Consider the following 121896-nt stretch of genomic DNA (forward strand, 5'->3'; position numbering starts at 1 on the left):
TAATGGGAGAGGAGAGAAGAGAGAATGATCCGAGTGGGTGGGGACTTTGATTATGCTGGCTGCTTCACCAAGGTAGCGAGAGGTAAAGACAGAGTCTAAGGAGGGGAGGCCGGCGTCCATGATGCGCCGGGCTGTGTCCACAACTCTCTGCAGTTTCTTGCGGTCCTGGGCAGAGCAGTTTCCATACCAAGCCGTGATCCATCCAGATAGGATGCTTTCTATGGTGCATCGATAAAAGTTGGTGAGTATCAAAGGGGACATACCGGATTTCTTTAGCCTCCTGAGGAAGTATAGGTGCTCTGAACAATCTTGGCCGTGGCACCTCCATGATTTGACCAGGACAGGCTATTGGTGATGTTCACTCCCTGGAACTTGAAGCTCTCAACCCTCTCGACCTCAGCACTGTTGATGTAGACAGGTGCATGTGCACTGACCCCTTTCCTGAAGTCAATGACCAGCTCTTTTGTTTTGTTGAGATTGATGGAAAGGCTGTTGTCGTGACACCATGCCACTCAGCTCTGTACCTCCTTCCTGTAGCCCGACTCATCGTTATTTGAGATACAGCCTACTGTGGTGGTATCATCTGCAAACTTGTAGATGGAGTTAGAGCAGAATCTGGCCACACAGTCATGAGTATATAGAGAGGAGAGTAGAGGACTGAGGACGCAGCCTTGTGGGGCACCAGTGTTGGGAATAGATCTTATATCATCTCTCACAATCACCCTGATAACATCTTTAGTTACGAGCACCACCCCACCTCCCTTCCCTCCTGCCGATCCTTCCATATGACCTGATACCCTTGGGTACTTAATTCCCAATCATCTCCACCCTGCAACCACATTTCTGTAATGGGCACTAAATCACACCCCTTTGTACTGATTTGTGCCACAAGTTCACTGACCTTGTTTTGAATACTATGGGCATTCAGTCAAAGTGCCCTTACACTCATTGTCCTTTTACAATCTAGTCCAGTCTAGTTTCTATTTCAGTTTTACTAAATTGCTTCTCAGACAAGTAAAATTGGTCTTACCCCAATTTAGAACCATTACTCCTACTTTATCTTTATCTCATTCTGTAATGCCAAATCATGTCTGAATCCCCTGAACTTAAGACGGTGCAGGAGATTGGATGGGAAGTGGTCCAAAGGTAGCACTCTGAACTCTGCGTCTGAAGGTCATGAGTTTAAGTCTAAGATTTGAGTTAGAAGATAAGATATCTTTATTAGTCACATGTACATCGAAACACACAGCGAAATGCATCTTTTGCGTAGAGTGTTCTGGGGGCAGTCTGCAAGTGTCGCCACGCTTCCGGTGCCAACATAGCATGCCCAGAACTTCCTAACATGTACGTCTTTCAAATGTTGGAGGAAACCAGAGCACACGGAGGAAACCCACGCAAACACATGGGGAGAACATACAAACGCCATACAGACAGCGGCCGGAATTGAACCCGGGTCACTGGCGCTGTAATAGCGTTAAGCTAACTGCTACACTACTGTGCCTGCCCAGCATCCCTGAAAGAGGAGTGGAGGCGAACATGTGTCTGATGGCGGACTCTTGTTGAAGCTGATCATGTGCAGAATGGTCATCTGTTTAATGTGGAGGCTGTTGGGGTGTAAGGTATGGACCAGGGCAACTCAGGTTCTTGCTCTGCCTGGGAGAAGAATGACTGAAGAGACGAGATCTCATCCGGATCTCGCTCCTCTGTTCTCACCACCTCTTCTCCTGGCTTGTGGGAGGAACCCGGGGCACCCGGAGGAAACCCACCTGGTCACAGAGAGAACGCGGAAACTTCACACAGACCACAGCGGAGGTCAGGATTGAACCCGGGTCTCTGGTGTTCTACTTGCTGCCACACTTCCACTGAATACGATCCTTGATATTAAAAATGCAACACACCGGGTGTCCAGTGATGATCTGATTTTATTTGCCCCCTAGCCCAGTTATCTGAGCTGAGCTATCAGCAGGTACAATCCACGCCTGTGAGAGTGAACCCGGTTCAACGCTCGACAACAGCGAGAATCCAACCTCTACAGTCACTTGTGGACCCGCTGGTGCTTGCGCAGGTTGGAGGAACTGCACAATCCCTTCCTGCACATGGAGCAGATTAAAGGCCTCTCCCCAGTGTGCAGTCGTTGGTGAGTGAGGAGGCTGGATGACTGAGTGAGTCACTTCCCACACACAGAGTAGGTGATAGTTTCTCCACAAAGTGAACCTGATAGTGCCTGGGCAAGTGGCTTAACTGAGTGAATCCCTTCCCACACACCGAGCAGGTGAACAGCACTTCCCGGTGTGACTCCACCGGTGCATCTCCAGCTGGGAAGGGTAACTGAACCCCTTCCCGCAGTCCCCACATTTCCACGGTTTGTCCCCGGTTTGACTGCACTGGTGTCTCAACAGTCTGGGAGCCCGACTGAAGCCTCGTCCACCTTCAGCGCACTGAAACCATTTCTCCTCTCCGTGAATGGAATTTTTTGCTTCCATGCTCAAAGCTCGATGATGCTCAGAGCCCGGCAGATCGAGTGACTCCGGCTGATCATGGTACATTTTTTCGTTTGAGCTTGCCGTCTGTGAAGCCTCCATCACTGACATCCTGTGGTCCCGGGATGGAAGTCGCAATCTCCACAGGACAGCCCGCGGCCTCAGGTCAGAGAGGCCGCATTTCAGATAAGGTATTAAATTGAGGCTACATGCACTCTGAGGTGGACACATAAGATCCCGAGACATTCGTCTGAAGAAAAGTAAAACAGTTGTCCTTCCCATCCTGGGCAATATTTGACCTTCAACTAACATCAGCTGAAATGGATTTTATGATTTTTTTTATTATTGTTCAATAAATCTTGCTGCCTACATATTTGCCATAATGCATCTTACACTGATAATAGTGACCACTGTCAAAAAGCATTTCATTGGTTATGAACTGTTTTGGCATGTGCTGATATTGTTAATCATGCTAAATGAATGTAAGCTGACTTGTTCTATATATTTAAGTCGACTTTACAAATAAATATCTGTATTATTTGAAGTTATTTTTAATGTGTTATGAAACTAAGCATATTAGCAACTGATATTTTCAAATGCAACGAATGACTGACTCTGTAAACATTGTTATTAATAAATTCAGTGACAGAAGACATAACTGCATGGAGGGAAAGTGCACAAGTTTCTATTTTCTGTTCTTAGTTTCTGTATCTGTCCATGTTATGACCTTATGGGGGATAAATGATACTGTCATGTCCAAAGTTTCTCAACATATTTTTCCTATTCCTTCTCTCTACTTGAGATTTCTCCTGTTTACATATAACCAGAAATATTCCCAATGTAGTTTTGAAATAACACTGCACAGTCCAACCTTTTGTTCCATGAACTGGTAACCTGTGGGTTTGGCTTTTTTAGTTCAATATCCCATTGGATTCATTCAATGATGCCCTGCATTGGCTCGGGATATTTAGCATCAAGTTGATTAAAATTCTGGGTCTTTATCGTTTGAATTTTGCACATTGATATTGTATTTTCTAAATTTCCTTCCCACCTCTGACTCTTGATACTTCTTTCTATCAAATTTCACTCACCATTGTTTTGCTGACTGACCTGTTCTACTCCTTCTGCAAATCAAGGTGCACTGAAGTCCCAACAGTGAGAGTTTGATCTGTTTTGAACACAATGACACACTGCAGCAGCTGCCAGCCAGCTGAATGGCTTTGAGCTGCTCTTTGGTAGAGTCACTATCTGCCCAAAATTGGACCAGGTGTGTTATATTCTCAATAATGGGAGGTTGGCCACATTGTCCTAAATTGCCAGTGGAAGTAGCGGCAAGATGTGCTTTATTCCCAAGAATGGGAATTTAGACAAGGTGTTCTGAATTATCTTTATTGCAAGTTTGGGAAAATAGATTGTTGGTTAACTAACTAATGATGCACACGGTACTGCTCTTTCCCAAGAAGTTTGGGATTCTGTTCCCTGCAAGTATTTATTTCATTCTTTTTTGAATGTCTAATTCCAACCACATCCGCCACCCTCTCGGGCAGTACATTCCAAATGTCAACAACTCAATGCACAAGAATTATTCTTGTATTTTGCCTCTTGTTGCTCTGCTGACCAGCTTAAGTCTGTGACCTCCAGCCACCTACCTCTGTGTCTCTTGGAAAGTGAAACAGGAAATCAGAGAATAGGCCCTGTAACCGTTCACCATTTGGTAAATCTGAGATGAACGTTTGGAGCACATCTATTTTCTTGCTTTATTCACATATTCCTTGATCCCATTTGTCCCCAAAACTCTACCCATCTCAAACACATTCTAACCTACCATCTGACTCTGAGGTAGAAAATAACAAAGATTCAAAATATTCTGAAGGAAAAAGTATCTCAACTGAGGGCTGATCCCTTATCCTGAAACCATAAACCCTAGTTCTTTACTCTCCAGCCTGGAGAACCATGTTTTCAACATCTATCTGGTGAGGAACAGTTAAGAATTTCATATATTTCAATGATATCACATCACAGGCTTCTAACCTGCAGAGAATATAATCCAACACTATTTACAGGACTGCCCTCTCATCCCAGGAGTCAATCAAGTGAACTTTTATTCCACCACCTCAAATGTATGTAAATCTTCTTTTGGTGAGGAGACAAAAGATGGACATTGCACTGCTAGTCTGGTATCACCCCAATCACTCTTTAATTACAACAAGGCTTCCTTACTTACTCTTGTACTCTTGAATACAAAAACGTTATTCAACATTTTTGCAATAAAGATAAAATATACTCTGTTTTCCTTCCTGTTTGTAAAAGCTACATGTTAATTCTCTCTCATTCAGCTGTCAGAATTCCAAAATTCCTGCAAATACTCACATTTAACACCCTCTCAATTTCTGAAACACAAAATCAGCTTTACCGTTCTTGTATCAAAGTGAATAATTTCGTCTTTCCCTGAATTATACTCGATCTGACACTTTCTTCCCCAATCTCACATTATTTTATCACCTTGAAACTTCTCTGTGCCTCCTCCCCTCACAAGAACTTTCCCACTTTCTGTCAGCGGCAGACTTGGACGTCACACCCTGAGACTTGGGTTCATTAACTTCAGCTGCATCCACCCTGAAATGTGATGCCCAGAACTGAATTCAAAACTTCAGCTAAGTTCTAACCAGCCTTCGATAAGGATTTAGCTTTGCCCTTGTCTGTGTAGAACAGAGAACATTACAGCACAGTACAGGCCCTTTGGCCAACGATGTTGTGCTGACATTTTATCCTGCTCTAAGATCTACCTAACTCTTCCCTCCCACATAGCCTTCCATCTTTGTATCATTCATGTGCCTAAGAGTCTCTTAAATGTCCCCAATGCACCTTTCTCAACACCTCTGTCGAAAGTGCATTGCACATACCCACCACTCTCTGTGTAAAAAACCTACCCGACATCCCCACTATACCTTCTTCCAATCACCTTAAAATAATGGCCCCACGCGTCAGCCACTTTTGCCCTGGGACAAAGTCTCTGACTGTCCACTCGATCTATGCCTCTTATCATGTCGTCAGTTCCTCTGTGAAAAAAGTGATCCAAGTGCTTTGTTAACAGCCTTTTATCAGCTTGAAAGATTTGTGTGGGTAAAATAAAAGTCTGTCTGTTCCTGCTGCCTTTTAAAATTGTGCCATTTTATTTATATTTCCATTTCTCACTTTATCAGTCCAAATGCATCACTTCACACTTTTCTGCATATAACTCATCTGCCCGGTGACTGATCACTTTGCCCGTCTGTCCATGTCCACCTTCAGTCCATTAATCCCCTCACTCTTTATACATGGGAGTTGTATCATCTGGAACTTTTGAATGATTCACTTACTCTTGGCTCTCCATCTCTTAACCTATTCCGTATCCATACTCCCACTGTCCCTTTAATCCCATGGGGTTCAATTTTGGTAACAAGGCTGTTGTGCTTCCAGATGAAGGGTCTTGACCCAAAACGTTGACTGTCCATGTCCCTCCACAGATGCTGCCTGACCCGCTGAGTTCTTCCAGCAGTTTGTTTTTGCTCCAGATTCCAGAATCTGCAGTCTCTTGTGTCTCTACGATGTGGTACCTTGTCCATAAATACAACATCAGGTGTGTTAACCTTATCAATCCTCTTCAATACTTCGTCAAAGATCTCAATTGATTTAGTCAAGAATGGTTTGCCTTTAATAAATCTACATCAGCTTTTATTTATTGTCACACATTATTCCAAATGACAATTCATTTGCTCCCAGATTATTGTCTCTGAAGGTTTTCTGAACACTCTGTCACCATTGCCCTCCTTCACATTGGGGTGTAACGTTTGCAATCCTCTCATCTTCTGGCACCATCCCCACCTCTGAGGAGGATTGGAAGATTGTGGCCAGGACCTCTACAGTTTCCATCGTTAGTTGCTCACAACCTCAGAGCATCCTATCCAGACGGAGGAAATGTTCTGCTTCCAAGGTCCAGCAAAATTTAAGTATCTCCACTTTATTTTTATGGTGCACAATATCACTGCTGCCTCCACATTTCCTGTGACATTATCAACATTCTTTTCTCTAAAGACAAACAAGGCAAAATATTCATTTGTACCTCAGCTATAATCCTTGTTGCACAAAATACCTTTTTCTGCTTCCCTCATCAGTCGCATCATCAACTACCCTGATTCATGTGTTTATTTTCGGCTGTTTTGCTCCCTCTCGTTCTCTCCACTGATATTCTTTCTCCGTACCTCTCCTCTTCCCTTTTTAGATCACCTCTCTACTCTATTATGAACTTTAGACTTGCTGTGAGCCTTTTTTCTTGGTTTCATTTTCACCTTGTCTCCAGTCTTTGAGAGAGCTCTGGGGTGGGATGCCCTTCCTACCCATTTTCTAGGAACACAGAGAGTCATGGAGCAATAGAGCAGAGAAACAGGCCATTCGGCCCAACTTGTCCATGCTGACCAAGGTGCCCACTGAGCTCGTCCCATTAGCTCGCGTTTGGCCCATATCCCCCTGAACCTTTCCTATCCATGTGCTTATCCAAATGTTTTTCAGATGTTATAATTGTACCTGTCTCAACTACATTCTCTGGCAGCTCGTTCCATATACTCACCACCCTCTGCGTGAAGAAGTTGCCCCTCAGGTCGCTTTTAAATCTCTCCCCTCTCACTTCAGTCATAGAGTCATAGCATCATAGAGTACAGAAACAGGCCCTTCGGTCCATCACATCTATACTGCCCTGGCACCTCTCTACGCTAATCCCATTTACCCACATTGGTTTCTGCTTCCTGTGCCATGTCCACACCCTCTGCACATTGCCCAGTCCTCTTCCAATCACCCTGCTCTCTCTGCTTCACCCTGCGGCTGATTGCTGTTGTGCATTCCTTGCTTAGTTGCCCATTCGCTGTGTTCATCTCTGCCCGGGTTCACCCTGCATGGTCCTCTGGGCCACCGTCTTTTTGGGTCCTCCTGAGCTCCACCCTGCTTCTCCCTTTCAGTTGAAAGGAAGAGGAGTTGGGAGGTAGCGTTGAACAGAGACATTCATACTAAGAGCTGCTCCAGTTTCCAGGGAAGTACACAAGGATTTCTGGTTCCTAATCCCCAAAACCCATCCACAAACTCAAGTTTCACATTGTTTTATCACACAAATCCTCCAACAGTGATTACACACACTGCAGCCTAGCCTATCAGGATGTATCACGGCTTGGTATTGCAACTGCTCTGCCCAGGACCGCAAGAAGCTGCAGAGAGTTGTGGACATAGCCCAGCGCATCACGGACACCAGCCTCTCCTCTTTGGACTCTGTCTTTACCTCTCGTTGTCTCAGTGTAGCAGCCCGCATAATCAAAGACCCCACCCACCCAGGACATTCTCTCTTCTCTCCTCTGCCATCGGGTAGAAGATACAGGTGTCTGAGGGCACGTACCACCGGACTTAAGGACAGCTTCTACCCCACTGTGATAAGACTATTGAACGGTTCCCTTATACAACGAGATGGACTATGACCTCACGATCTACCTTGTTGTGACCTTGCACCTTATTGCACTGCACTTTCTCTGTAGCTGTGACACTTTACTCTGTACTGTTACTGTTTTTACCTGTACTACATCAATGCACTTTGTACTAACTCAATGTAACTGCACTGTGTAATGAATTGACCTGTATGATCGGTTTGTAAGACAAGCTTTTCACTGTACCTTGGTACAAGTGACAATAATAAACCAATACCAATACCAATAACCTTCCAGCTTTTGTATTGGAGGCTTCCAGCAGCAAGAACCACTGGATCTCCAATTCCCAGAAGTATTCAACCTTAAACCTGGGCCCTCTCATTTTTGGTTCTCTTGTCCTTGGAAAAAAGTCTATGTGTTTTCATCCTATCTGTGCCCCTCATGATTTTATACACATCTATAAAGTCACTCCTCACTCTCCTACACTCGAAGGAACAAAGTCCTAGCCTGCACAATTTTTCCCAATGACTCAGGCCCTCATGTACTGGCAAATTTCTGATGAATCTTCTTTGCATTCTTTCCAGCTGAAAGGCAACCTTCCTATCATAGGGTGACCAAAACTGTACACAATACTCCAGGTGCAACTTCACCAACGTCTTATACAACTACAACATAATGTCCCAACTCCTATACTTAATGCCCTGACTGATGAAGGCCAGCATGCCAAACACCTTCTTCACCACCATGTCTATCTGTGATGCCACTTTCAGCAGACTCTGCACCTGTACTCCTTTCTCCCTCTGTTCCACAACACTTCCCAGGGCCCTACCATTCACTGTACAAGTCCTACCCTCAGTTAACTTGCCAAAATGCAACATTTCACACTTATCTGAACTGAAATCGATTTGCCATTCCTCGTCCCACTTACTGAGCTGATCAAGGTCCCCCTGTAACGTTTGATTACTTTCTTTGCTGTCTAAGATACCAACTATTTTGGTATCATCCGCTATCTTACTAACTATGCCTTGTACATCCTCATCCAAATCACTTATATAAATAACAAACAACAAAGGTCCCAACACTGACCCCTGTGGTACACCACCACCTGTCACAGGCCTCTAGTCTGAGAAACAACCTTCTACCATCACCCTTTGCTTCTTACCATCGAGCCAATTATGAATCCAGTGGGCGAGCTCTCCCTGGAACTAACCTTCCAGATTAGCCATCCATGTGGAACCCTGTCAAGGGCCTTTTTAAAGTCCATTTAGGCAACATCCACTGCCCTGCTCGCATCTATCCTCTTGGTCACCTCTTCGAAAAACTCTAACAGATTTGTCCCACACACAAGGCCGTGCTGGCGATCTCCAATCAGACTTTGTCTATCCAAATGCTGGTAGTTCCTGTCCCTCAGAATGCCCCCCAGTAACTCACCCACCACTGATGTCAGACTCACTGGCCTGTTGTTCCCCGGCTTATCTTTGCCGCCCTTCTTAAATAACAGTACAACATTAGCCACCCTCCAGTCTTCCAGAACTTCACCTGTGGCTAAAGATGAAGGAAATATCTCTGCAAAGGCCTCTGCAATTTCCTCCCAAGCTTCCCACTAGGTCCGACGATGCACTCAGTTGGGCCCAAGGGATTTATCCACCTTCATGGTTTAAGGCCTCAGACACCTCCTCCTTGGTAATTTACATGTGGTCCAAGATATCACAACTCATTTCCCTCACTTCCTTAGCATCCATGATCTTTTCCACAGTAAAAAGACTTCCATGAATAAAACCTTCAAAAGAAATGGAAAAACTCTGCACTTATTCATTTAAAAGAACTGATAACATCAATGTTGCATCATTCACACATTAATGTGTCCCACTTGACTTCTCAGGGGTTCCATCTGTCAAAACTTGACAGCGAATCACGTAAAGAGATGTTGGAGAAGTTGGTCAATGTGTTCCCACCTTACCCTATTCCCACCATCTTCCATTCCCTTGACCTCACAATCTACTGTCGACCTGCACTGCAACTTATCTGCACTGTAAAATTTCAGTCTGCACTCTGTTATGATTTAACCTTGTCCTACCTCAATGCTCTGTTGTAATGAATTGATCTGTATGGACGGTATGCAAGACAAGTGTTTCATTGTTCCTTGGTACATGTGACACGAATAAACCAATTTACCAATTCTATCCTCAACACATTCCCAGGTCTGTTCATTCATTCCTTGCTGTATTCCCACCTCACTCTACTCTGATTTTGTTGTATACCCTCCTCCTTCCCTTCACTTTTTGCTTCATTGCCACCTCACTCCTGTCAGGAGAGGAAGTGCAGAATCTCCATGTGGGAGGATGTAACTCCACAGTGACACATTCACACCGGAAGCTTGAATATTGACAGGTTGAATGTTTCTGATATATTGAGTATTTCACTGCTCGCTACACCACGAAAACGTGCCTTGATCTGCCAGAGCTGCTGAGGGGGAGTGGAGAATGATGACAGAGAAGATCAATTTAATTCATCGCCAAGAACTGGAATGCAGAGGCTGGGAGATTGCTCCGTGCGAGTGTGTGTGGGGTTAGGGAGGAGAATCCATTGAATTCATGCCAAGCGGGAAGGATATGGGGACAGGAGAGGGAAGGTGTGAGTGGATCACTGTTACAAGCCCACAGCAGGTAGGATACGTTGAAAAGTCTCTTTTGTGCTCCAGTTCTGTGACCTTGAGTTTCCATCCCAGTGCTTGTACACCAAGTGTATCTGACCAGTTTCGGATGTTCATTCACAAATTGATGTTTCAGACACGGTGCTAATGTGGTAATGTGTTTATTCTGATCCCGGTAACTAACAATGATCACGTCACCCGTTCATCCCTGTGGATGCCACCTGCCTGTATAAATAAAGGCCTTCACTGAGTGAGTGGACTCAGAAGGTCAACAAAATGTCTTCCCCGCCAAAGGACATTGTTGTTTGCTGCAAAACATGAGGATAGACGATGTAATCTACTTCTTCAATGATTTTAGTCCTTATTACTACTGCATCCTTGTAGTCATTGGAGTTCTCTATAAGTCATTCTAACCATTGCCACCTTGACAGATCTGGGAGATTCACCATCTGAGAGTGTGTGGGGTGACGGGGTGTGTCATACCAGCAGGAGGAGAATCCATTGAAGACTTGTCAAGTGGGAAAGATATGGGGACAGGAGAGGGAGGAAGGTGAGAGTGGATCACTGTTACAAGCCCACAGCAGGTAGGATACATTGAACAATCTCTTTTGTGCTCCAGTTCTGTGACCTTGAGTTTCCATCCCAGTGCTTGTACACCACATGTATCTGACCAGTTTCTGTTGTTCATTTGCTAATCGATGTTTCAGACATGGTGCTACTGTGGTAATGTGTTTATTCTGATCCCGGTAACTAACAATGATCACGTCACCCGCTGGTCCCTGTGGATGCCACCTGCCTGTATAAATAAAGGCCTTCACTGAGCAAGTGGACTCAGAGTGTCAACAAAACTCTTCCCTGCTGAAGGACATAGTAGTTTTCTGCAAACGTGAGAACAATCGATCGAAGGGATCTGCTCAATGCCATCAGATCTTATTACCACTGGATCCTTGCAGTCATTGGAGTTCTGTGTAAGTAATTCTCACCGTTGCCATCTTGACAGGTCTTATGTGGAACTTGGTGGTGGATTTGTTCAGCTTTGCTTATTTATGCCTGTTATTCCAGCTCTAACTGACCACTGATATTCCTCTCTTCTTCCCTGATTTTACTTACTGACTCTCCGCCACATCTGCCAGGCTTCAGACTTATTGGGTCAGCCTCCTTCATCCTGCACCTTCGGGTTTGCACTGGTCAGGCGCTGGATCCCAACTAACAACGTATTTATTGATGTCCAGGTCCTGCTGGTTTATTTCCAATGTACCCAGAGGATATGATGTATTATGTTGGTCTTTATCGCTACCTGCAATGTAAGATTATTCATCCAATGCTTTCGTTGTTGTTAAAATGTGCTCATGAATTGTGAAAGAAAACATGGAATGAGCATTTATGTTTACTTTTCTAAAATTCACAGCTAATGTGGTCGCAACTGTAACACTATCGGGGGCAGTGCGGACTCTCCAAAGGTGCTGTCTTGTGGTAATGGCCATAGCGGATCTACTGGTTGTTGTGTCTCATGTCATTCTGAATGAGATATTTTATTTTCTTCACTTTCCTGAGTGCAAGATCACAGACACCATGGGTTATGTGTCCATGGCTTGCTCCATCTGGCTCACTGTTGCCTTCACCTTGGACCATACGGTGGCCATTTGCTTCCAGAAGCTGAAGACCGGATACTGCACCGAGAAAGGTGCAGCCATCGTTATTGCAGTGGTGAGTGTGCTGAGTGTGTTAACCAACATCCCGTGGTACTTCACGTACCAGTCATATTTCTGCATGATATCGTATGAGTTCAAAACTTACCTATCGTGGCAAATCTTTGACCGGGGACACCGCATTTTAACTTCAGTCGTCCCCTTTGTGCTGATCCTGCTGCTCAATGCCATCACTGTCAGGCACATCCTGATGGCCGGTGTAGTCCGCAGGAAACTGAGGGGGCAGCGGAATGGGGAGGGGAAGGACGACCCAGAGATGAAGAATCGAAGAAGATCCATCATTCTGCTCTTCACCATATCGGCCAATTTTATCCTGTTATGGATGACACGGGTGGCGATGCTCGCAGTTCAGTGCACAAATTGTGAGATCTGGGTGTGAGATCTGTCGCAGGACTGAGTGTATGAGGGGGAAATGATTGCGAGGTACATGTCCTTATTGATAGATAATGTGAGGTGAGCAATGAGAGTGTGATGCGGTGAGCATTGTGGAAAGGCATTGTGGAGATATTGGAACTGGGAATGTATTAACCCAATTTGTTCATTGTGGGAGGTTGGCTTGTTCGTGTGTGTGTGTGTGTGTGTGTGTGTGTGTGTGTGTGTGTGTGTGTGTGTGTGTGTGTGTGTGTGTGTGTGTGTGTGTGTGTGTGTGTGTGTGTGTGTGTGTGTGTGTGTGTGTGTGTGGAGGGTGATAACTGTCTGGGTATCCTGGAGAAGTCACACCCGTGTCAGGTATCTTGACAGAAGATGTCAAGGAAGTCAAGGAACTCCAGAGAAGGTTTTTGTTTGATATAAGAACAGGTCATCTTCCATTGTGGAGTCACATTCCCTGCTGAAAGATGGTCGTTGTTCATATCTTGGTTTGGGTTGTAACAAACCTAAGTAACAGGGAACATATCTGTATCAGCACTTGTCAGTTTTGAGGTGCTGAGCATTTGGCATTCTTGAGGGGAACTACCTGAAAGAAAAGCTGATTTCAACCCTTGCTGTGCCAAAAACTGAACCTTCCCACTCCAGAGTGTAAAACTAACACTTAATCATTAGGATAAGGTCACAAATTTTTCCTGCATTAATGTCCACAAACAGATGTTTCTATTTCTATTTCTAACATCACATCTATGCAAAAAATGCATTGCCCAATACCCGCTGAAATTAATTATACTTGTTTGTGTAAATCGCTCAAATGGATTCCACTCCCTCAGCAACCTCATTGAGACACAGAGTGGATTTACTTGCTGCATATAAAGGGGAGCATCATGAAAGAGGAATATCTGGTGCATCAGGATAGTCGTTACAGATTGATGCTGGAATGGCGCTGTCAACAATTCAACAGGCAGCCTTTGTCTTCTACCATTTTCTTGCGACATTTGGAGTTCCTGGTAAGAAGCCGGTACCTGTTGGTTTTTAAATCGCTTCTCAGCTCTACTGCAACCCTGCATGTGTCTGTCACCACTATGACTTCAGAAAATAAGACCTTATACAGTATTTGAATGGTGGTGACAAATGGTAAGTGGGATGAGCAGCTTTCCACAACAACCTCCAGTTATAGAGCATCTCCAGCTGTAAAATGGGGACATAGAATTGGAGGAATGTTTAGCCAGGTTACAGTCATGGCTGGTCTGTAGTTCCATTACAGAACTGCCCACTGGTTGGCCTGCAGTTCCATTACAGAACTGACCACTGGGCCACATAAAGCATTGCCTTGACACGTGATCACCAGTTACTGCCCATTCCATTCCCAGGATGGCTGTGGAACCAAAGTCTCAAGATGGTTGGGAGTTGTACAACTGCAAATGGTTAGTGTGGCCATGGGGTGGCAGAGGTGGTGTGTTGAAATGAGTGTTAACTGGACTGTTATCCAGTCAGCACCAACTGGGGGAAGAGCAGGTATCTCAGGAGAGTATAGAGGTGGAAGAGATCAGGGATGGCAAAGCCATAAGGGTATTTGAAAACAAGGGTGAGCTTTGAAGCACATGAACAGGAATAAAGGTGTTGGGTGAACTGGATATGGAGAGAGTTGGAACAAGGGTTGATGGGTTTTAGATGTCCTTCTTATGGAGGCTGGGATATGGGAGTCAGGCCAGAAGGGCATTGGAAAGATTAAGATTCAAGAAAGGTAAGGTTTCAGCACAGATAAATTCAAACAAGGACCTGAATCAGCCAAAGCTGCAAAGGCATAAATGGGCAGTCCTGTTAACAGCATGGAAATGTGGTTCAAAGTTCATCTTGGGGACCGATATGCATCTTGTGGAGAAGTAGACCTGGGCTTCATCAGCATACATGAAGAAACTGACAATGTGTTACCAGATGGTATTGCTGAAGGCCAGAATGCAGATGAGAAATAAATGGGGACCAAGGATAGACCTTGGAGTTCATTGGAGATAACAAGGTCTGAGAAGAAAGGGAAGTCATTGCAGATGGGTTCCTGGGTGTTCGATTGAATAGAACCAGTTGAGTCACGTCCCACATAAGTGGGCAATGATGGAAAAGAGTGGGAGGAGGATGGTGTGCACAATTATGTCAAAATCTGCAGACAGGTTGAGGCGTTCAAGAAGAGAGACCTTTGTCACCATCATTCAGGGATGTCATTTCTGACTTTCATGAGACCCATTCAATCTGAATGCCTTGAACACAGGATAGCAGAGGAGGTTGGATGGGAAGTGGTGGTGGGCCAATAAGGCATCAAAGGAGATAAGGATGTAATTGGCAGAAATGTTTTGGAGGAACACAGCCTGGGTAATTGAGATTTTAAAAGCACAGTTGGGAAGGTATATTTACCAGGTCTAGTAACAGAATGATGAATGAATGGGAGAGGAACGTGATCAAAGATAGGCCTCTCTGTCAGTGAGACGATGGGAACAGCAAGGCTATTCTTGCTTATAACAGCACCTGCTTCAAAAGGGCAGGCACGGTAGTGTAGCGGTTAGCATAATGCTATTACAGCATCAGCGACCCGGGTTCAATTCCGGCCGCTGTCTGTAAGGAGTTTGTATGTTCTCCTCGTGTCTGCGTGGGTTTCCTCCGGGAGCTCCAGTTTTCTCCCACATTCCAAAGATGTACGGGTTAGGAAGTTGTGGGCATGCTATGTTGGTGCCGGAAGCGTGGCGACACTTGTGGGCTTCTCCCAGAACAGTCCACGCAAAAGATGCATTTCACTGTGTGTTTCAATGTACATGTGACTAATAAAGAAATCTTATCAATCACACCGGTGCCCAATAAGAGCAGGGTGAGCTGCCTCAACGACTATCGCCCAGTAGCCCTCACATCTACTGTGACGAAGTGCTTTGAGAGGTTGGTCATGGTTCGAATTAACTACTGCCTGAGCAAGGAGCTGAACTGCTACAATTTGCCTACTGCCACAGCATCTCTACAGCGGACACAATTTCACTGGCTCTCCACTCGGCTTTTGAGCACCTAGACAACAGTAAAATATATGTCAGGCTGTTGTTTATTGAGTACAGCTTGGCATTCAACACCATCATCCCCTCAGTACTAATCAACAAACTTCAAAACATTGGCCTCTGTACCTGCCTCCATAACTGGGTCCTTGACTTCCTTATCGGAAGACCACAGTCAGTACAGATCGGTAGTAACAACTCCTCCTCGCTGACAATCAACACAGGCACATCTCAAAGATGTGTCCTTAGACCACTGCTCTACTCTCTCTACACTCATGACTTTGTGGCTAGGCACAGCTCAAACGTCATCTATAAATTTGCCGATAACACCACTGTCGTTGATAAAACCTCAGATGATGATGAGAAAGCATACAGGAGTGAGATAGATCAGCTGGTTGAGTGGTGTTGCAACAACAACCTCACGCTCAACGTCAGTAAGAGCAAGAAATTGATTGTGGGCTTTAGGAAGGGAAATCGGTGGAACACACACCAGTTTTCATTGAGGGGTCGGCGGTGGAAAGGGTGAGCAACTTCTAGTTCCTGGGCATCAACATCTCAGAAGATTTACCTTGGGCCCAACACATTGATGCAATCACGAAGAAGGTACGCCAGTGGCTCTACTTCATTAGGAGTTTGAGGAGATTTTGTATGTCATCAAAGACTCTTACAAATTTCTACAGATGTACGGTGGAGAGCATTCTGATGGGTTGCATCACCGCCTGGTATAGAGACTTCAAAATACAGGTTCGCAAGAGGCTGCAGAGGATCGTAGACTCAACCAGCTCCATCATGGGTACAACCCTCCCTACCGTCGAGGACATCTTCAACAGGTGGTGCCTCAAGAAGATGGCATCCATCATTAAGAGCCCTCACCACCCGGGACATTCCCTCTTCACGTTACTACCATTGGGGATGTAGCATAGGAGCCTGAAGACCCACACTCAACATTTCAGGAACAGCTTCTTCCCCTCCGCCATCAGATTTCTGAACGGTCCATGAACACTACCTTGTTATTCCTCTTTTGCACTTTATTTATTTATTTTTGTGACTTATGGTAATTTTTATGTCTTGCTCTGTACTGCTGGCGCCAAACAACAAATTTCACGATATATATCAGTGATAATAAATCTGATTCTGATCCAACATTTCCATTGTTGTTGTAGCATTTAACCAGCAGGAAGTTCGAAGGTGAACTAAATGGATTTTGTTCTTTTTCCAAGCATCAGTTTCAATGTATTCAACATGTAATGGTTTAACAGCGGAATTTTCTTCCTTTCCAGCTCTGGGTCTTCTCACACCCACACATATTCATGGTTCATCGTTTACTGGCACTTGAGGGAAAAAGGAATTGAAAGATCTGCTGATAGGGTGAGATGATGTAATATGGGAGGAAGCACTTTTGGAGCAAAAACCTGTTGCAGTAAATGTCCTGTTCCTGAGCTGAACATTTTGTGTAATTATTGTTGAATTTTCCTCTTTGCTTTATAGCGAACATTCTGACAAGTGCCATTCTTTTACGAGGAGGCTGTGGTCTTTGCAAGGGAATCACGCTTTATCTGGTGGGTATGACAATGACTGATCTACTGGTCATAATTTCCAACGTGATAATCTATTATGTTCTGGGTTACTATTTACCATTTTCATTCATACACTACACTTCTATTGCGAGTGTCAATGAGGTTATCAACTACATAACTATCGACAGCTCGGTCTGGTTGACAGTTGCTTTCACTTTCGATCGCTTTGTCCTCATTTGCTGTCAAGATATCAGAAAGAAGTACTGCAGGTACAAAATGGCAGCCGTGGTTGTAGCAACTGTGTGTGTTGTGTTGTGCTTCAAAAATATCCCCCTGTACTTTGCTTTTCAACCTGTCTTTACATTTAACAATGTGGATTGGGGTGCTTATTTCAAACCAAACTATTACACCTCAGCAGAATGGATCTCATTTGACTGGCTTGATACAATTTTAACCCCACTGTTGCCTTATCTTGTAATTTTATTGCTCAATGCTCTGACTGTGAAGCACATTGTGACAGCTAATCAAACCCGCAGGGCACTGCAAGCTCGACAGAAGCACCAGAACAGCAATGATCCCGAGATGCAGAGTAGAAGGAAGTCCATCATTTTATTATTCTCCATTTCCAGCACCTTTATTGTGCTGTGGATGCCGTATGTTCTGTTTTACCTCATTTCAAGAATTACAGACAATTATTACGAGCCAGACCAATACACAGATCCATTCCTTGTTGTGGAGTACACTGGAGATATGTTTCAACTACTGAGCTCCTGTACAAACACATGCATTTATGCACTGGCCCAGACTAAATTCAGAGAACAGTTGCAAAATATGTTAACGTAACCTTTTTTAAAATTATTAAATCTGTAAATTAATCATGAAAACAGGAATCAAAGTAGCTCAGCAATCACATCATTTTACCAAATCAGACCTTAAAATCTGTCCTTGAAATGTGATACTTACTGTCTCAGACTTGGCCCAAAGGTAGCACTCTCATCTCTCCATCAGGAAGTCACGTGTTTAAGTCTAAGACTTGGGTCAGAGAGGCTGCCTTTCAGATAAGGCATTAAATTGAGGCGCGTACACTCTGTGGTGGACACAAAAGATCCTGAGGCTGTAGTCTGAACAGTTGTCCTTACCATCCTGGGCATTATTTGACCTTCAACTAACATCAACTTTAACGAATTTTACGATCATTTATTTTATTACCATTCATGAAATCTTGCTACGTATAAATTTGCTACCGTGCACCTACATTGATAATAGTGACCATAGTCTAAAAGCATTTCATTGGTTCCGAACTGTTTTGACATGTACTAATTTTCCTAATCATGCTAAATAAATGTAAGGTTACTTATTCTATATATTTAAGTGAACTTTACAAATAAATAGCCATATTAATTAAAGCCATTTTAATTGTGTTATGAAAATAAATTTATTAACAAGTATTTTCTAATGCAAAGAATAATTACTCTGTAAAATATCTTATTGAGAAGTTCTGTAACAGTAGGTACAACTGCAAGTAGAGAAAGTGTACAAGTTTCTATTTTCTGTACTTAGTTTCTATATTTATCCATGTTCTGAGCTTATAGGGATAAATGATACTGTCATATCTCAACATGTGCTTCCCACTCCATCTCTCCGCTTGAGATTTTTGAGAGTCAATCAAGTGAACCACTTTTGTTGGTGAGGAGACCAAAGATATACATGACACTGCTAGTATGGTATCACCCAAGTCCCCATTTAATTACAACAAGGCTTCTGACTTACTGTTATACTTCAACATTTTTGCAATAAAGATAAAATACATTTTGTTTTCCTTCTTGTTTGTTATAGCTGCATGTTAATTCTCCTGATCCAGCTACAAGAGTCCAAAAATTTCCAAGAATACTAACATATAGTTTCTAAAACAAAAAAATCAGCTTTTCTGTTCTTGTATCAAAGTGAAGTATTTCATCTTTCCCTGTATTATTCTCACTCTGACACTTCATTGCCCAATCTCGCATTATTTTATTATTTTGACACTTCTATGTACCCCCTCCCCTCACAGTACTTTCCCACTTTCTGTCAGCGGCAGCCTTGGATGTAACACCCTGAGACCTAAGTCCATAATGTTTTTTCTACACCCACCCTAAAATGTGATACCCAGACCTAAATTCAAAACTAACCAGCCTTCTGTAAAGATTTAGCAGTGCCCTTGCCTATGTTGTTGGTTCCTCTGTGAAAAATAGTGATCCAAGTGCTTTGTTAACAGCCTTCTGTCAATTTGAAAGATTTGTGTGGATACAATATAGGTCGCTCTGTTGCTGCTACCCTTTAAAATTGTGCCATTTAGTTTATTTGTGCATTTGTCACCTTTTTAGTCCAAATGTATCACTTCACACTTTTCTGCATAAAGTTCATTTGCCAGGTGACTGGTCATTTTGCCAGTCTATTGATGTCCTCTTTAAATCAATCAACATCTTCACTCTTTACACACGGGAGTTGGATCATCTGCAACTTTTGAATTGTTCACTTTTTGGCTCTTCATCCCTTAACCCATTCTGTATCCATACTTCCACGGTTCCTTTTGTCCCTCATCAATCCTCTTCATTGCTTTATCAAAGATCTGAATCAATTTAGTCAAGAATGATTTGCCTTTAATAAATCTACACCAGCTTTTATTTATTATCCCACATTATTCCAAATGACAATTCATTTGCTCCCAGATTATTGTCTCCAAAGGTTTTCTAAACTCTGTCGCCATTCCCCTTCTTCACATTGGGGTGTAATGTTTGCAATCCTCTCGTCTTCTGGCACCATCCCCACCTCTGAGGAGGATTGGAAGATTGTGGCCAGGACTTCTACAGTTTCCATCGTTAGTTGCTCACAACCTCAGAGCATCCTATCCAGACGGAGGAAATTTTCTGCTTCCAAGGTCCAGCAAACATTTAAGTAACTCCACTTTATTTTTATGGTGTACAATATCACTGCTGCCTCCACCTTTCCTGTGACATTATCAACATTCTTTTCTCTAAAGACAAACAAGGCAAAATTTTCATTTGTACCTCAGCTATAATCCTTGTTGTACAAAATATCTTCTTCTGCTTCCCTCATCAGTCGCATCATCAATTACCCTGATTCATGTGTTTACATAAGTCTGTTTCGCACCCCCCAATGCTCTCCACTAATACTCTTTCTCTATAGCTCTGCTCTTCCCTTTTGAGATCGCCTCTCAACTCTTTATATTCAGCGTGGTTCTCTACTGTATTATGGACTTTATATTTGCTCTGATCCTTCTTTCTTGGTTTCATTTTCACCTTCTTATCTTTAGTCATTGAGAGAGCTCTGGATTGGATGCCCTTCGTACCCTTCTTCCAGGAACACATAGATTCATGGAGTAATACAGCATGGAAACAAGCCATTTGGCCCAGCTCATCCAGGCTGACCAGGTTCCCACCTAAGCTTGTCTCATTTGCCCACATTTGGCCCATATCCCTCTAAACCTTTCCTATCCATGTACTTATCCAAATTTTTTTTTAAGATGTTGTTATTGTACTTTCCTCAACTAGTTTCTCTGGTAGCTCGTTCCCTATATGCACCACCCTCTGCATGAAGAAGTTGCCCCTCAGGTCGCTTTTAAATCTTTCCCCTCTCAGTTCAGTCATAGAGTCATAGCATCATAGAGTCCAGAAACAGGCCCTTCAGCCCATCATGTCTATGCTGCCCTTGCACTTCTCTATGCTAATCCCATTTACCCACATCAGTTTCTGCTTCACCATGCAACATCCGCACCCTCTACACATTGCCCGGTCCTCTTCCAATCACCCTGCTCTCCCTGCTTCACCCTGCAGCTGATTACTGTTGTACATTCCTTGCTTAGTTGCCCCTTCGCTCTGTTCATCCCTGCCCTGGTTCACCCTGCATGGTCCTCTGGGCCAACGTCCTTTCAGGTCCACCTGAGCTCCTATTATTCACGTGTTTGCATGAGGCTATTTAGTTCCCTTTCCACTAGTACTCTTTAAATACTCTTTCTCTATATCTCTCCTCTTCCCTTTTTAGATCATCTCTCTATACTGTTTACTCAGCTTGGTTCTATACTATATTATGAACTTTATATTTGCTGTGAGCCTTCTTTCTTGCTTTCATTTTCACCTTCTTATGTTTAGTCATTTAGAGAGCTCTGGGTTTGGATGCCCTTCCTACCCTTCTTCTAGGAATGCATACAAGAACTATCTCCACTGAAGGCTTTCTATTGTTCAATTAAGGTTTTACCTACCAATTTGTGATTTCAATCCTCCCAGGCCAGACCCCTTTGTAACTTGCTGAAGTTGGTCCTTTTCCAATGAGGTAATTTTACACTCAACCATCCTTTGTCTTTTTCAACAACTGTTCTAAACCTGATTATATTAAAATCACTACTGTTGTCCAGATGGTCTCCCTCTGAAACATGCTTTGTTCTCTCCAGCCCCAGAACTAGGTCCAACACTGCCTTCATCCTCATTGGGCTAGAAGCACAACGATCACAAAAGATCTACTGAACATATACTTGCATTCCTCTCCCTTTTTGCCCTTCACTTGCTAATATCCCTGCTAATAATAGGATAAATGAAGATCCTGGATTATCAATACTCTGTGGCTCTTTACCTAATTGTCCTGCAAATTTGCTCCTCTTACCTTCCCACTATTTGGGATCTATAATTTATACTTGGTAGCATAATAACTCCTTAATTGAGTGCAATTGAATATTTCAGTGCTGCAACAGCTTCCTGTTTATTCCTTCCCCATCTTTCCTGAATATCTTGTGGCGAGTAAAATATTGTTCACAATCCTTCCCCTTGAGTTCATTGACTTAGAACGAGAGGCACACTTGCTTATTGTTAGTAATAATTGGCTAATCGGCAGCAGCCAATAAAAAGAAGATAAGGTTAAGTAGAGCAGCCATTGTTGGAGTAGTTTAGTGTTAGTGTAGGGGCTGGGCCTTTGGTGAGAAGAGGCTGAGCAAGTGCCCTAGGTGAGGGAAGTGCAAGCAGCCTTTTTTTCTTAAAAAGAAAGGTTTTGGTAAGGCACGGGTAAGGTCTTTATTTTGTTGTCTATAAATCCTTAGTCCTTGATTCAGTGTATGCAGGATGGCAGTCAGGGCAATGGAATATTCCTCCTGTGAGATGTGGGATGTCAGGGAACCTTGCAGTCTCCCTGATGACTACATCTGCAGGAAGTGCATCTAGTTACAGCTCCTGACAGACCAGGTCAAGGAAATGGAAATAGAGATGGAGTTGGATGTACTCCAGGCTATTTGGGAAGCTGAAAACCTCATAGATGAGACTTTTACTGAGGTAGTCACACCCAGGGTAGAGGCTTCAGATAGATGGGTGACCATCAGGAGAAGTAAGGGGAGTAAGCAGTCAGTACAGGGTTCCCCTGTGGCCATATGCTTCAGCAACAAGTATACCCCTTAAGTCCTCCCCTCCCCAGCAGTATCCAATCAGGGCACAGCTGCAGCAGCCAAGTCAGTGGCACTGTGGCTGGCTCTGTGGCTCAGCAGAGAAGGGTAAAGTCAGGCAGAGCAATAGTGATAGGAAACTCAATAGTGAGGGGGACAGACAGGAGATTTTGTGGCTGTGAAAGAGATACCAGGCTGGTGTTTTGCCTCCCAGATGCTAGGGTCAAGGATGTCTCAGAGCAGCTGCAGAATATTCTCGGGGGAGGAGGGTGAGCAGCCAGAGGTCGTGGTGCATGTTGGTACCAATGACATGGGTAGAAAGGGGGAAAAGGTCCTGTGCAGTGAGTATGGGGAGTTAGGAAAAAGACTGAAGAACAGAACCTCCAAAGTAGTAATCTCTAATCTCTGGATTATACCTGGTGCCAAGGGCTAGTCAGGGCAGGAATGGAATGATAGAACAGCAGAATGAGTGGCTGAGGAACTGGTGCAGGGGGGCAGGGTTTCAGGTTCTTGGATCATTGGAACCTCTTCTGGGGCAGCGGTGACCTGTATGAGTAGGATGGGTTGCATGTCAACTGGAGGGGAACCAATATCCTGGTCAGGAGGTTCACTAGGGTACTTGAGAGAGTTTAAACTAGTTTGGCAGGGGGATGGGAACCGAGCACTGGGTCAGAAAGTGGAGGGATTGAGAGGAAGGTAGATGTCAGGGCTAGTAAAATCAGGCAGGTGCAATGTAATAGACAGTTTGAAGTGTGTGTATTTAAATGCTAGGAGTATTATGGGTAAGGGTGATAAATTTAGAGCATGGATCAGTACATGGAACTATGATGTTGTGGCCATAACAGATTCTGTTGAGAAAGGGACAGGAATGGGTGTTTAATGTTCCAGAGTTTTAATATTTTAGAAAAGATAGCGGGAGGTAAAAAGAGGGGGGGGGGGGGAAAGAAAGTTTCACTGCTAATCAGGAACAATATCACAGCAGCACTCAGAGGGGACATAATGGCGGGCTCGTCTACTGAGTCTATAGGGGTAGAACTCAAAAATAAGAAAGGTGCAATCACTCTGATGGGATTACACTACAGATTCCCCCAATAGCCACCAGGACATTGAGGAACAGATATGCAGGCAGATTAGGGAAAGGTTTAAAACTAATAGGATTGTTGTCATGGGAGACTTCAACTTCCCTAATATAAACTGGGACCTCCTTAGTGCAAGAGGTTTACACAGGGCAGAATTTGTTTGGTGCATCCAGGAGGGTTTCTTAAATCAATATGCAAATAGTCCAATGAGAGGAGGGGCTGTACTGGACCTGGTGTTCGGTAATGAGACTGGACAGGTGACTAACCTTTCAGTGGGAGAACATTTAGGGAACAGTGACCACAACTCCTTAAGTTTTAAGATAGCTATAGATAAGGATAAGTATAGACCTTGCAGGAGAGTATTAAATTAGAGAAGGGCAAATTACGAGAGCATTATGCAGGAACTAGGAGAATTAATTGGAAACAGCTGTTTTTGGGCAAGTCTACATCTGACGTGAAGGGTGTTTAAAGACCAACTGCACAGAGTACAGGACAGTTATGTTCCAGTAAGAAGGAAGGACAAGGATGGCAAAGTAAGAGAACCTTGGATGTCGAGAGAGGTGGTGAATATAGTCGAGAAGAAAACGGAAAAGTATGTAAAACTTAGGAAGCTAGGATCAAACAGAGCATTTGAGGATTATAAAGAATTCCAAGGCATTCTATACATGCATCAAGAGCAAGACAATAACTAGGGAGAGGGTAGGACCATTCAAGGATAAAGAAGGGAACATGTGCTTAGAAGCAGAGGATGTGGGGTAAGGTCCTTAATGAGTACTTTGCATCAGTATTTACCAAGGAAAAGGACATGGAGGATAGCGAGATCAGCATGGAGCATGCTATTTGAGATATAGGAGGAGGTCATGTTGGGTCTCTTAGAGCATTAAGGTGGATGTCCCCAGGGCCAGATGGGATATACTCCAGGTTATTGAGAGAGGCAAGAAATGAGATTGCTGGGGCCTTGACCAATATCTTCATGTCCTCTCTCTAGCAACAGGTGAGGTCCTGGAGGACTGGCAAATAGCTAATATTGCATTATTCAAGAAGGAAAACAGGGATAATCCTGGTAACTATAGACTGGTGAGTCTCACATCAGTGGTAGGAAAGTTATTGGAGAGGATTCTTAGGGGTAGGATTTATGAGCATTTAGAAAACCATAGCCTAATTAGGGATAGTCAACATGGCTTTTTACAGGGCAAGTTGTGCCTTACTAACTTGATAAGAGTTTTTTGACGAGGATGATTGATAAAGGTAGAGCTGTGGATGTTGTCGATGTGGATTTTAGTAAGGTGTTTGACAAGGTCCCTCATGGGAGGCTCACCCAGAAGATTAAGATGCATGGAGTCCATGGTGAATTGGGCATTTGGATTCAGATTTAAGAGACCAGAGGGGCAACTTTTTCATGTAGAGAGTAGTAAGTATATGGAATGAGCTGCCAGAATAAGTGATTGAGGCAGGTACAACAGTATCATTTAAAAAGCACTTGGATAGGTACATGGAGGGGAGGATCCTGGAGGGATATGGTCCAAACAAAGGAAATTAGCACTAGCTAGGTGGACAATGTGATCGGTGTGGACTCATTGGGCTGAAGGGCCTGTATCCATGCTGTACTGCTCTGACTCTATATTAAAACTATTATCTATTCATGTTGTTTGGCTGTCCTGATCCTTAATGCACTTTGATTTTCCTCATTGATACTTTATCATGTTGCTTATTTGTTTAAACTCTTCACCACAGCACGAGTTTATCTTCACACAAGGACAATGATCGCAGCTTTGAGGTGCAACTCTTCCAACTTGATCAGGACCTCTACCTCAGGATGGAAAATCAGAAGACTTCCTTCCTGAACCAATTCCACAATTGTCTTAACTAGTTTTATCCTACTGTTCCAATGGTCAGTGGTGTATGGCACTTGCATTAATACAGGGATTACTACCATTGAGGTTGTGCTCTTTATGTTCTTCTGTGCACCTGAAACTCTGACTTCACTAAATCGATCCTGCGTCATCCATTCCCTCATGGACCATGACTTCTGGCTATTCTCATTTCCCCCTCAAAATGCTCTTCAGTCTCTTAATGTCCTTTAAGCTGGCACCAGTGAAATAAGGCATCATGCAGGACTCATTGCTGCATCAGTATGAATGCTTGTTTATCCCTCTGATTGTTGCATTCCCCAATCACTACAGTTATACAGTGCTGGGTCTCTTGTGCATTCCTTTTGCTACATGATGGATGTATTCTAGACTGCAGTTTCCTGGGGTAGCATCATCCATTTTGGTATTCAGCACTGATTATTGAGTGTGCCACACAGGGAATATTCCTTTCAATTCCTGCATTGTAGGATGACTGCCCACTTCCTGTTCTCTAAAACTTCCTGTGGTAACAGATTACCTTTTCCAGGAATATGCATTCTTCAGCCTGCTATATACACGGCTGTGATTTCTGATCTTGAATCTGAGTAACCAGAGGGACTTCTTGCATAGATCATAATTCTGGATGCATGAATGTCCTGGAATCTCCAAACAGGACAGAAATAGTAGGCATACTTATGTAGGTAGCCTCCACTGAGTCAATTTGAACTCTTATGAATTTTAATCAAAATAATTACTTTTTAAAAAAAATACTGTTTTGAGGATTGTGCTATATTCCCAGTATTGGAATTTGGGAATATAATGCTATTTTGACATTCCAAATATTGGGAACTGAGATGAGTACAAGATTCCCAATAAAGGGACTTTGAACTGGGTGTCACATTTTCCAAGTACTTGGATTTTGGACAACTGACTAGGTTTAGAGAAACAAAGGACTACAGATGCTGGAATCTAGATGAAAAACACAATGATGCTGGAGGAACTCAGCAGGCCAGGCAGCATCTGTGGAGAAAAGCAGGCGGTCAACATTTGAAGAAGGGTCCTGACCTGAAACGTTGACCACCTGCTTTTCTCCATGGATGCTGCCTGGCCTGCTGAGTTCCTCCAGCATCGTGTTTTTCAACTGACCAGGTTTCCTACTTTGGGAGGTTGCCCAAGTTGCACTAAAATCCCAGTATTGGGCAAAGGTAGCTTTATGCTCATTATTGTGATTTTTGATTACATTCTGTCCAGTTATTGGAAGGTTTGTGTAGGACAAGGCAGTCATTGAAGTACTGTGAGCGGTGGATTTAGGCAAGCATTAATCTACAGACATTGAGTTATTTCAAAAAGTTAAACAAACACCATAATCTCATCCAATGACTTGCGTTTTAAGTCTGGTACAGTGGCGTCTTTTGCTGGGTACCCAACCGGTAGCAGCAGCAGCAGCTTTTCATTCACTGGGCGTTTAAGGATTTCACGCACACGAGGACCACAGTTCAAAGGAGTTGAGGTGACTGTCACTAGACCAGCATTCTGGATGGGGAGGCGATAAAACAAATGCATTTTTAAAATTTCACATGAATTTTCATCATCAGCTTAGGGCTTAAGATCAACTTTGCATTTCGTTTCAGTAGAATTCACTTCAACAACAGACTGGTATTATTGATGTGGTGTTGCTCTGTATGGTTCCTCACTATGACTCACTGATGTGATATTTTAACTTCTGAGAGAGTCCTATTCCAAATGCAGGAGTATAAAATACAGGTTGCTTTTACAGTAGAGTTTTGAGGTGGTACTGCACTGAAAATCTGCTGTCCTTTAGATGCAAAGCTAAATGGAGGTCTTTTCTGAGATCAATTTCATTGAAGTAAGTGATCTGGCTGTTATTTAATTTGCTATTTGCAGCTTTCTGTGAATGCAGTTGCTACTCTTTCCTTGTGTTACAAGAGTGCAATAGGACAGAGCTCTGAATGACACTGAGATCATCAACTTTGAGCCTGGAATCAAAAATTAAAAGTAGGATTTTGTCTCAATAGTAAAAGTTTGATTACCTGCAGAGCTGCTAGAAGAATTCCACAGGAAATTGAAACACTAATCTCATTGTAATAATGGGTCCTCCTACCAGTGGATAGGATTCCATAAGTTTGCTTAAATATCAATATAAGATAAGGTGCAGTATCCAGGTACTCTTTAATCCAGTTTGTCCTACAACAAAAAAAACAGTAATCGTGCATTTTAAATAGTTTCCTAGTATTATTTGCAGTATTGAAGACATGATTATCTAAAGCCATGGCTTAGGGTTCAAATTTCTATTTATGGATAGAAATTAGGAATAGCAAATAAAAGCAAAGGACTTCCTGCTGAATGGTAGCACCAATAACCACAGGTAGATGCCCTCTAGCAGCAAGCATCATCAGGAAATAAGCAACTTCCCTGATTGATGCCTCTGCTAAGAAACTGAATATACAGTGCCTAAACAACTGGTGCATTGTCTGTAATGTGTATGATGTACAGAATGCATTGTAATAGAGCAGCTCACCAGGATTATTCCAACATTATTTCCCCTGAGGGGGCAGGCTTTAGATTTCTGGGGCAATGGGACCAGTTCTGGGAAAGGTGTGACCTACACAAACCGGATGGGCTATAGTCTGGTAGAACTGAGAGTTATCACCTTGAGCTGATTGCTGGTATTTTGGGGGATTGTGTACCTGGGCAGGGAATTAGAGGGTCGGGGGGGGGGGGGGGGGTGAAAGGATAGAAACAAAAGACAAAATAAAGAAAGCAAAAGGTGGGAGAAAGATGGGTGAGAAGCAAATAGAACCACAACAGAGCTAAACAACAGGATTAATGTAAGGAATGGTGGTAAATAGACAAGATTAGAAGCTCTATATCTAAATGCACATAGTATCTGAAACAAAATCAATGAACTAACAGTGCAGAGAAACAGGGATGAACTGATAGTCATTATGGAGACATGATTACAAGGAGATTAAAGAAATTCGGTATATCCCCTTTGACACTCACCGACTTTTATCGATGCACCATAGAAAGCATCCTATCTGGATCACAGATTGGTATGGCAACTGCTCTGCCCAGGACTGCAAGAAACTGCAGAGAGTTGTGGACGCAGCCCAGCGCATCACAGAAACCAGCCTCCCCTCCGTGGACTCTTTACCTCTCGCTGCCTTGAAGCAGCCAGCGTAATGAAAGGCTCCACCCACCTGGGTCACTCTCTCTTCTCTTCTCTCCCATCAGGCAGAAGATACAGGAGCCTGAGGGCACATATGATCAGGCTCAAGGACAGCTTCTACCCCACTGTGATAAGACTACTGAATGGAACCTTATATGATGAGATGGAGTCTTGACCTCGCAATCTACCTTGTTGTGACCTTGCACCTTATTGTCTACCTGCACTGCACTTCCTCTGTAGCTGTGACATTTTACTGTTATTGTTTTTACCTGTACTATCTCAATGCACTCTGTACTAACTCAGTGTAACTACACTGTGTAATGAATTGACCTGTACGATCGGTATGCAAGACAAGTTTTTCACTGTATTTTGGTACAAGTGACAATAGTAAACCAATACCAATAAAGCAGGAACTCAATACTCAGACATTTGATTTTGAAGGACAGGTCGGGTAGAAGAGGTAGTGAAATGAGTAGTTGTGACAGATGATCTAGTCCTAGAGGTGGAGTCCATTTGAGTAGAAATTTAAAAAAAAAGCAAGGGAAAGATGATATATGTTGGCCCTCAAACAGCAGCCAGGAAAGTGAATAAATGATTTAACACAGACATTGGATTGGCTAATTAGCAAGTTGGGATGAGGGTGTCATTTTCAGGTTGGGGTGTCATGGACATCAGTGTTGGGAATGTAACTGTTTACAGTTTTTATTAATGATTTAGAGGAAGGAACCAAATATACTGCAGCCAAATTTGTGGATGATACAAAAGTGGGCAGGAAGGCACACTGTGAGAAGGATGTAAACAGCATACCAAGAAAATTGATGAGTTAAGTGAGTGGACAAAAGATGGCAAATGGAGTACAATGTGGGAAATTGTGAAGCGAAGGAAGAATGATAAAACAGATTATTATCTCAACAGACAAATATTGCAGAAATCTGAACACAAAAGGATCTGAGCACCCTCGTGCATGAAACAGAAAGCTCGTATACACATGCAGCAAGTAATTAGGAAGGCTTTACGGGGGTTGGAATATTAAGATAGGGAAGTCTTACTACAAACATAAAATGCACTAATGGGTCCACATCTAGAATAGTACGAATAGTTTTGGACTCTTTATTTAAGGAAAGATATCTTTATCACTGGTGGCAGTTCAGAGAAGGTTCACTAGGATAATCCTAGGCATGGAGGGATTGCCTTATGAGGAAAGGTTAAACAGGTTAAGTCTGTAATCATTGAAGTTTAGAAGAATGAGAATTTCTTATTGAAACATAACATTCTTAGGGGGCTTAATGAAATTGAACATCCTTATGATAGAAAGAATGATATAGATGAAGCAGGTGAAGATAGTTGGGTCTAGGACACTGTCCTGAGGAACACCTACAGAGATGTATGGGGCTGGGATGATTCACAACCAACAATTGCAACCATCTTCCTTGGTGTGTGATATGACTCCAGCCATTTCAAAAAAAAGATTACTTCATTTATTTCATTGTTGACCTTGGAAATTTAAGATATGTAAATTAGGTGTCATTTTCCCTGCATTGGAAATGTGACTACACTTTGAAAGCAGTTCACTAATGCAGAGAAATTTGGGGCACCTGAGATCATGAGAAGTGTTATATAAATGCAAGCCTTTTCCTCCCCTTTAACTGGCACCTTAAAGTCAGCCAACAGTTAAAGGTTAAGATCAGTTGAATTTTTATATTAACCCTTGAGTACCTTGTCGTTCTGACCTTAAACATTAACCTTCTCTACAGATGCTTTCTGACTTGATGAGGATTACCCAGCATTTCCTCTTCTATTTCAGATGTCCAGCATCTGTAATATTTTGCTTTTAACTCATCCTCTGATTGAACTTACCTCAATTTCTTTAAGTCAGAGACCCATTTCTTTCCCATTCTCTTCAAATAGTTAATTTCTTCCTCCTCCTCAATTATTTTTCGAATTTCATGCTTCATTTCCTGGTCTTGTATGACTACAAAGGTCCAGGGTTCTGTGTGTGCTCCACTTGGAGCAGTGCCTTTAAGGAAACAGGAAAATAGGTCTTATAATGCAAGGCTACTGTTGACCATATCTGGATTAAGTCATGGAATATTAAAGCAGAAAGGAGGCCAACTATACCCAAAATATCTTTGACCTATCCAATTAGTGCTACTGCTTGCCTTTCCAAAATCTGGAAAAAGTTTCCTTTAAGTATTTTCTGCAACTCCTTCTTCCCCGTTACTGCTGAATTTGCTTTCATCACCCTTTCAGCTGGTACACATTACATCATAACAACTCGCTGTTAAAAAAAAGTTTCCTGTTCTTTTATGTCTCTGTTCTATAGTTCCTGACCCTTTAGCCCATGAAAACATGGTGTCAAATGCTACTTAATGTCTCCTTTGAGGTGTCAGAGGTGTGTTTTTAATATGTGAAACCTGCTACATAAATACAAGCTGTTGTTGTTATTATTGGAAAGAGTTTTCCTGACTTAATGTTTTTCATATTGCCACTAGTTATGTTGTTGCTTTTCCCATAACTCTCATGCTGATTCCCTGCTCCTTAGTTCTGTTCTCTCCACAAATCAGCCAACCCCTGGAAACAGTTCTAGTTTATAAACACTGCCCTTGATTTAAAAGGGTTTCTTTCAGTTTTCTTTCTGGTCTGCAGCTCTGGGCATGTAAACTTTTTTGAAGTGCTCAGCATCCAGTGGTCCCACAGCCTCAAAGAAATTAATTCATTAGTCAGTGCTCCATTCTACTTAAACCTCTTTTGTAAAAAAAAATCACTCTCTACAGTCCTGTTGTTATGTGGAGAGTCTGTTTGAGAGTGGTCAAACATTTATGTTATTGAACATTGCTATGAAACATTCTGAAAAGTGTGTTTTGCCCTGATTCTTGTTCTTAAATGCTTGGTTTGATCTTAAATTAGATTAATAATTCCACAGACATTCAAAGCTCTTGGCATCTGTACAAAGAAAACTGAACTGATATTTTTCACCTCCAATGAGTTTGTCCCTTCAAATGAATCTCCAAATGACCCATTCTACTCTGTCAGCGGAGAAATGTCCATTCTATTCCTGGTTCAGATCGCCAACCTGGGGGTGTAGAGTGTGGGGGTGGGGTTGACCTACAAGTAAATCAGTGTCATCTGGTGATTTGGTAGAGCTGCTTGCCTACCGCTGGCACTATTTTATCAGAAGCTCAGTTCACATACTTGCATCACACTTCTGGCAACTACAAAAAATTCCATATAGTGTCTTTAATATCATTCAAAATCTGACACTGAGCCATATGTTGGGATATTAGAACAGATGACTAAAGCTTCAAGAGGTAATTTTGAGGAGGTGGCTTAGAGACTTGGGGAGCAAATTCCAGAGGTCATGGTTTTAGAAGATGATGGTGAAACCACCAATCGTGGAATGATCAAAATTGGAAGTTTGCAAGAGGCCAGAATCGGAGGAGTGCAAAGTTCCTGAAGGCTTTCAATGGGGAAGGACTTTACAGAGATAGAAACCATGGGGAGACATGAAAACAATGATCATTTTAAAATTAAACTTGTGCTTAACCCAGAGTTGGTGCAGGTCAGCAAACACAGGATGATGGATATCTGGATATGGGCAGAAGAATGAGCTTAAGCTTGTGAAAAATGAAAGGCTGGGCAGAAGTGTGCTGGGCTGGTTCTAACTCACAGTATCAAAGGCAAAGATGATGACTCCACGCCCCAGGTTTGCAGTCTGAACCAGGAATAGGATGAACAATTCCCTGCTGACAGAATAGAATAAGCAGCAGATAAGCTGAAATAGGCCATGGTGTTACAAAATGGAAATAAATGGCCCATGTGATAGAACAGATATGTTTCTAAGCTCATTTGAGGGTTAAGAATGGCAAAGATTGCTGCAACAGGTCAAAGAGAATGATGTGGGGGGGGGGGTTATGATAATCACAATCTTATGGGATGCAATTTATATCTTTGAATTAAACCATTTTGATACCATGGCAAAGGAAAAAATCTGATGGGAAACAAAGAACTCCGGGAAAGATGAGCACAGTTTCAGGACATGCCACCTGGTTCAAGAACTGGAACGGGAAGGGATGTTGGACAGAATACAGCAACAACGTTCAAGAGTTGGTTTTACAACAGCTGACCTAAAAAGGAGTGGATGGTGTATCAGGAGGGAGGAGGAAGAAATGTTAATATTATCAGCTAACCCTGAAAGCCAGGAAGGGAACTCAGGAGGTCACAATGTAGTCTTCACTATACTGGAGACACCAAATAGTTTTCAGAACATCTCCATTCCATAAGCAATCGGGTCCTCAAACTGCCAATCATTTGTTAGTTTAACCTTCCATCTCCTTTCCACACTGACTCCTGTGTCCTCAGCATCCCATTTAATCCAATGAAACTTAAGAACAACTTATCCTCTGACTGAGTACATTATAGTCTTCCATACTCAACAACGAGTTCAAAAATTTCTAACAAGCAGCATTGTTTATTGTCGATTTCCAAGTCCTGATGAAGGGTCTCGACCTGAAACGTCGACTATTTATTTCCCGCCATAGATGCTGCCTGACCTGCTGAGTTCCTCCAGCACTTTCTGTGTGTTGCTCCAGATTCCAGCATTTGCAGGATCCCTTGTATTTCTAGGGTGCTCTGGTTTCCTCCCACATTCCAAAGACGTACAGGTTAGGAAGTTGTGGGCATGCTATGTTGGCGCCGGAAGTGTGGTGACACTTGGGGGCTGACCCCAGAACATACTTCCCCAAATGATGTATTTCACTGTGTGTTTCGATGTACATGTGACTAATAAAGGTATCTTATCTTAATTCCTTTGGTAATTTCAGATAATCATTTTACTTTTTCAGCTACTCTGGATTTTTGTTTCCTTCCACATTCACTCCTATTTTTAATTATACTCTTCTGCCTATCACCCTATCCCAAACCTTTCCTTTACGTCCCTTGTCCCCTCCCAATTTCACAATGTTTTTAAACCATTTCCTCCATATTTTCTCAATTCTTGGCTCTAATGAAAGATCCATGCCTGAAACATTAATTTGATTTCTCTCTCAATAGATGTGGCCTGGCTTCTTGTGTATTTTTGGCACTTTCATCTGCTCTGGTTTTTATTACCTTCCACATTATTTCCTGTATTCATTCTGTCTTCCACCCTATCTCAGGCCTTTCCATTTTATCTTTTGTCCTCTCCACTTTACTCTGCATTCTTAAATGGTTTTCCTGAGTTTTTCTCAATTCTAATGAAAGGTCTTTGCCCGAAACATTAACTCTGTTAGAGAGAGAGCAAAACCTGATCAAAGAATTCCTATCAATGTTAATTCATTCAACTCCAGAGTTCTGCTGATTTTCCTACTCCTATAAGAGATGAAAGTAAAATGACCTGTTTGCTACCTGCTGTCCTGATGATGCTCTCAATCACCTCCCTTGGTACCATTTCCTTGCTGAAGAAGCGGACACTCCTCCTCTTATTCATCAGTTGATAAAACTCATTGGCTCTGCGAATCATTTCCTTCTCTGGATAATGCTTCATAGAAAATGGGATATGTTGTACTTCAACATCTGTTTCAATATGTTCTTCAGCTGGAAAGTAAAGAACACAAGAACAAAGAATTGTTTAGCAGGTTAAATGGAATCACATTAAATTATGCATTTATTTGGGGACTGGTACATAAACAAAAATCAGATGTGTTTAAAACACTGAGCATTACACATCAATTAAATTTCAGTCCAGGGCATACTTACTTCAGAATCACTGGCCACTCCAATTAGAGGATCTTCCATCTCTTATGATCCAGAATGCAGAAAATTTATGTCAATAAAAATAAAAATCTGTACCAATGTAAAATGGATAACTGACTCGCATTCAAAAACTTTCACACAAATTTAAGATCAACCACAAATCTGTTAAGCTAACTGCACTGTAATCACGTGCATTTACCATATTGCCTTTTTGAAAAGGAGGTCCTATGTTGACTGCTCTCCATCCCCTGGTAAACATCCATGTTAACACAGCCCTGAGATTAGGGCTGACTCTTAAGATGTAAGAGTATGTGGGTTCAGGAGGGAATGGGAGGATAAATGAAGTGAAAGCAGCAGCTGTCAGGAAATTGGCTTCAATTTAATTTCTGGGCATTAGGACATGTGCTTGCAACTTCCTCGATCACTTTGATATTAATAGGCTTTCATATTTAACTGTTGACACCACATTGGATGTACAAAGACAAGCAAGGTACTATTGTCTACATGCATGTGGCAAATAATGTAACACCCATTACTGACCAAGATTCCCCAGAATGTCTTTATTATTGCAAAGTCCATTCAAGTTACAGAACTGCACTAATCTGGCATCCAGATAACAAAACCCACTTTGATCATTCTGCATATGACAGCACAAAGTTGTCCTGGATTTTGGTAAAATGGATATCAGGATATAGGTGAACGTATCCAGTAAATTCATCTTTCTTGATCTGGGTAGGTCATTAATTAGGAGCATGGCAGAAAACTGCTACAGTTGATCCCATGGACAATTTGAGGAGAGAGTAGGGAAGAGCAGCACCTTGTGTGACCATGGAGCAGACCAACATGTCCAATGAGGAATCACAAAGCCCAGGGTTGTCTTTGAACATTTGCATTCCATTATTTCACTTCCTAGTTTTCTCCTCCCAACTCTAGACTCCATCGAATTTCATGCTTACAACATTACCTTAAGTTCCAGAAATCAATTCACACAGATCATCATGCTGGCTTATGGGAATGTGTCAGAAAACTTGGAAATGATTGGATAACGATAAGGCCCTTGATAATAAATTCAAATAAGTTCATGGTGTCAGAAACTTGTAATTCAGCCCACATTTCTGGGGCCTCAAAAACTTACTTCCCTAATCATACAAACCAAGCAGTTTCAGTGGGATTGGTTCTTTCTGTTGGCCAAGCCAAGGCACAAGCCAAATTCAGCTTCAGACAGCATTTTGAATGTCAGCAGCCAGTTACAAGAAGCAAACAGGTGTCTCACTGCAATTTGCAGGCTTGGACCTGTTGAATCTGTCAGTTCCAAGCTCAGCAGGTCCATAGGTGATCCTGAGGTGAGGGGAGGCAGACGTACTGTATGGGTGGTGGAGTTTGGGGGGTGAAGATGGGATGGTGGTGGTAGTGACAATAGTGTTATAACAGGTCAACTCCAAATATATTGTGGAAGCAGAAAGTACCTGGTTCACCCATTTATGACCCTTAGTTTTAATAGAGCAAATAAGGAAAACTGGCTTCCAGTGACAAAAGTGTCAGTAATTAAGAATCAATTAACGTAACTAGTAAGAAAACTCGAGGCAGGAAAGAAGGGGAGATTAGTATTTTTTTTTCCAAGCATTGAAATGCTCTATCTGAAAAGATGATGGAAGGCGAATCAATAATAATTTCAACAAGGGAGCTGAATATAAAATTAAAAGACAACAAAATGTTGGACTATGGGGACTGGAATTAATTGGATGGGTCTAACTAAGATTCAGCACAATGGGATGAATGGCCTGCTAAGCTGTATCATTGTAACTATGATTCTGCAGAAGTTTCTGCTGAGACAACCAGCTCAGCTCTGGTCAGTTCTCATCTTCCCCACAAAACTAAGTGTTCAGCTCTCTAGAAGTTAAGTGCCCATTATAATCTTTAGGGATAATGGCTTGGGAGACAGAGTGCTCTTCACATTGAACAATGCTGAGTTATGAGGAAAGAGCTGCCTGGCACAAGTCTGAACTATGCGATAAAGTCAACTTCAAGAAACCATGCAGCAAGTTCTTCAAAGTGAACCTTAGCAGAAGAAACCACTTGAAAGCAGTGAAGCATACATTAAAATACATTTGTAAGTCTTGAACTTGATGCCAAGTGATTGAAATGTGGAACTTCTTACCATTTTGAGTGGTTGAGGTGAATAGCATAGATCCACTTAAGGGCAACATAGCTAAATGTAGGAGAGAGAAAGGAATGGGAGGGTGTGCTGATGGAGTTAAATGAAGAGAATGAGAGGATATATAAATATTGGCATAGACTAGATGGGCTGAATGACTTCCTTTTTTGTTGCAAATTCAACATATAAAAGGCTTACTGCAATCACTCTATCCACTATGCACAAAAAAGCCAGAAGACTATTCTTTAATATTAATTTTATTTATTTACCCTTACAAATTATAACAAACATACAGAGGCATTCTAAATGTACAGTATATAAAACATTTAGAAGAATTATATCAGGACAAAGAGATATAAATATTAGGAAATATTGAATTGGGGGTCCTTTCCTCTGCAAGGTGACTTAGTGGCAGCCCGATATAGATCTTTAAGATTATCAAAGTGTTTGACAGGATATATGTGGAAAGGATGATTTTACTGGCGGGGATGATCAAGTTAAGATGTTCTAAGTAAGAGATATGAACAATAAATCCAAAATGGAATTCAAGAGAAGTTTCTCTATCCAGGGATTGTTAGAATTCACTTATTACTCTGACACAGAAGGTCATTCTACCCATCAGGTCCGTGTCAGCTCACAGCAGAGCAATCTCATCAATCCAATTTTCTCTTTTCATTTTCCTGTAGTCCTGCAACTTATTTTCTTACATGATCATCAACTCCACCACAATTCTTTTACCAGATTAAATCACGTTAAATTGTTAAATTTGATGAGGCTCCTGTGAAGTTCTTACGAGGTTTACTATGGTAAAGATACTGTCTTAATCCAAGGTTGCTATTGCCTGCTTATAAAGTAGTTATTCCTCAACCAACATGACTGGAACACCACATAATTACAAGCTTTTTACTTTACAGACATTAAACAGTGATACATCTTTAGAGGAACCCTATTTCTGAGATAAGGAGCATGAAATTGCTTTACTACCCAGTGTTATGGCTCACCCTAATACTGTTTGTGAAAACTGCATGAACATTGAGATTTTCAGTTGTGAGGAATACAAGACAGCATTACTGGGCTTCGCTGTGTAACACCGTGTTAATGCCCACAGTATAGGTTTCAGCATGGCATTCCCTACTCATATACTGCAAGTTCTCTCAAGCTGTCAGCATTTAGAACAGCACTTGTTATCTCTGCAGACAGCTCTTAAAGGGACACCAGCAAAAAGGCGCTGAGACAAATAAAATCCAACCTGAGGGTTAGGAGTTGAGTTTCCCAATGGATGCTAAATCATCCAGAAATGGGCACAATATTGTTAAACTCTGAAGCAGGCCAATTTTAAACTGCATTGTTTGTTTTCAAGTTGTGTAGATGATTTTTAGGCCAAGAGATCCAAGGAGAATTCCATATTCGTACAGTCTACCAATAAAAGAACTTAAGATAGTACATTCAAGTTCAGAGAAAGTTCATTGCAGATTAATTGAATAGACGAAATAGCTTTAAATAGCACCCAGGAATTACATTTTTCTCCCCCCTTGGAAGGACCACGGTAAAATTCAAAAGAATGACACTGGGGTAGAGGAGTTAAATTATAAGTTTTACATGGTACAGAAAAAGCTCATATTGCCTTGAATATAGAAGATTAAGAGGTCAGCTAATTTATATGTTTAAGGTCACCAAAGGAGTTGACAGTATAGGTAGACAAATACTATTTACTCTGGTGAGTCTCAGTAATAAAAGCTGAGCTGACCTATTCAGTGATGTAATCAGAAAGTACATCTTCAAACAAACAGTTGAGGGCCTTTGAAATCCACTTCCCCAAAAACCTGCTGAGACTGCGTCAAAAAAAAATCCTTGTTTTTAATTTTTTTAAGGATTGAATCATGGCATTTGTGTGGATTTGAGATGATGATTGCCATAATCTAACTGGTCCACCAGTGTTCCACCTCTTCAAAGACCAATTTCAGCATCAGTATCATGATAAAATTGGCACTCAAACATTCCTTTTACCTTACCGCTCTCTTCCATGCTGGGCTCTGTCTCATCTTGCAAGTCTTCATCTGCCCAGCGGATGGAGCTGGTTCTCCCTTCACTAGCAATATTTCTTTCTCTCTTCATTTTCCCCATATTCCACCTCCAAGCAACGACACAAATGCAAACCACTGCAATGATGACAGGAGTCAGGGGAGAAAAGAGAGACATGGTGAACAACACGCTGCCAGGAACTCAACAAATCATTGAAATGTTGCCCAACTCTGTCGCAACACCAGTTAAGCAGGTACTGGCAACAGAACATATTTTCAACCAATTAGAAACTAGTTATGGATCCAACTGCCTACATCTCTTAAAGGGGCAAAGTACATGAAGAATATTTGGCAAATCTATTTTCCTATAAAGCAAAGGTGCTCTCAAAGTTCATGCACTTTTTAATTCACTGAATCACAACATAAAATAGGATGGATCATCGAAGCTACCATTCACCTGCTATCTTCTAGGTACTTACAGCCATAAAACAATCTGGTCCTTCACTGCTCATTATCCCTTGTGAACTCCCAATGGAGTTTGACATTCAATTCCAAGGCATTTGCAGTGTGGTGCAGACATCATGGGCGAGTGTTGAAAACTGCTGTTAGGGAGAAATAAGACATAGTCAGAGGCTATATAGTTATAGTAACAATTGATTTAATTAATACAAGCAAGAACCAATCTTCAAACTACTTCTAGTTTACATGTAGTAACTGGTTTCAAAGCTACAAGAAGAGCTGCATAAACAAACAGCATTGTCTGTGAAGGAAGCAGGCTATGTGCTCGCAGGCCACTTAAGAGATATGCTTTGGAGACTGATAAGACAATAATGTGGCAAAGCAAATGAAACATTCTCATATACATTGGCCCCTGGTACCGACAACAGGGCAAGATTAATTGAATCACATTGAAACCCAACCATGACTACACTGAGAGTGAAATGTGACATCCATTGATTCTAAGAAACAAGAGATGAAGTTCTACGCATTGGAACCAGGGCATTAGAAATTGAGAAAGATACTTTGCACCACCATGACGGAGACAAACTCCAGAGTGTCTCCAACTCCAGAGTGTGATCAAGGGAGGTTCCTGATTGGTTATCTTGTCACTTAGCACATCAAACGTGGTCATGACTATATTTGTTCTGTCAATCAATACTTGGGGGTGTTTATGTATCCAAAGAGCCATCCCTCACAATACTTTAGTAAAATGATGTTGTGAGCCTAGATTTTGTCCTTATAAGCTTTTAGAATATTGAAATGAACTACCTAGTCTCAACACAAGTATTTGCAGGTCTTCTCACTTAGGATGTGCTCCCATTGTAAATGTATAATTCTATGGAATCACTTGTTCACTCCCAAGATACTTAAGTAAACAATGTTTTATAACTACTGAATAAAGCATTTTCTTTGCATCTAAAAGATATAAAGACTCAGTGCATTTTGAGTTTGAGGTGATTCTTCTGCCTAGTCTCCCTTTTGCATTCGCTTGTGCTATTATATCTACAGCTCCAGACTCCTTCCGGCTCTTTTAAAGTCACAACTGGTCTTTGTGTGGACTGCTAACATCTTTAAGGGCACCAAGCCAACTGTGACATCAGCAGCACCAACACAAAAGCAAGTATAAGGGTAAGCTGGCCGAATTTCAGAGCTGAGCCAATAACAAAGGACACACTAGGGAGCATGTGACCTGTTTTCACAAATGTTTAACCCCCTTTTGATGCATAATGCAGTGAGAAAATGTGTAAGATACGAGGGATCTTCACACATGCTCCAAGGCCCTCCAAGGCAGCAATGTGTTGCCTCCACCCATTTAAGGGCAGGCACGGTAGTGTAGCGGTTAACGTAACGCTTTACCATGCCAGCAACCTGTGTTCAATTACAGCCACTGTCTGTAAGGAGTTTGTACGTTCTCCCTGCGTCTGCGTGGGTTTCCTCTGGGTACTCCAGTTTCCTCCCACATTCCAAAGACGTACAGGTTAGGAAGTTGTGGGCATGCTATGTTGGCGCCGGAAGCGTGGTGACACTTGCAGGCTACCCCCAGAACACTATGCAAAAAGATGCATTTCACCGTGTGTTTCGATGTACATGTGACTAATAAAGATATCTTATCTGCCTCACCAATTTATATTTCGCTGGAGGGAGATTATTGTAAAGATTGAAATTGGGGTATCTAAACCTGAAGTACAGACAAGAGGATCGTCATGGCCTCCAATTATTTCATTATCAACTCACTAGTGTGTTATTTCTGTGGTTACATTTAAATGAACCATATTGTCCACAGTTTTAACATCAATTTTACTTCTCTATGTACATGGTTTGCCATATTCTTCTTTGGTTACTTCTTCCCCACCTCCCCTAAATATCTGGTACCTTTCCTCAGAAGTATCAGACAGTGAAGTCAATTTAGACACACCAAGTCAGTGACAGCATATTCAAATTCAGACAAGGGAGTGCTCTGGAGATGGTACTGTCTCATACATTTGACAGTGGAACTTGGTACTGACCCTAAAAGCATAGCAACAGCATATGTAAGACATATGTCTCATTTAACCCACTCTCAGGCATTATTTTGCTGCACTTGCAGCATTATATAAAGAAATGAAGGTCTAGCTTTCTGCAGTTAGTATGTAAGTACATGGGCTAAGGGAATAAAAAAAATGAAGTGTTCATCAGGATTTTTTTCATATATAGATCACTGGACAAGAAGAGATATTAAAGCCTTCCAGATTTTTAAAGGAACTAATAGGGAAGGCAAACTATCTCAGCTGATTGAGGAGTAAAGGACTGGAAGAGCAATGTCTTCTCCATTGAGTCTGTCTACACTTTCCACTGCCTCGGGAAAACAGCCAACATAATCAAAGACCCCTCCCACCCCAGTCATTCTCTCTTCTCCCCCCTTCCATCAGGCAAAAGATACAAAAGCTTGAAAATGCGCAGCATTAAGCTCAAGGACAGCTTCTATCCTGCTATTATAAGACTTGTGAGTGGACCTCTTGTACAATAAAGATGAAAATCTCTCAATCTACCTCATCATGGCCTTTGCACCTTATTTGTCTACCTGCACTGCACTTTGTAACAGTAACTGTAACACTATATTCTGCATTTTGTTATTGCCTTTCCCTTTGTATTACCTTGATGTACTTATGTTTTGGATTGATCTGTATGGATGGCATGCAAAACTAAGTTTTTCATTATATCTCAGTACATGTGACAATAATAAACCAACTATCAATTAAAGGTTAGAGCCAGGCCTTTCAGGACTACCACATACACAAAGTGTTAGAAATTTAGAACTCTTCCGCAAATGGTAATTTATACTTAGTCAGTTATTAACTTCAAATTTAAAATTAATACATCTTTGTTTACCAAAGATTTAAATGGATGGGGGAAAGGGTATGGAAGTAGGTCACAGATCAGTTTTAATCCCTTTGAACGGTGACAAGCCCTGAGAGGTGAAATAGCATCCACACATTCCTATGTCCTCATTGCAGTGTATGATTATTAGAGTTTACTTATCATTAAATAATAATCTTTAATGATGTATGTCACTATAAACAGCACCCACCATGACTAACTTCATTCCTTTGAATTATTAACTCCAGATTGCAAAAGAAAATGGACGAAGGCAAAGCCAAAATAGTTAATTGTAATGCTTTATTCCTCAACTTGTTAGGCACAAGGCTGTAAGTAGAGGGTGAAATAAAAATTGGCAGGGTGGTAAAGAAGGTGTATGGCATGCTTGCCTTTATTAGTCGAGGCATTGAGTTCAAGAGTCAGGAAGTTACATTGTAGCTTTATAAAACTCTGGTTGGGCCGCAACTGGAGTATCACATTCAATTCTGGTTTCCCCATTATAGGAAGGAAGTGGAGGCCCTGGAGAGGGTGCAGAAGAGTTTACCAGTATGCTGCCTGGATTAGAAGGTATGTGCTGTACGGAGAGATAGGACAAACTAGTGTTGTTTTCTCTGGAGTGGTGGAAGCTAAGGGGAGACCTTATAGAAGTTTATAAAGTTATGAGAGGCAATAGACAGAGTAGACAGCCGGTATCTTTTCCTAAGGTCGAGATGTCCAATACTAGAGGGCATGCATTTAAGGTGAGGGGGGAACCTTCAAAGGAGATGTGCGGGGCAGTGGTGGATGCTTGGAATGCACTGCCAGGGGTGATGGTGCAGGCAGGTATGATAGAGGCGTTTCAGAGGCTCTAGATAGGCATATGAATATGCAGAGAAGGGAGGGATATGGACCATGTGCAGGCAGAAGGGATTAGGTGTCATTAGCTTAAATAGTTCAACACAACATCGTGGGCTGAAGGGCCAGTTCCTGTGCTGTATCTATGTTCTATGTCTAGTGTTGCAGTTAGTGTAACGCTATTACAGCACCAGTGATCAGGGTTCAATTCCCGCCGCTGTCTGTAAGGAGTTTGTACATTCTCCCCATAACTGTGTGGGATTCCTCCAGCTGCTCAAGTTTCCTCACACGTTCCAAAGACATACGGGTTAGTAGGTTAACATGGGTGTAATTGGACAGCGCGGGCTCGTTGGGCCAGAAGGGTCTGTTCCCGTGCTGTATAAATAATGTTTTAAAGTTTAAAAGCAAATAACTGCAGGTACTGGAAATCTGAAATAAAACAGAAAATGTTGGAGATACTCAGCAGGTCAAGAAGTAATGTAATGAAAAAAGATGAGCCTGAGTAGGACTGACACAAACAGGAAAGGCTGGTTATCTGAGTCCTGAGGGTTGCAGCATGGAAGAAAGATGAGGTGCCATTTTTCAAGCTGAGTTTTGTTGGAAATGTGAAGGAGGCCAAAGTCAGAGAGATCAGATTTGGCCTGAGATGGAGAATTGAAGTGCTAGGTAACTGGTAGCTCAGGGTTACTCTTGTAGACTGAATAGAAGTGTTCTGTAAAGCAGTCACCCGATATGCATTTGGTTCTCCAATAAGAGAAGACCACATCACAGACACCAAATGTAATACACTGAAGAAGTGCAAGTGAATTTCTGCTTCATCAAGAGGGACCATTTGGTCCCTGGAAGATCAGCAGGGAAGAGGTAAAAGGACAGGTGCTGCATCTCCTGCTGTTGCTTGGGAAAGTACAATGAGAAGGGGAATGTTTATTGGTGGGGATGGAAGGGCAAACCAGGAACTTGCAGAGAGAATAGTGGCTTTGGAATGCAGAGGGGAAGTGAAGATGTGTCTGGCATTGGCATCTTTTTAAAGGTGGGTAAAATTACAGTGAATGATCCATTGAACGCTAAAGCTGACGTGGTGGAAGATGAGGACAAAGGAAACCCTATTCTTGTTCTGGGTGAAAGGAGAGAGGGTGAAAGGAAAGGTTCAAGAAATGTTGCAGAAATAGTTGAGAGTCCTTTCAACTATGGTAGAGAGGAAGCCCCATGTTTAAGGAAAAAGGAAAACATCTCAGAAGCACTGATCTGGAAAGTCTTTTCATCAGAACAAATACCATAGAGAAACTGGGAAAATGGAATGGAGTCCCCATGGGAAGCAGGATGGGATTGCTGCACCTTTGGCGATGATCTTTGAATCCTCACTGGCCACAGGAGTAGTGCCAGGTGATTGGAGGATGGCGAATGTGGTTCCTTTGTTTAAGAAAGGGAGTAGGGATAACCCTGGGAATTTCAGACCAGTGAGCCTTACTTCAGTGGTGGGAAAATTACTGGAGAAGATTCTTAGTGACAGGATTTATGGGCATTTAGAGAAGCATAGGCTGATTAGGGACAGTCAGCACGGCTTTGTGAGGGGGAGGTCGTGCCTCTCGAGCCTGATTGAATTCTTTGAGGATGTGACAAAGCATATTGATGAAGGTAGAGCAGTGGATGTGGTGTACATGGATTTTAGTCAGGCATTTGATAAGGTTCCTCATGGAAGGCTCATTCAGAAAGTCAGGAGGCATGGGATCGAGGAAAACTTGGCTGGGTGGATTCAGAATTGGCTCGCCCATAGAAGACAGAGAGTGGTGGTAGATGGAGCGTATTCTGCCTGGAGGTCGGTGACCAGTGGTGTTCCGCAGGGATCTGTTCTGGGACGCCTGCTCTTTGTGATTTTCATAAATGACTTGGATGAGGATGTGGAAAGGTGGGTTAGTAAGTTTGCAGATGACAGGAAGGTTGGTGGTGTTGTGGCTAGTGAGAAGGTTAAAACAGGACATTGATAGGATGCAGAGCTGGGCTGAGAAGTGGCAGATGGAGTTCAACCCGGAAAAGTGTGAAGTGATAAACTTTAGAAGATCACATTTGAAGGCAGAATACAAGGTTAATGACAGGACTCTTAGCAGTGTGGAGGAACAAAGGGATCTTGGGGTCCACATCCATAGATCCCTCAAGGTTGCCACGCAAGTTGGTAGGGTTGTTAAGAAGACACATGGTGTGTTGGCCTTCATTAGTCGGGGTATTGAGTTCAAGAGCCACGAGCTAATGTTGCAGCTCTATAGAGTTCTGGTTAGACCACACTTGGAGTATTGTGTTCAGTTCTGGTTGCCTCATTATGGGAAGGATGTGGAAGTTTTAGAGAGGGTGCAGAGGAGATTTACCAGGATGCTGCCTGAATTGGAGAGTATATCTTATGAGGTTAGGTTGAGTGAGCTAGGGCTTTTCTCTTTGGAGAGGAAGATGATGAGAGGTGACTGTTATTGTTATTACCTGTTACTGTTATTGTTTTTACCTGTACTAATTCAACGTAACTGCACTGTGTAATGAATTGACCTGTAGTATCTGTATGCAAGACAAGTTCTTCACTGTACCTCGGTACAAGTGACAATAATACACCAATACCAATACTTGATAGAGGTTTACAAGATGATAAGAGGCATAGATCGAGTGGACAGGTCAGAGACATTTTTCCAGGGGGAAAATGGCGAATACAAGGGGGCATAATTTTAAGGTGATTGGAGGAAGGTATAGCGGGGATGTCAGAGGTAAGTTTTTTTACTCAGAGATTTCTGGGTGAGTGGAATGCACTGCTGGCAGAGGTTGTGGGGGCAAATACATTAGGGACATTTAAGAGACTCTTAGATAGCCCTTCATTTTTTCTATCATTCATGTGACTATGTGGGAGGGAAGGGTGAGATAGATATTAGAGCACAATAAAATGTTGGCACAACATCGTGAGTCGAAGGGCCTGTACTGTGCTGTAATGCTCTATGTTCTATAAGTTCATTGCACTTGTCTTTCCATATATTTCTACTTAAAGCACAGGAGTCCATCTGTGCTTCAGACCCACTCTTCCACTGCTTCCATAGCCCCACAATTTTTCCCTCCCTTCTGCGAACTCTGATCCTTTTTTCTAATCCCTTTCCCCATCCCCACCCTCTCTTCTGCTCTGATCTGTTCAATATCTCTCTCACTCCACCAACTACACCCCTCTCCCAAATCTTCTCCTTTGTGTTTCTCTCTATTCCCTCATTTCCAGTACAGCGCAAGACATAAAGACATAAAAATTGCTATAAGTTACAAAAATAAATATAGTGCAAAAGAAAAACAATGAGGTAGTGTTCATGGACCATTCAGAAATCTGATGGTGGAGGGGAAGAAGCTGTTCCTGAAACATTGAGTGTGGGTCGGCTCATGTATCTCCTCCCCGATGGTAATAACATGAAGAGGCACATCCTGCGTGCTGAAGGTCCTAGATTTCCGAACGGTCCATGAGCCCATGAACACTATGTCGTTATTACTCTTTTGCAATATTTAGTTTTGTAACTTATGGTAATTTTTATGTCATTATGCCTTGCTCTGTACTGCTGCCCCAAAACAACAAATTTCACAACATATGTCAGTGATAATAAACCTGATTCTATTCTAGTTTCCTTAGCCTGATCTCTCCCTATTATTTTTTATCTCCAGACTCATCGCAAACCCTAGTACTTCTTTCCCTCTCTGGTTTGCCCTTCATCTTTCCTTAGTTTCAGAAATCCCCCTACTCTTGCCCACTCATATTTCATCTAATTCATATTTCCTCAGGTCACAGTAGGAGGCCATTCATCCCATCCAGTCTAGGTTGACTGAATGCCCTCAAACCCAATCCCCACATTTCCCTGTAACCCAGTCTCTCACATATGCCCATTAATACTCCACTGATTATTCCACCAGTCACCTGCACCAGAGATAATTTACACAGCTAAAAATCTACTAACCAAAACATCTTTCAGATGTGGGAGGAAACCAGAGCGCCCAGTGGAAACCCACAGTCACAGGGAGAACATGCAAACTCCGTACAGTACCGGAAGACAGGATCAAGCCCAGTCACTGGAGCTGTGTGACAGCTGCATTACCCACTGTGTATCACCCTCTGAATCCTGCCTCCTTCTTCCTTTACACCCCATCACACCGCACTGCAGTCTGGTCCTACTGTTCAATCAATTGGTATTGGTATTGGTTTATTATTGTCACTTGTACTGTGGTACAGTGAAAAGCTTGTCTTACAAACCGATCGTACAAGTCAATTCATTACACAATGCAGTTACACTCCCCCTTACTGCAATGCTGCTTGTGAAGATAGTGGAGGAAATTACTCTCATGACATTTCAAAAGCATCTGGATGAGCACTTGAATCGCCAAGGGATGGCAAGCTCTACACAGAGTGCCAGTGAATGGGATTAGTACAGATGGTTGACATAGACATGGTGACTACTTCTGTACTGTATGGCTCCGTGACACTTTCTCTGTGCTCTGTACTCCCTCCCTTCTTCCATCTGATCACTCCCCCCAACCCTTTAATCTCTGATCCTTTCCGCTCCCTCCCTCTTTCCATCTGCCCACTCTCCTCTCTGCTCTATCCTTCAATCTCTGATCCCTTCATCCTAAATTCAATCTCTCCCTATCACACTCCATCCTTCCATCTTCTCTTCCTCCCTCCCAGTGTGAACCCACCCTCCTTCCATCTGCTTACTCTCTCCTTCCTACCCCATTCTTCAATCTCTGATCCCTCCCTCTTTCCAGAATTACTGGTACCTCCCTCTCCATTACACTCCCATCTCCTCTCCTTCCCTGTCTGAACCCTCCCTCCATCTGCTAACTCTTTCCTCACTACCCTATCCACTCTTTGATCCTTCCCAGAACTACTACCTCGCTCATTATTTCTTACACTCCCACCCTCCATCTCCTCTCCCTCAGTCAGTCTGCTCTTCCCTCCTTCCATCTGCCCACTCTTCTCTCCCTGCCCTATCCCTCAACTCTCCAGAATTAATGCAACCTTCCTCTCTCTTGCTATTATACTCCCTCCATCTCCCCTGCCTCCCTTTTTGATCCCTCAGTCCTTCCATCTGCTCACTCTCTCCTCCCTGTCCCACCCTTCAATCACTAGTACCTCCCTCTCTCTTTCTATTACACTCCCTCCCTCTCTGATCCCTCCCTTCCATCTGCTAACTCTCTCCTCCTTGCCCCATCACTCTCTGATCCCTCCTTCTTTCCAGGATCACTGCCACCTCCCTCCCCCTTTCCATTACATTCCCTCCCCAATCATCACTCGCAGTCCCGGGGGAGGAGGGAGAGTTTTTGTCGCCGCCGGGACCCATCTCCTTTCCCCATTCGAGCTCGGCAGCTGGCGGGCTATGAGCCGCTGAGACCGCCGCCCGTTCCCTGCCCACCATGCCCGGAGCAGCGGTGCTGGCCTGCCGGCTCCTGGCGGTCGGCGTGTGGCTGCGGACCGCGGCGGTGGAGGCGGCGGCAGCAGGGACGGGGGCGCTGATCCTCGACGAGTTTCGCCAGCAGCTACACGAAGCCTGGCGGCCCGAGGCCTCCGGCGCCTGCGACGCGGCCTTCGGCCTGATGCAGGACTACATCATCCGGACCCGGGACTCGCTGACGGCCGGCGCCGCCTTCCTGCGCGCCCCGGCCGGCGTCAGCAGCCCCGAGCAGTGCCTGCGGGCCTGCTGCTCCCTGCATGGCTGCACGGCAGCCGTGGTCGAGCGAGTCCCCGCCAGCGGCGGCGTCGTCGTTCCGGGCTGGGAGCGGGGGCTAAAGGCCAGATCCCGAGGCTCGGCCGCCCTCAGCTGCTACCTCTTCAACTGCACCTACCGGGGCCGCGACGTCTGCCGCTTCTCTCCGCACCGCGGCTACAGCAGCTTCTCACGGACGCTCAACGACAGCCGGCCCCCGGAGCCGCGTCGCCATGGCAACCGTAAGGGCCCGCCGCGCACCGCCGCCGTCGTTACCGCGGGCTCTCCGACCGACGGCAAACCCTGGCCCCCAGCCGGTGTGGTGGGGCAGCTGTGCTCAAACCGTGGGCACTGAGGTCGGCACAGGGAGACAGCAGGGCTTGGATCAGGAGGGTCGTCTGGAGCTTTCAGCCCTGCGCAGCCGGCCTGTGGTGGTGGGGTGGTTTGCAAATGGCACACGTTTACATTGGTAGACCCCTGGGGAATGAACGTAGAACAGAGGGACCCAGGGGGTGCAGGGGCATTAGCAACAATGTGCCCACTCTCTCCTCCCTGCTCTGTCCCTTCATCCTAACTTCGATCTCTGCACCCTTCCTCTTTCCATCTGCCCACTCCTTTGTGCCTGCATCTTTCAATCTCTGATCCCTCCCTCTGTCTAGAAACACTGCCACCTCCCTCTCTCATTGTGTTATAATCCCTCCATCTCCTCACCCTCCCTTTTTCTCCAGGGTTGGGGAATGAAGAACTAGAGGGCATAGGTTTAAGGGAGATTTAATCAGAACCCGAGGGGCAAATTTTTCCATCCAGAGGGTGATCCGTATGGAATGAGCTGTCAGAGGAAGAGGTTGAGGCAAGTACAACACTTTAAAGGCACTTGGATAGGAAAGGTTTACAGGGATATAGGCCAAACACGGGGAAATGGGACTAGCTCAAGTAGACAGCTTGGTTGACGTGGAAACGTTGGGCCCAGGGTTCAGTTTCCGTGCTGTATAACTCTTGTGACTCTATTTAAAAATTTTGGGCTGATTTTGGAGAAGAGTCGATTCAATGCAGGGTTACAGGGCTGGAGAAGATATTGGGGCAAGGCCTGTAGAGGTTTTGTAAACACAGTGGTGAGATTTTTTTTAAATGCCTAATATGAGTGATGCAGGTGGTGGTTGAACAGGTTGTATTTCACCCAATCTGCATCGAACTGCCTGACCTGCTGAGTGTTTGCAGCATTTTCTCTTTTTATTTCAGATTTCCAGTTCCATACAGTTTTAACTTTTCATTTACTACATTGCATAAGATCATATTTAGAGGGAGCAGCAAATGACTGGCCTCTGAATAAAAACGGAAAATGATGGAAACAGCAGGTCAGGCAGCATCTGTGGAAAGAGAAACAGATTTAATATTTCAGGTTGAAGACCCTTCATCAGAACTCAGATAAAATCATGTTACAAAGATAGAAATAGCTGATCTTGGTGACCGTGCAGGCATGTGGACTGATTGGTGAGTGTCACAGCGCTGATCTAGGTCTCCTGTGTGTCTGAAAATCAAAACAAAAATGCTGATGCTGGGAATCTGACAAAGAAAAACACACAATATTGATCAGGCAGCATCTGAGGAAAGAACTAACAAAGGTCTTTAATCTGAAACAACCCCGTTTCTCTTGGTAATGGGTTTATTATTGTCACATGTACCAAGATACAGCGAAAAAATGTGTTTTACATGCCATCCATATAGATCATTTCAAAACATTATGAGGTAGTACAAAGAGAAAAGCAATAACAGAATGCAGAATATAGTGTTATAATTACAAAGAAAGTTACTTTCTGTAGATGCTGCCTGACTTGCTGAGTGTTTGCAGTGCTTTTTCTTTTATTCTGCATGTATTGAATCACCCCAGTGGGCTGACTTCTGGAAGATGTTATCTTGAGCACAGACGTGTTCAGAATGATGCCAGGAAGGTGGAGGTTTAATGGAGGGGTGGTGGTGGTGTATTGTGGACTACTCTTGTACCTTTGGAGAGCTTCTGAGCAGGTTTCTATTGTTCTGGTATTCGCATAATATCGTCAAAATGATCAAAAAGCCTATGGTGGAACTGGTTTAAGGTATAGGGAAGAATATTATGTTGGTTGTGTATGATAAAAGAATGAAATAATTAAGAGTTTCTATTATACTAATTTTGTCTTCCCTTGAACATGTAATTGATACCATATTTGACCAGAGCTGAGCTTCCAACCAAGTCTATGCTCCATTCTTGTGCTTACTTTCACCTCTACACCTCTGCCCAACTTTTACTGCTCAGCTGATTTTCTGAACTAGATATCTTGGCTTTATTCCTATAATTGACTACATCTTGCAAGGTAATTCCATACACATGCCCCTATCCTTTAATTTCTTCCTTGAACTGCCCTCTTCCTACCCCTGTTGGCATATTTTCCCCTCATTGGCACCATTCTGAATCATGCCATACTCAACTTAATGTCTTCCAGGAGTCAGCCCATTGCAACAATTCAATGCAGATTGACATAGTCGATCTGGATCAGAGCTGTATCACTCAGTAATCAATACCGTACAACTGCGGCATCACTGTCAGCTATTTCCATCTCTGTAATAGTTCTTGATTATATCCCTACCATTTGCTTTTGCTATCTGCAGATTTGACTATTCCATATCCCTCTTGGCCAGCCTCTCTAGTCTGAGGATGCCCATTAGATCACTTCTTCATTGATGCTTAAAATCTACCTTTTTGATTAAATATTTGGATAGCTAACTAAATATCTCCTTGCATGTTGAATTCTGTTTATTGCTCTAAAAAGTGCTTTGGGATGTTTTTCTTCAATGAAGGTGCTACGTTATTGTTGGGGTTTTTTAAGATGAATCGAAGTGTTGAAAACCTAGTAGCTATTTTCTTTGTTGGAGGAATCCTGAGGGTCATAGTTAGAACTAGATTGTGCTTCACGAGGCATCCTTTGTTTTTTACACACAAGGTACTGAAAGTCTCAAACTCTCTTCAACCCCCTTCTGTCTTTTTTAAAATGTTGTTTAAGTCATGCAATTGGAAAATTCAAAACTTAAATTGATAATTTTTTTTGTTAGACAGTGCGCATTAAGGAACCAATGCAGCTAAATGGAGTTGAGTATAGTTCAGCTGTAATCCAATTGAATGGCAGAACAGACTTGTGTGGACTGAATGGGCTACTCCTGTTCTTCATCCAAGTTCAAGAGGATTCTATTCTCTTCAAAAAGTTAAATGCTCAGTTCTGTGACCCGTATACAGGTTTCAACTCGCATTTGGGTTTCTTTTTCAACTTAAGTATACTCATATTCTTGATCATCAATTCTTTCAGGATATCTGAATGATCAGTAAATGGAGGGAAAATGACACATTTATCCCAACTCTGTTTTCTCTCCATTGACCAATCCCCAGTTACTGTAATGGCACTGTAATTTTGTTTAATAACCTCTTGTATGGTACCTTATCAAAAACCAAATACACCATGTGAACAGGTTCATCATTATCTCTTTCACAGATTACAGATTTGTCAAATGTGATTCCCCTTTCATTAATCCACATTGACTCTGCCCATTCCTATTATTATTTTCCAAGTGCCCTTTAAAAACATATTTCATGATTCTCAACAAAATATAGTCCTTGAGAAATGAAGACTCTAAGAGAAGGAACCCAATATTGATATCAAATTGAAAGAAAAGGTCTGTACCATTGCAAACCTTAGTGGCAGGTCAGAAGGATGGGGAAATCTTAGAAACCAGCTATAGATGACTAATGAAACAGGGAGGAAATAGATTGTGAGAATAAGCTAGCAAGAAATATTAAAAAAAAAACAGTGGGAGCTGTTAGAAATACATATAAAAAACAGTGGCAGAGATAAGTAGTGATACCTTAAAGGATGGGTCTAGAGAATAATGGGAAGTTTGGAAATAGGGAAAACCTTGGTCTCTCTGTATTCATGGTAAATAACACTAAAAACATCTCGGTAACAATAGAACATTTGGGAGCAAAATGGAGGGAAGAATTTAAGATTATCAGAATTGCTAGAGAAAGGATACTAGGCAAACCAATGGGACTAAAGGCTGACTGTTTTCCTGAACCCGATGCCCTGCATCAGAGAGTGTTAAATGTGGTGGCTACGGGGATAGTAATGCAATGGTTGTGATTTCTTAAAATCTCCAAGAACCTTGAAGGGTCGCTTCAGATCTCAAGTCTTCCTATTTAATGACCCTATTCAATAAAGGAAGGAAACAAAAATAAGAATCAATGAGCCATGTAACCTACTATCTGTTATTGGGAACATGCTGCAATTTATAATGGAAAAAAATAAGAACATATAGGCAATTATACAATTAAGCCAAATCAACAAAGCTTTTTCAAAGGGAGATCACATTTGACAAATTTATTTGGGCTCTTCAAGGACATGAGAAGAAGGGGAAATAAAGGAGAGCCAGTAGATCTAATGTACTTGGATTTCAGAAGGCTTTTGATAAGGTGCCACATAAAAGCTTACTATAAAAGATAGGAGCTCATGGTTTTAGGAGAATGGAGTCAGGAGGCAGTGGATAAAACATAATTAAGATAAGTGGATCAGTTCTAGGGTATCAAACATTTACAAACTATATTAATAGCTTTAATGAAAGGGCTGAGTGCATTGTGGCTCAACTTACTGGCAATACAAGGATAATGAGAAAGTAAGTTGCAAACAGTTTGCAAAGAGATAAAGATATTAAGTTATGGGATAAAAATTTGACACATGGAGTATAATGTGAAGAAATATAATTCTATTAATTTGGTAGGAATAGAAAAGCAAAATATTGTTTAAATGGAGGGAGAATATTGAATGCCCTGTCCAAAGACATCTGTTTGTCCAGAGGCATGAAATGCTGAAAGCTAGCAGGCAGGTACAGCAGGTAATTAGGAAGGCGCATGAAATATGACTTCTATTGTAAAGGAGTTTGGAGTATAGAAGTAAGAACATCTTGCTACAACTGCAGAGAGCATTCAGACCTGAAGTACAGTGAAACTCTGATAATCTGGCACACTCGGGACTTGCTGATGCCAATTGACAGATTTTCTGGACTATTAGATGTTATTTACATTTATTCCCCAGCACACTTTCAATTAGTTTTTTTTTAATGATGTCACACGGTATTATAATAAATTCTCCAATGAACTTGGTAAGTTTTAGCAGAGCGCAGGAATGAGGCCCCGGTGAATCTTGGGGAATGCAGCAAACATTTCCTGGTGAGCCGGTTGCTGAATTTTGGGATTTTTGAATGTTCAGATAGCGATTTATTAGAATTGCAATGCAGTTTTGGCGTCCTTACTTACGGAGGGATATATTAGCATTGGAGGAAGTTCAAAGAAGTTTTATAGCGTGATTCTTGGGATGGAGGGGGCTGAATTATGAAAAAAAGTTGAGTTTGTAAGAATGAGAGGGATATTTTGAAAACAAATGAGAAGAGACTTAACAGAGTAGATGATAAAAGAATGTGCCCCTTTGTGGGGGAATGTATAGGTCATAGGGGTTTCTGAATAATGGGTTGTTCATTTAAGACAGCGTTGAAGAAGAATTTATTTTCTGAGGGTTGTGAATCTTTGAAATTCTCTACTCTTGAGAGTTTTGGAGAGTGCATCATTGAATATATTCAAAGCTGAGATAAGCAGATTGTTCATCTTTGGGAGGAGGGGTGTCAAGGGTAATGGGACAGTGGAATGAGGCCAAGGGCCAGATCACCTACGATCTTACTTAATGTTGAAAAAGGCTTGAGGAACTACATGGCCTACTCCTGCTCCTACTTCTTATTAACAGTCTCTATTAATGACTAGGATAAATGAATGAGTCTAAGGCATCCATGTTTTTCAAAGGTACAAAGCCCGGTGGGAAAGTGAGCTGTGAGGAAGACCCAGGCTGTAAAAGGATGTAGACAAGTAAAAGGAGTGGATAAGAAGATGGCAAATGGAGAACAATGTGGGGAAGATGATGTCACGTGTGTTGGTAGGAAGCATAGCAGAACAATAGAAATGTTGGTATACAGAGGATCTGGAACAAAATGCTATGTAAAACACAAAGTTAACACACAGGTACAGCAAGCATTAAGAAAGGCAAATAGTACATTGGCTTTCATTGTAAGGGAATTAGAATATAAGAGTAATAAAGAACACAGTACAATTTGTATAGGAGTTTGCCACAGCTGGTGTACTGCTTTTGTGTTTTGTACTGGAGGAAGGATGTATGTAAATTTGAGGTGGTGCTGATTGGAATTTGCAGAGATTGTTTTGGATAAATCGTTAGTTTAGAAGAATGAGAGGTGATCTTTTTCTGAAGAGGGATTTACAGGGTAGGTGCTGAGAATCTGTTTTCTCTGGCTGGAAGTGGGGCATGGTCATTCAAAGCTTAGTCCAACAGGACGAACAAAAAAAATCTTTACTCTCATGGCTGTGAATCCCTGAAATTCTTGACCATACAGGGCTATGGATACTTAATTGCTGGGTATATTTAGCGTTACATTTATGAAAACCAAAAGAGCTGGAATTTGGGCAGGAAGCTGGACAAGAACACAAGAATTGGGACCATCAAGGTCATGGCTGATCTTGCTCAATGCCATTTTCCTGCAATTTCCCATATTCTTTGATTTCCTCAATATCCAGAAATCTATTCATCTCTATTTTGAATAAAATCAATGGCCGAGAATTCCAAAGATTCACCCCCTTCTGAGTGAAGAAACTTTCTCTCATTTCAGTCCAAAGTAGCCCACCCCTTATCCTGAGACTGTGACCCCTGGTTCTAGACTCCTCAGCTAGGGAAACATTCTCTATCCTGTCAAGCCTTGTATGAATTTTGTAGGTTTCTGTGTGATCACGTCTCATTCTTTTCAACTCTGGAAGATACACACCTGGTTCACTCAATCACCCCTCATGCAGCAAACTCACCATCCCAGGAACCACTCTGGTAAATCTTTGTTGCATTTGCTCTGTGGGAAATGTATCCTATTTGGGTATCCTACTTGGACAAGACTGTATGCAATACTCTAGGTGTAGGCTCACCAAGGCTGTGTGATTGTGGTAAGGTACCTTTACTCCTCCACTCAAATTCTTTTGTAATGACAGCCAACATACCATTTGTCTTCCTAATTGCCTATTGTATCTGCATGTTGGCTTTCAGTGACTTGTATGCAAGGACACCTCGTTCCCTTTGAACATGAACATTTAACAATATGTCACCATTTTAAAAAATCTCCGCTGCTCTGTGCACTGAAGTGAACAACCTCACACGTTTCCACATTGTATTCCCTCTGCCATGCTCTTATCCACTCCTTTAATTTGTTTATATCCCCTTTAAGCCCTTTTACATCCTCCTCCCTATTCACGATCCCACTTAGGATGGTATCATCAGCAAAAGATCTTGAGGCAGAGAATCAGCCTTGCTTGTGGTAGGCTTTGGGACTTTCTGGCCTACCCTTCTGCCTGCCATGATCAAAGCTCTTCACAGCCAAAAAATATACAGTCATTTTTAATATAGGGAAACACAACAGCTAATTTGCAGAGTATATTCCTATAATAGCAATGAGATAATTTTTTTAGTAATATTGGTTGAGGGATATGTGTTATCCTGGACACTGAGGACCTCATGTCCCCTGATATTCTTTGAAATGGTGACATGTGATCTTTAAAGTACTTTATTTTAACAATTCATCAGAAAATTGTCACCTCCCATAGATATGGTGCTCCCTTCAGTGCTGCACCAGCGTGTTGACCTAGAGCATACTTGGGTTTCTGAATGTGACTTAAACCTTGAGTTCTGGCTCAGGATTGAGAATGCTTCAAACTGAATCATGGCTGATCCGTCTTGTTTTCAGAGTCCTTCACAATCCACCCCATTTTGGTGCACTGCTCATCCAAATCACTGAATAATTTTTTTTCAGCCAAGGTGATTTCTTTACTTTGCTCTTCTTCTATAGGGAATGATGAAGCCCCTCACTGTGATGCAGGGCAGGATGTGAACTTGCTACTTCCTACTGATTGGGTCCTGCTGGACGGAAGAGGCAAGTACTGACGATCGGGGATTGTCCGTTATGAGTGGACCTTATTGGAAGGTGATCCATTGGTCAATATGAAGGTATTTTACTTTCTTAAGAAACAATTCATCTTGTTTTCCCAATCCATCTCTGCTGCATTCTCTCCACAAATCTTTCAAACGAGAGGGTCAAGTGATTGAAATCTAAGTCCTGGTTGAGAACATTTCCATGGGAATAGCTATACTATAGACTTTGGAAGACCACATTAAATCTCCTTAAAGTAAACCATTGTGGTCTGAATAAGAAACCAAGAAACTCCCAGAAACCCAGAGGAACCCAGAGGACCATAGTGTCCTGCAGCCTGTGCTGGAATATACATTTTTGTCCGTACCTCATTATTAGTTGTGACTACTGCTGTAGGCCTGTTTGGCAATGGTATCATTTGCTTTTGAACTGGACACTAACATGGCTTTGCAAGTGCATGTACTCCAACTCCTCCCTGTTGCTTATCACTGTAACACTGCAGAACATATTCAAATGGAATGTGAAAGTCAAATAAGCCGACATTGAAACAGTAGGTTCAATTAATGACCTGCTGATATCTGCTATGTGCAATTAAACTCCAGCATGCTCCCTTGCGATTGTTGACCAGTAAAGATTTTCCTTTTCCCTAAGTAAATACTTGAGACTAACACACCCCAATTTAAAGACACAAACTGAGGTAGAACACATTAATGGCTGGAACTCAATGCGAGGCAATGGTAGCTTATCCTTGGTCATACACCTCTTTTGAGTCTCAAGTACCTTTCCTGTAATGGCTTCATCCACCCATCTCACCTGATCATAGCCAGCTCTCCTATATCTCTTTTGCCAGACAAACTAATTTTGTCCCTTTGTTGACTTTTCAACAAACATTTCTAGATTGCCATGAAGATTATCCAGCAGTTTGTTACTGCTTTAGTATTAGGGCGGGATACAGGGTGAAGAATGCATTGTCTAGGTAGTTTGAAGGTCCAGCCTCTCCACCTGTCCCAACATATAGTCCAGATGAAGGGTCTTGACCCAACATGTTGACTGTCCATTTCCCTGCAATAGATGCTGCCTGACCTGCTGAGTCAGGCCAGCATTGTGTTTTTTGCTCCACATTCCAGCATCAGCAGTCTCTTGTTTCTCTATAGTCTATTCATCACTGCTGTGGTCAGTGCTCCTCTCAACGTTATTTTCTATCTTTCCCCACTGAGCTCCAATTTACCAGCATTACTATCATTCTCTTTGTATAAGAGCTCCTATGTCCCTATGCTGTTCTCATTGACTTGCACTTAGATAGGCCATGTTCATGTATTAGTGATACGACATGAATATAAAAACTGCTGTTGGTTCTTAATGTGGAGTATATATCCCGGTTGCCTACTATGTTCAGAAAATCCTACAGTAATTCATGACTGTCCCCTGAATTGTTAGCAATTACAAAACTGTTGGGGAAACATTTTGCCAACTTCAGTTGAACTGTTTAATCATTAAATAAAACATATACACTCTGTGGTGAGATTATCAGAACAAAATCTGAAATGCAAACTTAGTAAGCACATGCTGCAGTCTCACAAAAGTAATAGTAAATAACAAAAGAATATTAAAGGAGAAACCCATGCACCATAATGTGTAAAATGAAGTAGAATTGATCTGTCTTACTTACCATTTCTGGCAGCTGGGTGGCTCTCTCAACTGAGTAAGAAAGTCCTGTGTTCAAGTTCCACTTCATTCACCAGAGAAGAAATTCTAGGGTAACACTCAAGTACTCGAGGAGTGCTGCAAGGTCAGAGCTACCATCATTTGGATTTTGCCGTGAAACCAAGATACCTTCTATTTCAGATGAACATTAAAGATCCATGGCACTGTTTAGAAGCAGGCAGGTGAATTCTCCTTTGTGGTCCAACCATTATTTATCCCTTTAGATTAGGAACCATGAGATTACAAAAGCACTCTCAATACTTTGTCTCTTAACCCACGCACATTGTTAGTACTGGTGATAACACTGAAACTGTGGTTAAATTTCCTTGCCTCTGCTGTTGAATTGACTCCCTTCTCCACTTGCAGCCATGTATCATGGCAACTAAAACTGCCACCTTCATACACCATCTACGACATTTCAGTCTGTATGGTTGACAACCCATCCATCAGCTCAAATGGCACCCCCAGCCTGCCCCACCCCACCCCCCATCCCATCCCGTCCATTACTGGACCATGGCTGCAGGTGTATGGGAACATCATCACTCTAAGTTAAAGACCATTCCAATCTAGACAAACATTACTGGCCCCACCTTGTGCTAAGGCTGTGATTGCTGAGTTCTAATCATCCTTGTGGCAGGATATCTTCCTGAAGGCTGCAACCTGGGCTGAACCATCTTCTCCTGTTTCATCAATACTTCCTGTCTTGGACATTGGTTGTAAAGTGTTCACTTCTATTTGTAGGCATTCAGCTAATGCAACAGCCCCTTGCTGGTATCTAACAATCAGATGGGGACCAACAAGTGGCAAGTAACAGCCACTTCCCCTTAAAATTACTGTCTTCAGATCTACACCATCAACATTCTTAGGATAAACATCAACCGGAAACTTAACTGGATCATCATTTAAAAGATTGTGGCTTACAAGCCAGTCAGGAACTTGAATGTTTTGTGATGAGTGACTACCTGTTGACACTCTGGAACCTTTTCACTATGTACAAGTAACTGTTCCTGGATGACTGCAACTCCCACAACATTCAGGAAACGATATACATCTGGGAAAAGAGCAGCTTGCTTAATTGGCAGACCATTCACCTCAAACATCCATGGGCATGTTAACCACCTGAACAATGTACTTCAGCAAATTGCCAAGGTTTCTTTTACAGGACCTCCCAAACCTGTGACCTCTATCAGCTAAATGTACATTACCATCTCCATCTCCACATTCTCCAGTTACTTGCCATCCTGATTTGGAAATATGTTACCATTCTTTCATAGTCACAAGGCCTGGAATTTGCTTTCTAACTGCAGTGGGAATACCTTCAGAAGGACTGTAACTATTCAAGAAGTTGACCCACTACCAACTTTTCAAGCAGTTAAGGATAGACAATGAATGTTAACCTTGTCAACCACATAGCATTCTGAGAATGAGTTAAAAGAAAAATGCTGTTCACCGTGCACTCGTAATTCACTCTTGCAAGCAGCTATATAAAGCTTAGTATCTATTCCTTGAGCTTCATACACAGTTATTTACAGAAAACTGGGTTTAAGTAAAGATGCTATTACATATTCTTGACAAAACAACAGATAAAATATCTTGTAAATAAAAATATTAATTTGCTATTTAAAAAGAATATTAGTTCTTGAAGTCATCCAAAACTCAGCAATGTCTTAGTTCACAGCAGGCCCTTTTCACCCTTGTGCTTGCTGGTCTATATTAATTCTTGAGTAGGTATCACCTTGATTTTAAAGTTCTTGTTCTTTGTTTGCACATCCCTCCATCATTTCACCCCTCCCTATCTCTGTAATCTCTCCCAGCCCTATAAACCATATATATCTCCTCTCTTCTAATTGTTGTCTCCCCTTCATCCCTAAATTTAATCATGTCACCATTGGCAACCCCCATGGCCCTCAGCTCTGGAAGTTGCTCTCTGTGCCTATCTATCTCACTTTGCTATTTAAGATGGTCTTTAAAACCTACCTCTTTATCTAAACATTTCTCTTATGCTTGCTTAAGTGGCTTACTGCCAATATTTAAAATCTCTTATGAATTGCATTGTTTTTGCTACATCAAAAGTACAACTGCAAATGGAAATTATTGCTATAAGATTATTCATACACCATCCAACAATCTGCAGGATTTCCTGTAATGAACTTTAGACCTGAATTAATTTCTTCCTGTATAGAGCTCAGTGTTGATTTTGGAACCAACCATGTCTCAAGAATATGCCAGAAAGCTAACTAAAATTATTCCTGGTAGTCAATTGTGTTTAACCTGCCAAATAAATTCACTCTATCTACAAACCCTGCACCAGTATTGCACTGGATTGTCAGCCTGGGGTTCCTGGAGTGGACCAGCCAATCTGCACACAGGGAAACAATGTAAATGAATAATCTAATTCTTCTTGGAGGTGCTGGATGAAGATTGGGTGGGATTCTGGGAGAATTTCCTGAGCCACCTTCCATACCCCTGAGGAGAGACGGGGAATTGTCTTAACATCCCTGTTTGACAGAAGCAGTTTAATCTTGTGACTATATATTTTGATTGGCTTTCAGTCTCCGCAGCCTGGGATGTTGAAGTTGAGTGGTTTACGAGAGGGAGTGTATGTGATTCAATTGTCGGTCACTGACACCATTGGACAAAAGAGTAACGACAACGTCACTGTGACTGTGATGCCGCCAAAGCAGCAAACAACAGGTCAGTTGACCCATGGGTAAATGCAGGCCTTGTCCCTTGGGTGACACATCACCCCCTTCCCTGTTGCTCTGTACATGCACAGGAGCAGGAGTAGACTAGCCCATCAAGCTTGATAATGTTAGATAATGATTGATCCTTTACTTAAATGACCCCGCTTTTCTTGCCACCCATTGGAGTAAATCATTCCATTTACTATATCAGCTCCTTTAAATATGCATATTAGCTTATGCCTTAAACTTCTATACACAAGGAGTTGCAGACTGTCCTGTTTAATTCTTTTTAACTCCAGTATCATTCTGGGAACTTTGCACTGTGTCCCCTCCAGAGGTACACCGTCCCTCCCTGAAGCTGTACTCTGAAAGGTCTAACCAGAGCTTTGGCCAACTTCAGTACAGCTTCCACTGCTTTGTATTCTTGACCCCTGGCAGCATTCCATTAGACTTTTTGTTTATTTTGGCATCTTGACAGGTACTTCTGGGTGGTTTAATCTGGCATATGGAATTCACAAATAGGAACCAGCTGAATTCCCACAAATATAATTTGAAGGTTCCTGACATCCAGACTACTAGCAGCCCACTAGCGAGGTAGTCTACACGCCCTCTACGGTTGCAGTATACTGCTGTGCCTGGATGCTGGATGTACTCTGTATACCTCGCCATGTAGCAAGTGTTTGGTCAGGCACTCCCACCGGACTGGAGCTTGCAGAGAGAAGCTGGGTAAAACCAGAGGGTGGAACAAAAATCTCACAGCTATCTGCTTCTACATTCATGACCAGTTAGATGCTGTGCTGGAAGCATAGAAGGAACTGTGAATATGGGGGGAGCTCCTGGTGTGATGGTGAAAGACCCCTAATAATTCAACATAAATGATAGGTACTTGGCTTGTGGGAATTTGGGAATTTCTGGTAGTTATTTCATTGATTCTTGTACTTAACTCCACTGAAGACATTATCACCTTTCCCCAGTTAGAGTCACAAATCCACAGTGATTATATCTGGGAGTTAAAAGAGTAACCTAGAGAGAAAAATCAAGGGGGTATCATTTGGAGGAAAAAAAAATCAAGGTGAAGACAAAAGAAGAATAAGTCGATCAGATAACTTCTCTGCCCACTTTCTGATGAGCCAGGGAAAGCAAGGAATCAGGTGATCAAAGGCAAAATGTGTGGTGGTAGGTCTTGTGACTTCCCGAGTTGATCCCCCTCTCGTTAGACACCTGTGCCCCCCACCCCCACCCCAAGGATTCAGTTAGGCTTTCTAGAACTGCTGCAGTCTCTTATGGTGATGGTTTCAGGAACAGAGGTGGACCTGGCCATATGTAGTCTATATTTAGTGGTGAGCTAAGCACAGAATTAATGCTCGGGTTGTCTTACAGTTTACCCTCAAATTGAAGAATTCGTTACTCTGAACTTTTTGAGTTCATCAAGAAGAGTTCAGGCATCAGGAAATTCAGTGTTGATAAAGTTTAGGTGTTGGATTTCAGAGTTTTGCTGCCCCTCTCGCGCATAGTGTGGGTGAGCATAAGTATAACTTGTCAAAGGCTGTGGAATAGTTGTTTATTAAACATTTTCTCCTAGCCTAAGGTTTTCGATGTAAGTAAAAGGATTATAAATTATGTACTCACATGTATACCAGAAATTGAAATCCATCCTTCTGTGTGATCAGCTCTGCAGTGAGCATTGCCACATTTGTGTTTTTTTGTGCTGTATGTATGTCTGTGTGTTTATTCAACTGACATAAAAACAGAAAATGCTGAAAACACTCAGCAGGTCAGGCAGCATCTGCGGAAAGAGAAACAGTTAACGTTTCAAATCCAGGACCCTTCATGAGTTGAATGATGCAGTTTGCAAGCTTTTTGTAAGATGCAATGTTTGCATGTTGGTATGCAGTGTGAGTAGGTGGGTACATTTGTGTTGTTCTGTGTGTATTTAATGTGCTGATGTGTACATATTTACATGTTTCACTGTGCATTTGGATTTTGTGGTGTTTCTGTGACCAGCAGTTTGCATAGTTCATTGCCTTTTAGTTTTTTTTTGCAGCTTTATCATTAATCAGATCCAGTTCCCCAGATACTGCTGATTCACTCAGGCACAGCAAACCTGGGAAAATGAACTACAAACTAACTGAATGAGCCGAGCCCATGCTAAACAGTTGTCTTGTATTGCATGGCAAAGTCTCAACCTAATCTCAGGGTGGCACACTGGCACTGTTAGTAGAGTGCTGCCTCACAGCCCAGGTGACCCAATTTTAGTCCTGATCTCTGGTGTTGGCAGTATGGAGCTTGCACGTTCTCCCTGTGACCGTGTGGGTTTACCCTGGGTGCTCTGATTTCTTCCCATATCCCAAAAATGCGCAGGTTGGTAGGTTAATTAGCCGCTGTAAATTGCCCCTAATGTGTAGGTGAGTGGTAGAATCTGGAGGGAGTTGAGGGGAATGTGGGGAGAATAAAGTGGGTTAGGGTAGGATTAGTGTAAAAATGGGTGCATGATGTTTGGTGCACACTTAGCGGGCCGAAGGGCCTGTTTCTGTGCTGTATCACTCTACAGTTCTCTCAAACTGACTCACATGCAGTCGTCAGCAGCTCTCTGACATGTTCTTCTCATACCCCCCCACACTCTCAGAAGCAGCTACACCTTTATACACACAACCTCTCTTCATGCTCACTCTCTTTCACACAGGAACACCCTCCTCACACACACAAACTTGTCACTCCTCACTTCTATAAATAATCACACTCCCTCCTGTTCTCACACACTTTCATTTGCTTTCTCACCGCCCCTCATTCCTACGCTCCTTCAAACACTCTCTCCGTCCCTTTTAGTTTCTCACACACACAGATTTGTAAAGACACCTTTTAACTGTTAACCCTGTGTATTAGACTGAGTTTAACCCAGGCAAGTTTCTGCTGTCGGTGCAACTCTTCTCCACCATCCTTCCCCTTAACCCAGCTGTGATCTGGCTATATTAGACCTTGGTGATGATCTGATTACAGTACAGTAGATAGCAATTACACAGACACCCAATGTTTAGCAGGTTTTCATGTAGGAGCTGCTTATCTGCCACAGCTGAAAATGAGCCCAGTCCTTCTACATCTATCAGCACACAGACTGCAGTAGTTCAAGGAGAAAATGATTAGGGATTGAAACAGATTCTGAGATTGCCAAAGAAGCTAGAAGCTGGCCGCGCAGCCACCCGAGGTTTGTTAGGTAAAGCTTTGGGACAAAGACCATAGAATCATATATTACACATTCAGCACACTGTGCCTGTACAGGCTCTTTGAAAGAGTTATCCAGTTAGTCTCTGATTTATTCCTACCCATAACCTGCAATCTTTTCCTTTTCAACTATATACCCAGTTTTCCCTTTGGAAGTTATTAAATCTATCCCCCGGTGCCCCACCAGGCAGGATATCCTCTGGCACCCTACCAGGCGGGGTATTGCTGTATGACAAAAGTCTCCTCATTTTCACCCCATCATTCCACCACCTCCCCCCCACCAGTTATTTTACCAGTCGTTTGGTGACTGACCCTCCTGCCAATGGCGAAGGTTTCTCTTTATTTACTGTTTACAAACTGTAATCTGCCCTACTCTAAGGCCAACAATCCCAGTTGCTCTGCATAAGAAAATACTTCATCCCTGGTGTCATTCTGGTGAGATTCTGCACCCTATCTGTGGCCTTGACCTTCCTAAAGTGTGAGTGCACCACCTTCACAATAGTCACAGTTACAGTTCCTCTCCAACATCTTTGTTTATTCCTGTATCTGGTTGATTGGGGCAGGTTTCCACTACAGCTCCCACTGTCGGGCTGTGCAGTGGGTATCCCTAGGGATCTTCCCCTATATTTTTCTTTGGAGAAAGGAGAGGAGCAAAGACTGGAAGCCAGTTCAGGTCCACCGTCTCTGGAGATATTTGGTGTCCACTCACCAGTGACCCCAGACAAGAATGGAGAAGACAGGACACATACCTACATTTGGTTGAAGACCAGTGCTTGACAAGCCTTCAGATTACAAGGCGAGTTACATCTAGACACTTGAAAATAAGAGACAAGAGGAGATTTCCAGTCCATTAAGTCTGGCCTCTGCCCCACATGGTTATGCTGTCCTAAGCAACAAAATAGAGATATTTTCAATCCCATCCAGAACCACATAATCTGCTGGAAAAGATGAAAAGCCAGTTAAGAACACAGGTCAATGAAGGGAAAAGGACCTATTTAGCCAATCAAACCAGTCCAGAAGACCACTTTGTCTGTGATTAACATGATGCTACAGCTTGTACAGGGTGGTCTTCAGATTTCTGGAGACACCCAGCTCTTGCTTGAAGGAACTTGACCAGAAAGCATTCACCCCACAAGTCACACAGGTCCACTATTCTCCGGGATTACAAGAACTGCTTACTCTTACAGAGCCATCTCTGGCATTAACCATCAACAAATGCAACAAAGTGCAGGAAGCACTCAACGAGTCAGGCAGCATTTATGTCAAGTGAAATAGTTAACATTTCAGTTAAGTGATCATGCATCAGAAGTGGGAAAAATTGGAAATCGAGTAGCCTTTAAGCAACAGTAGAGGTGGAGGGGAAAGGGGAGGAGAAATGAGGAATATTGGATAAGGTCTGTGACTGGCTGGAGGGCAAGAGTGATTGAAGTGCCCCTGATGGTACAAGGCAAAAAGGGTGGTGATAGGGAAGGAACCAATGATGGTTATATCAGAATTATTACCAGTGCCCGGTGTCCGAGAAATGGGAGTAGTGACAATCATTCAAAGTAGTTCAGTTTATTGTTGATGCAAGAAAGGAATAAATTGCTTAATCAAGTGGGGCTCTTCCTCAAAGTTCCCTTGTGCTTTGTTGGGTCAGTGCAGAAAGCTGAGGAAAGAATAGTCATTCTCCTTTATTTCACATTCCTGGCATCTTGATTTTTTCTAGTTTTTTTTCCAACATAAGCACATGAGTTGTGTCCAGTATCTTAAAGTGAGTTACATACCAGCTACGTGTTGGACAGCCAATTTCATGTCCTTTCAAATAACAGCAGCATTAAGCCATATAAATGTGAATTTAAAATTTAAACCTTTTCCCACCTCCAACTTCTCCTAGCTTAACACTGTTTCATTTTGGCATCAGCAACACCAGTCAGTAGAGCTCAAGTTATGGTTATCTGGTAATGTACTATGGTGATGTACTGTTTATGTTGCTGAATCTGTAACCCAGAGCTCTGGACTAATTAAAACTTGAGTTCAAATCACGCTATTGAGAATTTAAATCTGTCTTTTAAGATGTCTGGAAATAAAAAAAATGGTCTCAGTTAAAATGACCATGAATCAAACCTGGAAACCAGCTGGCTCAGCGATGTCCTTTGGGTAAGAAAGCCGGCATCTATACCCAATCTAGTCTCCAGATGAATTGGGTTGACATTAATTAGCCTCTGATGTGGCCTAGCAAGCTATTCAGCACTTCCAGTTGCTATAATGGTTCAGGAAAACTGGAGATTTACATTAATTGGTATAAGATATCTTTATTAGTCACACATACATCGAAACGCACAGTGAAATGCATCTTTTGCGTAGAGTGTTCAGGGGGCAGCCCTCAAGTGTCGCCACGATTCCGGCACCAACGTAGCATGCCCACAACTTCCTAACCCATACGTCTTTGGAATGTGGGAGGAAACCGGAGCACCCGGAGGAAACCTACGCAGACACGGGGAGAACGTACAAACTCCTTACAGACAGTGGCCGGAATTGAACCCAGGTCGCTGGCGCTGTAAAGCATTATGCTAACCGCTACACTACGATGTATCAGGCACGCTATCAGCACCCTATTTGAGAATGAGAAAAAAAATCCCATTCACTTTAATGAACAGAAAAAGTTGGGAGACCTATCAAGACAAGTGGAAAACACAGTGCAATTAGTTAGCAGTTTGTACTCATTATCTCTCTTTAACTTCAAACATTGCTCTTGGAATGTGCAGAGGTATTAAAATAGTAAGTTAATGTGGAACTAATTCTCCCCACCCCAGCAGTAGTTGAGAAATCAGCCTATTTATTATTTCAGTGCTGATTTCTCTGTGGCACAACAATTAGTGCTGCTGCCTCATAGCTCCAGGGACCCAGATTTGGTTGTGACCTTGAGTGCTGTCTATGTAGAGTTTGCATATTCTCTCCATGACCGTGTGGATCTCATCAAGATGCTCTGGTTTCCTTCCACGTCCCAAAGATTTGCTGATAGGTCAATTGGCTGTTGGGAATTACCCTCAGTGTAGGGGCAAAAAGAATCAAAGAGATTTCTGAATGGACATGTGTGAGGGGGAGTAGGGAAGTAAAAGAGAGGGGTAATAGGACTATTGGGATTGCTTCCTGGGGAGCTGGCATGGATCTGACAGGCAGAATGGCTGTCCCCTGTGTCATTATAAGATAAGGAGCATTGACGTACAGTGGGATCTCAGGGTGTAAGTCCATAGCTCCCTGAAAGTGGCAACACCAGTAGGATAGGGTGGTAAAGAGGGCGAATGACATGCTTGCCTTCATTGTTTGCAGTGTTGAGCAATAAAGTTGGAAAGGCACATGGCAGCTGTGCAAAGCTTTGGTTAGGCCACATTTCAAGTGCTGTGTTCAATTCTAGTTGCCCCATTACAGGAACGATGTCGAGGCTTTAGAGAGGATGCAGAAGAGGTTCACCAGGATACTGCCTGGATTAGAGAGTATTGGCTATAAGGAAAGGTTGGACAAACTTGGATTGTTTTCTCTGGAGTGTTGGAGGCTGAGCAGAGACATGATAGAAGTATGAGAGGCATAGATTGGGTAGAGAGGCATAGATAGAGTAGGTAGTCAGCCTTTTTCCCAAGGTGGAAGTGTCAAATGCTGGAGGCCATACCTTTAAGGCGAGACAGGGAAAGTTTAAAGGAGATTTATTCCAAGTTTTTTCCACAGAGCATTGAACGCACCACCAGCTGAAGTGGTGAAAGCAAATACAATAGCACTGTTTAATAGGCATTAGACAGGCACATAACCAGGCAGGGAATGGAGGGATACAGACTATGTGCAAGCAGATGAGATTAGTTTGGATTGGTATCATGGTCAGCATAGATATTGTGGGCCGAAGGACCTGTTCCTGTGTTGTACTATTCTGTGTTTTATGTCCTATGTTAAGATGTTGTTGGGTCTACTGATATGTCATTGTTTTTGCAGACTGTACAGGAGTTTGCTCACGATACCAGTTCATCTGTGATGATGGCTGTTGCATTGATATCACTTTGGCTTGTGATGGGATTCCCCAGTGCCCTGACAAATCTGATGAAACCTTCTGCCAGAGCTGTAAGTACAACCTTGAGCACGTGAATCGAGGTGCTTTTGCCTTGAGTTCATTAACTGGAGCAAAAAAAGAGCAAACAATTATTAACATAACTGCTGTTTTTTTTTTGCTGAAGTTAATGTAGGTCATAAGACAGTGACCCATACAACCCTTGCTGCTGCCTCAGAGCAAGATGGTACTGTGTGGCCCTTTGGGGACAGCTTGCAGAAGGATTCAGTCGAAAGCCAAAAACCAGTGGAGCATCTCGAGTCTGAAATGACACAGTCATCCAAAGCAGAAGGAAGAGGCAACCTCAGCACTGGCCAACTTCCAGGTACGAGTAAAAAAAGCCATCAGAGTCAGAATCATACAGCATGGGAAGAAGCCATTCAGCCCGACTCGTCCACGCTGACCAGTGGGCACCCTTCCATATTAATCCCATCACCCAGCACTTAGTTCATAGCCCTCTGTGCCTAGGCGATTCAAGTGCTCAACTTGCACCTCCTAAATGCTGTCAGTGACCCAGCTTCATCCACTCTCTCAAGCAGTGCATTCCAGGCACTTACCACTCTCTGGGTGAAGGAGGTCTCCATTGTATCCCCTCTACACCTCTTCCTCATTACCCTTAACTTGTGTCCTCTAATTTTATCCACCTCTGATTTGGGGAAAACAATTAGAGCAACAATGTGTGTAGCATCATAGGACACAGAGGAAGACCATTCAGCTTTTCAGAAGACGTTACTTGCATCCCCTACCCATTCCCCAAATTCTTTTATATTTGCACCCTGTGAGAAGCTGCTCAATTTCTATACAAAAATAAGAGGCCTCATAACTAAATAGAATGTTTTGCGGCATTAACACTGTTATAACGCTATAAATCAGGAAATAAGAGATGCATGTAACAAGGACAATTCAGGAATCACAGAGGATTTTGCATATAGAATGGGCAAACCAAATCAGCAGTAATTGTGTGGAGAATGAATTCGCAGAGTGTATGAGAGGTGGTTTTCTAAATCAGTATGTTGCAGAATTAAAGAGGGAACAGACTATTTTAGATCTAGTATTATGCAATGAGAGTTAGTTTTGAGACCATTACAGGAAGAGCGATCATAATACGATAGTATTTTCTATAAAGGTTGAGAGTGATTTAGTTCAACCTCAAACCCGCTTTAAATCTACATTAAAAGGTTTTATTGTAAACATGAACGTGAATGGCAACCATTTAAAATTAATAGTAGTTTACAACGAATATATATCCTAAATGGGCACAGAAAAAAACAACAGGAAAAATGGTCCAATGGAGACACAAGAGACTGCAGGTGCTGGAGTCTGAAGCAGTGGTCCAAGAAAAGTGGTGCAGCCCTGGCAGACAAGAAGTTCAGGAGAGTATAAAATCAAAGGAAAAGCCTTATTATGTCGCTAAAAAGAACAGTCAGAGTAAGCATTGGGAAGACCAACACACTGATAAAGGGTAAGTAGAACCTAAGAGTAAACTAGCCAGAAATATGAAAACAAAATGTAAAAAGGAAAGGATTAGGTGAAGTTAATGGGGATCCCTTATAGACAGGAGAAATTGTGTTGGGGATTAGGATATAATAGGAATGAAACTAATACTTTGTTTCTATCTTCATGGAACAACCTACAGAAAACCTCCTGGAAATAGTGAAGAAGAACAAGTCTAGAGTGGATGAGGAGCTGAGTAGCATTAGCAAGTACTGGAGAAATTAATGGGACTTAAATCCCTGGGACCTGAAGACCTGCATCCCAAGGTTTGAAAGAGATGGCTCTGAAGATAGTGGACACCCTTGTCGTGTTGTAAAACACAATAGGTTCTAGAATGGTTCCCATAGATTGGAAGATAACCAAAGTAACTCCACTATTTAAGAAAGAAGAGAGAGGGAAAATGGGGAGCTGCAGGCAGGATGGCCTGGCATCAGTTGAGGGATAAATGCTAGAATCTACTATTAAAGGAATGGCAGTGGGGCAGATAGAAAATAATTACAGGACTGGGCAGAGTCGATGTGGATTTATTGAAAAGGAAATCATGTTTAACAAATCTTGTGGAGTTTTTTATCTGAAGTTGCAACTAGGGTTGTAGGCTTTCAGAAGGGTTTCAATTGAATTGCTGCACAAATGGTTATTCAGCAAAATTGGAATATGTGGGATTGGGAATAATATAGTGGTGCGGATTAATGATTGTTAACAGAAGAGACATAGAGCTCAGAAACAGACCCTTCAGCCCACCACATCCATGCCAACCCCTTTGCCCATCTACACTATTCCCATTTGTCCGCATTAGGACCATGTACTTCTGTGCCTTGCACGTTTAAGTGTCTATCTAATTGCCTCTTAAACATAATAATTGTATCTGATTCCACCACCTCCTCTGGCAGCGAGTCTCAGATATGAACTACTCTCAGTATTAAAAAAAAACTTACCCCTCAGGTCCCCCTTAAAACTCCTTCCTTTCACCTTAAACTTATGTCTTCTTGTTTTTGATATCCCTATCATGGGGGAAAAAGTGATTTTGACTACCTACCCTATCTATGCCTGTTATACTCTCATATACTTCTGTCGGGTCACCCCTCCGCCTCCTTCACTCCAGGGTAAACAAACCCAGCCTATTCAATCCCTCCCCATATTTAAAGTCCTCCAATCCAGGCAACAACCTGGTAAATCTTCTCTGCACTCTCTCCAGCACAATCACATCCTTCATGTAGCATGGCGACCAAAAGTATACACAACACTTCAAGTGCGGCCTTACCAGTGTTTTGCAAAGTTGCAATATAACATCCCAACTGTTGTATTCTTTGGCCTGACCTGTGAAGGCAAGCACATGATATGTCTTCTTCACCACCCTATCTACCTGTGTTACCACTTTTGGGGAACAATGGATTTGAACACCAAGGTATCTCTGTTCATCAACATTCCTTAACACCCTACCATTTACTGTATATGTCCTACTCATGTCTGACTTCCCAAAATGCATCACCAAGCACTTGTCGGGATTAAGTTCCATCTGCCAGTGCTCTGCCAACTTTCCATCTGATCTGTGTCCTGCTGTACCTTACACAATCTTCCTCATTATCCACACCACCAGCAACTTTCATATCAGCTGTAAACTTATGAATCATATCCCCAACATTCATATCCAGATTGTTAATATATATCACAAACAGCAAGGCCTCAGCACCAATCCTTGCAGTAAACTACTAGCCACAGACTTCCAATCAGAAGTGCTACCCTCTGCTACCACTCCACCATTATTACCCTCTGTCTCCTATAACCAAGCCAGTGTTGGATCCAATTAGCCAGCTCGCCTTGGATCCTATGTGCCCATGACCAGCCCACCATGCAGGATCTTGTCAAGTACCTTACTAATGTCCATATAGACAACATCTACTGCAAGGCTTCCTAGTCAGCTCCTCGGGAAAACTCAAATCAAATTACTGAGACAGGATTTCCCATGCACAAACTCGTACTGACTATCCCTGATCAGCCCTTGCCCTTTCCAAATGTACATAAATCCTATCCTTAGAATTTTCTCCGGTAATATCCAGACCACTGACGAAAGGCTTACCAGCCTGTAGCTACCTGGTAATTGGGTAATTGAGTATGGATGGGTAATTTTTGGGTTTGGAGACAGTGACTAGAGGGACATCCCAGAGACTGGTGCTGAAGCCTCAGCTGATTACAATCTATATCAATGATTTGGATGATACAAAGCTGTGTAGCATTGTGAGGAGGATAAAGAGAGGCTTCCAGGGGATATAGACAGGCTGAATGAGTTGGGGGTGGTGGGGGGAACATGGCAAAAGAAATGTAATGTGGAACAATCATGCACAAAATAAAAAGCTGTGTATTTTTAAATGATGAGAGGCTGAAAGGTGATGGTGTTCAGAGGAACTTTGTACACAAACCACTGAAAGTTTACGTGGAGTGCAGCAAGCAATTAGGAACACAAAGCCTTTATTGCACTAGGTTTTGCATAAAAGTATAAAGGTGTCTAAATGTAGTTATAGAGGGTCTTGGTGAGACAACACTGAGGTTATTGTGCTGAGGTCTGGACTCCCTGTCTGAGGAAGAACATACCTGTGAAAGAGGAAGTGTAATGAGGCTTCACCTGCCCCATCCTAGGAATCAGTGAAGAGAGATTAAACAGACCAGTTCTTCATTCTCTAGAGCTCAGAAAAATGAAATGTGATTGCACTGAAACATAGAAAAATCTTATGGGGCTTCACAGGATCGTGGGGTAAGAATTCTGGAATTTCTTGCCTAACAGCGCCGTCCCTGCATAGTTCAGGATAGTTCACTGTCATCTTGTCAAAGGGAAGATGAGAATGGGCTTTCAACATCTCTCATGTTATCAAGGATGAGTGGAAAAAAAAGGGAGCAGGGATTAATGACAGAACACTTCTGGGTGTGCTAGTTTGTTGCTGGAACCCTCGTATGTATGAGCATTTTTTTTCACATCCAAAATCACCTCCGGAGATCTCTTCCCCACAGCCTCCAACTTCATTATTCCCCAACCCCACATGACTCGTTTTTATCTCCTACCCAAGATTCACAAACCAAACTGCCCTGGAATGCCCATTGTTTCTGCCTGCTCCAGCCCCACTGAACTCATCTCCTTGTAAACTGTGAGACCCTTCTTTTTCACATCCAAACTTGACCTTTTTGGCCAATTTTGCACTTTACATAAATTTGAACTCATCCCAAACTGTGCCACCCACGTTCCATCTAGCCCAAAGTCCCATTCCCTTTTCACTCCTTAGATACACTGGCCTAAGGTAACTCTCAGTCTGTTAACACCTCACTTTTAAAATCACAGCCTCACTGCCCCCTATGTTTGTCAGTCCTCCAGCTGTACATCCCATCATTCCTTCAGTGGTCTCTTCTGCTCCCCCAATTTTCTTTGCCCTCTCCAATGGCATTCAACTCTCTCCCTAAACCTCTCATTTCCTTTAAAATGCTCTATTAACCCTCTTCTTTATCCAGGTTGACCCAATTACTACTTAAGGCTCCATGTTTGTATGAAACACCTTAGTACCTTTTAGGACATTAAATGTGCTGCATAAAAGCAAGCTGTTTATTTCTGTTTGCAGACTATTGCTTGGCTCCTCCTACTACGGGTCCCTGTGAAGGCAATTTCCTACGCTGGTATTTTGATAGCACCTCAGGTACCTGCAATCATTTCACCTATGGTGGGTGCAAGGGCAATCGGAATAACTTTCTACAGGAGCTGGACTGCAAGACTCATTGTGCAGAATCACAAGGTAAATACTCCCCTCGATGTGCATTAGAGTATAGCACAGAAATAGGACCTTTGGCCCAACTAGTCCATGCTGACCAAGTTACCTAACTGAGCTAGTCCCATTTGTCTGATTTGACCCATAACCCTCTAAACCTTTCCTATCCATGTACCTGTCCAAATACCTTTAAAATGCCATAATTATACCCACCTCTACCACTTCCTCTGGCAGCTCGTTCCATATACCCACCAACCTCTGTGTGAAGAAGTTGCCCCATGGTTCCCTGTTGAATCTTTCCCCTATTACCTTAAACCCATGCCCTTTAGTTTTGGACTCTTCTACCCTGGGAAAAAGACTGTGACCATTCACTTTATCTATACCCCTCATGATTTTGTACACCTCGATAAGGTCACCCTTCAACCTTCTCCACTTCAGGGAAAAACTTAAATACAAAGGGGGTACAGTGAATAAGGCAGAGATGAGCTGATTGACACATGGAAGTGTGACATTATGGCCATCGCAGGAATGTGGATGATAGGGGCAGGACTGACAACTCAATGTTACTGCTCATGGTTTTATCAGATAAAGAGCAGATAAAAGGGGTGACGTGTTATATGTGACATTAGCACAAGGTAAACATTCCTCCCCCCCCCCCCCCCAAAACCTCATTTCCAGTGCATTACTACTGCTGTATAAATTTCTGGGTGTGCTGCATATTTCTCCCTGTTCACATTTCATTACCTCTGCTATATCAGTTTTTGGCTGTCTTTCCGCATTCTCATTGCATCATCTCTGTACGTCCCCAATCCGTAAGCTGTTTTATTGTGTAGAGGCACAAACCTACTACTGAACTTGTTTTCCAATGTTTGTTCAGAAAATGGCACTCCAGTGACGAGCTCAGCTCAGACAGGTAAAGATGACGTCATGATAGACCACAGGAAAGGAGGTCATCCGCTCCCAGAGTCAGGTCAGTCACACATCTGTGTCTGTGTGTGCATGTGTCTGTCTGAAATTAAAAACAGAAAATGCTGAAAATACTCAACAGGCCAGGCCACATCTGTGGGAAGAGAAACACAGGTGAAGGGTCTTCAACCTGAAACATTAGTTCAGTTTCTCTTCCCATAGATGCTGCTGGATCTGCTGATTTGTTTATAGCATTTTCTGTTTTTATTTAGATTTCCAGTTTCTGCCATTTTTTGTGTGCATGTGTGTGTGCCAGAGAGTGTGTAATCCTTATCACTAGACACAAATTTCCACAGAATCATGGAATTCCTCAACCCAGATGTGAATAAGACACCAATTTGGACTCGGGGGCATTGGGACTTACTGCAGTTCTGTGAGTTTTGCTTAGAGGGCGATGTTGAGTACTGTTGGTTGGAGGGCGCACTATTTGCCTAGTTACTGAATTATGGGACTATAGTTAGGAATCAGAAGAGGATCATACATCAAATGAAGGAGCTGTGCATTTGCTCCCACTCATTTCCTCTTTTAATGTAGCTCTACAAAATTTTTCTTTTTTTATAACAATACCCCAGCCTTTGGAAGCTATTGAATCAGCTTCCACCACTACCTGAAAACAGTCAAAATAATTGATCAGCAGTGTGTCCGAGTGTTTTGGGGCAGTTGTTGTGTGGGGTAGGGGTAGGGGTGGGGGGTGGGGAGAATTACTGAGGCCACACGGGGGAGCAGAAGCTCTGTGGGGTGGGCAGGGGTCTGGTTTTGATGTGGAAGTGTGGCATCTGCCACATGTATGATGGAGAAGAAACTGTGTTTGTTGGGGAATGTGAGAGGGGTGGAGAGGGTCTCCTGTAAACTCCACGTAGAACACACCTGCCTATCATCTCCATAACACAAGGACATGACATTCCCCCTCACCCAATGAACCCTCTCCCCACAAATTTCTACCTTTGCTGAAATCTGGCTCACCTGAAATCCCCATTCTTCCCCCAATACATTTCCTTCCAACCCCTTCCACTTCCCATTATAACCCCTTCCCTGCTCTGCCTGGTGAGAGACTCTTCTCCCTTCCCCCTCCCAACCTTTGTTACATCAAAGGGTGTGCAGGAACCTGACTGTGACTGAACTTGCCTTGCAGGAGCAGTGCTGCCTTTGGCCCTGGGACTTGCCATCACTGCCCTGCTCTTGCTGATGATCATCTGCCGGTTGCAGCTGGTGAAACGCAAGCTGAAGAAGGTTCGGCCCATCACGTCTGAGGAGTCGGACTATCTGATCAATGGCATGTACCTGTGACACCGAATGGTACAAGTGTAACTCCTCCTCCTTCTCCTCATGATCATCGTGGCAATGTGAAACAATTCAATCTCTGTGTGTATGTGTTTATTTAAATGGTTATGTGGATCAGTGTAGAACTCTTCAATTTTATTCCTTCCTATTCACACTGGCAAATCTGACATGTTGGGCCTTATGTCAAAGCCAGTTTGAGACCAAACTAGCTCTGTTGCTACAGTGATGTACTTCTAAGCAGCCTTGTCGGTAAGATATTTCTTACTCATTGCCTTGTACTGAAACTCTTAAATTCCTCCTGTCGTTCAGAAGAGGTTTGCTCCTTTTAATAAGAAGCTCCACCCATTCCATCCCATTGCCCAAAAGGTTCCCTGCCACCATGAAGCATCATTGGGTTTCCCCATGTCCATTGCATCTTCAGCCTGGGGACACACATCTCTGCTTCCCCTATTGCCAATGCTGCCAGCAGTTTGCTCCATCCCTTCCCATGTTTTAAGGTAGATTTGTGCAAGTGTTAGTATCACCAGCTGCTCTACTTCTTCCCTGGGATTACTTGGCAGCATTTGGGAAATCCGTGGCAGGAATGTGGAAAATTGAGGGATTTGCAATTAAAATACTATTCTGCAAACTGCACAAAATTTAGGTAGTTGTTGTTTGGCTGGCAGGTGCATTAGTTTATGCTGTGCACAAACTGTTGAACTTGGTAATATCAGAAGGGCTTCCTCTTTAAAGATTCCACTGATATCAACAGTCCTGGGCTCCTAAATAAATGGCATTTGCCCAGTGTGACTCTAGTTCTGAATATCTAATGTTATTTGCTTCACATCACAGCTGAAACCACTGCATTTGAGTATCTTTTAAAAAGATATTCTGGTTGTCTTGGGAAGTGATGGTTAACCAGCACACTGCTAGTATGTAGGGCATAGATAAAGTCATGGAGCAAAGAAACAGCCCCTTTAGCTTACCATGTCAGTAGCACCCACTGTACTTATCTACACTACTCCCATTTACTCACATTGGGTCTCAAGTCTTGTCTAAAGCCCACTCCTGAGTTGTTCTTTACGTGGTGGAATAGCCATCGAGTTGCAGAGTGAGGCAGCTGCTGCAACACATATAGTCTCTGACCTTCTGGTAGCCTGGTAACACAAGTTCAGAATACCACAATGGTGTGAGCCTTTGTGTCAGCTTCAAAGCAACAATTTAACATAAAGTCAGAATGTAAACATTGAACCAAGCACTTTTAAGTTGAGGCTCCTTGCACAGTTGGGTGACTAGAAACAATTACTACAATCTTGGCACATTGCTTAGCATGGTAGTGGAATATGGACTGCAGGGGCCAAGAAAATAGAATCAGCTTCTGCCTTTATCGCCCATGGTGCATTCTTGACATCGCATGGAAGGGAAACAGCTCCAGCATAATCATCCCTCTGATTTTGCTGGCTTTGACATGTGTATGGGATGAAAGATGATTATATCCCCAGAGGCATACCTTATGGGGTGAGGGAATAAAGAGTTAAAGTGAGGGGGGAAAGATTTAAAAGGGAACTGAGAGGCAGATGGTGGTAGGCATACAGAATGAGCTGCCAGAGGAAGTGGTAGATGCAGGTACACTGACAACGTTTAAAAGCCATTTGGACAGGTACATGGATAGGAAAGTTTTAGAGGGAAATAGGCAAACTGGACTAGCTGAGTTGGCCAAATTGGTCAGTGTAGAGGAGTTGGGCTAAAGGGCCTGCATTCTGTGCTGTATAACTCCGACCTGCAAGCTGCTCAAAGTGCCCTTTTAAGGAGGTTGGAAAGAGGTATATGAAACACTATGATATCCGGGGAAACTGGTTGACGTCAGAAGAAAATGTCAACTGTGGGTAGGGATGCCCACTCTTATCAATCAGTGGCTTTCACAGCTCCATCATAAACAGCAGTGCCATAAGCAAAGCCGCAGAAATAAAGATCACCCTACATCTGCTGATGACACTTTCAGTTTGGCACACATAGCAGATACCTACCTTTTCTGGAATAGGTTTAGTGAGGCATTAGTGGAAATGCAGCCTGCAATTGGGTCTTGCCCAGGTTCAAAAGCTGCCTTTCCAATATCTTGCATCACTGGAAGGATGCCATTGCTTTAGGTGCAAGGTAGGGGAGTTTTAAAAATGAGTTTGCATAGGTGGGGGTGTTGGCCAGAGGTGATTTGGAACAACTAGATCACAAAAAAGCAGAGGCAGATGGACAATGTCAGAGTTGGAAGTAGACTGCAATGGAGAATCTTATCACATTTAAGAAAATGTCTGAGCTGAGTTCCATTTGAACACTGGTTACACAACCCAGTTGTGCAAATTAGCAGAGTTGGCGTGAGCAGCTGGCAAAATGTAGTCTCCCCCCCCCCCCCGGGTGAAATGTCAATACTGGAGGGCATAGGTTTAAGGTGAGGGGGAAAGTTTTCTACAGAGTGGTAGGTGCCTGGAACAAGCTGATAGGGGAGGTGGTAGAAGCAGATATGATAGCAACATTTAAGAGGCATTCAAAACAGGCAGATGGGATTAGATTGGCATCATGGTCAGCACAGACATGGTGGGCCAAAGGGCCTGTTCCTGGGCTGTACTATGAAGGATTCAAGTTCCATACTTGGAAATTAGTGACAGCTTTCCAAGTGTATACTCTGACTAGTTCTTCAGGTGTTGGAAATGTCTCCAAGACTAGTGAGCCCTGGAACTAGAGTGCACTTTTGAGACCCATAAAGTAATCTGAGCTATTGTTGCTTTGAAATTTCTGCCTAATGAATGGGAATTGTATTGTACAAGAGGCACAAGAGCTTTGGTGACTACCTTCCATGTAGCTTGTGGCTGAAACCTACCTTGTACAAAACTGCTACTATATGACCATGCTTCCTGCCAGAAGATTGAACTAAGTGCTAAATACCATCAGCTTGCTCAGCCTTGTGATTGGAAAATCAATTCAGAAGATTTAGCAGTTGAGAAAAGCTGTCCAGATTTCCATTGGCACCTTCTTTTAGCCTTGGTCATCAGCATACACCCCTGAATTTGATGATGATCCAGGACAAAAATTAATCATTATGGCAAGACTTGAAAATGTGAAGAGTGCCAGATCTTTCAAAAGCCCATGGGTTATTATTAGATTCAAGGGTCACTACCTGCAGTGCACAATGTGACAGTGCAACATTTCAGAAGCAAGCTTTAATGACAAAGCCACTATTCAGGGAAATCTGGAATAGGTACAATAAACTTGGGCCCAGGCACTGGGAGAGCTGCCCTTCTGTTTTGAAAAGAAAAAAAAGATATTCACAACCAGCAGAGGGCAGAGAAGGCATCAGTTAAATCTCTCATCCAGAAAAAACAGTACCACAGTGCAATAAACACATATTCCAAGCAGGTAAGTGTCTAGATTGGAAATCCAGAGAAACCAAAAAACTTTGAACACCAACTGAGGGTAAGATACTGAGTACCACGAATAAAACAAGGACTTAAACAGTTAGGAAGTGTCCTGCTCCATGTACAGTCCTAACACTTCCAATTCTCTTGACTTTTTTTTTAAAAAGCCAACTGTGAACTCCTTGTTTGAGGTAATTTGCAGGCTCAAGGGCCCTCGTGTTTTTTTTAAAAAAAAGCAACTGCGAAAGATCAGGGAGCCTCAACATCTTGTAATTACTTCTCTGTTGACAGACAACAACATGGACTTGGCAAAATGAGAAAAAAAGATGGGAAACTGGTTAAAAGGACTGTAAGATGGAGGCAAATGAGCCCACCAGGGTCATCCATTTGTTTAGAATGAATAGTTAAGGGTTGGTGAATGTGAGAGTTGGGAACAGCAGGGAATACTGACAAAGGAGCATTTGTTGTCAAGTGGCAGAAAACCAAATTTGGCAGTTCTGTAATGTATACTGTTTTAACCCCCCTTTCTCATCTTCCCTCCTCCCCCCATAATGCATTTTCAAAAAAAAAATACAAATCAATCCATCCACTAAAATTTATTTGGCAAAGCAATAAATGCATACATTGAGGAAATTTAACTGCAATTCATAATGTCAAGAGCTCCTACAGCAAGGGTTATATTTTCACTACATTCAACCGTGAAGCAATAAAATTGTGGAATAGCAGCACAGAACTTAAAACTATGTTTGAAAGCATCAATATGTCCAAATCCAATTTTACAGTCAACAGTGTAGTAGCTGCCATCAGCATGTAGTGCTTGGGAGGCTTGATTTCAGGAACATGAAACATGGTTATCTTGACAGCAACTCACAGTGCACTACAATCTTAAGGGTTTAGTGCTTGGTTATGACTGCATACAGAAAGCTCTTGCATATGCAGCATCATGAGTGCACACAGCATGTTGTAATAGTGCTAGATTTGAACACACATCAATTGGGGGCGGGGGGGTGGAGAAGAAACTAGCTACACCACACATCCGCTGGCCGTCCTTGCTGCAGCTTCACTCTTGCCAGTTAAAAAAGTAAGCCAAGCCTCGGAAAACTTCTTCCAGTGCTGGATGTATTTTTGATTAAACTCTTTACTGCAGCTCTTTTCCCAGGCAAGTTTGTTGAACTATTAAATGAACACTGCTCCACACCAATCATTAAGTATGAGTGTGTGTGTTTGTGTGTGTGTGTACAAGTCCAAAACAAGCTGCAATGCTGTCATTTTTCAAAGCATTTAGAACAGGAGGTATCCACTCCACATTAATATCAGGTTCTGAGCACACAGATGAAGCTTCACATTTCATCCCTGTGGATTTAAAACAACAAGAGTTAAATTGGAGCACAATCAACTCATCCAAGAGTGCCTACATTTTAAAATAAAAAAGGGATTGCACTGATTTAGCAAAATGTACTTTTGTTTTTTTTTTGGAGCAGAGGGTGAAAGAAAGCAGCGATAGTGGTGCTCAAAATCAGAGGCTCTGGCATTGTGGGGGAGAGGAACTTTCCTAGCTTAACAACTCAAAACAAGTTCAAGGGGAAGACAATCATGTTGGCCCAATAGTTTGAGATTAAGATATTATTGTGGTTTTAGTCAGGGATCTACTCAAGGGATTGCACTTTATCTGAACATAGCCATCACTCTGCAATAGTTGCCCAGATGGATAAAAATGTTTGCTAGCACGGAGCTGATCCATTTTAGTCCTGGAATCTTGCAACTCAAATGTACTAATGATTTGAAAGAAAGAATCCAACTATTCATAAGCTGTACAGAACTGATTCGGGCAATTTCATCTGGACTTCACTTATCCATAGGTGACTGAGATGGGATCACAATACCTTCAAACAGGAAGATGCACAAAACTACCATCCTGACCATTTCCCAAATTAGCTTCAGGTTCACTTACCTTTGCCCCTCCGCAAAGATTGCAGCAGCTTGCATGTGCCCGATGGCCAGCTGCTCCTTAAGACCAAATCTACCTAGATCTAACTGCAGAGATAAAAGCACAGGATACATGGGCAAACTTGGCAACAGATTTAAAGCTAATGGGATTAAAGGGCAGCATGGATACAAAACTGTCTAAGGGAAAGAAATTACAGTATTGGTGAACAGCTGTTTTCAGACTAAAACGTGCACACCTTGGAGTCTATACAAGGCCCACAATTTTTGGTAAAAGTACCCCGGACTTCAGTAATACAAGACAGACTTTCAGATGATAAAACTCAGTCAACAATCCATGCATTTAAATCAACGGCAGGAAGATAGGAACTTGTGAAATGAATGACAAAAAGGCAAATGAAAGGGAGTGCACAACAATTGTGAAGTGATACATTTTGGTAGGAAGAATGAGAGAGAAGACAACAAACTAGAGGGAGTGCAGAAACAGTGATGGGGTTATCTGTACAAAAAATTTTGAAGTTTATTGGGACTCAGATTAACAGACGAGTGAAGGGAAAAAAAAGCAAAGAAATTGTACAAGGCCATACTATACAAAAAAAAGCTAGATCTCGATGTGTTGAATTCTAGGCACCCACACTAAAGACATACAGGCATAAATGCAGGAATTTTATAGAATAACATTAGGGAGGGAGAATCTCCAGGACACCTTACAGCAGAAGAGATCAAGAGGTAGTTCTTGTGAAGTTCAAAATCATGAAGTGGTTTTTCTTTGGTTACTCTTTCAAAGCATTTCCCGTGGCAGAAGGCTTATTGAACAAGGGTCAAAGATTCCAGGCAACTGGCAAAATAACTAGCAGAGCCATAGGAAACTTTAAAAAACACTTGCAATTTAATCTGGAATTCACCATCATAAATGTTATTACTGCTTCCGGTAATAACATCGAGAATTACAGAAACTTGAAAGGAAAACAATTAGATGGCTGAGGGGAAATGCAGAAGATTGGGACTAATTTGCTTAGATTTAAGAATAAAGAATAGGCACTGGCCTTCTGTGCTGAATCATTCTTCGAAGATATTCACTTCTCAATCACAATTAGTGTGACAAAAACAATTTCACATCATTAACCATTACATATCAAAAGCACAATCACCCATTTCTAAATTTGAGTGCTTGGTTGCTTTTGTTGTGTTGTCAAAGAGGAAACATGCAGCCAATTTACACAGCAGACTTCCATGAGATATTGGAGCTGACAAATGAAGAAAGGTTGTGCCTACAGCCAGTGGTATTTAGAAGATTTTATTAAAGCACACCAGATTCTGAGGGAGCTTAACAAGTTAGATGCGAACAAGATGTTTCACCTCATGAGGGAATATAGGCTTTTTGGGGGGGGGAGCACAGGGGGAGAAGAGTGAGTGTAAAGGTCAGAATAAGGGGTCACCCTTTTAAGACGGAGGTGGGAGGAGTTTTCCCCGAGAACATAGAAATACTACAGCACAATTCAGGCCCTTCAGCCCACAAAGCTGTGCCTGAGGGTCATGAATTTTCTACCACAGAGAGCTGTGCGGAGCAAATTATATTCAAGGCCAATAGAAAAAAGGTGCATTTGATTTCTAGTGTGTAGAATTGCGACAGAGTCATACAGCACAGAAACGGGCCCTTTGGCCCACCACATCCATACTGACCTTTCTGCCCATCTACTCTAATCCCATTCGCCTGCACTAGGTCCACAACATTTTATGCCTTGCCCATTCAAGTGCCTGTCCAAACATCTCTTAAATGAAGTGATGGTATCCAACTCCACCTGCTTTTGCAAAAAGCTCCAGATATCAACCTCACTGTGTAAACAAACTTTTCCCTCAAATGGCATGGCTGACTTTCATAACAGGCGTGGTCTTATGTTTGCCAAAAGCTGAAAGACATTGGTGATATTCAAAAGAGGCAATTCAGTTTTACGTGGCAAACTCAACTGCAGTGTATAGCTCCATTGTTGGACATTGAGATTCACAAAGTGTTCTTCACTGTACATAGAATATCTTTGTACAATAAAGCAGGAAGTTAGATGGGCATGTATTGAGTGGTGAAACAGTTCAAAAGTTTATTGCCCAAATGAGCAAAGACATACAACACAGCAGAAAACAGTACACTAGGAATAACATGCTGGGAGTGGGAAGAAACCCTGATGCTTAGATGTGTATTTGCCCATGGAAAATTTACAGGGTGGAAAGAAGTGGGTTCCAATTTCAGGTTATAAATAACCGGTAATCTGCAGATACATGGGGAAGTGTTGGAACAGACTGACGACTTAAAGTGGGACTTGTATTCAAATGAAATTCGATCAAACTAGTGGCTAGTGCCATTAATAATTTACAATCAAGTGCAAGGTAAAGAAATTGTCTGAAGATCTCTCTTGCTCAGATTTTAGAAAAATGGCTTTAGCACTTTTGCTTAATTTAAGCTGCTCATTTACTCTTAGCACTGGTTGGAGGCAAAGATCATGGTGGACAGCTCAAGGTAACCAGAGAAGTGAGCCGAGAACACAAGGCTTGGAGGTATTTGATGATGGATTTCCTTCTGTATTAATAAACAGACTGCTGGAGGGAGTCAAGTCAGGCAGCATCTGTGGAGGCAAAGGGATGGTCAACGTTTCAGGTCATGACCACCCCTCTGCCTCCACAGATGCTGCTGCTTGACCTGCTGAGTTGCTGCAGCAGAGTCTTTTTCCTCCAGATCTCAGCATCTACAGTCTCTTGTGTCTTCCTACTGTATTAACTGGGTTTGTGGGTGGTATCTAGTACAGGGAGAATTCCACACCCACCCCCACTTAGCACTAGCAGCCTAAACACTTGCTTTAGGATAATAGTACTACATAGGCATTTATACAACTTCAGTTAAACTGTTTTTATTACATTCAGCAGCAAGCCATCAGACCTACTTCCAAAACGTCCAATAAAGCCTCAACACCCAAAACAGGCCAACAGAAAGACTAAGCATTCCCTTCCAGCCTTTCCCCAACCTGTCTGTATACACAGATTTTTTTTCTTAAATTTCCAAAGCATGCAACATTAGTATCTTATTTTCTACCTATGATTCACAGATAAAAGATCTGAATTAGTCCATTTATTACATGGACATAATGGAGTTACAAAAATAAAGCAAATCAAAGCAGCTTGCTCCAGTCCACACACTTCACCTTGTTTCTGAGGAAGATGGGTTGCGCAGAATCACTTCCACCTTGGCACCTGCTTTTCTTGATCTGTTAAAGGCACATAGATCACTCCCATCAGAGGTTTCTTATTGATGCTGCCATTCGCTAGTTTATCATACTGCTCCAACATCTGGTTTCCACCTGGAGGGCCGACTGGTAAAATCATCCTCCCACCTGGCTTTAACTGGTCTAGTAGCTGGACCAAGGGAGAAGGAAAACGTGGTTGGGGGGGGGGTGGGTGCGGTGTCAAAGAATGTGAGAGAGGTTGATGTGGAAGGAAAAAGGAGAGAAAATGTACAAAATAATTTAATATCACAAAAGCACTTTTTCTCAACAGATTAAAAAAGACAAGCGAGCCATTGAATCTACAAAGCTGAACACCAGTTATTAGTTTAATTCAGTATGTACATTTAAGATTACTTTGTAAGTCAATGTACACATGACACTCAAACTATGAGTGCCAATTGGGTTACTCTCATTTCATCCAGTTCGCTGCATCCACATCAACTAGCAAAATAGAGTCAAAAAGTGAAGATTAGAGTTAAAACAACATCTATCAAAGACATTTGGTGCTTTAAAAAAAAACATCTGCAACAAATCAATCACATACCCTAGATTAAATTTATTCTGACTGAGCAAGGATTTCAAGTTGAAGGTTTAAGTGCAGGATTGGATTCACCTTTCTAAAAAGATGGCCAAAATCTGCACCATATACAATCCTTCCTTGCTTTAAAGATCCATGGTATTGAAGAGTTACTGAAATTATTTACTCTGCAGTCTCATATGCAAGGAAGTTTCAAGTTTAAGAGCACAACAATGATTCTCACAAGGAGACTCCTCATACATCTGAATGTTTTTGTTCTAAAGATGAGGAAAAACTTAGACATTGCAGTTTGCTACATTTACTCTGGTCCACCTACAGCCACATTACCAGTTTTGTCTAGCCTTTGGCTACAAGGATAAATAAGGTCCCATAATCAAATACTAGAAACTCATCCGGGGAATTCAGAGGTCAACTCAGAAGCTCTTGTCAAAACAGATGACATTTATTCTACATTAATGACTATTTGCAAATCCCCAAGGATCCAAACCCAAAAAAATCCAATACCTTCAATGGTTTGGCACTTGCAAATGGTATTGATGATACTTGGGCTGTGCATTCGAAATGGGTTCCCTTTCTGAAACTGTTGTGCTATACTCACTGCATTCTGTGGGTATAACTCTAAGGACTGATAGAATCTGAGTGTGCAATAAATGTACATTTTCTAGCTCTGATGGAATAGTTTGAAGAGAACTTACTGCCTGCGGTACTGTACTTGCAGCAGCTCCCACGTGGATGGCATCATATGGAGCTTCCTCTGGGTACCCTTGTCTCCCATCACCCACTGTGGGAGGCGGAATTAAAAATTTCAATTAGAGGGAAATTTTTCACTATTTAAATATAGAGAAAGCAAATTTTACACAAGGTGGTATTCAAGTAATTGTTATTTGTGTTGTTTTATAAGACTTTGAAAAGTCTTTAAATGCATAAAAATTTAGAGTACTCAGCCCCTTAAGCCTACCTTGCTGATGTGATTTTAACCTCAACTCCACTTTCCCACATACTCCCTATGACCTTTCACCCTTTGCTTATCAATAACCAGTCTACCTCTGCCTTAATAATATTCAAAGACTTCCACAAACTCATGACCCTCTGGGGGAAAAAAAAAGTCTAATCTCTCATAAAGCAACCTCTTATTTTTAAAGAGCAACCCCTAGTTCTAGATTCTCCCACAAAATGAAACAGCCTCTCTGTATCCATCCTGTCACGATCTCTCAGCAGGATCTCATGTATCAATGAAATCACCTCTTCTAATCTCCAGCAGATACACCTAGCCTATCCAACCCTTCTTCATTCCAGCCATGTTCAGTAAACCTCAGAAGTGCTTCCAACACATCTTTATTTAAATAAGACTACCAACAGTATGCATGTTACTCCAGATATGTTCTCACCAAGGACTAACAAAAGCATAACTTCCTTACTTTTGTATTTAATTCCCCTCACAACAACATTGTTAACTTTCCTTACTGCCAACACATCAGCCTTTTGCAAATCACACACTAGGGCATCCAGATTCCTCTCCATCTTGGAGCTCTGCAATCACCCACTATTCAGAATATACACTTTATTTTTCTTATCACAATGGACAATTTTACATTTCCCTCTTCAGCAGACCATTGCCCACTCACATAACCTATCTATACCCTTCTGTTGCCTCTAACTTGCTTTCCTACCCATTTTTGTATCACCAAATTTGGCACCTATGCCTTTGGGACTTTCATCCCAACCACTTGCATAAATTGTACGAAGTTGCAACCACAGCTCCGATTCCTGTGGCGCACTACTAATTACATCTTTCCAAGAACCATTTATGGTGCGCACCATTTCCCATCAGCTAGCCAATCTTCTATCTATGCCAGAATGTTATCGCTTTTTATTTCTACAATAACCTTCGACAACGTAACAAGTGCCTTCTGAAAATCCAAGAACAGTGCATCTATTGGCTCCCCATTATCCACAGCACGTTACTTCTTTAAACGATTGGTTAAATATTCTTTTCATTAAACTATGAAGACTTTGCTGAAGATTAAGTGCTCTAACATTTCCCCCATGACAGTTGTTGTTAACTGGCCTGTAGTTTCTTCCTTTCTCTCTCCCTCTCATTTTGAGGAAGGGAGTTTACATTTGTTACTTCCCCATCTAATATAACCTTCCCCAAAAGCAGCAAATTTTCAAAAAAAATTAAAGCTAATGCATTTGCTGTCTCACTACCCTCGTCTTTCAAGACCCTAAGATGACGTCCAAACCTGGGGCCTATCAGCCTGAAGCTCCAAGCATTTTGCTCAGTGTCACTGCCCTGATCATTGCAATTTTCCCCAAATGCAACAATTCTATCATTGCACAATTCCAGGTCTAGTTTAGTCTGCTCTCCAGTTGGCTTCACATCTGCTGGAAGTATCCTGAAAGCACCACGAGTAGCTCATCTTAGCTACCTTTGCTTATCTAACTTTTCTACTCTATACTTAGATCAAAATCCCCCATAATTATTGCCATACCTTTCTGACAAGCTCCTACATGTGTTTACTGTTAGGGCCCATACACTATCCCCAGAAATGAATTCTTGCATTTTGTTTCATCTCCACCCAAACTGCTTCTACATCCTGGTTTTCTGGATTCCTCCCCCACCCCCCCATAGCACTAAGACCATCTTAATTAATACAGCCATTCCACCAACATTTTCTAGCTTCCTGTCCATTTAAATACCATGTATCCCCTTCAATAATTCAGGTTCCAATCTGTTATGTTGCCACATCTTTGTGATGACTGTCAAACTTATTTCTATTTGCATTCCCAGGTCATTTGTTTCATTTCAAACTCTTCTCTGCATTCCGATATCAATTACTATTACTGAAATGCTGCCTTGTGTAGAAGGATAAATTTTCCACAATTTTGGATTAAGCAAAAAGCAAGAAACAGGTGGAGGTGCTTATCACCCGAAACAGAAGTAGAGAACACCATTTTAATGAAGTATCATCAACTTAATGTTGTGTAGATAGACCAAAAGCTCACTCACCTACAAATTTTACTCTTCCTGACGAAAGCAAAGATGGATCATCTTTCTTTACGTTAGCTGTGGAGTCATTTACCAGTTCCTTAATATGTTCAATTCCTACCACTTTTCCACTTGGACCAACCTGGGTAAAAGATGGTTTTGCATAACTTCAGAACATTTTCCCTTCTCAGTGTTAATACAATTCTCAGTAGTATTCTGTTCTTAGCCTTCATACTCTGAAGTCATGCCCTATAAACTATTTCCCCTCTGGAAGGGAAACAGCAATGAGTAACATTCCACTGAAAAGGGGAGAAGTCCAGCGGAAGAGGGATGCTGCTTACCTAGCCCTGTTCCATCTAGAATCCAACATCATTCCCACAATGGAAACCAACCTCTTCACCACTCTAATGAAGGTAATGAAGAGTGCCAGATACACTTGAAAGTGATTCCACTTAGTCCAGATGAAAGGTCAACCCAAAACATCAACTGTCTATTTCCCTCCACAGATGCTGCCTGACCCAGTGAGTTCCTTCAGTGCTTTTTGTGTTGCTCTACTTATCCAGGACCCATGACCCACCAGATCTCAAGGAATTACAATGTCCACTGGTGTAGAGGTGTGTGAACGTCACCTACTTATGGCATATTCCAGACTGCAGGAGTACGTGCTGAGGGATGCCCTGTCCTCCCACTAGAGGACATTGAGGGGCCAATTTTGGCAGGGAAACCTCTCAAGCAACAGAAGGGTACATCACCCCAGGGGGCCACGTGGGTGGCAGTGGTGCTATGTACAAAATTAAAGATGTGCTAACACTACTATTTATAGAACCAGCAACAATGAATATATTGACCAAACAATACTATGTAAAAGGGGTTTGCACTGTTCTTTTTTTTATACATTTTATGAAAAGTTTATTTTTGAAATAAAAAATATTATTTGACAGGGTGGAATTTGGGAGAGAATGTAGAGCAGGGAGAAGGACAGGGCACAGAGGGAAGAGTAGGCAGGTTCTTTCTCCAGAGATGATATCCAGAGTTTCGCTATGCCACTCCCCCTGCTAATATTGACTCAGCGCACTGAGCAGCATTCAGGAATTCTGCAAGATTAGTGCTTACAATCTCCACACACTGAACTACTTACCATCCGTGCAAAACAAGACGTGAGGATTCCACTGCCAGAACCTACATCAAGTGCTTTAGCTCCTTCAGACAAATGATCGTGCAGCAGTTCCAGGGCATATGCATGCTGGGGGAGACAACAGGTCAGATTATATACATTGAGAGCAAGTATAAATACCTAATGACCTTGCAAATATCAAATAAAAGTGATGGCTACTTAAAACAAGTTAAACTATTCCCTTCCACAAAATAATGACTTGGTAAGGGTGGTGGTAAAGGAGTCATCATTTCAGAAGGCATACCAGTTTCATTTTACATAGAACTGCAATCCAACTCGGGCAAACAGTGCATCATGTTCAGTGTCCATGCACACACACCCATCCCTCTCGGCATGTAACCTTCTGAATGACTAGTGCTGATAATGACATTTCGTCTGACCATATTTTTAAAAAAAAAACATTGTTCCAAGGTTAAATTGTTTAAGTCCAAAATGTAAACAAATACAGCTGACAGAAATTGTAACCCAGCAATGAGGTCACCAAGTTGAAGAGATATTTGTCAAGTCCCAAGAGTCAGCTGCATCCATCTTGGTCTTAGTGGAAGACAGGCACCAGTGAACCCACCACCACATTCTGCAACAAAGGACACATACAAAAGGGTCTCCTGTGACAAAGACAAGAGATCTAGAGAATAAAAGCACTATGTATTCACACATTAGTTCTTATGGCAAGTTATAATATAGACACTATTCAATAAAGAATTTTTTTTCCACAACAAACGTCTATATCCACACACAACCACCAATCTAATCAACATATAATTTTCTTCCTCTTATTTATTTTCCCAGGAAATATTATTCCCTTTAAGTGGCAGGCCATTCCTCATTCTCACCGTAAAGTGAAAAGGATTATTCATCAGACTTAAGTGGCTACACTTATAGTCAGTAGTTCTTGGCTCAGTAGCCTCCATAGTAGTCAGTCTTAGAGTTGTAAGCCATGGTAAGTGTTATTAATGCAACATTACAAACAAATGCGTTCTCAGGCCTGGTATGCAACAAATGCATGTGTTTGGTAACTTTGCCAAAAGCAAAGATCTTGACTACTTGTTCTAATATGCCCAGTGTTTAGCCTTGTCACCTCTGAAGAGCATGCTATGCAACAAGCTAGCAAATATACAGTGGCATGCAAAAGTTTGGGCACCCCTAGTCAAAATTTCTGTTACTGTGATAGCTAAGTGAGTAAAACACGACCTGATTTCCAAAAGGCATAAAGTTAACGATGACACATTTCTTTAACATTTTAAGCAAGATTACTTTATTTCCATCTTTTACAGTTTCAAAATAACAAAAAAGGAAAAGGGCCGAAAGCAAAAGTTTGGGCACCCTGCATGGTCAGTTTGGTCACCCTGCATGGTCAGTACTTAGTAACACCCCCTTTGGCAAGTATCACAGTTTGTAAATGCTTTCTGCAGCCAGCTAAGAGTCTTTCAATTCTTGTTTGGGGGATTTTTGCCCATTCTTCCTTGCAAAAGGCTTATAGTTCTGAGAGATTCTTGGGCCGTCTTACATGCACTGCTCTTTTGAGGTCTATCCACAGATTTTTGATAATGTTTAGGTCATGGGACTGTGAGGGCCATGGAAAAACCTTTAGCTTGTGCCTCTTGAGGTGGTCCATTGTGGATTTTGAGGTGTGTACAGACAGTATGATGTTTGCTTCCAGAATTTGCCGGTATTTAATTGAATTCATTCCTCCCTCTACTAGGGAAATGTTCCCCGTGCCACTGGCTGCAATACAAGCCCAAAGCATGATCGATCCACCACTGTGCTTAACAGTTGGAGAGGTGTTCTTTTCAAGAAATTCTGCACCCTTTTTTCTCCAAACGTTCCTGTGTCCTCACCACAAAATTCAGCATCAGAAGTTTGCAAAGGAACATCTAAACAAGCCTGATGCATTTTGGAAACAAGTCCTGTAGTATGGTGAAGTTAAAATAGAACTTTTTGGCTGCAATGAGTAAAGGTATGTTTGGAGAAAAAAGGGTGCAGAATTTCATGAAAAGAACACCTCTCCAACTGTTAAGCTCAGGGGTGGATCGATCAAGTTTTGGGCTTGTGTTGCAGCCAGTGGCACGGGGAATATTTCACTGGTAGAAGGAAGAATGAATTCAATTAAATACTGGCAAATTCTGGAAGCAAACATCACGCTGTCTGTAAAAAAGCTGAAGATGAAAAGAGGATGGCTTCTACAACAAAATAAAAATCCTAAACACACCTCAAAATCCACAATGGACTACCTCAAGAGGCACAAGCCGAAGGTTTTGCCATGACCCTCACAGTCCCATGACCCAAACATAATTGAAAATCTGTGGATGGACCTCAAAAGAGCAGTGCATGCAAGACAGCCCAAGAATCTCACAGAACTAGAAGACTTTTGCAAGGAAGAATGGGCAAAAATCCCCCAAATAAGAATTGAAAGACTCTTAGCTGGTTGCAGCAAGAGTTTACAAGCTGTGATACTTGCCAAAGGGGGTGTTACTAAGTACTGACCATGCAGGGTGCTCAAACTTTTGCTTCAGGCCCTTTTCCTTTTTTGTTATTTTGAAACTGTAAAAGATGGAAATAAAAAAGTAATCTTGCTTAAAATATTAAAGAAATGTGTCATCTTTAACTTTATGCCTTCTGGAAATCAGGTCATCTTTTACTCGCTTAACTATTCACAGTAACAGAAATTTTGACCAGGGGTGCCCAAACTTTTGCATGCCACTGTAGCTGATGGTTCTGAACTCCTCCAGCAAAAATGGTTTTCATCTATTCCATCAACTTTTTAAATACCTCACTGGATCACCCCTTAATCTAAATAAGCCTTCACCATGGAGGCTGTCAATGGATAATACTACAGAGCCAATTATAGCTTGAGAAGACTAATATCTCCTTCCCAGGTACCCAGTATTCCAGATGAGGTCTAGCCACAGCTTCATGTAGCTTAATGTGATTTAGTTTTCCACCTTCTCACTGTAAAACCTCCAAGTGATCAAATCAACCAACAAATATGGGTCCCAGCAAAGTGACAAACTTGCAGAGTAAAAATAGTTGGCTTTGTGCAAATGACACATGGATCAAAGCTGTTGCACAATATTTTGCTTGCCGCATTGACTGCTTTTTATGATTTCAATGAACACTACACCAGAAACTGCCAGAAATATTCAGATCAGGCCACATCTGTGGGAAGAAATACAGAGTTAAATGTTTCAGTTCAGAGTATTTCCAGTATTTTCTATTTTTATTTTAGGTGTCCAGCATCTTCAGCTTTTTTAATTTTCACTACATGTCCAGACCAAGGAAATGAATCAATAAAGTTGCATACTAGACTTCCAGTTAAGATCTACTGGGAAACCTGTATTAAAAATTAAAAGGCCTATTAAGAAATATTTCTCCCTCCTACCAACTGCTTCCCACACTCACGGGAATAGTAATTTACAATAGGCATATGCAACTCCAAAAGGTCACTTCTGATGAAGAGAACATGTACACAAGACGTTTTATTAATTGATTTTCTATGGTGTGCCCCTCGTGGAATGAATGCCAAGTACTTCTAAGATGGCCGGACAAAAACACCGAGATCAGTCACCATTTTAACGGCCTCCCTGTATTACAATGACCTCTGTCTGTATAAACTGGTCACATCGAAGGAACACTCTCCTGCGATTGTGGCAAGCAGCATCTCAGTTGGCAGAAAGATACAAATACAGAATTGGCAAATATGTAAACAAACAAATGCATACAAAAAAAAAAGCTGGTTTCAATAAAGGTAACCATGAAGCTGGTGAACTGTCATTAAAAATGCCCAGTTTACTCTAAACCAAGTTTTAAAACAGGAAGACACTCATATCAAACAAGGACCATCACCAAAAGATGCTGAATGTGCGTTATTTCAGATTTCTAGCATCTCCTGTTCTTGCCGGTTTCTCACAGATCCTAGGAACGGAGACAAGAGAGACTTCAGATGCTGAAATCTGGAGCATAAAACAAACTGCTGGAGGAACTCAATGGGTCGGACAGCATCCGTAGAGATAGAGGATTAGTCAATGTTTCAGGTCCTGATGCAGAATCTCAACCTGAAGTATCAACTATCCTTCTGCCTCCATAGTTGCTGCCCGACCCTCAATTCTTCCAGCAGCTTGGTTTTTTTTAGGTCCTAGGAACCAAAAGGGTATCCTTACATGTAATGGATAGTTCATAGTTGAAAAACATGAGGTATAAAATTTAAATAAGCCAAGGAAATGGTCAATCAAGTAGTCATCTATAATTACTCTTTACCTTTTTATAAAGGAACTTTAAAAAAAAAATCAAATCCTTTTAAGAACTTCATGCCACATATTTCTTTTGGCACATAGCGTCCTGACCCCACTTCTAGGCCTCAGTTCATCCTTTCCTGCAGGCAAGAGTGTGGAGACCATGTTACATGGTCTTATCACAGGTACTTCTTTCAAACTGATGGTGTAAGAGGCCTGAATATCTGGCACTTCGTGTCTGCAGTGCCAGATATCCAACTATACAATGGAGCAGCCCAGGGTCCAACTAGAGCAAGTAGGACTGGATATTTATTTTTTATGCATGTATTGATTCAAGGCGTTTTCTTTGTCTGTCTGTAAATCATCTATCTCCACCCCCCCCCCCCCCCCACACACAGATCTATCCAATTCCTCCTACACACACCCCAGCCCTGTCACCCAGTTTCTTTCCCCTCCACCACCCACTCCATCTGTCCATCACTCCTACACTCCTCCCACTGGGTCTCCTCTCGCATCTTCCCCATCTCCCTCACTTGGTTCCATCCTCCACCTTCCTTTCCTATCAGATTCCACCTGCAGCCCTCTGTTGCCTCCACTTATCACCACCTCCTTCAGCCCTTTGCTTCTTGCACCTATCACTTCCCAGCTTCTCATCACTCCCTTTCATCCCCCACCCACCTGGACTCAACCATCAGCTGCCAGCTTGTGCTCCTCACCTCCCCCCCCCATCCCCCTTTTATTCTGACTTCTGCCCTCTTCCTTTCTAGTGCTGATGAAAGGTCTCGACCCAAAACGTCAACTGTTTATTTCCCTCCATAGATACTGCCTGACCTGCTGAGTTCCTCCAGCATTGTGTTGCTCCAAATTCCAGCATCTGCAAAATCTCTTGTACCTCCCAACCTATCACTATTTCCCTCTGCCTATCACCCCTCCTCACTTGGATCCACCTACCTCGTCAGTTTTTGCCCCACCCCTTCCCCTCACCTCTTTATATTGGCTGTCACTCCCTTTATCTTTCAGTCCAAATGAATGTCTCAACCTGAAACATTAACTGTCCATTTCCCTCCATAGAGGCTGCCTGACCCACTGAGTTCCTCCAGCACTTCGTTTGCTGCTCCAGATTCCAGCATCTGCAGTCTCGAGTCTCCAAATCATTGTTGCTTCGTTTACAAGTGCAGAAGTTTGATCAGATCCACTTTAATCAGAACTTGAAATAATGAATCTGCCACACCAAAGCAGGGGTCATCTTGAAAAACAAAACTCCTAACTGACCTCCTGAGCCTCAGCCAGCCTTGGCCTTGCAGTTCCTCTCTAAAGCTGCGATCAAATATATTACAGCTTCAATAGCCAGTAGGCATGGCACTTGGACCAGAGAGCAGCCAACATAATGGCTTGATATCAATGTTTAAAAATTGACAAGTATCCCTTTTATTATGAAACTGGCGCAGTGACAAAGTCAGAAGTTTGAACAGGTGAGAAGTTCTTAGACCAGGACAGATGGCCGTTTCTTCCAAGCTCCCGGATAGCTTTCAAATAGCACCGGCACTTTCCATCAGGTGGAACACACACGCAGGCTCAGGGGCACCTGTTGAGGTGACAGAAGCCAATATCCATTTATTCAGAATCTCAGGCACATACAATTTATAATGAAAGCCATATATCTCCTCTCCTAAATGACACACAAATCCACTTGGTGCACGCACATACATACACAGATAAATACCAATTCCAGCAACAGTTCCATTGATTTCTTTGCAGCAGCATGGTGGAGAAACAATATTTTTAATAATCATTTGTATAGACTAAAACCTGTTACGTTGATTTAATGCTTTTTACCATGTGTACAGAAAACAGCTTGGGCAGTAATACTGTATTTATCCATTAAAGGGTGGGCTCACATTTTCTTCTGATAGTTGCAGCAAACAATACACAAACTATCCCTAATATCCTCTACCTCTATGCAGTTTTACAAAAACACATTGAACTGACGACAGCATACAATTCAAAAGAGGTATCCTAACAGTGATAGGGTGGAGATTTTAATATATAAATGTATGAAAAGTGATGCCCATTACTGATACAGATATTCTACAATAGTTAATCAATAACTGGAGGTAAACTGGTGCAGAAAAACATCTTTAGCAGTGCCGTCAATATGTAATTTCATTAAGTGTTTTTAAAAACTTCGATTAAGTGAGGAATCAAAAATAAACACTTTTGGAGACACAAGAGACTGCAGATGCTGGAATCTGGAGCCACAAAGAAGCTGGAGGAACTCAGCCAGTCAAGCAGCACCCGTGGGTGGTGGGGGGGGAGGGGAGAAGAGGAACTGTCAACATTTCAAGTTGAAACCCTGCATCACCCCTTACTTGGGGCTCACCTAGACAAGTACAAATCTATAATCACTAAAGGAAACCAAAAAAGCTATAAATACATTCACCTACAAATTCCTTTTGAGGTTGGTCTGCATAAAGTGGCTGCCACATTTCCTACAACAATGTGTTCACTTTAAAAGTACTGTGGAGCACTTTGGAACATTAAAATTGTTAGAAGATACACATTACATGCAAACTTCACTTTCACAATGTGAAAGCTAAAGATCTATTTTCCATATTTCTTTATGCCATTAAAAAGGACATTTGGCCAGGATCTATGCTAATATACAGAGCAATCCCATTCCCCCACTATTTTTTGCTGCAACCTATTCTCCCCACAATGCTACTCCCCACCTCCACTAGGGGCAATTTACAGTGACGTTATATTAATCTACAAATCCACATCTTTGGCACAGATGAGGAAACCCACAGTCACAGAGAAGACTTAAAACTCCAAATAGCACTGGTGGTCAGGATTAAACCTGGGTTGAAGCTACAAGGCAGCAGCTTGATTAGTTGGGCAACTAAAAGTTTGGAGTGCATATTAATATTTGAAATGCCAATAATTTTCTTATCTATTATTCTTGGATGTGGCTGATGGTGGCATGACCATAAACATAAGCTTTGGGTAGGCTTCTTAAACACTGCAATCTTTGTGTTGTTTGGTATAGAGCTCCATGTTCACCCATTGTCAAGGGAGAGATCAAGATACTTATCCCATAACATTGTTTTTCCTTTCTTCCTAATCAAATGTGGCAATGATTCACTCTCATCCTATGGGGGGGGGGGGGGGGGGGGGGGGGGGGCAAGAAAAGTTCTCCCTCCCTAACTGAGCCAGGTATATGTGCCCATGATCCAGACTTGCATCAATCTCCTTAATTGCCTTCAAATAAGCAAGCAAGCCACTCTGACAAATGAATCTGCTACAAAAGAGTCATTGGCATCAGCTTAAGAAAGAACATGATAAAGGCACATTGAAGTCAACTGATCCTTTAAAAGGTACACCACCCAAACTTGCGCCCAAATTAAAGGCTCCAACCTCAGATCATTATCCAATACCTTGCACACTAATACATGCGAACCAACTTTTCAGGATCTTCGACTACTCTCTCTGGGCATCTTCTGTCCTACCAGTTGGTCAGACCCAAAACAAGTGACAGTACAAAGCTATAAAATAGGAAGGATGTCCTCAATATAGACAACAGACTCCATTAAGTCCACTGGGTTCAGGCCAAACAAGAGCAAGGGCACCTCTTGCAATGCCACTTCTCACTCTCCCTTAGCTGATGAACAGTAATCTTATGTTGAATGCTACATGAAACCAGAGTGGCAAGGACACCTTCTATCACATTGAGTGACACTGCTAAATTGGAAAGATTCACAACAAGTTCAGCGACTCAAAAGCAATTCAAGATCTAATGGATCAGCAACAGTGACAGAATTGAATCTCACCATGATCCATTACATGACCTGGCACAGCCCTCATATCATATAGTTGAATAGCTAACAAGAAAAGGCAGCTCCCTTCACATGCTTAATGATGGTGAAGCTCAAAAAGACACAGCTGAAGTGCCCGCAACTATCTTCAGCAATCCAGGGAAGCCTCCTTCTGAGATTTAAACTACTATAGAAGTCATTTTCACCAGGTTGACTTTGATTCCACTCAAGATACCAAGAAATATCTGAGCACAATAGATACAGAAAAGGCTTCAAGTCCCAATGACGCCTTGGCTATTAGCAAAGACTTCTCTTCATGACATCAAGAACAGCTACAATACTGACATCTACCAATGTCAAAACTGCCCCAAAATGCCACACAGAAAAAATAACATTAGAGACAAGACTGCAGATGCTAGAATCTGGAGCAGAAAACGAACTACAGCAGGAACTAAGCAGATCACGCAGCATCTGAGGCAGCAAAGGGATGATCAATGTTTCAGGTTGAAACCCCGTGTCAGGACCCAGTGTGAAGGAGGAAGATAGCCAGTATAAAGAGGTGAGGGGAAGGTGGGGAGACTGGCTGCTAGATGATAGGTGGAACCAGGTGAGGTTGGGAGAATGGTGAGATGGAGCCAGGTGGGGGGTGGAGGGAAAGTATAGAGACAGAGGCTAGTGAGCACTGACAGAGACCCAAATGGTTTTTAATCTTCCATCACTCGGTTAGCTGTGGGGGCTTTTACTGATTGCAATGTTCAATTCCATTTATAATTCCTTAGATAATAAAGAAGCCCAAATGGAACTCAGCCTGGATTAGGATCAGGCAAAGGCTGGTAAATAGCCAGTAATATTCACACCACCTGCCAATCAATAACCATCTCCAGCAAGCCTATCTAATCACCTCTCCTTGACATTCAACAGCATACTAAGTACTATGAATGCAAGAGTAGGTCAGAGACTGGGTATTCCAAGTGATTAATCTCCCAAATTCCTTTGACCATCTACAAAACACCAATCAGCACAGAGGAAATAACTTTCATCCAGGCAAGTGAAGAGTAAATCAAACTCCATTTGAGAAGTTTATTGTCCAGGATCCAAGCAACTTACTTAACTGACACCTTTTCCCACAATAATACATGGTACATTCTGCAGGCACAATCTGCAACATGGGCTGGGACAATTCACCACAGCTGTCCCTACAGCAACTTCTAAACATACAAAACATCACCCCCTGAAAACTCCCCTCCAAGTCATGCACCATTTTGATTTGGTAATGTTACCATTCTTTCATCACTGCCTTGCCAAATCCTGGAACTCCCAGAAAACACCGAGTACCTTCAACATACAAATAGAGTGATTTAAAGCAACAGCTTGCTATTACACCCTACAGACAAGCAGGGAAAATAGATAGCTATACTAAGGTCACACAGCTATACAGGCAGTTTTTTGCAAATTCATTCTATAACTCTTTCTATCACTGCTCCCTCTGTGAAACAAGCCTTAAAATCTACCATCCTAATCTCTCCCATTTGGCTTGGACTATCTCTGCTGATATGCTTGTCAAGTGCTCAGGAACAGCCAACAGAAGAGGAGACAATGCAAGTCGTTTGGCTGTAGAGGGCTTGCAGGTAACCTTTGAGAGTTGCTGCACTTGTAGATCAACGTTCAGCTAATGCACTGATGATGGAGAAGGATACAAAATCCAGTAGCACAGTTGCCAAGTTAACTGCTTTGTTGCATATAGTGAACTTGCACTGTTCTAGCTCCAAATCCATGCAGCAAAGTGGCAAGTACTCCCCCACACTTTTGACATCTGTCTTGCATGTTATGGGTCAGCTTTAGGTTGGGGAGGGGTGGGTTTGTTGAGTCAGCAGTCAAGAAGCTTTTACGTATATTAACTGCTATTTGAATTATCAGCAAATAGTCTCATTCACAATACTATGATGGAGTGAAGGTCCTGGCTTCCTTGAATCACAGTCTCAGTCATACAGAATGCCACACCAACCAGTGGGCACCCTTCGGTATTAATCCCAACTTCCAGCACTTGTCCTGTAGCCTTCCATGCCTAGGCGATTCAAATGCTCATCTAGACACTCCTTAAATGCTGTCAGTGACTCTGCTTCTACCACTCTCTCAGGTTGTGCATTCCAGGTACTCACCACCATCAGGTGAAAAAGGTCCCCCCCCACAGATCCCCTCCAAATCTCTTACCCCTTACCCTAAATCCATGTTCTCTAGTTTTAGTCACCTTTGATAAAGGGTAAAAGTTTCCTGCAGTCAACCTCATCCATATACCTCAATCATGTCCCCTCTTACCTGCTTCACCTGACTGTGACATACTTCTCAATTCATTGAATGGACCATACAGCATCCTCGGGCAAAGTTAGAGGCAGAGGGGTCTGCTTCTTAATCAATAACTCATGCTGCTCAGACATGACGGTCCTGGCGAGTTCCTACTCACCCAGCCTGGAAATGTCCAACAGTGAAGTGCCACCCATACTACCTGTCACGGGAGTTCACTTCAGCTATCCTGATGGCAGTCTACATCCCACCACAGATGGACATAAAACCTGCACTCAATGAACCATACTCTGTGGTCAACAGCCTTGGAAACAGGATACCGAGGCCCTCTTCATCATTGCAGGCGACTTCAACCAGGCCAATTTCAAGAGTGTGTTACCAAACTACTACCAGAAAGTCTCTTGTCCCACTAGAGGCCTGAACACCCTTGACCATTGCTATACAACCAAAAATACCTACCAAGCCACCCACCCCCCACAGGTAAATCAGACCACCAGGCTGTGCTCCTTCTCCCTGCATACAAACAGAAGCTGAAACAGGAGGATCCAGTACATACAGTGCTGGTCTGAGGAAATAGATGAGATTCTAAGTGACTGCTTTGAGTCAGTGGACTGGTCCATGTTCAAAGACTCAGCTGCCAGTCCAGATGAGTATGTCACCACCATCACGGGTTTTATCAGCAAGTCTGTTGAGGACTGTGTACAAAAGAGGACAGTCAAGGTGTTCCCAAACCAGAAATCATGGATGAACCAGGAGATCCATGCCCTACTAAAGTCTAGGATTGCAGCATTCAAATCAGTGACCCTGACCTTTACAAGAAATTGAGATACGACCTCCGTAAAGCTAGAGATGCCGAGATACAATATCAGTCCAAAATAGAGTCCCAGATCAGCCACCAGTTGTGGGAGAGCTTACATTCTATATAACGGGCTACAAAATGAAGTCGGGCAGCATCGCTGACAACAGCGCATCCCTTCCTGATGAGCTTAACACATTCTATGGATGTTTTGAACAGAAGGGAATTAGTATGTCACCACCCACCCTGGCAGCCTCCAATGGAACTGAACCCACAGTCACCGTTGAGGAAGCATGATCAGTCTTATGGAGAGTGAACCCACTGAAAGCATCTGACCCGGATGGTGTCCCTGGCAGTGTCCTCAGATCCTGTGCAGATTAGCTGGCGGGGGTATTTACAGACATTTTTAACCTCTGCCTACTTCAATCTGAGGTTCTGGCATCTGCCATTATGAAGTGCTTCGAGGCTGGTCATGGCACACATCAACTCCAGCCTCCCAGAAAATCTTGACCCACACCAATTCGCCTACGGTCGAAACAGGTCTACAGTGGACACCACCTCCCTGGCCCTATGCTCAGCTCTGGAGCATCTGGACAGTAAGACACCTACATTAGACTGTTGCTTATTAATTATAGCTCCACCTTCAATACTATCATTTCAAACAAACTCATCACCAAACTCAGACCTGGGACTCAACATTTCCGTCTGCAACTAGATCCTTGACTTCCTGACCAAAAGACCACGATCAATAAGGATAGGCAGCAACACCTCCAGCACGATTATTCTCAACACTGGTTCCCCACAAGCCTCTGTACTCAACCCCCTACTCTACTCCCTATACACTCATGACTGCATGGCCAAATTCTGCTCTAACTCCAACTGCAAGTTTGCAGATGATACCACCATAGTGGACCGTATCTCAAACAACAATGAGCCGGAATACAGAAAGAAGACAGAGAGCTTAGTGGAATGGTGTCATGACAACAATCTCTCCCTCGATGTCAGCAAACCAAAAGAGCTGGTCATTGACTTCAGGAAGGGGTGCAGTGCACATGCGCCTGTCTACATCAATGGTGCTGAGGTCAAAAGGGTTGACAGCTTCAAGTTCCTAGGAATAAACATCACCAATAGCCTGTCCTAGTCCAACCACGTAGACACCATGGCCAAGAAAGCTCACTAGAGCTTCTACTTCTTTCAGGAGGCTAAAGAAATTTGACATGCCCCCTATGACACTCACCAACTTTTATCGATGCACCACAGAAAGCTTGGTATGGCAACTGATCTGCCCAGGACTGCAAGAAACTGCAGAGAGTTGTGAACCCAGCTCAACACATCACAGAAACCAGCTTCCCCTCCATGGACTCTGAATATGCTGGCTGCTTTACTGAGGCAGCAGTAAGTATAAGACAAAGACCCCACCCACCCCAGACATTCTCTTCTCCCCTCTCCCATCAGGGGAAAGATACAAAAGCCTGAAAGCACATCCCACCAAACTCAAGGAAGCTTCTATCCCACTGTTATAAGACTATTGAATGGTTCCCAAGTACTCGTGACCTCACAATCTACCTCATTATGACCTTGCACCTTATTGTCTACCTGCACTGCACTTTCTCTGCAGCTGTGACACTTTATTCTGCATTCTGTATTGTTTTACCTTGTACTACCTCAATGCACAGTGTAATGAATTGATCTGCATGAATGGTATGCAAGACAAATTTTCACTGTACCTCGGTACAAGTGACAATAAACCAATTCTACCCTTAACCTCCTCAGGGATGACAGACCTGGTCTCTCATAACTGAAACTAGGTAACATCCCAGTGAATCTCTTCTGCATCTTCTCCAGAACTATCATTTATCTTATAGTGTGGTGACCAGAATTGTATGGAGTACTTCAGCTGAGGTCTGACCAATATTTTATAAAGTTGGAGCACAACCTCCCCATTTTTGTATTCAATACCTCAACTGAAAGTCAGCATCCCATATCCTTCTTAACCACTTTGTCTACCTGCGCCACCACCTTCAAGAATCTTATGACTTGCACACCAACGTGCCCGTTCCTCAATGGGGCCCTACCATTCAAGGTGCATGTCCTTGCCTCATTAGTACTCCCAAAATGCGTCACCTCACATTTATCAGGATTAGACTCCTCCTGCCACTTTTCAAGCCATTCCACCAACACATCGATATGGTTTTGTAGCCCAAGACTCCCCTCCATGCCATCAACAACTCCACCAGTTTTTGCATCATCTGAATTTACTGATCATGCCTCCTATGTCCATATCCGAATCAATGGCATATATTACAAACACCAAGTGTCCCAACACCAGTCCCTGTGACTTGTGATGTTCCACAGGAACCCAATCACAAAAATAACCTTCTACCATCACCTGTCTTCTATTGCCTAGCCAAATTTGGATCCAATTTGCTCTACATCCCATAGGCCCTAACCTTTAGGACCAGTCTCCATTGGACCTTGAATGCCTTACTGAGGTCCACATAGATCATACCTACTGCACTGCTCTCAATACACTTAGTTACCTCCTCGTAATTCAGATTGGTCAGACAAGATTTTCACTTGGAAAAACCATGCACTTGAATTGCCTAGGCAAGGAAGGCAACAGGCCATCTCTGATTAGCTCCTGCCTTTCCAAGTGATCATTGATCCTGTTCTTCAGTAATTTTCCAATGACATCACTACTAGTGACGTCAAGCTCAATGTCTACAACTGCCAGGCTTTCCCCTGCTGCCCTTCTTGAAAAGCAGCACTGCATTTGCCGTCCTCCAGTCATCTGTGGCCAGCAAAGATTTAAAAATATCAGCCAGAACTGCAGCAATCCCTTCCCTCTCATAGCATCCTAGGATAAATCTCATCCAGCCCTGGGATTTATCCACCTTTAAGCCTGCTTAGGCATCGAGTACCTCTATTTATGGAAACTTGCACTAGAATTTCACTTTCCCCCTTCGCTGAGTTCTTCAACTACAAAGTCAGTTTCCTTGTGAACACCGATGATTCATTTAGAACCTTACCTATAGCTTCTGCTCCATGCACAGACTGCCCATGTTGTCCCTACTCTTGAAGTGAAGCTTCTGACTCTAACCATCTTTTGATTCTTATGTGACTCAGCTACTGGGAATTTTCTGTCTGACCCCACTGCCTTTAGCTTTAGCAGAGTTTCCTGCCACCATACTCGGTTGAAATGAAGGCAACAAAGCTTGGCTCCCTTCTAGCATTCCTCTCATGCCACATCCAGATTAAAAAAAACAATGAGGCCAAGAGCCTAAACTGTAGTAATTGTTACTTATCTTACTGGCACACAAAACTGCAAGTACAAAGGTAAAACCAAACCAGGAAATAATTTACACCTACCATATGTGGGGCACTGATTGTAGCTTGGAAACCTGTAATACAAGAAAAACAAATGACATTCATGGGCAAATACTGCACAAATATAAACCTCCAGACAAACTGCTGCAACTTACAAATCCCGAGGCACTGTTTTTCAATAATTTTTAAACGTGTAAAATCAGTGCAACAACCTAGCTGCACAAGTGAAACATGAACAGAAATAGTCCAATCATCCCCTTGAGACAGTTCTGCCATTCAATTAGATTTATGCATGATTAACACAATCCTACCTAACATTTTTAGAACAGTTACAATTCTTAAGAGAATACTATCCATCTCAATACCAAAAGCATTTCTAAGTTTACTTACACCATAAAATGTTTCAACCAAATTACATATTGAAACACGAGGAAACTGTATACCTACATTATTAACTTTAACTCTTCGAGGGGGTGAGTGGTGGAAGAATAAAGATTGGTATGAGGGGCTGTAACCCTTTCCCAAACCACATGCCTTTGTACATTTGTTTTACTTCACTTGAGCAACAAATTGGTTAGATTTGTCTTCTTGTATAAAGTTCCTCCAGCTTCTTTATTTCTGTATTTTTCTATGGTTCTTTCCCACAGGACTACTTGGGAGGGCAAGGATTAAAGATCAGGTAAACAATGCGACTGCAGCTTGAAACACTAAGAGTAAATCAATTAGAAGGCTGATAGGCAAACATAGCATGGAATCAGGAAGATGTTGGCAAGTGGTCCACAGGTATACATCTGACTTAGTTGGCCGTTATTGGCGTTGATCACTATAAAGACTAAGTCAGTCAAAGAGAAATAAGGAGACAAAGAGGAATGGAAAGACCATGGAATAGAGGGACAATCAGCTGAAAAGGAGAAAATCTAGTTGCAAAAAAATTGCAAAAAGATTTGAACCTGAAACTGCAAATCTGGGACACAAATCTTCAGACAATTCAGCAAGGTGTACATACACATGAATCAATGTATGTGATTTTATAAACACTGCATGCAAAACATGGCCAAGTGATAAATAGCTACATGCAAGAGCCTTCATTCAAGAATGCCATCAGAAAATGTGGCCTGGATCTTGCAGCAACAAGGTGGGTGAAAAAAAACTGGTCATTCTAAGTTATTACTCTGTTAAACTAACGGCATCAAGATTGCCATACAAACACATTCTAATGTGGGCCATTTCCACATTACCCAAGGCCAAGAGTTAATTGCATTTGTGTAGACAACTAACCCAAAGATGCTGCACCAGAAAGAGTACTTGCCTCAAAGCTGGAGAAAACTTTATTGAAAATAATGGCTGCTAATGCTCCAGGTACCAGACCTTAATGAGCTTATAATATTTTTGCTATTATTCCGAGACTTGGAAAAAAAGTTTCTAACAGCTTGTTAGTGTGCGTGTGTGCGCTTAAATTTAAGTTTCTCAAATGTTTCTAAAAAGTTTGAACATGAAGCAGTTTAGTGTAGGTCTGATCTTACTGTCCTTTTCTGAGTTTGTGGGTTGATATAATCTTAAACACCCTATCCATACTCATTCTTACACCCAAACAATTTAACAGTGTTAAGCGCAGGCTGTGGAATGGAATGTACACACTGAGGATCTCCGAAGGCATGAAATGCAGTTTCTAAAACACTAACTCAGTTTCAAGCAAACATCTCACTGCTAACTGCAGATTCTAGGCAACTGATTTGCTAACATCACTATAGTTGGGGAAAATGAATTGGAAGCCAATGGAATTCAATTTATCAACACAGGATACTGTGAAAAGGCAGTAGGCTCATTAGCTGCTGCTTCATTTTTGAACAGTAGACCACTAGTCATGAGTAAATAGCAAGCTTTGAGAAAAAAAGCATATCTCACATCACCTGCAGCCATAATAAACTCTGAAGATAAATGTTGCACGTTATAAATATTTCACATATAAGAACTAATTTTTGAAAACATTTCAATTCAATGGAAGCACCTGTCTAATGCGTGAGGAAAAGGGAATATTAGCTGCAATGAAAATAAGTATTAAAGTGTGGATAGGTAAATAATTTAGGCAAAAACAAACCTCTTCCAATCAAATATTTTGCTTCAGCACAGCCAGCTTAATATGGTCCTAATTTTGTACTAAGCCAGCAAAACCTCCCACTCAACAAAAGGACCAGATTGTTAAAATCAAGCTTACATTATTGAAGGATAAGCTGCAAGTGTTCCATGGAATAGCATATCATTGAATTAAAAAGCACAGAAAAAGGCCCTTCAGCCCAACTCGTCCATGCTGATACATTTGCCTGTGTTTGGCCCATATCCCTCTAAACCTTTCCTATCCATGTAACTGTTTAAATGTCTTTTAATCCCTTTCTTATTTCCACCCATATAGCCTCATGGACGATCCCTCAAGAATATCCTCCCCAAGTATTGCAGTGATATTCTCCCCGATCAAAAACGCAACTCCCCCTCCTCTCTCACCCCCATCTCTATCATGCCTGTAGCGTGTGTAAACTTGGAACACTGAGCTGCAGTCCTACCTCTTCCTCAACCATGTTTCTGTTATGGCTACAATATCCCAGCCCTATGCCCCAAGTCCTCTGCCTTACTGATCAGGCTTCTTATATTAAAATAAATGCAATTTATTCTATCAATCCATCCTCACTGTCCAGCCCGCCTGTGAGATGTACTTTATTCAAGTAAGTCAAATAAGATGCAAACACATCACTTTTAGTAGAAGTCCTAAACAAACGTTGCCATTTGTTTGCTGAGTTACTCCTTGGAGAGACTGCTTAGCATTTATACTTTTGCAAGGCAGACCTCAGAAAGGGTTGTGTCATGTAATATGTGAAATGAGGGCTGAAACTGTTTCATTTTTAATAAGTGTGCACTTGGGACAGTGAAAGAAAAGTAGCTTTTGTGGATACATGTATCTATGTAAATTGTTTTTAAAAACTGGTGAACACTCACATTTTCTAGGTTTTCAAAATGAAACGTTCCACGATTTCTGAAACACAAGGCATAGTGAAGAGTGGGAAGTATTAGGACCAATCAAGAATGTGCACAAGGGGATGTGCTGGCAAGACCCAGTTTATTATACACAGAAGAGAAAGTCCTTTGGAAATCCTTACCTATAGACTGGGGGGAATCTGTGTAGGGATTACTCTTTACATAGTGGCAACGGTCTGTGGCCAACATTACTTGATAAACCTGCTCTGTCTTGATTATTCCATTTTCTGTAAAAAGGAAAGAAAGAATTAATAGAATCAATTGCTTCCCCCCCCCCCCCCCCCAATAATGGAGCAACTGCGCAGTCACTATCAGGTTCTACTTCAAACATCCAAAAGAAACAAAAGTAGATCTTAATGTGTTCGAATATTGTTTAAGGCAGGAACACTGCCCATTGAAATAATGCAAGCCATCTCTAGCAAAATCCTAAGTGCCTGAAATTATAACTTGATTAAAATCATACACTACTGAATTGTTAATCAACATTTAAAGTTCAATTATACAGAGGAAATAATATTACATTAGTTGAATAGTTACGAAATGGGTTTTGATACCAGAGTAAGAGCTCTTGCCACCTCCATACCCATAACATAGTTTTGCTAGCTGTGTCACACATTTGATTTGCACACTCTTTGATTACCTGGTCACACTTTGATTACTTGATATATGAGAGCAGCTTAATCTGGCCAGCACCTTATATACGACTTCACAAGTTGGAGTCAAAGGCCTCTGTCCTTGCAGTTTTGAATGCATAGAAGAAAACATTATGATTGAAGTTACTCGAAGAGCTACATGCAGTTCTTTGTGCCTGCTTCACCATTCAACATGATGGTTGATGTTTTATCTCAGTGTCAACAGAAGCCTCAACCAATAACTACAGTTCAGCTTAAAATCACAACACTCCAACCCACAAGGGTTTCTTTTTGTCTCACTAACCCATTTCATTTGTCACGCAAGATACTCTACGACATAGCTGTTGGAACAAATAAATGAAATAATACAAGCGTTGTTGCCATATGATCTTTCCTTCATTCCTATTGCTGTACTCATTCAGTTCATATATATTTTTTATATAGACAGTTTTAAAAAGATAGTTTTGATCAACAGCATTAGCTAAACGCACAATTGAATCACAAAATTAAAAGGGAATTTCAAAGAATCCCAGATTACAATGAGAAGAGGTAAACTGTGCAAGATTCCAGTGGAGAAATACCACTTCTGCAACAATATAATACTACTCCCGTTTTTAAAAGTCAACGTCCACCAACTGGACTTAGCTATCGGTAGCATTCACAGGACCTAAAGCAATGGTTCCCAATCCACAGCCCACTGGCTACATGCAGCCCATGTCACACTGGATGCAAAGCTTCTTTCTAAAATGGATACACAGGAAGTTAGGCTAAACCCACCTAACCTACAAAGGATTAGGAATAGCAAACATGACCAACTAAGACAAACAGTTTGAGAACCAGCAGTTTAAAGGTTTGCACTGGGCTGAGTGCCATATACTCACTGAAAAACCATTCAGTAAAATCAGTGGTTTGTACAAGCATCCCTATTCACATGACAAACATATCTGAAATTCAATTTTCCCAAAAGAATCAAGGCTTTCCAACTAACTGTTTCAAACAAAGAAAGATCAAACTGGAAAATTTAAGATACTAATCCCAGCTATAATTATTGTATCAAGTCCAAGAAAAGTTCTAATGAAATCTAGACATCACTGGATCTTTATTAATCAATATTCCCACGGAAACACACAATAATCACAGTTAATTGCAACATAAGCATCAGTAAGATGAGGCAAAGCTCAAGCAACAATTATTAACTTGAGTAAAAGGATATCTTATACAGCAGATTCTAAAAATAGACAAAGTAGATGGATCAATCATTCCTTGATTGAGCTAGCTGGAGGGATCAAGCACAAAATCAACTGAAGGCTCAACAACTTACTGAGAACCCTGAAAATTCAAGCATAAGAGATTCAAGAGCCACCCAATCAACATCCAATAGAACAAGGGAGAACGTGGTATCTATTTTTGAGGAGCACATTTAAGAGGTGAAGTCCTCAAGTGCAAAGCAGCTAGGAAAAGATCAAAAGAATTTTCAGATGTGGCCAATCTTCACAACCTGCCAGAAAACAGGTTACAGATTTAGTTGAATTTAGGTTAATACACTTTGTAACTGTCCAAATACAAACCAGTTGCACTTGACACCAACATTTGCAATGTAATGGAGACCTGAATTTAAAAATCAGGTCAAATTTAACAGCTGAATAAATGCATGGTTTACATAAGAAATACAATCAGGAGCAGGTCACATAGCCCTTTGAGCCTGCTCCACCATTCATCAAAATCAAAGCTGTTCTGCCCCAGTATTTTCCTGCACTACTCCCACGTCCCTCAACTCACTTAAAATTCAAAATTCACTTTGGGATAGCGAACTCTGAAGATTTACCACCCTTTACATGAAGAAATTTCTCCTTGTCTCAGTCCTAAATGGTCTACCCCTTATTCAGAGACCATGACCCCTGATTCTAGACTCCTTAGCCAGAGGAAACATCCTCCCTGCTGTGACCCAAAAGAAATTTCTAAATTTCAATGAGATCTCTGACAATTCTTCTAAACTCTAGTGAATACAGGCCTAGTCTACTCAATCTCTCTTCACATGGCAAACCTGCCACTCCTGGAATCAGTCCAGTAAATCTTGACTACACAAATAGCAAGAATATTTTTTTTAAAAAACACAAGGTGTCACATAATAGTTCACGAGCAGTATCGCCAAGGCCTTTAATAACTGTACCAACCATTCAGATATCTAATGATTTGCTGCACCTGCACGTTGGCTTTCAGTGACTTGTTTCAAGTGATGTTGTGTACTTATAAACATCAATGTTACCCAAATTCCCATATTTAAAAAATGCCCCACTTTTGGATTTGTGCAACAAACTAGATAAGACCACATTTTCCCCACATTGTATTTCATCCACCATGGGGTCACTCAGTCATTCAGCTTGTTGTTATCCCCTTGAAGCCTCCTTACATCTCCTCCCCACTCAGATCAGCAGTTCTGGAAATATGGCATTTGATCCCCTTGGTCAAATCATCAAAATAGATAATGAATATCTGAGGCCCAAGCAGCAATCACTGCTGTAACCCACTAGTTACAACCGGCCCATCCGAGAAAGATCTATTTACTCCCACTCTTTGCTTTCCGACTGATGACAAATTCTTAGTCCATGTCAATACATCACCCCTAATTCTGTGCGCTCCAACCTTGTTGGCCACCTCCTGTATGGGACCTAATCAAAAGCTTCCCGAAAATCCAAATGTAATAAAACAATGATAATCCAGCACCCTAGGATTTGAATACTGCTGGACTGAGATTTTTCAAAATATTGGATGTTATTCCCATCAATGCAGCAGTTTTTCTTTAAAAACAAGATTTTACACGGTTGTATAATACATTTTCCCATGCACCCAGTGAGTTTAAAAGGCGCACAGAAAACAGTTTCCAATGAGTTTAAGGGAACTCAGGAAATTGAACTAGACTAGCCAGATACCAAACTATCAGAATTATCAGATAGTGGATTATCAGTTATACACACCCACTGGTTCCTGCTCATCTATTTCAATAGTCATATGCTTAAAGCATTCCCGAAAGAATCAGTGTCACTAGTTCCAGTGTCACTGTTCCACAAAGTCAGCTTGAGCCCTAATCCCCAATATGCATGCGCAAAGATGCTTCAGCTTTACATCGAGTTCTGCACAGTAAGAGAGCCCAGTTAAAATATTTATTGCAAGGTAAAAGGTACCAAGAATTACTTTACAAGAATGATTACATCTATGAATATTCAAAGCAACAAGTGATGCTCTGGTTAGTAAATTTAGAAGCTCCAAAAATAGAGTAGTTGCAACTGAGGACCTCCAACATAATATGATACTCAAATATTATGACCTAAATAGAGAAGTTATATACCACTTGCCTCTTTGGTAGTGGAGAAACACTGCCGAGTTGAAGAACTGATTAAAAACATTGAAAATTTCCAAAAGATAAATCTAATCTCTTCTGTTGCAACAGAAGTAGTGAGTTATCAGTACTAGAGTGAATTTAGCAATTTTGCATAGTAATAGAAAGAAACAATTGCTAAAATCTTACATAATGTTGCACCAGCAATTACTGGAGTTCAACAGACATTATACAAATTGAAAGCAAACACTGGGCAAGAATAATTTAGACAGCTATTCAAAGTTCATGGATAAAACTTCCTGTACTAGCTGCAGACCAACAGAATTTGGTATACCTCACTGGAAAAGATCTTGCATTTTGTTGAATGAACAACTAGGATGCAATGCAGGCATGAAGTCATTAATGAAAAGTTATTTTAAAACCTGTACATCCTGGTTAAAGATTTTGTTTGTTGGTGGAGAGAGTGGGAATGGAGAGAGGTGGATGGGAATGGCACCTAAAACTAGAGGATAGGTACAATTGGATATAATAAGGAATTCCAGAGAAATTTTTCTCTGGAGTAGAACTCACTATTAAATGCAGCAGATGAGCCAAATAGTTTACCCGTAAATGCACCTATGCTAAGTGCATGAGAGAGAAAGGAATGGGAGGGTACACTACTCTGGTCAGATGAAATAACATGTAAAGAAGCTTGATGCAGTATCAACAGTGGCACAACTGACGAGCTCCAAATCACTGAAGTGCACAAGTTGACAACAACCTGGAAATTGGCTTCCAAACAAAAGTAAGTACAAGCATCTTGTGTACTGCAGCTCAACGGAAGAAGTTGGGGTGGCTAGGTTCTGCAGCAGAACAGCTAATGGAGGCTCCAATTAGACATGCTAGGCTCTATTGGGAAGGCACGTTCTCCACATGCCCACTCCTGGAAACCCCTGGCCCATGACCATTCAAAGTGGAAAAGGAATATTCCGGATGGCACTGAGAACCACGAGTCCCTGTGTAAGCAGCACTCAAGTCAGTGCAAAGAGCAAAAGCAGCACACCATCTGACTGTTCTGTCAGCCACTGCCTGCCCTAGCTATGCTTGAGTCTTAGGGTTCCACAATGGCCTCAGTCACCTCAGACCTGATGTGGAAACAAGTCATCCTCAATCCCAAGGACCACCCAAGGTGAAGAGCTGGCACTGTATACAATTCCAACATTATCTCCCTTTCTTACACTCTATACTTCAGCTAATAAAGGAAACTATTCCATCTGCCTTTTATTCACCTTATCTATTCTTCAACCTTTAATACCAGATGTTGTTAAAGCAATATATTCTAAAGAACTTTCAAGCCTATTAAATATAGTGAGTTACTGTTATAATATACAATACATGACAAATTTGTATAGAGAAACAGCAATTAATAAATAACCCTGAACAAATTTGTAAGAGTTTATTCAGTTAAGTAGTGGGTGGAACACTGAACAACCCGTTTTCTTTCAAAGATGACATGGCATCCTTAACGTCCACCTGCCGGCAGGAAGGGCCCAGTTTTTAGGTCAAAAATACTGCTTCCAAAAATTCAGCACACCTTCAGCATTGTGGTAGAGTACAATCTAAACTCCCTGCCCAGATCTACAAAATGAAAGCTCAGAGTTAAGTGCCACCATGGAGATACAGCCGATATTTAATGAACTTTCTGAAGTTCTGAATAATGAGTTGCATGATCCCTGTCAAAGCAACAATGCTATGAAAAATAAGCCTTCTAATACCAACACAACTATTCCTAACAACACAGCAGGCAGTTTGAACCATTTCAAAGATATTCTGACCAAGTTGGTGCATTTAACTGTCAATCTGTACAGTAGAAATGGTTGCAAATATTGCATTATCCATCAACCCAAAGATGCAGTGCCCTGCTTAAGTAAAGTGTACATTAGGACAAAGTCCTATTGATGTAGATTTACTTAACCAAAATGCTCTTACACGATGACTGACCTAGTAATTTTCTGAGCAGTTAATGCATTCACTTGAGAGAGAGAAGACACAAGAGACTGCAATCTGGAGCAAAAAAAAACTGCTGGAAGGACTCAGCAGGTCAAGCAGCATCTGTGAAGGCAATGAGATGGTCAATGTTTTGGATCGAGACCCTGCATCAGGTCTGAGTGTAGAAAGCAGGTAGCCACTACATAGAACTGAAATGGAGGGGTGAGATAAAGGCTGTTAGATGATAGGTGAAATCAGATGAAGGGCAATGATGGGCAAATGGAGTCAGGTATGGGAGGGTGGGAAGAGACGGTAGTGTTAAGACAAAAGCTGGTAGGTGATAGGTGAGGGATGATGGGCAGATTGAACCAGATGGGGGAGGGTGAAGAGTGGGAAAGGAACACAGGATGTGGGTTACCTAAAAATGTAAAATTCAGACATTCATACTATTTGGTTGTAGGCTGCCCAAGCAGAATACAAGGTGTTTTTCTAGTTTGCGTTTGGCCTCACTGTAGCAGTGGAAAAGGCAGAGAACAGACAGGTCAGTTTGTGAATGGGAAGGGGAAGTGGAATGACCTGCAACCAGAAGCTCAAGCTTGCCATTGCAGACAGCGCACTGTATATTCATTCGAGGTTCTGCACCAAATCCAGTCAGACTAGATTACATTTTTCACCTACTTCAATCTGGATTTAATCACATTTTTGAGGAAACATCTGCAGTACATTGATCCTAGATATTACACACAATCTATAGAAAAGTTCAAAGAGAATTCACTTGCTACTTCGTAACATTCAACATTTTTAGAGTTTCTTTCATTGCCTTGAATGGATTTTATTTTAATTTTCCAGCTTGTACATATTCACCAGAATAATGGAAGAATTCCCAGAGATTTTCTCTATGGGGAACTAATCTCAATGAAGAGGCCATTTGGGCATCCACAGCTGCACCTCAAAGACACATACAAGGAAAACCTTAAGGTCATGGGAAAGCAGCACGGACAAGTGGGATGCAGCTGCTCGAGATCGCAGTCAATGGAACCACAACTCTGTAAAGGCTTCCAAAACAAAAACAATAACCCAATACTACACAAGAGAGCATGCAGGAAGGACAACATACAGACAAGCCAAGTCCACATCCAAATGCAGCAGTTGCAGTAGGGATTACCACACTTGTATGTGTCTCTATAGCCATAGCAAACTGAGAGGACTTACTAGGGTGCAAAGCCATAATCTCAAACCTGAAGAAGCCTATGAATGTATTATGATTTTGCTATGCAGGACCAATTCTGCTTAAATATTAACAATTTAACTTAATTAAAATGATTTATAACAGTACAAATATAACTTAGGTGGGAAAACATATATATCACCCTCGTAGATGCACAAAATTCCACAGAACTATTTTATAGCTGGGGTAAATGTTGAGGATCACCCCTACAGTCTTGGCACATAACTTTCCCCTAACCAGCATCATTAAAAAAAGTGATCTTGTCATTATTGCACTTTGTTTGTGACATGCACAGTTCCTACAACAGTGCCCCATTAGCTACAAATTATTAATATATCCTGAATGGGAGGAAGGTACTAAATAAATGGAAACCTTTCCTTCTTTGAAAGGATAAAGTTTTCAATATTTAACCCCTTTATGCTAAAATTCTTTTCTTACAATGTGTCCAAAAGGAACCTGGATAAACACAGCATGGAGCTTCCACATCAAGTTGAAAGTATTTCATTCAAGTCAGTAATATTGATGCATGGATCAGAAACTGTGTCTTCTCTTGTACTTTCAATAGGAAATAAACATCAGATCCAATCACACACTGCTCAACTTGTTAGTACTAAATGGTGCCAAGTGGTCCTTAAACCATATCAATCGTTTAAACACCCCTCGCCATCCCTTTGCACATTTTAAGTGAACCAAGTTTGGCAGACTCAACCCAGATTTCACACCAACATCCTCTGGGAACTCAGTTTATACAACAACCCTTCAAGCTGAGAGACAAGTCTTCCACACCTCACTTAGTCAAGTCCCAAAGGCATGAGATAGCTGCAAAACAACATAGCTGTTCTGCTTATATTGAGCACTGCATCCTTCCTTGTTGTACAGCCATACTGATTGGGTCCCATTCTCACATTAACTATAAACTTAATTATTCGAGTATACTTTAGGATAAACAGAATGTCTAAAAATATTTTGGATACTTTGTACCTATCAATGGCAAAAGTTAACATCATGGAAGGATATTTAAGACTTAATGCTTTAAAGGTAACAAAATATTTGATATCAAAAGTAAGAGCATTAAAATGCTCTAACACACCCGCACACTACCTGAATGAATCATCAGAAAAGTCACATTGCTTCCTCTGGCTGAAATAACTGTTCTGAATTATCACTACTTCACTTTGGCTAAATTAGCTTCGCTATGCACTACCATTCTAACCTTTGCCCCAACAAAATTTAAATCACTCTGTTGTTCATGTAGTTAAATCTATTTTGCTTACAAACACTGCAACTAGGTCATAATCTTCCAAACCATTTTTATCTAACCAATGCAAACCATTTAATCCTACCCTTTAATTTATGATTTGATGGTAGCACTCTTGGTTAAGAGAAAGGAGGTTGAATACCATGTCTAGACTGACAATCCAATGTCATACTGGGGGAGAACGACACTGTCAGAGATACTATCTTTTGCAGGAGATGTTAAACCAAGATCCCCATCCGCCATTTCACTTGGACCAAGAAAATCCCACGCTACTATTTCAAAAATAGCAGGGGAACATACCCCTGTAACCTGGCCAATATACAGTATATTCCTCAAACACCACAAATAGATGATCAGACTATTACCACAATGCTACTCGTGACAGCTCATTGTACATAAGGCTGTGTTTCCTCCATTACTACAGTTCTACACTAATTGCTCGTGACTCTCAGAATTCAAGAAAAATATCTAAATGCTCAGCTTTCCTCCGAGGATCACTTCAGAACACCATGCCTTTTTACACTTCCCTGTTCTGCACAATCCATTGCTTCGCTTGCTTTCCTTGGCTTCTGGAAAAAAAAGCAACATCTCTCTTAAGAAGTGTCAAATAAATAAAGGTAAACAGTAACTGTGGGGATTCCATCATATTTTCTCACAATCATTATTGTGGGTCTGTTTAACAGATATTCAAAACTATATGCCAACACCTTCCCTCTCAGTTGGTGTTCATCTTTCAGATACCTCACTAGCCCTCATCAGCTGTCAATTCATTAGGATACAATAAAGAATCTCTCTTCATCATTAGAGGCAATGTCTGAAAACAGCCTAGTCAGTGAACACAAGAATGTAAGAAATACAAGAATAGACTCTTCAGTCCCTCACACCTTCAACGTTCAATAAGATTATGGCTGATGTTTTTTTTTACCTCAGTACCACTTTCTTGTATTAACCCCAAACCCCTTAATTCCCTTCATATCCACAAATCAAGCCAGTCAACCCATTGGCAAGTATGTAACCTAACATGTCCCAGAACATCCAGCATTATGGTCCAGAAAATCCTGAATCAGCAGCAGAGTCCTGGCTAAAGATCTGGATACCCAAGGTCAAATCCAATTATGACAGTTGCGGAATTCATTTTAAAATTAATTTGAAATTGAAAGCTAGTATTAGTAGTGGTACCCATGCCAGGTATGATCAGTAGCTCGTATCTGTATGTATATGTATGCATAGAATGGATTGCTTAGTTGTAGATAGATGACACGTCTAAAGGATAACTTTTATCACCTGCGCCAGTCACCATGACAGTGGGTGGGTGTTGCGCCAACACGACAGTAACCAACAGATTCGGACTGGTCTCGTCTCACTGCACCAGAGACTCGCAGGACATCACTGCAAAACCGCAGCGTCGCAGTCCACCGCAATATCGTCGCTTAGCCTGACATTAAGCGGACTGAGACGAAACGGTCTTCCAATTAAAACGTTAACGCTCCTCCTCCTTCCACAGAGGCTGCCTGACCTGCTGAGTGTCTCCAGCATTTGCGGCGGATATCCTGCACCTGTAGTCGATTTCTGTCACTGCCTGCAGTTAGTTGCAGCCAGATAAGTGGCGTGTCAGGGCTGCTCCGGCCGGCTGTGGGCTCTGCCCTGCCCGCAGAACTGCGCCAGCAGCCTGACCCCCGGCGCGCAGGCCGATCAGAGCCGGGGAGGAGGTGAGGGGTGTGGTCGAACACTCTCCCCTGACAGCCCGACCCATCCACATCGGCAGCCTCTTGTGCCTCCCCCCACTAACTGCAACCGGGCGAGGAAGCCCCAGCACTGCCACACCCCCCCCCCCTCCTTCCACCGGGTGCCCGGGGAGGGGGAGGAACACACGGAGCCCCCCCAAGCCGCAACTCCCGTAAGCACCGAGATGCCGCCGCCGCCCCGGCCTGATTACCTGGGGTGGGGGAGAGGAACAGCGCGGCGGCCGGCTTGCACACCCCACCTCCCCAAGCTTGCGGTGGCCCACCCCGCCCTGCCCTGACTCACTGCGCAGGTTGTTGACGAGCTCCGCTTGGCTGTCTCCGCCGCACTTCCACGCCATGCTTTGACACAGAGAGCGCAGCAGGTACAAGGCCGCCGTCAGGACCACGCCTGCGCACACCGCCCTACCCACAATGCTAATCACTTCCAGCGCCGACGCCCCCTCCGCGTCACCGCCCGCCTCCATGACGTCGCGCCGGCCGCCGGGGCCCCGCCCCCTGGACGCGACCGGGCTGGTGGGCGGCCGGGAATGCCGGCCCGAGAAGCTGCTATTCCTCGCTCAGCGGCACTGCCTGCGTCCTCGATCCCTTCCCCCCCCCCCTTCACTCCTCCCCACACACACACACGGCAGCAGGTGCACGGTGCAAGTTGCCTGTAGGCGTTGCGTGGGGCTGAGGGGAAAGATAAGCAGGTTACCGGGCAGCGCCCGGCTCGGGGGTCACGTGGTGTGTGTGGCCTGGTGACGTTGGGGGGGGGTCCACCGGCGGGGAGGGGGCGGTGCCGCCAGCTGTCGTGACGTGTGGCCGTTCCACGGGCCAACGACGGGACAGTGAGTCGACCTCGCCCAGCGTTGCTCCATGTGTCAATGACCTGCACCCAGTGTCCTGCCAATAACAGTGGGGGCCGACCTTCTTTTGCAGTGCCCCACGTGTCAGTGAATCCTGTATCCAACGCACTGCCAGTGATACTGGGGGTCGACCTCCCTCTGCATTGCTCGAAGGGAGTGTTGATACCTGAAAAGCAAAATATTGCAGATGCTAGAAAATGAAATGCAAAGTAGAAAGTGCAGGGAATACTCAGCAGGTCAGGGAGCATGAGGAGTGAGAGAATAAGTGATAGGTCAATGACCTCTCTGATGAAATGTTAATTCTGTTACCCACCATAAATGCTGCCTGACCTGCTGAACATTCGATCATGTTTTTATTTCATTGCACTAGTATGTAACTGACTTCCTGCAACATGTGGACTGTAAGACAAAGCTGCAAAAAGCTTGGAGTGGAACAGGTGCAGTGGCACCCCCAGCTCTGAAACAATTGCTGTCAATCAAAGATGACATAATGAGAAATGGTTCTCAGCGCCCCACGATAAAAAGTGGTTCCAGTGGCCCTACTAAAATGATTATTAATATGTGCTTATCTGTTGTGTCATTGCACATGGAGAATAATATTGGAGCAAATCTTTTATTAGTCCCAGATCACTGGAGGCCTACCCCTAAGACATGTTGTTTAATGCCAAATGATAGAGGTTTCTGGTGGGAGCACTGCTTCCAGCATGTCAACATGGCTGAGGTTGGTATGGGGGCTATCTCAGCAGAAACAGCTGCCTGCATTCACCAGATAGCTTTGGTAGCCAATGGGGCCCTACCTGCCGGGCTTACCAGCCCTCAAAGTTGTTACTGTTATCAGGAGACACAAAAAATTCTGCAATGCTGGAATCTGGAGCAATACACAAGAAGTATTGGAGGAACTCAGCAGGTCAAGCAGCATCCATGGAGGGAAATAAACAGTCGACGTTTCAGGCCGAGACCCTTCATCAGGGTCATTTTGTTTGTGAATGTATGTAAAAAGATTTTTCTTAATTTAAATACTAATTTTTTTAACATATAATACAAGAAAAAATACACACCATCTAAAAAGGCAACTATTAACTGAAAATATATAGTAACTAATAACTTCTTGCCTTTCACTCAACATCAGATTTCTCCTGTTCATTTGAACAGGGGCTGCTGTGCTTGTGCATGGGGACCAGGGATTCTGCGGAACCTCACACTGCCCTACTGGATTCTATGACAGGTGCATCAGTACAGCACAGGGTTGGCCACAGCTGGCATCAACAGAACAGAGAAGTGCCAGTGCTGAACACACAGGCTTGTGCAGAGAAATGTGGGAAGGTCTTGATATAAGCATTGGTATCAGGTAAAAGATAGGTGCCATTAGTTTTGTTTTTCCAAAAATATACCTTACTCAGAACATATACAGTGAATACAATCAGAATGAGTCAGCATCTACATTCGGTTTGCAAGCAGTTCAATGCAACATCACCACTAATGTTTCTTCCTTAAACATTGCATCAGCGCAGTGTTTTGAGAGGCTGTGATCTGCCCCTCTTCTCTGCTATGGCATTGTATATGGAAATTAATTTTAATACTGGCTAAGGTCCAGCAGCATTGGACGCATCCTAACCGGCTGCATCACTGTCTGGTATGGCAACTGCTCTGCCCGAGACCACAAGAAACTTCAGAGTTGTAGACACAGCTCAGCACATCACTAAAACCAGCCTCCCCTCCGTAGACTCTGTCTGCACTTCAGTGAAGCATGGACTATGCTTCCATAAAGCAGCCAACATAATCAAAGACCTCACCCACTCCGAGCATTCTCTCTTCTCCCCCCCCCCCACCCCCCTCCATCGGGAAGAAGATACAAAAGCCTGAGAGCATGTACCACCAGGCTCAAGGACAGCTTCTATCCCGCTGTTATAAGACTATTGAATGGTCCCAGTACGATAAGAGGGACTCTTGACCTCACAATCTACCTCATTGTAGCCTTGCAATTTATTGTCTACCTGCACTGCACTTTCTCTGTGTCTGTAACACTACATACTGCTTTTCCCTTGTACTACCTCCATGTACTAAGGTGATGAAATGATCTGTATGGATGGCGTGCAAAACAAAGTTTTACACTGTAGCTCGGTACATGTAACAATAATAAACCAACCAACCACTGGTCACAGGGCATAACATTAACACCAATTGAACCCCTGTGGCATTGTTCCAGCCAGCTAATATCAACGTCAGCTGATTTATTGGAGTCTTGCACCAAGCAAGTAATATCCATGTCCAATGACTGACCGTTATGTGCATTGAGCAAAGAAATAAAAATCCAAAAAATGAATGTCTGACAAAGCATCTTCAACCTGACTCATTAACTCCGAGTCTCTTTCCACAGATGCTGTCAGACCTGCAGAGTATTTCCAGATCTTCTGGTTTTATTTGCGTATTGAGTCAAAACTTACTATAACTCCTGCAAACTGTTAGCTAGACTTGCCTTTGGATTTTTAATTTCCACAGCTTTTTGCATTGAAAATTATGATAAATTGGAGATCCAAATGTCATGACAGAGTCTCCAGCACTGTACTGATGGACTCCAGAATTTAAATGTTCCAGCTACTGCTGTGGGTTTGAACTTGTGCCACTGGATCATCAATCCAGGGCTTCTGGATTCTAGGCCAATAGCAAGCACTGTATTGATGAACTCCGGAATGAACCGAAATAGAAAAAAGCAAGGTTGGATGAGAAAGAGAGAGGACGTATTAAGTAACTTAACTTTTAAGTCAACAAAATTAATTAAAATCTGAAGGAGTGGGACTCGACATTATTTCATTTCTTCAGGAAGAAGGAAGTGTGGAGTCATGGAGTAATACAGCGCAGAACCAGGTCCTTTGGCCTCCCAATTCCATGCCGGCAATATGTAACTTGTATACTAATCCCATTTTATTCTCCCCACATTCCAATCAACTCCACTCCCCTCCCCACCCCAGATTCTACCACTCACCCACTCACTAGCAGCAATTTACAATGGCCAACTTTCACATCTTTGGGTTGTGGGAGGAAACCGGAGCACCCAGAAGAAAGTCATGTGGTCACAGGGAGAACGTGTAAACTCCACACAGGCAGCACTGGAAGTCAGGACTGAACCCAGATCACTGGGGCTGTGAGGCAGCAGCTCTACTAGCTGTGTACTTGAAATGAAATAAACAAGCCCATCTTCCAGTTCTTAATTTAGTCTATAATTTTCATGTAAATACCTTTCAATATTTCTGAATGGAGACCCAATTTTGCAGCTAAGTAGATCATTGCATCTCTGCTATTAACTTCAAATTGTTGCATTTAATTGCCTGTCCATGTTTCCATTCAAATTTATGCATGTTCAATTGTTAATTTTACAATAAATTCCATCCAGTTTTAATCTGCCATTGCTATATCGTTACATTGTGGACCAAGAGTCCTACTAATGGCAGACAATAGCATGTGATATATAACAAATATCAAAAGACTTCACAGCAATGTGCACATGAGAAGTATGAATATTATTTGATTTGCTGGGGCATTGTGATAGTAGTATTAATGTTAACAGATATTCAATAGACCTTATTATGCCAAAGACAGGAACACTACTTTAGAATTAAAGCTCAGATCTACATTTATCTGAGTAAACTGAATAAAAAAGAATTTGCATTTGTATGACTCCTTTCAAATTTTAGATGCTTATCTGAAGCATTTTTCAACCTTTGCGGTATTTTAGAAATAACAGATTAATGCCAATTTTCACACAGCACGGTCACACAGAGAAATGAATAACCACCTGCCAGTTACAGCTTCTTGGTCATGATTATAACCGGCAGGAAGGATATTGGCCAGAATTCCAGAGGACTCCTGCTTCCAAACATATCACAAGGGAGACTGAATTGCACAACATATGGAGGTGTTGGCTGACAGAGATCGGATTGGCTGAGATAATCCCTCACAGATGATCCACTCTCTCTCACCTGGCACCATCACCTTTTGTATCATTCAGCCTCTTTTGGTCTCCATCCAGTAGTAGACATTCCTTTGGCTACTCCACTCGTCTCCCTTCTGAAATCATAGAATCGTACTGCACAGAAACCGACCCTTTTGGCCCACCTTGTCCATGTGAGCATGATGCCTACCTACGGTAATACAATTTGTCCAATGGTTTGACCTATGAAGACAAGCATAGAAAATGCCTTTTTTACTACCCTATCCACCTATGTGAGAATTTTCTGGGAGCTATAGGCTTGCACCCCAAGATGTCTCTGTATATCAATGGTCCTAAAGTCCCTGACATTTTATCTATATGTTCTACCAGAATTTGACTTCCCAAATTGC

At 42.3% G+C, this 121896-nt stretch overlaps 3 protein-coding genes across 4 annotated transcripts; 1 reads left to right on the forward strand and 2 right to left on the reverse strand.

Annotated features, from left to right (window-relative positions):
• Positions 1 to 17813: 17813 nt before the first annotated feature.
• Positions 17814 to 39246, reverse strand: iyd (iodotyrosine deiodinase). Of its 2 annotated transcripts, XM_052011663.1 has the most exons (6): positions 39125 to 39246; positions 38637 to 38783; positions 34122 to 34310; positions 30597 to 30756; positions 27601 to 27754; positions 17814 to 27082 (listed from the first exon to the last, which is right to left on the reverse strand). In XM_052011663.1, exons 2-6 carry the CDS (start codon positions 38746 to 38748, stop codon positions 26900 to 26902), a joined length of 798 nt encoding a protein of 265 aa, XP_051867623.1. In that variant the 5' UTR covers positions 38749 to 38783; positions 39125 to 39246; the 3' UTR covers positions 17814 to 26899. The 2 variants fall into 2 exon arrangements, with proteins under 2 accessions (XP_051867623.1, XP_051867622.1); XM_052011662.1 differs by lacking the exon at positions 39125 to 39246 and having other exon boundaries at positions 38637 to 38827.
• An 8760-nt stretch (positions 39247 to 48006) lies between these two features.
• lrp11 (low density lipoprotein receptor-related protein 11) lies at positions 48007 to 76536 on the forward strand. The gene is given in 8 exon segments (XM_052011223.1): positions 48007 to 48882; positions 56501 to 56658; positions 60838 to 60979; positions 68152 to 68277; positions 68391 to 68588; positions 73360 to 73530; positions 74381 to 74473; positions 75602 to 76536. Coding segments are annotated over 8 exon segments (1677 nt in total). The 5' UTR covers positions 48007 to 48248; the 3' UTR covers positions 75757 to 76536.
• Positions 76537 to 79717: 3181 nt separating this feature from the next.
• On the reverse strand, positions 79718 to 117192 carry pcmt (protein-L-isoaspartate (D-aspartate) O-methyltransferase). The gene is made up of 8 exons (XM_052011014.1): positions 116997 to 117192; positions 106668 to 106772; positions 103561 to 103592; positions 89018 to 89122; positions 87901 to 88021; positions 85586 to 85671; positions 84272 to 84482; positions 79718 to 80489 (listed from the first exon to the last, which is right to left on the reverse strand). Exons 1-7 carry the CDS (start codon positions 117175 to 117177, stop codon positions 84303 to 84305), a joined length of 810 nt encoding a protein of 269 aa, XP_051866974.1. The 5' UTR covers positions 117178 to 117192; the 3' UTR covers positions 79718 to 80489; positions 84272 to 84302.
• Positions 117193 to 121896: the final 4704 nt, after the last annotated feature.

The sequence above is a fragment of the Pristis pectinata genome, chromosome 3 (genome assembly GCF_009764475.1).
Source record: "Pristis pectinata isolate sPriPec2 chromosome 3, sPriPec2.1.pri, whole genome shotgun sequence".
In the NCBI taxonomy this organism is placed as follows: Eukaryota; Metazoa; Chordata; class Chondrichthyes; order Rhinopristiformes; family Pristidae; genus Pristis; species Pristis pectinata.

What these genes read in the sequence shown, in the direction of transcription:
- iyd (XM_052011662.1), bottom strand. Translation starts at nt 38,823, where the DNA reads ATGTCTCTCTTTTCTCCCCTGACTCCTGTCATCATTGCAGTGGTTTGC. An exon ending in GCCCAGCATGGAAGAGAGCG is followed by an intron (nt 34,311 to 38,636) that starts GTAAGGTAAAAG and finishes TTTACTTTCCAG; the next exon opens with CTGAAGAACATATTGAAACA. An exon ending in TTCTTCTAGCAGCTCTGCAG is followed by an intron (nt 27,083 to 27,600) that starts GTAATCAAACTT and finishes CTCCCCATCCAG; the next exon opens with AATGCTGGTCTAGTGACAGT.
- pcmt (XM_052011014.1), bottom strand. Translation starts at nt 117,177, where the DNA reads ATGGAGGCGGGCGGTGACGCGGAGGGGGCGTCGGCGCTGGAAGTGATT. An exon ending in AGATTCCCCCCAGTCTATAG is followed by an intron (nt 103,593 to 106,667) that starts GTAAGGATTTCC and finishes CTTGTATTACAG; the next exon opens with GTTTCCAAGCTACAATCAGT. An exon ending in CAATCAGTGCCCCACATATG is followed by an intron (nt 89,123 to 103,560) that starts GTAGGTGTAAAT and finishes TGTCTCCCCCAG; the next exon opens with CATGCATATGCCCTGGAACT.